The 142268-nt window shown below is 52.6% G+C and overlaps 2 protein-coding genes across 3 annotated transcripts; both read right to left on the bottom strand.

Annotated features, from left to right (window-relative positions):
* Positions 1-3441: 3441 nt before the first annotated feature.
* KCTD15 (potassium channel tetramerization domain containing 15) lies at positions 3442-19880 on the bottom strand. 2 transcript variants are annotated; one of them, XM_028123702.2, is made up of 7 exons: positions 19749-19880; positions 17984-18082; positions 16322-16414; positions 15512-15687; positions 10367-10511; positions 7639-7944; positions 3442-6394 (listed from the first exon to the last, which is right to left on the bottom strand). In XM_028123702.2, the coding sequence occupies exons 3-7, from the start codon at positions 16385-16387 to the stop codon at positions 6236-6238; spliced, it is 852 nt and encodes a 283-aa protein (XP_027979503.1). In that variant the 5' UTR covers positions 16388-16414; positions 17984-18082; positions 19749-19880; the 3' UTR covers positions 3442-6235. The 2 variants fall into 2 exon arrangements, with proteins under 2 accessions (XP_027979503.1, XP_027979504.1); XM_028123703.2 differs by having other exon boundaries at positions 17984-18079.
* Positions 19881-46364: 26484 nt separating this feature from the next.
* On the bottom strand, positions 46365-111113 carry CHST8 (carbohydrate sulfotransferase 8). Its single transcript, XM_028123503.2, has 3 exons — positions 110984-111113; positions 48038-48075; positions 46365-47471 (listed from the first exon to the last, which is right to left on the bottom strand). Exons 1-3 carry the CDS (start codon positions 111111-111113, stop codon positions 46365-46367), a joined length of 1275 nt encoding a protein of 424 aa, XP_027979304.2.
* Between the last annotated feature and the right edge of the window lie 31155 nt (positions 111114-142268).

Genomic DNA, 142268 nt, shown 5'->3' with positions numbered 1-142268 from the left:
CAGGGCCACCCCACTTTCCAGGTGGCATCCATTTGCCGGTGCCCCTAGAGCCCGCAGGACCTGAGTCTGCAAGGGAGAGGGGAGGAGAGGGTTGTGAAGTGAAGCCAGCGAGAGAACAAAGGAGGCTTTGCTGGAGAGGGAGGCACCTTCAACTAAGGCCTCGGGGGCTTGGGGAAGTGACTCACTGGGCCCCCCGGGGAAGGACCCACCCATGGGGTTCCTAGAGCCTGAGAATGCAGGCCAGCTTCTGGGCACAGGCCCCATGGGGTGGGGAAGGGGTTGTCAGTCTCAGCCTGAGTTGGGTGGAGCCTCCCCCAGGGTCCGCCCTCCCCTACCACCAGACCGGTGTGGGTCCTGCCTGGCGGCCTGGGGCGGGGCGGGGGAGGGGGGGGCACGCTGTGCTCGCTGGCCTGCCAGACAGGGCGGTTGCCACCACCACTGCTGCTGCTCCTGCAGCTTGGGGGGGGGGGGTGGGCTGCAGGCAAGGTCCCCTCTCCCCAACTCACACTCCCATTGGCCCAGCTCCTAGACACCTGGGCTCCCCAACTCTCGGCAGAGCCCGCTGAAGCAAGGCCATGAGTGCGCCCCAAAGGTGGCCGTGTTGGCGTCTGGCCCTGTCTCCAGGCTCACTGGACACCTGTGATGAGAACCTGGAGAGCCCCGGCTTCTCGGGCAGTTGCACAACCTCCCCCAATTATGCTCCGTCGACTGTGTGGCAACCGGGCGAGAGTTCCAGGACCTTGTATATACTCGTACAAATCTGCCTTCCTGCTGTTGGGCTGCAGGGCGAGGCGTGTCTCTGTGGGCCCCGGGAAATGGGGGTGTGTTCGCGTCCAAGAAGGCGTGGCCCGCGTCCGGAGTGGGAGCAGCCGCCCCGCCCTGCCGGAGCAGACTCCTCGCCCGCCCCAAACCGCAGCTTCCTCGGGAGCCCTGGACCGGGTCCAGGACACAGAGGAGGAAGCTCTGGTGACATTGTAGACACAGGCTTCCAGCAGCAGGCTTGGCCGGGAGCAACTGGAGGAGGCGGCGCACCTCCGGCCGTCCAGCCAGGGACGCGGTGCGGGGGGGGCCGGGGGCTCTCTTGGCCGGGGAGGGGCAGGGCGGCACCGCGGGCATCCTCCCAGGCACTTGGCTTGGGCGTCCCGGCCCCTCCCTGGCTCCGCCTCTGCTCTTTAAGTCTGTCGGGGTCTGGGACGTTAGTGTGAGGAGGTCCCGGGAGTCAGGCCCTGGATGACCCAGCTGTTACCGTCCCCGAGCCATGGCTCTGGGGCCAGGAAGAGCATTGTCCAGCGTGGCCACCAGGCCCAGAGATGGCTGTCAGGACCGGCTGTTCGACGACGTAATGGAAATAAAGACAAAAATCCAAATGCAGCTGACCTCCAGCCCTCTCCTTTGTGTTTCCTGCGGGAGTGTGCCTGCCTTTGTCTCTGGGTCTCTTATTAGAATTTCGGAGAAGGCTTGTTCGCCATGGAGGTGCTAGCATTGAAGCCTGAGAGACTGTTGGCTCTATGCGCAAATCAAGGAATTTAGGGGTAATCTGTATTTGATGTCATGACAAACTCGAAAACTGTAATACGGAAAATTCTCTCCCAGATAAATTTAGAGCCTCAAGTAAACAATCCTTGTGGAAAAACACATGTCTTCCCTCAGTCTCATGGGATGTCTTGTCCCCAAGCACCCACAGTGGCTGGCGCACGCTGGCCATCCATCAATGGCGCCCAGCAGGTGGTTGGGAAGATACGGATCTTTGCAGTTAGCAGGGACCCTTTGGCTGGCCGATGTCCGAAGCCTCAGCAGCCTCACCACCCCACTCTTCAAGTCAAAGTTATATGACCCTAAAATAGCACAAATAGTGTCCAAGACATCCTTCCACTGGGATAGGAGGGTAGGACTAGAAACACAGGGGCCTCTGTCCCTGTGAACAAACAGCTACCGGACAGGCAGCCACGCCCGGCTACACATCCCCAGCAGTGCTCCCCACTCTGCCCGCAGCCCTGAGGTTTGAAGAACACTCAGGCAGGTACCTGGTTTGTCTGGCTCTGGGGTTTGGGGGAAGAGAGCCGCCATTCAGTGTTCCCAATAAGATCGACCAGGGGGATGGGGTGGGGTTGGAGGGGCCACCTAGGGGCTGGGGTCTCCCTTCCACTGAAAGCTCACCGGGAAATGCCCTTGGACTTACAGGGCCTTGAGGACAGGGACTGAAGCCGGGGGCTGTGAGGTCCAGGGAGAGTCCCTCATTAGCCTTCCTTTTCTGGCCAACCTCACTGGGGTTGGGTTTCACTTGGGTCACTTTAGAACTCTGTCACTGCTAGTCTTGCTCCTGGCAGGAAGCTGCCCTTCCCTGCCACCAATACCTTTTTCTTTCTCTTGGTCCAGAAAGGCCTACCCCATGGGTCCCAGTCTCTGGGCAGGGCTTCTCTCCACATGGAGCCACCTCCTTTGGTTGGGGCTGGGTAAGCAAAGAGGGTCCGCCACGTCCTCATCACATTTGAGCCAAGACCAACATTGTGTAGCTGTCTTGAATTTGTGGTCCACCCACCTTAAAGCCAATGGAAGTTATGGCCATCAAACTGGACATTAGTTTCTACAACAGCCCACATTAGCCCAGGTATCAGGTTCAAAGTCAGCAGCTGCCCTGTCTGGACAACAGTTGTCCCTCTGTCTAGATCGCCCATTGGGTTGAACCAAGGGTTTTTCCCCAAACTGAAGATCCTCTGGCTGGTCCCATTTTTGTATGTCCCACCTTGTCACCTACTTAGGAGAAGCTCCAGTCTGTCTTGTGTGTCTTAGTGTCCTCCAGGGTCACCGGAGCTGTTTTCCTGTCTCTGGAGAGCCAAGAGGGAGGACAGGGCCCAATGGGCTGGGGCCATCTTAGTTGATAGTCCATCTGTCCAGAGAACACAGGTCTGCCTCCTGAATGGGAAAAAGGGTAGCCCCCCCAACCCTATGCTCATTAGGCTCTGCTGGGCTCAGCCAAATTAGTCCTCCCTCCCCCACTGCTCATATCTGTGCTTCTCTGCCCATTTTCCAAATGTACTGGTTTGGTTCAAACACACACACACACACACACACACACACACACACACACACACACACACAATCAATATAGTGCAAAGGGCCTACTGTACCCTGAACACAGGGACCAGGGCTGGGGGTTTGGGAGAGACGAAGGAAGCCCAGGCCTTCACTGCCCTCGTTCCCAGGTCTACCAGCATGGTTGCACGCTAGGTTGCCCGGGGACCATGCAGCTGCTTAGGGCCCGGCCCTCCATGGCAGCTCCTCAGATCAGGTCTAGGATTTGGGACTTGGGCTGCTCAGGGTCCCATTCATTGGCCAAGCCAAGTTCCAGGTGTGAGCAGTGATGGTTTCAGAATCATCTAGATCAGAGTACCTTCTTGTGGCTGCCTCCATGGATTAGAAACAAAGCACTAGAGCTGCGTGTGTAATTTATAAAATAGCCTTTATTTATTCTAAGGAACACAGTCAAGTGGTAACTTAAAAAAAAAAAAAAAACACACTTTTTAAAAGATGTTGTGACCTGGCTTCAAGCCCCGTGTGAGCAGGACAGTGGCAAAAGCCACGTGCCGTGGTTCGGCCGGTTCTCCCCTGCCCTGGTGGAGGTTGGGCATAGCTGGCCAAGCTCTCTCTCCAGTTGCTTATCATAAATAACCAGTTTTGAGGCTCCTGAAGAACAGAAGAAACATTTATGCTGCTAGTATTTGATCAAAAGATTACTTAGAATATAGTCATTCCAGAAGTAGAAAAACGTTTTAAGGGGACCACTAATTTGTGCTGTTTATGGGGACTCCATATATTAGAATTTTAGCATTACTGTGGGAGCATCAGATATTTCTACAGATTCAGAAATTGCCAATTTATGTGAAATGGACTTCCTGATTTTACTTAATTAGTAAAGACATAGGAGTGACAGTTAAGGTAGTTACTGTTTTCGTTGTTTTTTTCAGCACGACGGTCTAATCAAAGAGTTTGTTTGAAAATGTTAGGGGATCTCACGGTCTAATCAAAAAGAGAGTTTGCTTGAAAATGTTAGGGGATCTCCAGCCACCAGTAACCATCCTGGCTATCATCAGAAAAACCCAAAACAGGCAGCACTGAGCTGTTTTCACAGACTTCCTTTCTAATAAGCACACCACTTTCTCCCCCTCTCAGACGTGAGCCTCAGATGCCAAAATGCTGATGTGCCAACCGTAGGCGCGTTGCTAAGCAAAGAAGGCTAGCAAGTCTGTCCTGCAAATTAGATTGTACAGTGGATGGCATCTGCTTTGTGGCCTCCGACGGGATGAGGCTCTCTGTGCTCCCGTCCTACAGGTTGAAGCTGGTGCCCCTTACCGGGCATGTAGAAGGGTCCTTGTGGGTTAGAACATAAGGGCTTTGAGGAAAAACACAAAAAGACTTATTAAAACGGGAGGTCTATCCCTGGAAAGAGGCACACTGAGGCCTTGTTCCGTGCCCTGATGGCCTGTGGTTCTCATGCCGGGGGCTGCGAGGACCCCGGGCTGGCCACCTTCTACTGCTTTGGGGGGTGCTAAGAGGACGCCGACCTCAACCCAGAGCCAGGGAGGGAAAAATCTCGAACATTTAAGACTGGGTTCAAAAGCCCCCGGACACCTTCTGTCTGCCTTCCCCCTGTATGGCATCTGGTTCGGGGCTGTGAATCAGAATTCAGAATCTGTGCTGCCCAGAGGGGACAGGCACAGCAGAGAGGAAACACCCAAATGTAATAAATAACGGCCGCTTGGGACCCTGCCCCTTCCCCTCCCCTAGCTAGGGCTGCGTGGGAGAGAGGGGTCTGCTGTTTCTTCCCAATTGGGAGGGACCCCACCCCCAAACCACCCCGCACTGCGCACTGCGTGCCAGGCGGGATCCGGCTGTAGCTTCTGCACAGGACAGAGCCTGAGTCGTTTGCTTTAGAGCATCATTTATGGCATGAACTAGGAACGTAATGTGTTTACACACACACACAATTGTACATCAGCATCTTTACAATATTAAAGGAGTCATATACAAGTCTACAGGCATCATACACAGCGCGGGGCCGGCTGGGGCACCCCTCCAAGACTTCCCCACCCGGGTGGAGCCAGTGTGGGGAAGGGGGACGGGGGGGGTGTCCATCTTTGTGCCTGTTGTCTGGGAGGACCCCTTGGGGCCGGTCCTTGTTGGAATCCGGAGCCCAGAGCCCCAGGTACGCCTTGTGTCCCAGTCACATCGGCAAGCTAGTGTAACAGTTTCATTCAAATTCAGTGTGCATATTAGTGTGGGAAAAGCGGAGCTGGGGACGGCTTCCTGAGCTGGGGACCCAGAGGATGCTGCTGACACATGGGCCCCTTCACCATGGGGCCCATTCCTGAGGTAAGGATGCGGTGTGGCCCCGTGGCTGGTCTGGATGGGGAGAGACTTCTGTAGAAGCCCAGGTGTGAGGACACTCAGATAGAACTGGAAGTCCCCAGGGCATTGGTAGGTCAGGTGACTCACCAAGTGTGGCCTGCACCCTGGGTGGCAGCAAAGGCGAGGGTGTCAGATGGCTCCAGAGCCATCCGTCCCCCACACCCACACAGCCCTCCTCCCCGCAGCCCTGGGGGCCCTGCTTCAGTTCCTACGGGCATTGCCGTTCTTGCGTCTGTCTCTGGAGCAGGGACCAGAAGTCTCCAAGCCCCACTCTGCAGGCACCTGAGCCTCAGGGCCCAGGAGCTCCTCTGCTGCGTGGGGGGCGGGGGGGGCACACTGCCCGTCCAGCTACGAACTGAGCACCAGATGAAGAAGCGTTGGTCCTTGTCAGCCTCTCTGGCTTGTGCAGTTAGTTCCTTCCATCCTAAATAGTGTAGAAAAATAAGCCATCTGTGACACAAGGAGACCCAGTGGAGACTGCCACGCGTGGAGAAGGATGAACGGCTCCTCTGGCATGGGCCCGGAGGCCTCTGCTGACCCTGCCTCGGAGCAGGCCGCGCCGGGCCGGGGAGCCGAAGTGCCCGGAGAACTGTTCCCACCGCAGCATCTTTGGGTCACATCAACGGTCCTTCGGTGGGCGTGCCTCCGGCATCCCACGCGCTGTTGCCAGGATACCTGCGGCTCCCCGGGCTGGCTCTGGACCCTCCAGCCCCACCCTCAGTCTCATGCCCACTGCTACGCAGGCAGAGGCAGAACTCCCCAGCACTGTTTCCAGGTCCCTGGGGTGTTCCCAGGGCCAGATGGCCTCAGGCGGGCACTGAGGCGGGGCCTAGTCCAGGGGCTCCTGCTTTATCCGGACCGCAGTGGGGGTGGGCTGCGGCCGCCGCTCCTCACGGCACAGCACGTACTCGCTGAACTGGGAGGAGTCCACGCCACCCCCACAGGATGCAGCCACACTGAAACCCCTCTGGAACAGCCTCTCCAGCACCTGCCGGGGAAGAAAGAAGGGTCAGCAATGCCCCGCTGCAAAAGAGTCTGCCTGGCTTGGCCTTGCGGGCAGGTGGCCATCAGCCAGGGCAAGCCAACCGTCCTGTTCAGATCTCAGGACAGACACCGCCCTGCAGAACCACCAGCTGTGCAACCACGGGAGGGATGGGAGCAGCCAGACCCCGGGTCCCCTTGAGTGACCAAACCTGGGAAAGGCTACCCCATCCTGCCCCTCTCAGGGGTCCACAGCCTTGATCCAGAGGCAGAAAGAGACTTGGGGCCCCTTCTCTCTTCTCCAGGGTGTAACCTGCCCCCGCCCCCCCCCCCCCCCCCGCCGCCAGACATGTGGTCCCAGCCCCCCTCCCCCACCTCACTGAGGCCTGACTCAATAATAGAGACCCTGCCCCTGGCCTCTGGGCGGCCACCTGCTTCCCTGAGCTGTGAGTCCCAGATGGTTTGGGGCCTGGGGGCTTATCAGCTCAAGGGAACTCAGGATGGGGAGGAGGAGGAGGCCTCTTGGTGTCTGAGTCTCTACAGGCCTCCATGTCCACGTGGGTTTGTACCTCTGTGGGGGGGGTGTCTCATCACTGTGTCTGACACCTGTGTCCCATGGGTAGCAAGTTCTGACTGACAGCCTGTGGAATGTGTGCATGGGAGGAGGGGGGAGGAGCACTTCCCCCCCCCCCCTAGTGTCCACTCTGCCCTAAGCCTGAAATAGGAGTCTGCTCCTGGGTCTGGAAGAATAGGCCCCATCCATCTGGGGTTCCCTAGCTCTGAGACCCATCTGAGGAAGGCCAGCTCAGAACGGCTCTGGGCAGCCGTCTGGGTGCCAGTGGCTACGGGTCAGCAGGGTGAGCAAGGGGGTTCCAGGCAACCTTCGCTCAGCCTCTGACCTGCCTCCTCCTACGGCCTGGGTTTAATTTGAATCCAAAGGCAGACTCTGGGTGTCAAATGAAGCACACTTTGTTGAAAATACTCTGGGCCATTTTTATAGAACATCCTTTTGGAAAAGAAAAAAAAAAGCACAGATCAATTTTTTTAAGTCCATCCCCCAGGCGCCATCATTTAATTATGAGCGGGACATAAATTATGCATCGACACATTGTTGCCTTTTCTGTAAGATGGCACGGAGGGCTTCACCGTTTCAGGGACCGCGCCTCCCTGCACCTATCCCCGCTGCCCCCGGAGGCCCAAGGGGGAAGGCAGGGGGGAGGCGGGGCGGGGCGGGGCGGGCGCAGCCCTCACCTGCACCGAGTTGAGCCGGCAGTAGCCGTTGAGCGGGAAGCGTATGACGTGCGTGGGGTCCTGGTTCCAGCCGGCGTTGACAGAGTTGCACATGACGTCCCCGGTCTCGGGGAAGACCTCCTCGATGAGGGCCTTCTCGCCACTGAGCGCAATGCGCTCGCCCAGGTCCGGCGTGACGCGCACGACGAGGCAGTCACAGGCGCGGCTGCGTCGGCGCTGCTCCTGCTCCTGCTGCCAGCGCTCCAGCTCGCGCACCATGGGCTGCAGCTGGTAGTACCGCGCCTCCTCGTACAGCAGGCTGAAGTCCTGCGGGCGCGCGCACACCGGATGGCGGCGGCCGGGGCTGCTCTTGCCCGCTCCGGCCCCCCCACGCGCCCTGCCCCCGCCCCCAGGGCTCAGGGCGGACTGCGATGGTCGTACCCATTGTACAGATGGGGAGAATGAGGCGCAGGTGAATGTGTGCAAGCCCCCGGAGTCTAGCCTGAACCCAAAGGCGGCAGCTGGTGTGCACCTTTGCCAGATAACCTTGTGCTCTTCCATCTGGCCTCAAGTCTCTGGAGCAGAGAGGGGCCTCTGCAAAGACCAAGGGGGCTGCACTAGGGGAGCCTGAGGCCGTGCCTATGGCCTGCGGACCTGCCGCCTTCTTAGAATCCCAGAGAAGAGAGGCTGGGCCAGGCAGAGGGGAGCAGCATCCTCACCTGCCCGGGAGGAGCTCATAGCCCAGCAGGGAGGCAAAGCAGACCTGCCTGGGTGGGATTTTTGGCACGCTGTCTACCAGCCCTGAGGCCTCTGATCGTCAGTTACTGACCCTGTCAGAGCCTGTTTTACCGTCTATAAAGCGGACATAAACACCCAGCTCAGAGAAGGGGGTGAGGTCTAAGGGGCGACAAAATCTGCCAAGTGCCGGGCCCATCCTGCCCTAGCAGGCAGGTTGAGGAGGTGTCTGGGAGTGGGAAGCCCACCTCCCAGGCTGGCACGCTCACACCAACTGTCCCCCAAACACATGCACGCCCATATTTGCCTGGGTCCTGAGTAGCTTAGGACCCCAGGACTTGGGCCACTCACTGGGGGCTGAGCTCAAGGCTGGCTGGTGAACCTGGGGACCCCTGGGGGAGAGGCAAGGAGGCCCAACCCCCAAAGCAGGGCCCACCCCCCAGGCCCTCAGCCCCTTCCACCTGTTGGCCCCAGCCTCTGGAACCACTCAGAGGGAAGCCCAAGTTCTAGCCCCGACGCGGGCCTGTCGTCGATCAGGGACCCATCCTGTCCCTCCACTGGGGCTTCCTCAGGGCTCCCTCCTGGGCGTCTGCTCTCATCCACTCTCGAGGTTTTAAATGGTATCTGCACACATTTTCCCTTAGAGCCCAGAACCTCTCCACCCGATGCCCCACCACCAATTCCATGCAAGAGTGAGGTACAATGCTCCCTCCAGCCTGTCCCACCCCTGGGCCTCCATGCATTCACTCAGGACCCAAGCCAAAGGCCAGGAGGCAGCCTCGAGAGTCCCCTTACCCCCGACCGATCCACACCACGGCCTTCCGTGGCCAATTCCTAAACAGAAATCTAATCTGCCACTTTGCTCTATCTTCGCTGCCTCCCACCTGGACCAAGGCCGTCAGGAAACCTCGCTTGGCCTCCTGCTCCCACCCCTCACCCTCACCGCAGCCTTCCCCATACAGCAGCCAGGGCTGTCCTTCTGACTCGCAAACCCGATTGTCATTCCCTGCTCACAACCCTTCCATTGCATGTCAGGTAAAATGCCAAATGCTGAGCTAGCCACCAAGGTCCCACCTCAAGGGGCAGCCTCCTTTCCCCTCCCCCTTCATACAGTCCCAGGCTGATACCTTCTCTCTGGTTCTGGAAGGTACCAAGCTTCTTGCCACCCTGCCCCCTCATCAAGGCCCTTACACTTGTTTGGCCCTGTTCCTCCTTCACCCAGAGAAGCAGCCTTCTCTCCAAACCCCCCTGGGGCCAGGTTCTCCATGGTTCCCCTTCACCACATTCTCTACTTCTATAGAACATTTGCCCCCCAGGGAACTCATGCCTTTTTTTTTTTTTTGGTTCAACACCTGTCTTTCACTAGATTATAAGTGCTATGGGGACAGGACCCAGGTCTGCATATTTCACTGTATCTTTGGCCTGACTTTGGTTGTTGGCACCCAGTATCAGTTGGATGGAGGACAAAACAGCCCCAGGGCCACTGGGTCTCTGGGGGAGGGGGGGAGGGGGGGAGGGAGGGAGGGAGGGAGGACGGGCATCGGCAGGCCTGAGCTTCCTTCCTTGGGGATCCCTAGTGCTGTGGAGGGGCACAGCATGGAGGTAGGCCTCTCGGAACCAGGTCGGCTGCCCTGGACAGGCCCGCCCCGGGACCTGGGGGTAACCTTGTGTTTAAAAGGTCTGGTTGGTTTGGATCAGGGTTTCCCCTGCAAGCTGCCAAGAGGGAACAGATGTGGGAAAGCTCTAACTCCCGTAACTCTGGCATGCGACCGTCCTTCAAGACGGCAAACGAAAAGGGGTAAGCACCGCTGCTTAACTGTTGTTACACCCTGATAAATAAGCTAAAAATGTGAGAAAACAAAATTAGTTTAGAAAAACTGATTTAGCCCTCGGCTCCATCATTTAACTTTTTATGGTTGCCATGACGACCACAGGTCCATTTATTAAGTCACAGCGTCCCCTGTGTAATGCCACCACAGAGGCGGCTCAGGGGAGCTGCCGGCCGCAGACTCACCTTGAAGTCATCCGGGAGCAGCAGTTTGGATGTCCGCAGGAAGCTCAGGACGTAGCGGAAAATCTCCCCATCCCGGTCGATGAAATAATGTTGCTTCAAACTGTCCAGGACGATGGGCTCGGTGCCATTGAAGAGGCGGCTTATTCTGGGAAAGAGGGAGAGGGGGGCGTGTGATGGGAGGCCAGGCCTCCCCGCCAGCCCCCCCGGCCCCCTTCCCCCGCTGCAGGGGTGAGGGGCCTTGACATGCCTAACTCTGGGACTGCGCCAGGCACCACAGGTGTGTGCAGATACCGAGGGCCGTCAGGCCACAGCCGGGCAGGACACCAGCACATGCTCGGTATCCGGACGGCACCCACAAGCCGCAGCCAGAGACAGACACACCTGGCCGCTTGCACTGGCCTGCCAACACGTTCCAGGCCTGGAAAACTACAGTGAGACCCAGACACGGCAGCCTCCTTGCCCCATGCACACAAACCCTTGCCAGGCAGACCCACCCAGAAAACTCCTACCGGCCATCAGATACCCCAGCCCACGGCCCCACGCCCAGCGAACACAGGTAGACCGGGCAAGGCGTCTCGGGTCACACACATCCACCTCACCCAACCCACGTGAATGAGCATCAGATGGGACGCACTTGGGCAACGGGCCCAGCATCCCACGGTCCCCTCCCTTGCAACACGCGAATCACAGGCAGACCCAGACACACCCAGGCGGAGGTCACACCAGCCAACACCAACCACCCAGAGACACTGCTCGGTACGCTTGACAGATTCACAGACACACCACGCGCGGCCACTCCCTCGGGGGGCCCTAGGGGAGGAAGAGAGGCAGGCGGGGAGACAGCATGCGTGCCTCACACACTCAGCGGTGTGCTTGCACACGAGCTGCGGGGGAAATGTACGCATGCACCGCAGTCTATGCACATACACGCTCTCAGTATGTACCCACGTGCCTGTGTGCACACGCAGAGAAACAAGTGTGTACCCCGGCAGGAGAGACAGGTCGTGTCCCGGCAGCCTGTCCTCTGGAGGCCAGTGGTTCTGACAGAAACCCAGGACCTGCGGGCAGCTCGTGGGGAGCCCCTGCCTGTCCCCGTCCACTCCAGGGAGGAGGGGTCTCCAATGCCCGGGGCAGGCGGCCCTGTTTGGCTAAGTCTCCTGCTGACCCCAGGCCCGGCCGCGGACAGTGAGGGGCCCCAAGGAGGGGTGGGGACAGTCAAGAGTTGGGACTGAGGAACAGGTGGGGGGCTGGCAGGGTCCCCTCAGGCACGGCCGCTCCGGACACACCTTCAGCAGGTACGGCCACCGACCAGCAAAACCCTGCGGCGGCGACAGCGTGCGTGCATAGCCCAGGAGCGTGGTGGCCCCAGGGTGGGACTAAAGCCTTCTAGCCCAGCCTGCACAGCTGGTGCCTAAGCCCCCCGACTCACTGCCCGCACCAGCGAGGGCCCTCCAGGGAGGCTCTGCTCTCTACCCACAGCCCTGTCCTCTGCGCGCTCCAAGTCACCGCTCCTAAGGCCCTACCCTGCCCTGCCATTGTGCACCAGGGCACACGAGCTGGGCAGAAGCTGAGAGGTGAGAATCCCCGAAGCCGCTCTCAGGGCCTCCCATCCACACTGTCCTCCACTCTGCAGGCCCGGCACCCTCAAGGCGCTGGCCATGAGGGCCTGCCTGAGTGTGCATTAACCATGCACTCACCTATTCTCCCTCTGGGGATATGGCCAAGCCCTGGTCCCGGGGGGCCGTGTAGAGGGCAAGGCTGCCTCACGGGTAGGCGTGAGCAGCTCAGAGCTTAGGATGAGGTGTGGAGAGGCCTGGGCCTGTGGAACCAGGACTGCAGTCACCAGATACGACTCATCTGAGGACTCTGAAGGCCACTGAGCCCTATGAACTTCCCAGGCCTGGGGAACACAGCCCCTGCTGGAAAGCCTTGTGGGCTCCAAGGCCTGTTCCAGCTGCCAAGGCCCCCAAGACCTGGCCTCAGCAGAGCTTGGGTATTCACATGTCAGAACGAGGGCCGTCCAGCACTCGAGAGGCAGATGGGACTGAGCAAGGCTGCCTGGTCCCATGGGCAGTCCTCGCCAGACAGAGGAGGGCCCACACATGGCACTGGCAGGAAGAAGGAAGAACCACATCCACAGGCAAGCCAGACCAAAGCCTCAGCCTCCCTGTGGAACTTTCTCCACCCTTCCCGGTTGAGCTCAAACCCTCTATGCAGCAAACAATGTTCTAGGCCGGGCTCTGCTGCAGATCTCTCTGATGCCAGGGCTGGGTTCCACACCATCCATGTTGGTCTAGGGGACTCCTGGCCACCCCACATTCCAGGGCTGGCTGGGTTCTAGGCTGTCTTATTGGTCCAAGGCTAGAAGGTTCTCAATCGGCCTCATTTTAAGACTAGTTCTAGCTATTACCCTCAGTGTCTCTTCGAAGGACAAAGGCCTTTCATGCCCTCGGGGTCTGAGGCTAACAAGGATGTGAGTAGGTTGAAGGCAGGTTAGGACAATTGCCACAAGGGAACCCCCCCACCGCCCCCCCACCCCCCCGGCAGGGTCTTAAGAGCCAGCTCCTTCCCTGGGTCACCCTCTGACAGAGGCTGCAAAATTTGGGGGTGCCAGCTTCAGAAGCCCTTCATGGAATAATCTGGCCAGTTCTGACCCCAGCTGACGGAGGTCTTTTTTTTTAAAGCTTTGGCTCCAATTTCCCGCATGTTTCAGGGGAAGGTTTTATTAGTTCTGGAGCTCCTGGCTTAATTTGCTGCTTCCCACAGCCAGCATGGGCACCAGCTTGGGACTGTGAGGGCAGCAGCTAATGGCTATCCGGCAGGGATGGGCGAAGCGAGGTAGCAGCCGACGGGAGGCCACTTGCAGCCCTGGGCAGCCGTGCCCTGCTCTTTCTGGGCACGGGCTAATGGCGGCACCTGCTCTCTGTTGTCGGAGCACCCCCACCCCCCACCCCGAGGAGCCGAGAACCAGAAGCCCGGGCATAGTCCCGTGGGCTCAGGGACCCACGGCTGTGGGGCCCCAGCCCCCTGATCTCACGGCACTGCCCAGGTGGGACTTGCCTGATATCCAGAAGCCCCCCCACCCGGCGTGACCTCAGCACTCTTACTTCTCCCTCTCTTGGTGATTCATACATCAGTGCCACTGGGTGAGGGACTGATCTTGGTTTCCAGAATTGGTGAAAAAATGTTTTTTTAATTTTAATGATTCACTTAAAGAAGGACGAGAGAGATCTGAGGGGCTCTTGCACAGCTGTCCAACCCACTTCCCAGGCCCAGCCTGACCCACTGTCCTCTGACTGTCCTACGAGTCACGCCACCCCTTGGCCTCTAGGCCAAAGCTTCAGGCCCAGGGAGCAGCTCTGCCCCGAGCCAGAAGCCATCCAGGCAAGAAAGACGGATTCATCTCAGAGCCCCAGCCCTGGGGAAAGAATGCAGACCGCCACCCCCTCTGGGCACGTCCTGCTGCCGAGGGTCCCACATGCCAGATCATGGGGCCACAGGGGGCCTCAGCCCCCCAGTGAGAGGGCCTGCCCCACACCGCAGAGCGTGAGGACGGGCAAGGAGGAGTGGCACTGTGGGTATGGGAGTGGGGGGTAGGGCTGCCCCTGCCCTTGTTGATCCCAGGCAGCAGCCCTGAAGACAAGAACGAGGCAGCCGTTCCCCACAGGCCCGAGCTGTGATTACTCTAAAAAGGCAAGTGTCTGATTTCAAGAAACACTCTTCAGAGAGGTTGTGGGCAAGGATTTTATGAATTTCACTCACAAACGTCGTCAACCGATTAAGGGATGATCTATCTCAAACAACTCGGGAATGCCGCAGAAGGCAAAATTGAAATTAAATAAGCAGAATCCATCTCCCATCCTAGACAGAGCTCTGCAAGCGAGCGCGCAGGCCGGCACTGCCGGTGGGGCCTTGTGGCTGCAAGCCCCAAGTTCACAAGCACCCCAGGCCTAGGCTCTGTTGCGCTGAGTGAGTCCAACTGCCATCTGTATCCCGGGCTCCCCAGATTCCGAACCGGACGCTATATCCACCTCCAGCACCAGCTCCTCAAGGGAGCTTTCCTGCCGCCGTGGAGAGCTCCACCCCAGCCCTCCTCAAGGTGCCATGCGCTTGGAAGCCTCGGCGCTGAGCCACTGCGCCGGCGACAAGGCAGACTGACGAGAAAGCTTCCCAGAGATGATCCCTCGGTGTCTGGGGGCTTAATTAGCTCCTCTTGTTTTTTTTTAAATGTATAAAACAAGGGCGATACCCTGCAGCCTTGGCCCTCCTGCTGCTCAGCCCTCCGTGGTGGCTGCCTCGCCGTGCCAGGAGCAAGCAGCACACTGCGTCACCTCCAGGAGATGCTCAGAGGCCCGTCCCAGCTCCGTCAGCCCTGCTGCTATGCCAACAGGAAACCACGTCTGCCCCTGGGAGGGTCATGCCCAAGCGGCACCTCCCAGCACCTCCCACAAATGGGCCCAGGAGCCAGGAGCTGCAGGGAACTGGGCGGAGAGCAAGGTGCCCTGTTGGGAGGCTCCTGGTCAGAGACACTTCGTCTGCTGATGGTGGTATGAGGCTCATGCTCATCCACAGCCCTGGATATGCCTGAACATCCTGGAATTCCTAGCTAGTCACCGCCCACCCAAGGGAGCCTCTAGCAGGGGCCACTCAGACAAAGATGGCAAATTGCAACTCCCACTCCTCCCTCCCCTTCTGTACTTAACCGAGGGCTAGAGCAGGAAATAGGATTAAATACTTCTCTCCAACACCATCCCGAGGATGCAGCGTGGCTCACAAATGATCCTCTGCAGAGGCCAGGCCTGAGTCTCAGTCCCAAGGAACCTGAAGGCACTTAAGACTCCCCAGCCAGCTGCCGGCCAGTTTCAGGTGGGCCTGGCTCCGAGTGAGGGGCTTCTGCTGGTGGGTCAGGAGCTCCACCTGGCACTTTCGATGCCACCAACACAGGGTCACAAGTCCCTGTATAAAGCATCTTCCGAGAGGTGGCCTCGGCCTCCCGACCCCTAGGTGCCCCAGGTCTGGGAGAGCAGGTGGGCCCCGGAGAGCCTGCCTGGTGGCCCGCAGAGGAGACAGACCCGACTGGCAGCAGGTGGCCCATGTTGCCAGGAGCCACAGCACACCTGGTGCTACGTGGGGCTCGGCTCTTACCTGGAGTCGGGGTACTTGGTGAGCGTGGCCAGGCTGCTGGTGTACATGTGACCACCCACGTCGATGTGCACAGGCGCGTTGGACTTGGTGAGCTGGGCTGGTAGTGGGATGCCCTGGGCGGCCAGGGGAGACACGGGCGACCGGGTAAGAGATAACCGGGACATGCTTCCTCCCTCCTGGAGATGGAGACAAGGCGAGAACAAGAGTTTCTCCACCACAGAGCCGTGCACTCTCTTTATTGCCAATGTGATCACAGATCTAATCAGATCACTCCTGCCTGTGCCTGATCACATATTCAACTGACAAATTATGGCCACCGCTGTAATTAAGTGTATTTGCATCATTTTCTTCCCAGTACCAGAGGGAAAAAAGAAAGATGCTTATTAGCAATAAGAAATCAAGAAAAAAAAATTTTCAAGGTGTCAGCCTCCAGGGGCATAAAACAAACTGCAAAATTCTAATTAAAGGTCGCGGGCTTATGTGTTAGATGTGAAATATCCCCTGACAAACGAATCACCAATTTGTGAATTGGGATTCAGGGGTTTTTGCAAGTTTGTCTCAGTAACGAGACACCTCTAAATTAGTGACTTCCTCAGCACCTAAGGCGTTGAGTTTTATACATGTAGTAAATTTCACATCAAATTAAGAGCATTTTTGTTTCAAAAAATACATAATCGTACAGCCAGTCAACAGCCATCTCTCGAAGGCGGTGGCTGTGGGGACGGGCGGCCGGTGAGCAGGCAGGTGTTGGGGAAAGGGTCAAAGAGGGGGCCACTGGCCGCTGCCCCAGCCCACCCTGCTGGCTCTCACCGCAGTGCCGGCGCTGCCGTGGGCGTGAAGCGAGGACCCGCTCGGCCGCTCCTTGCGGTGAGGCATCTAGGCTTCCATCGCCGCCCAGAGTATCTGTGGGGAGCACCGACAAAACCACAGGGCTTTTACTCCTCGTAGTGCCAGATTCAAAGACGCTTGGAACCATCCTTTCTGCCTGTGCTCTCTGGGACCCCCACACCACACAGCCCTCTCCGGGTTCCACCCGCCACTACCCTGTACCCACGCTCCAAAGCCGTAGCAGCTTACACACACACACACACACACACACACGCGCGCGCGCGCACACACACACTCACACACGTGTTTTCTGGGCAGCTCCATGTCTGCTAATTCGGTTAATGACAGTACTGAAGCATATGCTCACCATTATTGCCCCAAAATGTTTCAGAACAAATCTGATTTTCCTGGTATTTTGGTTCAGAGCCACATTACCAAGCGTGTCTCCTCTTGCATCAGCAGAGAGCCCCGTGGACCACAGCTCAGGGAGGATCCCCCAGCCTCCATGGGCTGGGGAGCCCGGGACCTCTCTGAACACCGTCTCCACCGTGGTTAAGATGCAGTTTGTGAATGGCCAGACACAGAGCAGCCTCCTTTGGCAGAAGCCAGGGGAAGAGCAAAAGTCACGCAGGGAAGCCACCTCTTCCCTAGGGCGCCCGAGAGAGGAAACTCGTCTTTGTTTGCCTAGCCCGCACCTCTGCAGTTTCTCCCCAGACCCGCAGAACGGCCTTGTCTGTGCCTAATGTATTCCAGACACCCTCGGGATCACACCCCCCCTCCCCAAGGCATTAGAGAGCTACCAGAAGGAAACAGACAGCAGCTCAGCAAATGGACCCTCTCCCCTACTCCTCCCCAGTCACTTAGCGACCTTCCTCTATGCCACGACCACCTGAAATAAGACTGTCCCTCAGTCGCTAGAAGCCACCCTAGGACACTGCGGGAGGGGTGGTGGTCTATGCAGCCCCTTGCATGGACTTGAGGCTGTCTCCTGGGGCACGGTGAACACCCGCACCCACCCACCCACCCCACACACGCTGGTCCCCGCAAGCCTAACCTGGACTTAGCTCTCACAGGTCTGACTTGTGTCTTGAGATTCACCCTCCAATTTTAAAACATGGACCAAGGTCCAATGAGCATCATCAATCCTGCCAATTTAAGTAAGGTTCCTCTCCTAGGATTTGTTCTGCCCTGGGTGTCCTGGCCAGTTCCCTGACCCAAAACTGGTGTGGGGGTGGGGGGTTGCTATTAGACAGTGATGTTTAATTGATGCTGTCACTGGGGGCTACTCAGGGTCTGCTGCCTGTGGCATTCTTGACTTCTGGCCAGCTCAGAAGAGCAGGTCACTTATCTCAAGGAAGTTCTGAGAGACCAAAACAGATCTCAGGATGGGTTATCCAGCCCTTGGAGGCTCTGCTGGGGGAGGAGTCATAAGGAAAGCCACACTGAGGATAAACTGCTGGAAGGAATTCCGATGGAAATTCTATCAAAGCGGACTGCGCAATGTTTTCCCAACTACCAGGAACACGACTCAAGTGACATTTAACACCAAGTACCCATCACAAAAGCTCTTCAGTCCTTGCTCTCATCCAAGCCTCTTTTCCATCACAAGCGCAACCTGATGTTCAAGGCAAAGCAGAAACTCACCATTGGAAGCCCCAGGCTTTACGCCTCGACCAGAACCTCCAGTGCTGCCTCCGGCAAACGCATCTGTGCTGGACAACGACCTTTCCCCCGACACCACTGCTGAGGTCAGAAGCACAAAAGTGGGTGCAGTAAGAGACACAAGTTCAGTCCTTCAATGCCACCAGCAAACCCACGACCCCACGACCCAGCCCCAGCGCGCCGCGGCCCTCCCGAGGTTCGCCCAAACCGCCTGTTGCAGGGGTCTCCGCGGTGTTGCGTGTGCTCCGGGGGCCTGCGAGATTCCAAACTGGCTAGGTATTGACCTGCTTCTCGGAGCTGCTGGGGGGGGGGGGGAGCCCCGGGTCCCGTGCCCGCCAGCCGCCGCCGAGCCCCGCCCGCCCGAGCAGAGGGAAGCGAGCAGAATGCCACGCTCATTTACACACAAAATGATTTTGTGTCCCATTGTGCTCGCAGTTGTTCAGCTCTCTGGGGGTGATTAAACTGGCTGAGCTGCGGCAGCTTGAGACGATTTCACTAAATCGCTTCTTCGTGAAGTCGCTTCTTTGCTAAGCTGTTATTTTAACCATAAAAGGTAAACAGAAGGCGCCTCGCGAGCTCCCTTCAGCTCTGCGCCCTGAGCGCCAGCCGCGGGCGAGAGTGCCAGGGGCCTGCAGAATTGTCCGGGGTGGGGAGGTGGGGGGGTCCCGGAGGGGGGCGGACGTGCCACCTGGTGCGCGCCAGCCCCGCCGCAGAGCCCGCCGGCCGGTGTGAACTTCGGGGCGGCCAGAGCCGGCTGAGCCAAGGCCGGCGGCGCCGCGGGGCGGGGGTGGCCACGGAACCCGAAGTGCCTGGCAGGGCGGGGAGGGGTGTGCGGCGGGGGCGGGGCGGAGGGCAAAGTTAAATCAAGAGGCAGACACTTAGAGACCACAGATGGGAAGCTCGCCTAATTAAGGACGTAAAAGCGCTTTTGTTCTCAAAGTTTATTGTTGCCGGGATTTAAAAAAAATTAATTGAAACTAATGCTGTTATTCACTCGTGCAGTTAAATTCCTTCATGCACATTTGAGACACGGAGTGAAAACTTGAAGCTTATCTTTCTGCAGTCAAGGCGGGGGGCGCGGGAGGACGGAAAGGCGTTTCGGCTACGGGAGAGGGTCGTTTGCGAGTGTGTACCCCGTGCGCGCGTCCAGGTCAGGGACTACCCGCGGGCAGCCCGAGCCGGAGGCAGCTACCCGCGTCTCCGTGCGGCCCGCGCTGGGCCCCCGACCCCACGCACCTGGGACCACCACCAGCTCGCCGGCCCCTCCCGCCCCGTCTGGGACTCCCGGGGTGGGCGTCAGAGGACGCACATCTGTCCCGTTAGAGACTTTTTCTGAATTGGGCGCCAAGCCGGGCCCTGTGCGCCCCGAAGCCCCAGCTGCGTGAGCCCGGTTCTGACCCCGGAAACTCGCTGGCCCTGCAGGGCGCTCGGCCCTGCACTGAGGCCCGAGTGCGGGGACCTGCACCCCCCCCGCACATCCCGCCCCGCGCGGCCGGAAGCTCGGCGCCCGCCCGCGTGGGGAGGGTCCACCCGGGGCCAGGGCCAGCCCACGTGGGCAATCCCCCCTCCCGCGCCAGGCCTTTGTGCTGGGTGCCCCCGCGCCGCCAGCCCCCGCCGCCCGGCACCGGGACAAAGCAGCTGCCCCCACCCAGGTCCGAACCCCAGCCGAGCGACTTTCTCGGTATCGCCGCCACTTTGGGGACAGGGGTGCGCGGCGCTGAGCGGTGGCCGCCCGCGCGGGGCTTACCTCGGAGCCGGAGCGCCGGAGCCGGCTCGGGCGCAGCCCCCGCCCCCCGCAGCCGCCGGTCTCGGGCGCCGGGCGCAGCCTCGCCGCCTATGCTCGCTGCGCGGGTCGCTCCGGTCTCGTCCTGGAGTTACTTTCTCTCTCGCCCCCAACCCTCCCCCCACCCACCCCTCCCGCCCCGGCCCCCGCTTCGCGCGGCCCCTCGCGGCGCGGCGCGCCGGGGCCTCCCCTCCCCGCCCTCCCCTCGCCTCCTCCCCTCCTCGCGGCCGCCGCCGCCGCCGCCACCACCGCCGCCGCCTCCTCTTCGCGCCGCTCTCCGGCTGCCCTCCCGCCGCTCCCACCTCCTCTCCTCCCTCCTCTCTCTCTCCAGCGGCCTTCCCTGATTGCTGGCGAGAAAACCAGCCCCCCACCCCAGTCCGTAGCCCGCGCCCCGTCGCGGCCCAGCCCGGACGCAGAGGGCAGCGATCCGGCTCCAAATTACCCAGCGCGGCGAGCGCGAGCGGGAGCGCGCGGCGACTCCTGGCTCGGGGCTCGGCTGCGCCGCGGGGCAGAGGATTAGAGTCGCAATTAGCTCCGCGCGCCCGCGCCTGCCGCGCTCGGCGACAAAAATGCGCTGTTTCCCCTCCTTTCGTCGGGCGATCCCCACCCGCCTCTCCCGGAGCCCGCGTCTTCCCGCCGGGGCCTCCGCCAGGACCCTCCCGGGAGCGGTGTGCCCGGGCCCCCGCGCCCTCCGCCGCCCAGCCCCCCGCCCCCCGCCGGCCGGCCACGCGGCGCCCGGGCCTCCTCCGGGCTCGGGAGGGGGCGGGGGAGAAGCTGATTTTAATCATTGTCATTTCATCTGATGTAATATTTCCCCGGGCGCTTTCAGCTGGGCATAAATTTTCGGCTCCCAAATAAGTAACACAGGGCACGTTTCTCACATTTCTTGACTCTTCGGTTACAAAGAGGAGAGCAGCCGCCGCCGCGGCGCCCGGGGGTAGGGGCGGGACTTGGGAAGAAACTGGGCTGCGAGTCGGCCGGGGCTGGAGCGGAGCCGGGGGCCAGGGCCGCCCCTCCCCCTCCACGGCCTCCCTCCCCGGGTCTCGGCCCCGACTGCCCCTCTGCCGGGGAGCAGCGGCGCCCGTGACGTCTGCGGACACGCGGTCCGCCACCGCGGGGGAGGGGCGCGCGGGGGGCGCCCGGCCGGCCGCCCGAGGCCAGACGCGCCATTTCCTCTCCGCACCCGGCGCGGCGGAGACGTTTGCGGCCAAGACTCCCCCGGGCGCCCAGGCCAGCGCCCGGGGCGTCCCTCCCAGGTCCCCAGGTTGGCTGCCCCTTCCTCCTCCTCCCCCCGTTCCTCTTTCTCCTCTTTCCCGTGCGCCCCGCCCGCACCCCCCCCACCCCAACTCCATTTCCCGACTCCTAGGAAACGAAGCGCGGAGTCTCCAGTGCGCCTGGCCTGCACTGCGCCCCCGTCCGGCTCCGGGGACGCCCGGGCCCGAGGCAGGCTCGGGCTGGAGGGCGGGTGCGCTCCCGCCGGGAGCGGCGCGGGGCCCCCACCCGGAGCTCAGCCGGACCTAGACGCCCTCTAGCGGCCTCGATCACGGAGGGGGGGGTGCGGCCGGGGGCTGGGGGTAGGGGGCGGGGGCCGCTGGTGGCAGAAGGACAAAGTCCGGGCCTGCTTCCCTTCACTAGGGCACCTCGCGCGTGGAAAGAGCGCCCGGACAGCGCTTCTGTAACTTCTCCACGCGGGAATAAGCAGAAACTTTACTCCTAAGGGAAGGTTTTATTTATTTATTTATTTATTTTAGAGCTCGAACTACAGGAGAAGGGGGAAATTTTCTCATTAAAGTTACATCCCTGCAGTTAGTTCAATTACTTGATATATGCAGAAGATGTTGTAAATTTATAGATTTAAATAGCTTACAAAGATGCCGCAGGCCCCATCAGTTAATTTCCTTAATTTATGGATTTTTAGCTGCTCCTAGAACAGAAAGGGGGCCTGGAAGTAGGTCAGGGATCTGTGCAGCAGCTCCAGCGGGGCCCACGGGCTGCCCACTCAGCTCCCCACGCCCTGGAGCCTCCGGGCTTCTGGCTCCTAGCTCTGACCTGACAGCACCACTCTCTGCTCTCTGCACTGGGGCCAGCCCAGCCCAGGCACGGGAGGTCTACTCTCCTAGGTGGCCGACTGCCCCAGCCGCTCTGGAACAGCAAAGTCCCCCATCCACATTCACCCCACCCAGCACTGAAGGAAAGGACCCAAATCAGAAGTGAAGCAAATATCCAAATACTTCGACCTCCTGAGTCCTCCCTTAAATATGGGGCTGCGATCACAAACGGAGCAGGGTGTGGATACAAACTTCTTCGGGGACAGAGCCTACCCCATTTCCAGGTCTTTGAGTGTTTGAGGGAAGGGGAGCATGTGGGAAAACGTGCCAGGCTCCTGTTTGAGGAGCAGACCCACTGAAAACCTACTTGTCATGGCCCTTGGGGCCCCTAGCATCCCTCACTCCTTCCCCACCCTCTCCTAGGTGCCAGCTAGAATGGTTTTGTTTTGTGTTCAACATGGATGAATATATACATATACATTCATACTTAAAAGATTGGTATAAACCAAACTGTTTTAGGAAGCCACATGGTGATATGATTAGTATTGGTATTCATGATTTAACATTTCTTTTCCCACTAGATGAAGTTTCTAAGATTTGCAAGGTACATGTCAAGGACGGGTGTATAAATGGATTTTTATTTATTCACAACTCCAAGACTAATTGCTTCTCTTTGCCTCAAGGCCATGAGATTGGTTTTAATATAACACTTCAAAAGTATTCCTGGAACTACAGAGATACTAAGTGTCATTGTTTAAGAGACAAATCTCACTGTGGTACTGGTGACCCTGAAAATAGGATGTTCCACTTTATTTTAAATTCCTACATGTTTTTTTAAGCGTTTCACTTTATACCAACTATATTAAAAATGCACAACTTAATCGAAACAAGAACTGACCATTTTGCAGGACCTTTATTTCCTTAATATTGCTGGGAACTTTGTTTTCGTATTCCTGAATCCTTTTATTAAAGAGCTGAACTTTATACATGTCATTAAGAAGAGTAAGTTTGGGTCATAATTTATTCTCAAGTGTTTTAAAAGTTCCCGGTTAAATGTCAACCATCTTTTGCATTGAAAGACTTGGGCATGGATTGTGATAGGCATTTAATGATCTGTGGATATCATGCAATGGCAAGGCTTTTTTTTTTTTTAATTGAAGATGTATAATTAGGAAACATCTTGTGAAATACATCTTGTTTCATGACTGTGGTCTGAGAGACAAAATTGGATGTTGAGTCTAATCAGAATGTAACTTGCTTTATCAGTAGATTTAACTAGAGCTTATGCCATTACGGTTCATATTTTAAAAAGCGGGTTCAAACCTGTGTTTCCTTTGAGGCTCCTCTGCAGGTGCTCACGTGAAGCACCCTGCGGGTGCTGGGCCCTGCATCCAGGTGCTGCAGACAAGACCTTAGTCCCCAGATGTTTCATAGTGACTTCCGGTGCGCTTTTGTACTTTGTCATTGCTGTTTGCAGTGAGGACCTCAGTAAGGAAAGTAAATGAGGACCTCAGTAAGGAAAGTAAAATGAGCTCCAAATGAGATCCCAGAGTCTGCTGGACTAACTTGGCCTTCTCAGGAAGGCTTCGATCAGACTGACAGCAGACGAACAGGCTGAGACACGGCTGCTGCGGGGTGGGGGGGAATGCTGGGGTGTTACAGCCAGGCTGTCTCCTCCCCCAACCCCAGGCCCCCTGGGCTGAAAGCCTGGCCCTCCTAGGTCTGTGCCCCCATCGAGGCTCAGAGATGGCCCCTGACCAGGATAGGATGGAGCTGGCCTGGCTCAGAGATCAGTCTCACATCCACGTGGCCTCCACCCCAGAAATCCCTCCTGGTTAAGACCTCAGAGAACCTGGAGAGCTGAAATATGCGACTGTCAGCTGTGGACCCACTTCCCGGAGAGCAGAGGTCCAAACCTGTCCTGGGGTGGCAGTGGGGGGTCGGGGCAGATTACCCGTACCTGTCCTTGAAACGGATAAAATACGACCAGCCAGCTCTCATGGAGCTCTGCCCAGTCCCCAGCACTATGCTCAGGGGCACTTATGGTTTCTGGTGGGACAGAAAGCAGGGACTGCCTCTGGGTGCTACAGACCACCTCATCCTTCCTGCCTTCCGCCTGGTGGTCGGCTCAGCACCGAACCAACCTGCTTTCCCAGAGAGCCAGCATCGGGGGTGACAGTAATGACCGAAGACTGAGATCTCCTGACCGGGCATTTCTTACCTAGTGGTGGCCTGTGGATGGCCTCTGGGGGACCAGGAGATTCCCCCCCCCCCACCCCGATTGCTCAACACTCTGCATCTGAGCCTTTTTTTCCAGGGGAAGTTTCAGTGTTTTTACCAGATTCGTCTATGTGAACATGGGTGCAAATAACCAAACCTTCAAGATGGGGAAAGCTGATTCTCTCACATAATGGCAAGTGGAGTCTGAGTGGCTTAGCAGTGTATTCAAGGACCCAGGCTCCCCCCTCACTCTCCTCTGCGGTCCTCCGCACATTGGCCTGTCCTCACACCCGTTCCTCTCTGGTCTGAAGATTCGTGTAGCTCCAAGCTTCACACCGACTTGGCGAGGCATGGAGAGCAGGGAAATGATCCCATTGGCCAACTTACAAGCCAGTCCCTGGGAAGGGGATTAGCTTGGACCAATCAGGTTTAGCCCTTGTCCTGTGGAGCCACGGTTGCTACCCTGAGCACTGGGGAGGAAGATGGACCCTGGGTACAGTCCAGGGGGAAGGAGGGGAGAATGGACTCCGTTGTGGGGGCTGCTGCCCAGGGAACACTGAGCTGGAAGGAAGGTAGAAGCTAAAGAGTGAAGAGAGGCCCCAAGCCCCAAAGGCACCTCCAGGGGAGCCATGCTACTCCAGGTCCTCCTTCCCAGGAGACACCAGACCCAAACATGGAGGTGGCCTGGCAGAGCAAGTGGCCTGGGGCCAGCTGCTTTAGTAAAGTCCCGAGGTCCTCCCAGCAGGCCGTTAGGGCGTGGGGGATGAGGCTGTTCCCTGAGCAGCACCTGTGCTGTGGCTCAGTAGGGCAATGGATTTCCACATAGGCCCTGGCACCCAATATTGGGAAGAAGCACAAAAGCAGCCCTCAGGGCCGCTCTCCCTGTGCAACACATAGAAAAGATTTCTAGAAAGCCGTTGCAGTCTCTGGGGGCCAGTGAGGCCCTCTCTAGGGTTCTCCAGGTCACTCAATGTAAGCATAGTCTGTATCCCTGGGAGAACAACCTTAAATGCCAAGTCTTTCCCCTAAATGACTTTGTGTGGCTGCCACTCTGGCTCCAAGGGTCTACTGAGGTGGCCTTGGGCTCACAACACAAAGGACCTTACAGCTGCACTTGCATGAGTCCAAGGGTAAAACAGAGATGAGACAGTGAGGGAAGCAGAGACCCTGTCCCGGGCTCCTCCCTCCGGCCAAAGCTCGGTACACCCACCCTCTTCCTTGTCACAGGCAATTCCTTCTCCTTGGGCCTGTCCTGTAGGGAGACAGTCTGTGCACCGCATGAACTTGGCAGTCTGAGTCCAGCTGGGTGACCTTGGGCTTAATCTCTCTGTCTCAGTATCCTCCAGTGTAACAAGAGAGCAATGAGTACCGAGCTGACGGGTTGCTGGGAGAATTCAGTGTGATGGCATGGCAAAGAACTTGGCCCAGCCTAGTGTCAGTGCTCTTGAAATGATGATGGTTAGATGCTTCTGGCAGCTGACTTTCCAAGAGCCTCGGGGAGACCGCAGACCATGGTTGCACCCTCACCCTGCCTCCAGCTGCACTTGACTAGGCACACACCCACAGGGGGTGCACAGGAGCTGGGGAGGGTGAGTGAGAGGGAGTCCCCTTGAATGGCCGCTTGACTCCAAGATTTGGGGGTTAAAACCTCGTGATTGTATAATTAAGATAAACATGTATACATTAAAGAGGAGAATGTAAAAGTTGCCTAACATTTAAAGATAAGACGCAAGACTTCAGAGAAATTTCATGCTTGCTTTGGGCCATGCCCCTGGGGTGGAGCTAGGAAGTGTCCTCAGGCTCTTCTATCCTCAGGGCCCTCAGGATAGATGGAATCCACCCCACCAGGTTGGGGCCCAGGTAGCAAGAGGAGCCCTGGAGGGCATCAGCGATCTGCTGGTAAATTCTTTTCATTTTTCAAACTGTGAATGTCTTCACTGTCTTTTTCAAAGTATTGAAATTTTAATAAAGAATACATTATCATTTAAAAAAAACTGCACAGGCATGTGTGTGCACGTGCATGCACACTGACATACATACACAGGAAAAATGTATGAAGGGGAAACCAAAATCCTGTTTCCTTTTCCCAGAGAGAAGTGTGTCCATGATTTGGTGTTTGTCCAGCCAGTCTTCTTCCCATTCATACAGACAAAGATGCACCAAGCACACGCAGACACACACAGTCACACGGACTCACACAGATACACACATTCAAAGACACACAAACACAAGCACAGACAGACACATGAGGTCACAGGAACACATACCGTTGCACAGACATGGGCACATAATACGCAGATGCATGCACGCTCACACACGGTGGCACACACAAAGGGACACACAGCACACACACACACAGTATACACAGATACACAGAGTCCTATAGAACCACAGGCACAGAGACACGTGCACACACGCCTCGGCGCAGATATGCAAACATACCCGTGTGTACATTCCACAGCCTCTCTTTCCCGTACTGCGTATTTCAAAACATAGGAAATAATCTAACAGACACCCATATACCCACCACCCAGATATATGTTATTTTCGACTGCGTTCGGCTCAGGTCACGATCCTGGAGTCCCAGGATCAAGTCCCCCAGTCCCGGGATCAAGTCCCGCATCGGGATCCCTGCTCGGCGGGGAGTCTGCTTCTCCCTCTGATCCTCCCCCCTCTCATGCTCTCTCTCCTCTCTCAAATAAATAAATAAAATCTTTAAAAAAACCCCCACATTTTGAATATTTGCTTCAGACTCCTCTTTTATTTATATTATTTATTTATTTTTTAAAGATTTTATTTATTTATTTCACAGAGAGAGACACAGTGAGAGCAGGAACACAAGCGGGGGTGGGGAGTGGGAGAGGGAGAAGCAGGCCTCCCGCGGAGCAGGGAGCCCGGGGCTGGATGCCAGGACCCTGGGATCGTGACCTGAGCCGAAGGCAGACGCTTAACCGACTGAGCCACCCAGGCGCCCCAGACTCCTCTTTTAAAAATCAAGTGAAATGATACAGACCGGTTGAAAGCCCTCCTTCTCTCCTCCCTTAATTGCTACCCAGAAGTTGCAACATTCCTGAGCACATTTTTATACTTTTTGCAACATACGAATGTATTTATAAACAATGATAACATTTGTGTCAGGTTTAAACTTTTACATGAATGATATCCAAATGTGTATCTTCTTGCCTTTTGTTTTGCCACTCACTTTTGTCACAGTACTGGTGGTGGTGGGTGCCCTCCCTTGTCACTGCTTTGATCCACACCGGGCCTCCGCCTCCTTCCCCACCCCCTCCCTCAGCCAGCTCTTCTGTCTTATAAGCCAAGGGCCCCAAGGGGCCTCTCTTGTTGGAATTGGGTCTTTGATGCATTTGCTGAAAACAGTGGTTTCTGACCACCTCGATGTTGATGTCGATGTCGGAGGGGAGGAAAGACTCCTCCCACCTCTCACCTCCCACCTCCTACCTCCCACCAGGCTGCTTTTGGAAGAGGGCATTGCCTGGCAGGTGTGTGCATGGATGATGTCCACTCTTTCCGCCTCCTCTCCCCCTCCTCCCTCTCCCCAGCTTCTTCCTCCCCCTCCTCCCCTTCCCTGTTCCCTCCTTCCCTCCCTTTCTTCTCTCCCTCCCCTCCCTTCTCCTCTGCCTTCTTCCAACCTCCTTGCCTCTAGGCGATGCAAGCCACTGGCTGAAAAGCTGGAAGGTCACCCAAGGAAGTGCAAAAAGAAAAGACATCTTGATATATTTCAAACTATGATCTCCCTATGATGTTTTACAATTCTATTTTTACATTTAGGTCTCTAATCCTTTTATAATTAACTTTTGCTTGTAGTTTGAGGTCAGGATCTGAAACAGAAATTGTTGTTTAAAGATGGCTAGCCAGTCTTCCAGGTGAATCAATTAGTAAAAATTTCATATTAGGATTTTGCTTGGAATTGGAGAGAATTGAGGTCTTCTTATTTTTGCTTTATTACACGAAGAATATGGGAATGCATGTAAGCTGTAAAAAAATTAAAACATCTATTCTTTTAGTATTTAGAATTAATGACAAATTACCCCCCTTCCCTCCAGCAATCTCATTTTCTTCCTAAGGAAACTCAGTTTGGTATGTGATAGGTTAAATTATTGATTCCAATTTTTTCCCTGCCCTGTAGTAGCTTTAGACATCCATACACTTGCTATAGCTTCATGCTTGGCAAAATGTACTTTTCTGCTCTCTGATACTGGGCTTCACAAAAGGGAAGTTAGCTGACGTGGCATGAGCAGAGACTTGAAATATATTCCCGTGGCTGAGCTTGCCTCTTGAACTCTTGTCATTGCAGTAGGAAGAAATGCTGATCCTCCAGGCTGAGCCCCAGAATGAGCCACGTGGGGTGGGGCTGCCTGAGCCACCACAGATGCACGAGAAATAAATGCCTTTTGTTCTATACCCCTAAGATTTTTTTGTGTTTCTTTGTCACACAGCAAAAGCTGACCGATACAAACTGTATCCTTGTGTGCGTGTGTGCACATTTGTGTGGGAATGTGTGTAGAGTTGACTCTTGCACAACTGGAACAACATGGGCTTGAACTGCACACGTCCACGGACAGCAGATTTTTTACAGTATAGTAAATGTGTTTTTTCTTCCTTATGATATTCTTAAGATTTTCCTTTTTTACCAGCTGACTTTATTGTAAGGATACAGTATATTAGTAGAGATGACATACACGATATGTATTAATTGACTGTTTACGTCATTGGTAAGGCTCGTGGTGAACAGTAGGTTATTGGTAGTTAAGTTTTTGGAGGGGTAGAGTGATACATGGGTTTTTAACAGTGTGTGTGGGGGGTCACTCCTCCCTCCCATATTGTTCAAGGGTCAACTGTATATACCTGCATAATGATCCGGCAGGTAGGGTTCACTTTGGAGTTCTTGGATTCTCTGGAGTGCTGTGCTGGAATGTGGCAGCATGGGAAGAGCTGGTCAGGGCCCACAGCTTCCCTCACCTCGCTTGGCTCCACCCTGGACTGTTGGGGGTTTCATCCATACTGTATGCACACACACCCCCAAGTGGCTACCCCTCGGCTCCCCCATGGACCTGGGGTCACACACACCGGTGGGTGCTGTCCACCCTCAGGGCAATAGACGTGAGGAAGAATCCCCAGGCAGCCTGGGCAGTACGCTCAGGGCTGTTTGGGCAGGAAATCTGAGGGTCTCAGGTGCATCGGCACATAGAGACCTGTATGTCTTGTTACTCCTGCACTCAGCTCATTCTGTCTTTCTCTTGCATAGCTAACCTCCCCCTTGCAGTGGATCCTTTCCATCGGCCTTAACACACGTTCAAGTTATCTCTCACTAAACAAACAAAACTCTTACTGTTCCAGGCATCCCCTTCCAGCCCCTTCCCTGCCTCCCTCCACCCATCCTAGCTGGTGTGATGGAAAGGGCGGTCAACACCTCTTGTTTCCTCCACACCTCCAGTCCCTCCTCAACCAATCCCAGTTACGTTCCAGCCTTTAGTCCCTTCAAGCCTCCAAAGTGCCCTCTTTCTCAGGTCACAAGGGATCAGAGGCCACTTCTCCGTCTGCAGGTTCCCTGGGCTCAGCGGCATCTGGCTCAGCCGTCACTCCTCTTTCCTCTCTGTGTTGGACGGTAGTGTGACCAAGAGTTCCCCACTCTCCCTCTGTGGGCTTTGACGTTGTGACAGAGACCCAGGGAGCCAGTGTGCCTTGCCCGCGCCCCTTCCCTCCCTGGGCGATCGCGGCGGAAGCTGGTTCGGAGATGGAGCCCCTGTCAACCCGGTGCCTGGCTGACCGAGCTGAGCTGAGTCCCTGCTGACCCACGCAGGACCCTGTGGGAAGGAGAAATAGACTTCTCTCTTTCTAGGGCTTGGAGACTCGGGGCCGTAGTGTCTGCAGCCCAACTTCGCCTACACTGCCAGAGGCGCTTGACGTCTACAGAGCAGAGCTCACATCTGTTCACCTGCCTCCTACTCAGCCCACTGGTTTTCAGTCTGGTTTGCTGGCTCATTCCTTTCTATTTGTCCACTCCCAGGCCCCCTTCTCTTCTCGCGCTTTCTCCCCACATAATCTCGCGCAGCTCTGCAGCGTCAATGACCCTCAGATCTACACCTGCAGGTCCCTCCGCCTGCCCGATGCCTCCCCCAGGATGTCTCAGGGGTTCTTCAGACTCAACAGGTCCAGCTCATGCTCTTGCCCCCTCCGGCCTGGCTGCCTCCTCAGTGTCCCCATCTCATCTTGGAACTCGGTTGTGGGAGCTGGAAGCCAGGAGTCCTCCTGGATCCACCCCCTTCCTTACCCTCTTGCCCATTTCTCATCTCCAGCCCTCCAGCACAGTCTGTCCAGTTACTCTTCAGACCTACCCACATTCCTCCATTGCCTCTCATCTGTATGTCCACAGCAGCTGTCCTCCTGGACTCACATCGATGTTTGTGAAAGAGAGAGCAAGGGAGGAGTGGGCAGAGGGAGAAGCTGAGCTCTCATGCAGTCTCCACAGTGGCTGTGTTTGACCTCACAAGGAGCACAGAACTGTCCCTCATTTTGGGGCGAGCATGCTGGGCCTCTGTGTCACCATATTGATCACTGGACGTGTCATGGATGGGGATGTGACCCTGAGCCCTGCAGCACTTTTCACCCTAGGCCATCTCTGAAGGGAACTGGTGGCTGGAGGCTCTCTGCAGATAGCACCCCCAAAAGCTGGGGAGATAAGTCCTTCATTACTGAAGGGGGATCTGGGTGGTGGACCACAGTGTCCAACACAGTCCATCTCTTGCATGATCAGGCTCGACTTTGTCATATAAATTCAAGGGGTGGGCCATCCAGGATTTTGGTGTGCCTCTCTCTCGGGGAGAGAAGACGAAGCTTAGTGGGATTAATGACAACCCTCCACTGAGTTGGCCTGAGGCAACAGCCGATACTCATTTCCTCTCACCTTGGTTCTCTCTTCTGAATTTCCCTCACTCTCAGCTAATGACTGTCCTGGCCTCAGTGGCTTACCTGGTGGAATAACCAGAACCTCATCCCTGAGGGGTCTGAGACCCTGGCCAACATGACCTCAGGCCAGAGTTGCTGTGCTTGTCTACTTACTGTCAAAATTGGACAAGGTACCCAGAGGCACCCAAGCGGATTAATTAACCAGGCACTAAATATATTTCTTCCTACCCTGTGTGTGTGTGTGTGTGTGTGTGTGTGTGTGTGTGTGTATCTCACAACTACCTCTTTCTGATGACCAGGGTCCTTTACCCCTGCCAAGATGGGGACTCTTCTTGCTCGCTGGTCCCTAAAGCGCCCAGTCAGCATCCATAGCTTTAAGAGTTCATGAAACTCTTGCTGTGTTCATTGGCAGAAGCATTCCTCATTGGAACCAGGATCTCTAAACCCTTAGAATCCAGGGTTGTGGGAATGGGTAGTTCAAATTCCCCACGTAGGCGACCAGGAGTGATGGTAAGCAGGACACCCTTACTTCTGCTCCTTGGCTCCCAGACCTATCCTACCTACCTATGATTTAGTGTACTAGTTTCCTATTGCTACTGTAGCAAATTGGCAGGAACTTGGGGAGTTAGAACAACATAAATTTGTCATCTTATGTATAGTTTAGGATGTCAGATGTCGGAAATAGGTTTCACTGAGCTGAAACTCAAGGTGTAGGCTGGTCTGCATTTCTTCTGGAAGCTCTAGGGGAGAATTCATTTCCTTGCCTTTTCCAGCTCTTAGAGGCTGGTTGCTTTCCTTGTCTCATAGCTCCCTTCTATCTTCAAAACTAGCAATGGCTGGTTAAGTCTTTCTCACCCTGGATCACTCTGACACTCTTCTGCCTCCCTCTTTCACTTATAAGGATGTTGGGCCCATCCAGATAATCCAGGATACTCTACTCATCTCCAGGTCAATTTAATCATGTCTGCAAAGTCCCTTTTGTCATGTAAGGGAACATATTTACAGGTTCTTGGAATTAGGACATGGACATCTTTGGAAAAAAGGGTCATTATTCTGCATACCACTGAGTAGACCCATGTCAACCCATATTGTTGATTTAAAGTATACACTTTGCTCCCAAGAGTGGGACCACATCTTTGCAAAATAGCACATCTGAGCTAGCACATTAGCTGTGCTGATAACAGTCTTCCATTGCTCTCTCTGGCTGGCAGATTCAGGGTGATGTCATAAGTGATATGACCTATCCTATAGTCGTGTGCCCACCCCCTCACCTCCTTTGCTGTAATCCTTTATCTGACACATGTTTTGGGGGGTCCTGTGTTGGTGCATCTGTAAGTCCTTGGAGGGTAGCCTGGCTCAGGCCCTGTGGGTAGGAAAAGCCAAACCTGTACCCCGAACATGTGTTCATTCCTAACCAAATGAATCACTGCTCCTTCCAGGATGAAAGGGATGCAGTGTGGGCAACTTGCCACTAGGTGACCAGGTGGTGTCCTCAAGGAATGGTGTTGGGTTTGGGACTTAGCGTTGGGCTCTGTTGCTGGAAGACTGCACTCGGCAGCAATAGCTAGATCAGCCTTGTGAGTGAGTCCAAGTGTTAGACCTTCCATAACCCCCATCCCTGCCACCACAGCTACTCCTTTCACGTACTCTTTGTGCCAACAGCCAAGAGGCCAATGACAGAAGCTGGTTACTGTCACTTGGTTAAGTCGTTCTGTTGATTTAGTTGTTTAGTGCCCTTCCTATGATGGATGCTGTACACTGAATGCTCACATGTGAGAGAGCAAGCTTCACACTTTGAGCCAAGGTCCCGTCCCATGACTGCCCCCCAGCCCTGTCCTTTCTTCTAATTGGTTTCCTTCTGGGCCCATGAGTACTTCTCTTTCTACCAAAGTGGCAACCAGGTACATTACTCAGAGCTCCACTCACTGGGGGGGGGGGGTTCACTTCACCCCCCATCTCTCAAGGCCAGCCCTGAGTGGGGCTGCAGTGTAGACAGTATACATTTTTTTCTTGCTTCCACACACCAAGCCAATACCCCTGTGAACCAAGTCAGGCTATTCCTTCTTCCATTTGCCCATCATGACCCCCACAATGTGGCTATAGGTGTGAGACAAAGAGAGGTGTTGGTGCAACCGTGGTGAATAATAAGAGAGCCTGGGCTATATGCTTACACATCTTGTGTGTGGCTTCTCATCCTGTTCTCGCTTGGTCTTAGATGCATCATTTCTGTCTTAGGATGGCTGCTGCTGGGTCCACTTGATCCTGTGACTTGTGGGTCTGACAGAACTCAGTTTATGACAGGCAGTGCTATGTTCTGATGTTTGTGTCCCCCACTGCCCAAACTCCATATACTGAAATCCCAACCCCTAAACATAATGGTCTTAGGAGGTGGGAACTTTAGGAGGCGTATAAGTCATAAGGATGAAGCCCTCATTAAAGAGACTAGTGCTTTATAAAAGAGGTTCCAGAGACATCCCTAGCCCCTTCCACCATGTGGGGACACAGTGAGAGGGTGTCAGCTCTGAACCAGAAAGAGGGCCCTCATCAACCTTGCTGGTGCCATGATCTTGAACTAGACTTCCCAGCCTCCAGAACTGTGAAAAATACCTATTTTTTATTTACAAACTCTCCAGTGTATGGTATTTTGTTCTAGCAGCCTGAATGGACCGAGACAGGTGGTTACAGCTGCATTTCCACAGTGTCCCATGGCCATTCAGGCACTCCGTCTATACCAAAGCCCAGAGCATGCCAGGAGGTGCTTTTCAAAAGATTTATAACTTTCCACATGGCATGACCTGTGATGGAACCTTAAGACTCTGCATTCTAATTCCCTCTTTGGGGTTTGCCAAAAACTCTAGGTGATGTCTTTTCCTAATACTGCCACTCCAATGTCATAGGGTCCTCTGGGTCATAGAGCCCAAGACAGCATCTCTCATGCCACAGCCTGGACCTGCTGCCAAGCCCTTCCCTGCTCTGGACTCACTTAGAGCTGACAGCATTTCATTTCTTCTGATATGTGGTTTGAGGTATTCCTACATGTGAACTCTGCTTTCGGAACCCAAAGAGACCTACCAAGCATCATGCTTCCTTCTTTGAGGTTGGAGGCGCAAGATGCCACAATCTGCCCTTTACTTTGGTTGTCCTGGAATGCCCCAGGCCACTGCAGATCCCCAAATTTTTACTGATATGAGAGGTCCCTGAAACTTAATTGGGCTATCCTCCCACTCATTGGAGTGCATGGGTCTTCCTAAGACCACAACGTACTAGACACTTCTTGCCCATTCATTCTGATTGGCATGAGGTTATTGATGTGGCAGACCAATGTGATATTCTGTAGGCTGTCCAGCCAGTCCAGATCTTTTGGGCCTGTACTTGGGCAGGGGGCTGGAGACTTATGTTTCTGGGGTAACCGAAGGCGAACTGGTTTCGATCCTCTTTTCTGATAGTGATGGAAAATAATGCATTTTCCAGACCAATGGCCAAAGACCATGCACTGAGGTCATGATGATTTGCATTAACAAGGATACCATGTTTGTCATGGCGGCTGTAATTTTGACCACTACCTGGCAATAGTTCATTGTCTATCCTCCAGGATCTGTCTTGTTTTTGCAGGGCCCAAACTAGTCAATTCAATGGAGCTGTATTGAAGACCACTACCCTTTGATCCTTTGGGTTTTAAAGGGTAACTCCGATATCTGCCACCACTCCCTGCCCCCATCCCCGGATGCAATACAGTTTTTTATTTACTATCTTGGAAGGGGGCAGTGGACAGTTTCAGAGACTTCCTCTTGGCCTGCCCCACTACAAAAGCTTTACCCTACATGCCAAAGAGTCAATGAGGGAGTTGTGACAACTACTAAGTATGTCTATTCTCATAACACATCGGGGAGTATAGACACGACCACCAGGTGAATCTATGGATCGGTTGGGTCCACCGTAAACCAGACTGGGGCCAGCATTCCATAGATTATCTGACCCTATATGCCCCCACTGTAATGGAAGGGCCACCATGAAACCTCAGATCTCAACATATCAATATCAAGTCAGACCCTGTCCAACGGTCCTCGGTTTGTTTGGGTATCCTATTTCTCCAGCGTACATTTTGGGGAAGAATTAGGATGATAATTACTAGACCTATTTGCTTTGGTGTTATAGGCTCAACGTGCGGGCTTGACCTCTCCTTCAGTCACTGGGTTCCTGGACTGAAAGCTGGCTTACATCCAGAAACTGGGCAAAGAATCATGACCTTTTTTTGTTGTTGTTAGGAGGATTACCCTCAGGCTCCTGATTATCCATTCTTGATTTCTTTGATTGTACCGATTGAGTAGCACTGTTGTTGGCTACCCATCTATTTTGCCCCCAGGGAACACCCTGTTCTACAGACCGGCTTCTTGCCTGATGAGCTGCCACACTGACCTGACCACTCGCCACCTTGCTTCTGATGGGGAAATATCACAGTAGACCTCTATGGTTGGGTGCTCTTGTCCTCATCGCTGCTGAGTGCCGGTCCTACCAGCAGCCCTGGCCTACGGAGGCAAGCTGTCACCTGCCCTTAGTGACACTGGCCCTCCTCTAACCGGCACATTCCCTGTTGCTTTGGTAAGTGCTGTCTCTACTGGGGCCTCCCAATAAGCATGGTCCTCTACTGTTTTTCAGGCCTTGCATTCATTCCAGTCTACCCAAGTCGCAGAGCCTGTTCATACCTTTTCCCACCATCTAACGCAGAAGTTTGGGCATTTCCAAGAGTATGAGGGGCCATTACTTTGTTCACACTTCTAGAACCCATCCCAGGAGCGTTCTGCCCCATCTCTTGTAGCTCTTGCTAGGATATTGAATTCTATATTGATAAGCTCACCAACCCTGTTCTAACCTATGTGCCTCCCCCTGCCCGTCACCCTTCCCTGCCATGTGATCTTGGATGGAGCCGCTTCAGAATCCTCTCCCACCTGGGCTCTGTGGCTCCTGCTGGTGCCTATGGCCCACAGGTCCCAGAAGCTCCTTTGGGTTATAGTTCCTTTCCTCCCTTATCAAACCCAGCACTTCTCTGGCACAACAGTTACGCTGTGACTTGACTCCTTGACTACAAATCTGGTGGCCAGAAGGGGAGGTGGGGCAGATCCTGGAGGGGCTGCACGCTGGCTTGTGGAGCAGAGACCTCTGCATTTCTTCAAAGAATAGGAAAGACTGGACCACTTTCTGCAGGCTCAGAGGGTTCAAGGCAATCTTGGGACTTAAGATCTTGGGGTGCGTCAGCTCAGATGTCCCATCTGAAATGTCAGAGTGCCATTCTTGCCCAACCAGAGTATGACCTTGGCACAGAAGACCTGCTTAGGTTGTTCAGTCTTCTTTGGAACTTGTCTGCCCCGAGGTCCTCAGCTTTTTCCACCCTCTCACTACAGGAGACCGAGGACCCCCTCATGTTCTACAGGTGTCTTCTGGCTCTCACACTTAGCTCTTAACTGCTCTCAGCCCTTTATCTTTTCTCAAAGTGTTAGTCAAATTTAGCAACAGCCACCTAATTCCACTGATTTCACTTTTCCCTGATATTTCTCAAGTACCACTGCATCCCCTTCCATGAGTAAACAACCCCAATTCACCAATGGTGAAAGTGTTGACAATTGCCTGGTCACCTTATGACAGGGGCTACCATGCCCCACCTGCTCCTGGTGCCAGGCAGGCAAGACGGCTGAATCGGCTCTGAAATCCCACCCAGCATCTGTTTCCTCAGACCACTGGGCACTCACTGCTGTAAGGGGGGGTTCCCCGGGAAGCAGATCCCCTTAGCATGCAAGAGGCTTATTAGGGAGGGTTCCCAGGATCCACATGCATGGAGTGGAGAGGTGGAAAGCAGGATAAGGCAGAGGGAGAAGTTGGGCTCTGATGCTGTGTTAGTTTCCCAGGGCTGCTCTTAACACTTTACCACAAACTTAGGAGCTTAACACAACACATATTTATTCTCTTACACTTCTGAAGTCGAGAAGTCTAAAATGGGTCAGCAGGGCTGTCTTCCTTCTGGAGGCTCTGGAAAGAATGTGTTTCCTTGCCGTTTCAGGTTTCTGAAAGCTTCCTGAATTCTTGGTTCATGGTTCTTGGAGTGATGGTTTCCATCACTCCAACCTCAGCCTCTGTTGTCCAATCTCCTCCCTGACTCTGACCCTTCTGCCTCCATTTTATAAGGACCCTTGAGATTGCATTGTGTCCACCTGGATAATCCAGGATCATCTCCGCATATTATGGTCTTTCATTATAGTGGAAAAATTTCTTTTGACATGTAAGCCAACACATTCACCAGTTCTGGGGACTAGGACCCAGACGTCTTTGGGGAGCCATTGTTCTGTCTACGCGTGGGGGGCCATGAAGTTGGATGACTCTTCAGAATTGTTGGGAGGGGACACTGGGCCTTTCTACTTCCATGCTGATTTGTCGTTGGGTGTGAGGTGACCTTTGGCAGGCAGTTGTCTTTAGCTGGGGCTAGCCCTTAAGAGTCTTGGCAGTGGTGGACTGTCTTCCAGCAGCACTGCAGTGACTGGAAGTCTCTCTTTCCTGAAGGGGACCTGGGGGGTACATCAAGACATTTACCATAGCCCCTCTGTTCCAGGCCCAGCAACCCCCTTCTGTCCCTTGCCTGGCCATGGAATTGTTTGCCGCAGGACAGCTGCACATACTCTTCTCATCCTCTCCCACTTGCCCTGATCTGGGCTCCATTGCCACTTCCTCCAGGAAGCCCTCCCCGACTTCTCTCTCTGGGTTGTCTTCATAGCTCTTTGAAGGTCATGGTGCTGCACCTGTGGGTACTACTGTTTCATTAAAGTCAGACCCCCCAGGTAGACAGAGCTGAGGTTTGTTACGGCTCACTGTGGTGTGCCCTCCACTGAACACAGCAGGTCTTACCCAGTAGGTACTCAGAAGGTATCTGTGCAATAAATGAATGCAAGGGACTACTGCTTCCTTAATTAAATGGGGGATGTTGTATTTGGTAGCACGAGCGGGTCACACTTTGTCCAACCATTTCCTTGTTCATGGATGTTGAGGCTGTTTATGATCCTTTGATAGTTCATGTCATGCTTCAGTGAACATTTTCCACGCACGGGCTTGTCCCCTTGCTGGGAGTTTCTGCAGGACAGATTTCTGCTGGGCCCATCAGTCTCCTGGGGTTGGGACTGGGAATGAAGGGGCCATGTCCACCCACCCCCCCACCCCCCCACCGAGCAGCAGGACCCACAGCGAGCTCTCTGCCTGGGTGTTTTGCCATGGGCGTAGAAAGAGCAGAGGAAGTGGGTCCCCAGTGGGGCAGAGAAGCACGAAACATTCCACAGAGGGAGTAGAGGTGAGCCCGATGGCAAAAGCCTTCGTGGCACTCCGGGTCCCAGGCCCTGAGACCCTGTGGTCCAGCTGTGTGTGTCCCCACATAAAGGAACCCTCGAAAGGGCCTCCTTTATCTAAGCTGGTCCTCCTGATTTGTTATACTTGCTACCAAAAGGGCCCAGCTGTTAAAAGTTCCAATTCTTGTCATTGTTGTTTAAACATGTGGCTTTTACATTCCTTCCTCGAAAACTGAGATGAGTGTGTGTGTGTGAGAGAGAGAGACAGAGAGAGAGAGAGAGAGAGAGAGATCTGTGATAAGCTTTTGTATATATTCCAGAGGCCTCTGAAAAGATGGTGCATCCTCTGTGGGTTGCAAAGTTATATTCATTCTAAATACAAGTATAACAGCATGAGCCCCTTGTTGGCCCTGGTGGGGGCCAGGCTGGGTACCTGGGCCTGGCTCTGGTGAATTGGGTAAGTGCATCTCGCGGCTCAGTCCTGGTGCCAAACACTGTGTCCAGGACCTGAGATGTTTGTGGACATCACGGGGTGGGGTGGGAGGTGAGTGACGCTGCACAAAGGGGCCTGAGGGACTGAGTCCTGGCCGCATCTGGGGTTTGTGGGAGGGGGGCTGGCAGCCGACTGGTCCAGGAGAGTCCTTTGTGACCCCTTCCCCTCCCAGTGTTTCTGTCTGAGTGGCCAAGGGCCACGTGGGGAATCCCTGAGCCTCACTGTCGTCCCTGACGCTGGGCCCTGGTTCTGGGCCGGGAGCACACTCGAGCCATCACTGCGCCCAGAATGCCTAGCACAGCCCCGGACATGTGTGACTGCCCAGAAAACGTGGAATGGATGCATGCTGATGGCCTCCCGGCCTCATGATTGGTCTTCCCTGCTGTGGAAATGCCATTATGTTTCTCCCCTTCGCAAAGCCCATCAGCCTTCAGCGCCACCCTGAGCCCCGCCCATCGGTTACCTCCCACCTTGGTTCAGCCCTGGGGACCCCATTAGGCCAGCAACCCTGGCTGCCAATTCCGGGAGAGCCCAGCCCCTGAGAAATGATGGCGAGCCCTTGTCCCCGTGTCATTAATTCTCTTGTGACCGAGGCCTTTCCCCTGGGGTGGGCACGGGGCTGGGGTGACTGATTGCACCTGCTTGGCCTATGAGGACTTTGGCCAGTGGGAGGTGTCGACAGTGTTTCCCAAGTGAAATGCCACATGGAGATTAATGACCCCTGGGCCGTGGGCTCTGGGTGCGCGAGGGCCGAGCCACGCCGGGCAGGGCCTGCCGGCCTGTGGACCCCCTGCTCCCCCCATGCCTCTTGATGGAGCAGGGCTGCGGGTTCTTCTCCTTCACCCCAGTTCCCAGGATCTCCCAGAAATGGTTGCCTCAGCCTCATGCCTGAAACCTCAAACACAAATAATTTTCAATTTGCCTGGGAGTTTCAATCGTACAATCCAATGTTAAATAATAGATTAGGTGCCTTGGGGAAAGAAACAGGATTTAAGAAGAAGAAATAAATAAAAGGAAAAGTAAAATTCAGCACATGGGCTTGCAGAGTAAGAATGTAGCTTCCCCTCCTGGCCTGCATTTGCCCGCCCTGCCCGCCCTGCCCTTCCCTTCTCTGGTCTGTGGGAGTCTGTGGGGGTCTCCCTGCGAGCAGGTTCCAGGTGTCAGCAGCCCAGGGTTCTTCCCGTCACCCCCAGCTCCCAGGCTCTGCACCCCATGGAGAGGCCTGACTTGTAGCCCTGGCAACTGCCACCGACCCAGGCGGGCAGGCTGACTCCCACCCTCAGGCACACACGAGCTGTCCCAGGCGACAGGCATCTGATCGGGTTGGGAACCAACATGGGTGTGGGATGATGGTGTCTTCAGACCCCCTGAGGAGCCTTAAGAGGGTATGTCTATAGCGCACGACTTGTCTGCAAGTTCTGGAACTAAGGTCATCTCTGTCCGGTGGCCATTCCCTCTGTCTGTCCTGGCCAGCCACGGACCCCCACCCCTGGCCACAGTCTGCCCTTGTTGCTACAGGAAGCCACATTGTCTCCAAGCTCACAGACTCCCCACCCCCGCCCTCCCTGTGCCCAGCAGCACTTCCTTGTCTGCTCTAGATCCCTCGGGCCGCCGTCTGTCTGTCCCCTTCCTTCCAGCCACCACATATGTCTAGGAGAGCCCAGCTCTGACCTCCATGCCGCAGGAAAAGCAGGAAGGCACGTTGGTGGACTCCGGGGCAAAACTGCCCGGGGTTTGAGTCCTGCAACATCCTCTTAATAGCTGTGTGAGCTTGGGCAAGTTACTTAACCTCTCTGTGTCTGTTCCCTCATGTGGAAATAAAGAGGCTAATGACAGTATCTGTCTTACAGGTTTGTGGTAAGGATTAAATAATTAAATATACATACAATGCTCAGAGCAGTCCCTGGTAAACCAGTGAATACCACGATCGTTTATTTTTGCTTCAGGAGCCCAGGCAGGAGTTGTTAAGATGAAGGCGCTGGACAAGGAGAGGAACACATGGTCTCAGGACTTGGGGGCAGAGACAATGAGTGTGAAGGGGGAAGTCCAGGCCGATCCAGGGTTGGGGGGCCGAGACAGGAAGCCTGGGGCAGGGGAGGCCTGTAGGGGTGAAATTCAAGGCTCTGACGGACGGACGGGCCCTTATACCTGTTGACAGGGGTGAGGGCTAGGCTGCTGGTGGCAGGGGTCTGCAGGGCAGGGATCATGAAGGTGTGAGACCGCTGAGCTCATCCAGGGAGTGTGTAGACAGTGTCTGTGGAATTCAGAAGGTGGGGTAGTTGAAGACATGGAAGCGAGCTGCTTCCACGGTGGGGGAGCGCTGAGGGGTACTGGAAGGCAGCAGGTTCAAGAGCCAAAGGCCAGTGGAGGCAAGGGGCACGAGGGGAAAGAAACAGGGCAAGAGCTGGGGGGGATGTGGGGCTATGGCTTTTTTGATAGGGTGCTGACAGGGAAGCCTGATGACCCAGGGAAGGGGGGTGAGTGAGTCAGCGATGTCTCCGTGGGGGAGACAAAGGGCTTGGGGTCCCAGAGTGCGTAGAGGGCTGGCTCTGAAAGGGCAGGGAGGAGAGATGGGCAGAAGGAACGGAAGGATGCCTCGGTGGCTCAGTTGGTGAAGTGGCTGCCTTCAGCTCAAGTCATGATCCCGAGGTCCTGAGATTGAGCCTCCTGTCGGGCTCCCTGCTCAGTGCGGAGTCTGCTTCTCCCTCTCCCTCTGCTGCTCCCCCTGCTTGGCTCTCTCTCTCTCTCTCTCAAATAAATAAATAAAATCTTAAAAAAGAAGGAGCGGAAATAAATATGATGGAAGACAGCAAGAGCCTTTCTGCTCCTTCCTGTCGACCTCGCCACAGGGAGAGGCACTCCATTAGCTGTGTGTGTCTGCCTGTGTGTGGATGTGTGTCTGTGTCCCTGTGCATCCGGGTCTGTGTTTGCCTGCAGGTGTGCGTGCACAAGCACATGTGTGTATCTGCATGTGTGTTTGCATCTGTGTCTGGGTGTGTATTCGTGAGGCTGGGTCTGTGTGGGTCTGTGTGGGGGAGCACGTCTGCATAAGTATGTCATGCACATGCGTGTTGAGGTCATAGAAGGCCCGAGGTCACCCTCACGGGGAACGGGGGACAGACACAGCAGGTAGTTAATGGCCCTGTGAAGTTTGTGATCATTTCCTCCTGCAGTGGGGGATGGGGGCTTGGCTGGCTTGGGGTTTGCCAGGGCAATGAGACAGAGCAGTGTTCAAGGTCGGCAGGCAGGTCAGGATCCTCCCGCAAATCTAAGCCTGCCGCCAAAACCAGGAGCGGAACCAGCAGGGGTGGTGGACACGGGGCCCTCCCACGCTCTGTGTCCTCCCTGTGTCCGCACTTTGGCGACAATCCTGGGACCTTCCTGCCCCATTAGGCCCACGTGAGGAGGCGGAGGAGTGGGGTGGGCTGGGGGTGGGGACTCGGCCTGTTTTCCTGCTTGGAGTTAGGGCAGGTGGGTCCTTTGGAGCTGGCATATTGAGAATGACTTTTGGGTCTGCCTAGAGATATCTGGAGATGCAGGACCCCCATGACTCCACGGAGGGAGAAAGGGCAGAAGACTGGCTGACTCCGGGGGCCAGGCTGGGGACCCGGTCTCCCGTGGGCCTGGGGGAATCCGCCACCCAGCCTGCAGCTGCACACTCGGAGTGTTACTGCCACCTCGTGGGCCGGCTGGGGAAAGCCCGGGCCCTGCTCAAGAGCGAGGACTTGGCGCCCCCTGGTGGCCGAGTGCCGCCCTTGCCAGCGGAGACCGGCGTCCGCCCGGCGCCCGCCCGGCGCCCGCCCAGCGCCCTCCAGGCCCGCCCAGCGCCCGCCCAGCGCCCGCCCAGCGCCACACAGATGTGGAGGGGGCGGGGCGGAGACGGCACATAGGGAGGGGTCCCAGCCCCACTGCCCGGGGCGGGGGGGGCGCGATCCCAGCTCCAGGTGCTGTCGCTGTGCAGCTCTGTGCTTCAGTCTCCTCACCTGTAGGGCGAGGCACACGGTCAGCGCTGCTGGGAGGGGTCTATCAGGCATTTACTGGGGAGGCCAGCACAGCGTGGCCCACCATGGCGCTTGATTCAGGCTGGCAGACCCTAGGCCCCACGGTTTGGAACTACTCACTTCTGACCTCTGACCCCTGACCCTTGCCACTTGCCCTAGGTTTCATGTGCTTTGGGAAGCAGCCCTACCGCCTACTCTCTCCCCCTTCCCTTCAGGAGGCAGGCGCAGAGGCGAGGGAGGGGGGCCAGGAGCATCCGTTCCCAAGTGGTCCCAGCCCAGCCAGACTCCTGGATACTGTCTGCTGCTACCTCATAGCTGAGACTACCCTTCTGAGCAGCATGAAGTCAGGGTACAGCACCAGCCTCACCTCCAAGCCAGGCCAGGCCGACAGGATGGATCAGAGCTCAGGGCTCTCCCATGCTCTCCTCCCCTCCCCCTGCCTCTTCCTTCAACCCCCCAGCCCTGCGGCAGGAGCAGCCCGGGCTAACACTGTATCCTCTCCCCTACCAGGTGAGGCTCCTCTCAGGCTACCCCAGGGTACCTGTTTATTCTTCATGCAGCATCATTGTATCATCAGCATGGGTCCCCAGAGATGGGCCCTGTTCAGCCCCAGACTACCTGCCCCCAGCTCCTGGAGACAACCTGCTCCATCCTGGGGCCCGAAGTCTTCCTGAGCCCCCAGTGCCCAGCTCTGGGTGGGGTGGTGGGGAGATACCAGGAGGCAATCCCCTTGATCAGCCATGGGTGTTCCCCAGAGAGGAAAGGCCCAGGAAGAGATGGGGGGAGTGAAAGCAGACCACCTCCTGGTCTCGGGGTTCTCCTGGGACTCCCAACCCCACCAACGGGCTCAACCTGGAGGATGAAGCTGGCAAATGGGCCCTGCCTGGGAGGGGAAGTGGGTGCTGGAAGCCTGTCTCTCGGTCTAGGGCCTGACCACATCTGTCCTGGGCCCCTGTGTGTGTGGCCAGCGGGACAAGGGAGAAGGAGGGTTTGGCCATGTGTCTGAGGCCAGAAACCACCAGGCTGGACTTGACATCTCACCTCCCCCGGGCACTCCAGGGCTTCTGGGGTTCATAGGCCCCAGTGGAAACCCCAGATTTTGGGGATGAGAAGGCCTGGCAGGGACTTCACTGTGGGCTGCCCCAGAGAGGCCCCCATTTGGAGGACGCAGCTGGGGAAGGACACTGGGGATTGGAGTTATTTCCCCAACTTCACGGGCGTGCTTGACCCCTGGGAAGAGCCTGGGGCGCTCTAGACTATCCCCACAAAATGGTGAGCAGATGAAAAGGGGCAGAGATGGGTCAGGGACGGAGAAGCACAAGATGGTTCCAGAGAGGAAGGACTGTCCGCGGTACCCTCCCCCACCCCGACACATACACATGCTCACGCACGGTACAGACCACCTTCACCCCAGACACCGACACTCAGCAGACAGACACCTACCACTCACACACACACACACACACACACACGGGCACACACAGGCACACATGCACTCACGTGCACACGCACACAGACACACATGCACATGCACTCACACACACGCACATGCGCACACAGGCATGTGCGCACACACACTCACATGCACACGCGCACACCCAGGCACACGCACACCCACGCATGCACGCATGCGGTGGGAGGGTGGTCCCATGGCAATCCAAATTGTCTCCAAGCAGCAGCAGTGGGTGAAGGGGCCCCACAGGCTGCCTAAGCTGGGCTTCCAGGTGTCCCCCTGGCTGATGGGATGACATGGTGACACCCAGCCTCAGGCTTCCGCAGATGCATCCCTGCCCGGAGATACTAGTTGTGCATGGAGGCTTCCCTCTCACTCTGCGAGCACTGCAGCCCAGGCGCACCCTTTCCTGGGCTGGGCCCCTCCCTGCCTCCTCTCACACGGACCTGGCCTCAGAGCATCCACACCCAAGAGCCCCTCGGGCCCTGACCACAGCCTCCTTCCCGCCCCTCGGAGCTCCCTCCTGCCAGATGGCCAGGCCACTCCAGCTGGAACCCAGGGAAGGGGGGGCCCTCACCCTGCTCGTGGTTCCTGGACACCCGTGACCCCAAGCAGGTGGGAGGTGGCCTCCATTCGTTGTCCCACCTTCATACGTTTCCGGAGCCCATGGCAGAGGCAGAAAGGGCGATGGAGCGGCACACACGCCAGCATGAGGCTGGCTGGGAGCCAGCAGCATGGCCACCCTGGGACCAGCAGGGTCTCTGCCTAGGGCCCAGCAGCACCTCCCCCAACACGTGGGGACAGACTGAGAGCAATCTCCTGGGGAGGTCCGCAGAGGGGCCCACAGAAAGATACAGAAGGGCATGCAGCAGACACAGGCTGGTGGAGAGAGGAGGCCTGAAAGAAGGCAGACAGACAGACCTTTAGAAACAGGCAGCACTTTCCATTACAAACGAGACCCGACATACTGACTGCCTCAGCCACACTCAAAGCTCCAACACACTGTCTCTGGGACATTTCACAGAACCACACTGACTTTGGACAATTTCAGAGCCATTACTGCATGGGAACAGGTACACTGTTGGAGAGGTTCCCCCTATGGGCTTCTCTTCCTCCTCCCCCAAGGGTGGGCAGTCCTGAAAGCTTTAAGGTGGTCTCATCAGGTGAATGGAGCCAGGGCTCAAGGCCAGGGGTGGGGGTCTGCTGATGACAGCTTCGAGAGAAAGCCATGCTGAGAGAGAGGGAGAGCATTACTCCCCACCTGGAAATGCCACACCCACTGAGAACCCTGTGCTGTGCCCCATGGACCCCCACATGGCAGCTTGCCCAAGGAGCTCTGGCGGGTGCTCAGAGGGCCCCTGGCAAAGCGACTAACAGGAAGGGACCCCACTGGGCCTCCACAGGGACAGGTAGAGCTTCTCCTTTCGGGATAAATGGGCCAGTACTGAGACCAGAGGCCCCAGGTGACTGAGTGCTGGCCCCAGGAGCCTGAGCCAGGGCTGCTGCAGCCCCCGGGTCCTCCGCTCCCCCTCCCACATAGGCCGCCCCCCCCTTCCTGCAGCCGGACCTGCAGAGGCCTGGCTAGGCCATCCTGGGGAGGGAGAAAGAGCCCCCACAGCACAGGGAAGGGCCCATGTGTTCCCATTCCAACACAAAGGGTAGACACTGCTACTCTGGAAACCATGTGCTTTATTTGGAACCTCCTTCCGAGGGAACCTCCCCCGCTGGGTCATAGAAAAGCTGCAAACCATGTGGTTTGGTACAAGGCAATGGCGAAGGGACCGCAGGAAGTCCCTCACCGCTGGGGCCCTCGTCTTCTGGGCCTCAGAATTCCCTGGTCATCCTGACTCTTAGCTGAGCTGGGTGTCTGCAGCTGGGACTCCTGGGGTCCTGCTCAACCCCCGGCATCTTCCTCAGCTGAGAAGTGAGGAAGTGGGGATGGGACAAGGGCGAGAGGCCCCCATCCAAGGCCCGGGCCTCTGCCCCCCACGTAGGGCCCGCGGCACCGAGCAGTCACGGCTCCTCCTGTCCCCAGAGCCCCTGTGGACAGGTGCGGGCACGCGGGGCTGGGCTGCCCGTGGCCAGCTGCCCCCCCCCACCTCCCCCCCGCCGCCCATCAATACAGGTCCGCAAAGGGCTTGGAGTAGTTGAACATCAGGTAGTCCATGTAGTAGAAGTCGTAGGTGCGCTGCCGCTGCAGGGCCGAGAGCTGGGTGAAGTACTGGTGGGCGATCTGTGCCGTGGTCCGCGCCTCCTGCGAGTGCCGGTCTTTGAACTGGGGGAAGGTCAGGTTCCGCGGCGCCCGGATGAGGCTCAGGAAGAAGTTGGCATCATCCTCCATGCTCTCGAACTTGCCCACGAAGTCATAGTCGATGAGGCAGGGGCTGCAGAGCCGGCTGACGTGGTCCCAGTGGATGTCCATGCCCACGGGCCGGTGCACATCCAGCAGGTACTGGACGAACTCGGGGAAGCGCACGCCAGAGCCCGTCCGCAGGGCCTCCCGGGAGGCGTTGGCCCGGTACCGGGCCAGGATGGCCTTGCCGAACACGGGGTGGTAGTAGCTATTGGGATGCTCGAACTTGTCGCGGAAAGCGGAGACCAGCCTCTCGAAGGGCTCGCGGACGAAGAGCATCTTGGTGTAGGTGCTGAGGCGGTGAAGGATGCCCTGGCGGTCGAAGGTGTCCAGCCGCTTCAGGGCGCTGCCGTAGTGCACCGTGTTGTGCTGGATGTCGGCGGTGGATGAGGCCAGCCCCGCCAGCACCATGAGAACCCGCTTCCAGTTGGAGCAGCCCGCCTTGGGCACCTCGCAGTATAGCACGCGGTGGCGGTCCTCCACGAAGATGCGGGACACGTGGCGGGGGGTGACCGCCCTGCGGCTGCTGCTGGCCCGGTACTTGGCACACGCCTCCCGCATCACCCGCTTGCGCTCCTGCTGGCTGTGGTGCAGGGTGACCCAGTGGCCGTCAGGGGCCCAGGGTGCGGGCCGCGCCAAGGCACCAGCAGAGCCGTTGGCCGGGATGGCGGCCGCAGCCGGCATTTTCTTAATAAGCAGCCGCCGGCGGCGCTGCCGGGGCCGGAGCCGGGACCCTACGTTTAGCTGGGCTTGAGGCCGGTCGGGCACCAGCAGGCGGGAGCCCCTGGGGGCCTGGCTGGACAAGTCTCCAGGGACCTTCTCCGTAGGTGCCTTCAAGTCACCATCCTGGGAACTGCCTGGTGGGAGGTCCTGGGGCAAGAAGAGAAATGGTTATCAGGGGGGACAGGGCAGTTATCAGCGGGGCACTGAGGGTCACACAGGTCAGGCCCTCACTGTGGCCGGGGTCCCTGCCCCCTCTGTGGCCTGAGATTTTTTTCCGGGTGAGGGAGAAGGAGTCCAGCTGACCTTGTGGGATGGGACCCCTCTGGCCTGAGCCCAGGTCCAGTCCCTGAAGGCCCCCACCCCTCGCCGGCCATGGTCTTGAGGCCAGAGGTGCAAGGGTCTCTTGAGCCACGAGATGGCGCAGGCCTCCCAGGAACCTCCGCGTGGCGCGGGGACCGGGCAGGGAGCTGGTAGCCTGAGGAGGCTGGCTCAGATTTACCGCCTCTATTAGCACAAGTCCAAAGCCGCCAGCTAACAGGAAGGGGACATTCATGGGTCCAAAGCCCTGGGCTTTGTTCCCAAGGCTCCTGGGAAGGACTGGGCATGTTTTTCTTTCCAAGAATGGATTCGACATCAGCTCCAGTTTCTTTCTTGCCCTCCCCAACTCTCCCCAGGCGGCCGGTGCTGAGATTTATCTGACTCTCAGAACTCACGTTGTAGGGCTGCTGTGGCCTGATGCTGAACTTTATTCCTGAAAAGCAGAGAGGACAGTATTAGTGGCAGAAGAACCACGTGGCTCCTGAGGACCTGCTCGTGGGCTCTTGATGGTTGGGCCCCTGGGCTGGAGGGCACTTGAGTTGGGCTCAGTTCAGGGAGGCACGGCTCAGTGTGAGTGCCCCTCCACCCTCCTAGCCATATGGAAAATGGGAGTGCAGCAAGATGTGGTCCCACTGCTTCCGAGCTGATGATGGCTTCTCAGTGTCTCACCTCCTGAGATGACCAGGAAGGTCTCGAAAGGTGGCCACCTGCTCCATTGAATAGCCAGGAACCCCACAGCACCGCCCCTCACCCCCGTTCAACCTCACTGTCATTAAGTCATGGGGACAGGATCCTCGGAAAGCTCTGTCCATCCTCTCTCTATGCCCCGTTGGCTCAGCCCTTGCTCTAAGCAATGTGGACTTTCTGTACTCAGAATACGACACACTCACACCCACACCTTTGCATGCACAGGCCTGGGAGTGGAACACACTCCTTCCCTTGGACTGGGGTCTCCCTACTTGCTCTGGGAAGTCCCCTAACCTAAGCACCTACTTTGAGATTTTGGCCAACTCAGCTGGCCCTGGGACTCTGGCATGAGCTGGCCACCTCCTGTTCACCCTGGTCTCCTGCAAAGGGCTAAGCAGAGCCCAGGCACAGAGTGACTGTCCGGCAAGCGCTTGTCACTTGGAGGGAGGCGGAGACAGATCAGTGCATTGCTGACCACACTCCACGATGTTCCCTCTTCCCCGCAAGGAGGCCCTTTAGCTAGGCTGGGGCCGAAGTCACCCAGGATAACAAGCTCTGGGAAGTGAACCTTCGGCCAGATGGGAGGATTCTGCTTCATACTCTGGTTGGTCTTGGGGGAGGTCCTAGTAAAACAAGACGATTTCCTTTGGGGGAACCTATTTAGGAGTTTTGACCTCCTTCCCCCATCCCTGCCTGGCCCCTGAGGCACCAGGGGCTCTTCCTGCTCTGGTACCTGTAAGTGGCTGCTTCTACTCTGAGGCTTTGTTGAAAGCCACTGTCACAATCAGCACCAGCTACCCTTTAAAGAAGAGAAGGCTTGAACTTCCAGTTGGCAGGACGGGGCACACCTGACCAAGTTCTGGCTGTTCCTGGGCTGTGTATGTGAGATGTTCTGGTGGCCCTGCCTGTCCCCTGCTGTCTCTGTGTACTTGGCGTAGGTCCAGTGGCTGGAACACAGTTGGTGAGAGGACATCCACTCCCTGACCCAGGGGGCCCTGGCAATTTCTCCATGAGGTCCAGTTTTACAGGTTCAGCCGTTGCTGTGACCCTGGCCTCATACTGGTCAGTCTGAGGATGCGCCCATACATCTCCTTCACTCACCAGCTAGTGAGGAGGTAAGGACGCGAGGTCAGCCCTGGGTTGGAAAAGGCTAAAGTTCCCTGAGCCTCCTGGGAACTTCTTCGAGTTCCAAAAGTGAAGCAAAGGTGGAACTTGGGCATGTTGCCTCTTTCTTCTGTTGCAATATTTTTCTTGGATCCCTTTGGGCTGGGAACAGGGGTGTGCCTTTCTCGAGGCAGAGGACAGAGTGTCCATAACTTCCTGGGCATTCCCAAGCTTATGGGCAATATGTGTGTACATATGGAGGAACTCTGAAACAAGCCTTCCAGACTCTTCCATGAAGACTGAGGGGAAGCTCCATGTAGAACTGGCTGCCCCCCTCAGGGTATGGGGTGCAGGCAGCGGGTACTTGGCCTGAGACAGGAGTCTCTTAGAATGGAGCCCCTCACCAGGGTCCCCCCTCCCAGCCCGGAGCTTCCTTCCTTCCTGCTGGCCACCCTCCCCAGCTCTGCCTCATCCCTGCATGAGCTTCTTGAGCCCATTTCTTTCTGGCATGTGAGGGTTTCCTCCTGCAGCCAGTCATCACAGATCCCTTCAGCAAAAGGGACCCGCTACACACTCAGTTTTCCCTCCACGCTGCTGGGTTTCCTTAATTATTTTCTTCTGGTGATGGCAGCTGGCTCTGCCAGCCAAATCACCTCTCCTCCTCAGAGTCTCAGATACAGGAATTTACTCTGCTTGTCAATCCTGTCAACTTGTCAAGGTACGGTGGTGCTTATTTATATTCCTTTTCTGGAACAAATGAGTCATGCCAGATTTGGCCAAGAGTGGGACTCAGGAGCCACTCACAAAAGGCACCCTGCCAGCTGGTGGAGCTGGGTGAGGATGTGCTTAGGGAGATGTCAGGCCCTACAGCTGTGACCTCCTGCCTGGAGGGTGGTGGGCTGTGGGGCCTGTTCCATCTGTGCAGACTGGACAGAAGGATGCTGCGCCTCAATGGGTTTTCCAGGTTGGCCCACTTGAAGGCCGGAGAGAACATTCCTGCTGGACAGAGCCTGGGGCTTGGGGCATCTCTGACCTCTTGGCCACGTTTACCCAATAAAGCCAACCTGGCTGCAACTGCCCCCTTTGAAAAGAAAAAATTGTCTTGTGGAAACCCAACAACAGACCTTAGGTGGAGGCTCAATTTGCCACAAGCTGTACGCTCCCGGCCTTTAAACTTATTATAGCTCATTTGGCAAAGATTGACCCTATCCCATATGCCATTTTGGAATAAAGACAGAAACTTAATGAAGGAAATGTAACATGCTCTCCCCCTTGCCAGGGGCCCACTGTCCCTACTTTTTCTGTGGAGGAAGCTAGTCCTCGATGCATTGCTTGGATAAAAGCCAAAGCAAAGCCCACCCCTAGCTCTGAGCAAGTGAAAGTCTGCAGCCTTCGGTGCCTTGAGGACGGGGCCTGCGTATCCCGCAGTGGGCTGCACTTCAGCACTCTGGACAGCTCTGTGGAGTGACCAGGGAGGGGCAGCTAAGGTCTCCCACCTCTGCGGCACACATGAAGACACAGGGCCACCAGGAGCCACCAGAATTGGTACCATGGAGGGGGGAGGACTTATGGGGTGGTGGGGACTCGGCTTCGATATAACCACCACCAGCCCCTCCCAAGTCCTCAGATGAACGTGCAACCTAGATAGAAACAGTGGGCTTGCTGAACAACATAAACCACAACCCCTAGCCTCTTTTTCCATCTGATAACACCAATACCACCATACATCTCTGCTGTCTCCCACCCCCTTCCCTGCGACAGGGGAATCCCAAGGCCAGTCATGTACATGCTCCATGTTCAGCGTCTGAGTTACCTGTCTTCTCCTTTCAACATAATGTTAACAATCTGTAAGGGAGCTCCATCCCCTGCACGGTAAGGAAAAAACAACCGCTTTCTCTTTCTGGACAGATGACATTTGCAGAGTGGTTGAAACACATGCTGTATGATAAGAGTGAGCATTGGTGAGAATAAACAAGGCGTGAGTTATTGGGACTGCCAAGTGGGCGCCACACTGTGAACTCTTCATTGGCTCAGGGTTTTCTTCAGTGTTTGGCTGAAAAGCTTACTGGTTACCTGCCAAGGGGAGGAAAAATCTGATGATGGTGTATGTGGCCAGTTTCTTTCTTTTTTTTTTTATAAATACGGAAAACTGACACATCACCTTTTTTTTTTTTAAGATTTTAATCTATTCATTTGAGAGAGAGAGAGAGAGCGCACAAGCAGGGGGGAGGGGCAAAGGGAGAGGGAGAAGCAGGCTCCTCACTGAGCAGGAAGCCTGACCCTAGGCTCAATCCCAGGACCCTGGGGCCATGACCTGAGCTGAAGGCAGATGTCCAACCAACTGAGCCACCCAGGTGCCCTTCTTTTTTTTTAAGATTTATTTATTTATTTGCGAGAAAGGGAGAGAAAAAGAGTGAGCATGTGTGAGTTGGGGGAGGGGCAGAGGGAGAAGGAGAGAGAATCCCCAAGCAGACTCCCCGCTGAGCATTGAGCCTGACTCAGGGCTCGATCCCAGGACCCCTGAGATCATGACCTGAGCCGAAATCAAGAGTCAGACACAACCAACTGAGCCCCCCAGGAACCCCTGCACGGCCAGTTTCTTATAATTCGGCTGTGCAGCCTGGGTCTGGGGCAGAGCTGTGGAGGGGGCTTCAGAGGCATGTGGGCTGTTGGGGAGAGGGTTGCTGCCTACTCCTCTCCAAGTCACAGGAGAGAGACCTGCTGGGTTCAATTCAAAAGCCCCAATCATTGATGCCTAGGACCCACTGAGGGTCAGGCTGTGTAAACTGGCGACACTGACATGGGTCAAAAACAGGACCCAAGTTCCTAGAAAGGGCTGGAAGGTGCCACATGAGCCCTCGGTTGACCATGTTTGAGGAGTGTGACTGCTATTCTGGCTGCTCAAATCCCAGCCCCGGGCCCTGATCATGGAGAGAGGGTCCTGCTGCTCTGAACACTGCGGCCTGGGGGCAGGTAGGACTGTCCTGAAGGAGTTGGACCTGCAAAGGGAAACAGATGGGAGAGAACAGAAGGGGCCAGCATGGGTCATGAGGCATGGGTATGAGTCTGGCAGCCCCAGACTTTCCCTGCTTGTGGCCGCTGAGGCCCAGCTCTGTTCCCCTCTTCACATGGCTGTCCTCCTTTGTGGGCCTTTTCTTCTTCTTCTTCCAAGGATACCAGTCATTCTGCTCTAGGACCCACCCTAATGACCTCATTGGACTTGATGACCTTGGCAAAGGCTCTATAAGTTCACAGTCATTGGTCCCAGGGGTTGGGACTTCCAACATAATTTCGGTGAGGGGACACAGTTCAACCCATAACACGGTGGTGGCAGTGGGTGGGGGGTGGTAATGTGACTTCAGAACACTCTGGAACCAGCCTGGAAGAGGTAAGAAAGTATTTCCCCAGCTGGGCTGGGTGATCTGACCAGTAGTGAAAGATAGTGTTAGTTCTTGATGTTCTGGGGCAGGGCCCACGTCTCGTCTGTCTGAGTCAGACAGTCTGGCAACATGCCTGGCACACAGGAGGAGCTCAATAAATGCTCTTGGAAAGACTGATGCTGCCTGGACGAAGAGCTGTCCCTGGAGGTGAGGATGGGGATGGGCTTCTCCCAGCAGGGGCAGACCCAGGGTCCAGGCTGGAGCCTGCCAGCCCCTGGAGGAGCTTCTCCAGCTCAGCCTGGCAGCTGGGGAAGGGCCTGTGTCTCTGGGCAGCAGCTGCCAGCCGAGTGGCAAGATGCAGACGGGAACTGCCCGGGCTGAGGGGTCTGTCCACCCCCCACCCAGGTGGTGCAGTCAGATCTACAATGCACCCAACTGGCTGCCTCCCATGGCCACCTGTGGGGCACCAGGATGGAGCCTGTGGCCTCCATGTGGCCACACCTGCTCTGGCTCTTTTCCCACCAGCTCAGGCTCTGCTCTTTAGAGGGGCAAACCCCACCACCACCCCGCCACCCCCATCGGCCTCTGATGCCTCATCGTGAGCTGCTCCCTTCCTCTGGGCAGGTTGTTAATTTATGCAGATGAGATGCAAAACTGAAGTTTAAACACACTCAGCAATTAGCGGGCAGCCTGGACTCCAGGCGCAGAATTCAGATGGAAGGATCCTCACCGAAGGGTCTTAAATTCTCACTTGTGATTGCAGGAAAATCCAACTCATTAAATTCCCTGCTTGGGCTCGTGCATGGCCTGGAGACCAGCCGCAGTCACAGCCATGGCCACCTGCTGTCCCAGGCCCAGGGGACAGCCTCTGCGGGTGGGCTTGGAGACAGACTCATGGTGGTGTGACACAGTAGCCCCTGATCTTTGGCCCAGACCAGAGCAGAAGCTTTCCCTCCCTTCGCCTGGAGACTCCTCTCTGAGTAACAGCTTTTAATGAGGGGTCCTATATTTTAAAAGAACCACAGCAAGGGCACAACTGTGTGACCCTGGACAAATCCCTTGACTTCAGCAAACCTCAGTTCCCTCATCTGTAAAATGGGATAAAAAGACTCAGCTTGCAGGTCCATAAATGTGCAAATGAAACATGCACAGTGCTTGGCAGAGAGAGAGAGCCCATGGGAGGGAAGCTGGGGGCTCCCCGGGTTCCTATCCCCGGGTCACCTTCAAAGCAGCTAAGTGTCTCTGAGCCCAGCTCCCTCACCAGCTTGGGGACTCTGGGACCTGTCTGCAGAGGAGGGAAGTGGGAATCTTTCCGTCTCGGGCTGATGGGCTCCTGACGGCTCTGACCATTACTTGTTTTGTTTAGCGATTCCATTCCCTCGCCTCCGTGATTAGGATCCACGATTCAACCGGGTAGTTCCCTGTCAGCTCAGCCTTGGCTGTGAATTCCCTTGCAGCTGTCAGAGTGGAGCGTTGGAGCTGCCTGTCAGTCAGCCAGCCAGCCAGTTAGCTGGTCTGCAAACCCAACAGCTGTCCTGCTGCTCCACGCCCCACATCTGCCCATCACTTGGGGGGTGGGATGTCCCTGCGCATCCCCCCTGCCCCCACAGTATGCCTGCCTATGCACAAGGGAGGGTTCCCCAGCTCCTGCTGCAAAGCTCTCCTCTGTCAGAGCCTGGGGGTGATTCCTACCATATTTGGGGGGGCTGTGGGGCCCCCGCACACAGGTGCCATGCACTGCACTGTACCTCCACATGTGCATGTCACATGGAACCGACGTGGTACACCATGCATACAGAGAGGAGGCATCACCCTACTTCTCTGTGCCTGCAACCTGCTACGTGATGTGGCGTGCGTGCTCTGGGTGGGGAGCGTGTGTGTTCATGCCTGTATCCAGTTTCTGAGAGCACATGGCACATGGCTTAGAGCAGGTCATGCCTTTCCTCCTTTCATGTGTTCTTTCAGCGTGTTGGCAGGAAGACCAGACAGCAGAACTCAGTCGTGCTGGCCAACAGCGTCTGTCCATTCGCTCCACAGATGGAGCACATGCGTGTGCCTGGCACCGTCTTACACACTGGTGACAGTGTCTTGGCCATGAATGGGACAGTCATGGCCCCTGCCCTCGTGGAGCTTATGGTCTAGTGGGGAATTGAGGCACCGGACAGTAATTCCATGTGTGGTGGCAGCAATGGGGTGAGCAGCAGCCAGCGTGGGTAGGGATGGCAGCAAGCCCAGGGCACTAGGGGAGGTCTCCCTAAGGTAGCGACCATTAATTGGCACGTGGGGGTAATGAGGGCATTCCTGGCAGAAGTTGGTGGCCTTATGGGATAAAGGGACATACAGACTGAAGAGTGTCAAGAAATGGTGGGACCATTGAGGCCGGCGGGGGTCAGCAAGCAAGGGGCCCTCTGGTCCTGACAGACACTGGATCTTATCTCCTAAGGCCCACAGGAAGTCTACAAAGGCTTTGAGCTGGGAGCTGTTTTGAATTTAAGGACCACTCTGAGATGAAGAGCTGAAGACAGAAACAAAAAGGCTGGTCGGTCAGCAGTGGCTGCCACCGTCCGGGGAGGAGAGGTCTGAGGCCCAGGCCCAGCTGCTGATGGGGGAATGCGGAGGAAGACGTGAAGATGATTTCAGGAAGAATAAACAGGGTGGTGTGCTGGTGGATGTTTAACACTACTGATGGGAAATGGGGTTGGGTCCTCATGGGCTGCTACCAGCCAGTTCCTGCATTGCCCCTGGGCCAGTACCACTTGGGGACTGACTGCGAGGGAGATTGTGGTTTCTGGGTTAAGCAGCGGGATGCTGGTGCCATGTCCTGGGAAGGGGAGCAGATCCTCACTGAGTCTGAGATGCCGGTGGGTCTCCGAGTGTAGATGTCCAGACGGCAGATGGAGGATGCGGGAGAAGGGGGTGAGCTGGGGCAGACATATGTGTGTGCAGGAGCACGGTCCGTGGCCCGTGGCTGTCCAGGGCCTGCTGAGGGGGGAGGACCAGCCCTTCTCAGTGGAGAGGAAGCAGGCCAGCGGCAGCCAATCACCTGCAGCCCCAGCGGCAGCCAATCACCTGCAGCCCCAGCAGCAGGCCTGGCCTGAGTCTGCCTTTGTCCAGAGCCCACAGGGAGCCCCCGCTCAGGCTCTGGGCTGCTGTGGCCGCGTCAAATGGGACTCCTCCTATTCGGCCGTCAGGGGCCTAATTTGGCTTAAGTATTGGTGAATTCCTACCAGAGGTTTCCAAGAAATAAAACATGAGTGGGTCATACTGGAGCCTGATGCTGAGGTGGCCCCGCCGAGGGGCAGCCTGTTTGCAGGGAAAGAGCCAGCAACACCGCCTGGCCCAGCCTCGTGACAGTCAGGCCATTGGAGGTCGCCGGTGGGGTAGGCTCATGAGTGTGGTGGCCCAGGCACAAGATAATGATCGGTCCACCTCCAGCTGGCTTCAGGATGTGTCATTCCGGCTGGGGCGTCAATTACTGAGCTGGCCTGTGGCTGTCAGACCTGTCCCAGCTGCTGCTTTCCATACCCAGAGAGCCACAAAAGTAAATCGATTCTAGCCGATGTTTCTTTGAAGCACCCCAGTCCCCAGCAGCTCTGTTCCTGCAGCCAGAGCTGCTCTGTCCTCAGGGAGGCCCTCCAGGCCCCCAGGGGAGTCAGGCTCCTGGAGGTAGGACTGCAAAGGGGCTGCCCAGGGGCTCAGGGATGGATGCGCTGATCCTCAGAAGAGCGCCCCAGAGGCCACGTATGGGTGGTCACCACTGTCCACGGATTGTACCCAGAGGGGCCCCAAGACTGGGCAGCAAGCCCTCCCTCCCCGTCTGGCTTGAGCTCTGTGTATAGGCAGCTGCAGCCCCAGGCTCTCCTCCAGTACCACAGAGACCTCTGAATGGCAACTGCATTTCAGGGGTCATCCCGCATGCCCCTGAGCAGAACGGAGCCTCTAGTAAATCACAGATTGCAAGGGGGAGGCCTGGGGCTGCTTGGAGCACCCGGGAGCCCCTGCCACAGGTCTGGGTAGCTGCAGTCCACATCGGAGAGGAGAGGGGACTCCCTGCCCCTTGAACGTCAAGTCAGATCCAGGCAAGGACTGGGCCACCAGCAGCTCAGGAAGCCTCTGGCCAGCTTCTCTGAGGGGTAAGGCCTGGAGTACAGCGTTAATCTTGGCCTTGCTGGATGCTGACTGTGGGGACACCACTGTTCCTGGACATCTAGCCAACACCCACCTCCTCTCCCTTCTGGCTTGCCAGCCCTTGGCTCTGCCCAGACCGGTGCCCTGGGATTTGGACAGCAGAGGGCCACAGTGGGCTGGCTGTGGCCTGACCACAGCACCCCCAGGCCATCCTGGGGAGCAAACATCCTCTCCTCTCACTGCCCCACCACAGTGGGCTGGGCTGGGTTCCATATCCGCATCACACACTCACTCAAAGACTCACAGTTCCTGTGCACCTAGCCCCACACCCCCCCCCCCCCCCGCCCCTGGCAGAGGGGCCTGGCAGCTTTATATTCAAAGGTCCTTCTGGAGGCAAGTGGGGAAGGAAGGGCAAAACTGGGTAGGGTTCTTACATCCTAATGCAGGTGAGGGATGGGGTGCCTAAGCTCAGGCAGCGCAGGGAGATGAGAAAGGGAAGGAGGGCTGCAGGGCTTGGTGAGTCGGGGTGTGAGGGGGAGGGCAGGAAAATGTCTGTGCCCCCACATGCTGTCAGAGGGAGGTCCAGGCGGACAGAAGGACCGATAGAGGACAAAGACCCAGCCCTGCGTTAGGCCACACGGACCCAGAGACACAAGACTTGGGTAAGGCTTGCAGCGAGAAGCTCTCAGCTGGAGACAGTGCAGAGTGTGGGTAGAAACTGTCCAGACACAAGCCATGCATCCCAGCCCTGTGACTTCCAACATCCTTGAAACGCTCAGCCAACATAACGCCGCATAACAACACCCTCATTAGCTCTGAGCACAGGAATATTAAGTAGAACTAAACCCTGGAAATGTCATCTGGAATTTTCACAATTGTCATGTGTACTGAGAATTTGCTAAAGCCTTTAAGGCGATCCCTCAGCTGAGACCCTCAGTCCCCTCCCCTCTCCAGCATTTTGGGGATGCCTCCTTAACTATGAGAGGCACCATGTGCGGGAGCCCGATACTGTTTGCCGGGGCAGGGTGGGGGTGCAGGGTTCCCAGAAGGCACTCTCCGAGGTCCCTGAACCTCCCCTTCAAGCTCAGCAGGTGTCTTCTGGAAATTAGACCCTCCGGTCTCGCATATAGAATATGGTCCCGTGTAATGGCTCCTCCCAAGTGGTGGGGGTCTCTGTCCAAGGAGAGCTGAAGACAGTTCTGAGCTGTTTCCCTGCTTCCTTTGAAGTCCGACCAGCAGCAGGTCTCAGGACGACACGAGCCATCACAGGCACAGAAACAGCCCCACCCGGCTGCGTGCTTCTCCTGTGGAATTAAGACTCCCGTCCGGATTCCCAGGCATGTGTTTGGGGCATCTCTTTGCAGTCGTGAATATGCTATTCCAAGAAACAAAGGCAGCTCGGCGTGTGCCTTCGGCTTGCCGCGCCTGTGTGTGGTGCAGATGCGGAGCTGCCCATGGAGGTGTGTATAGGGCCGGCCTCTATAGAATGAATGATTCGCTAGCCGGGTGAGGGCTGCTCAGCCCACCAAGGCATCTTCTGCAGGATTAAATGTCATTCTTTCTAATGACTTGATTTATGTCTGGAGGTTTACGGCTCCAAACAAAATATTGTGATGATGGCCATAAATCACGCCAGGGATGCTTACAAAGGCAACAAGCTTGTTTTCTGTTTGTTGGGGAGGTGGTTACAGAGTGAGGGGTGCTGTGTAGTGACACATGTAGGGCAGGGAGAGCACAGGACACATGGGGGTATGGGCGGTGGGCAGCGTGAACACGGTGCAGCAGGTTTTGAATGCCTGAGGCTTTTTGCGAGAATTTGTGGTTGAAGATGGCAGGGGTTTTGGAAGCCCTGGAAGTGTACAGAAAGGGCACTATCCTGGGTGCTGGGGATGGCGCATGGGGGGTAGACCTCCTGGGAATGGTATTTTCAGCTTTCAACCACTGTCTGCCCTGCTGCACCCCTAATTAAGAGCGTGAGGTCAGGGCAAGGAATCCTCCCAAGGATTACACCTTTCCTCTGTGCTCGGGACAGCTTCTGGAATACACTGAGGCCATTTTCCAGTTGGCAGCCCTGTCCTGGGTGGAGAGAGACCTGGACGGGCCAGGTGAGGGCAGCTCTGCCAGGCTGAGCTCCTCAGGCGAATGAGGACCCACCTGGCTGCAGACAGGTGCCCCTGGGCTGGCATCTCTCACTCCGATGATCAGCACAGAGGGAACCATTTCCGCCGAGACCTCGCCCAGCTGAGAGGAGCTCAGAGGAACACTGACATCAACCTCAAAGTTCAGGAAGAAACTGGCAACTCTGCTTCCCCAGCACCCGCGCGTGGCCGAAGTATTCTGGCATGCATGTCCTGTCACCCATGCCCCCAACATCTGGGACCAGCCCATGTTCTCTCCTCTTCAGGCAAAGATGTGTTCTTACAAGAGCCCATGACCAAAAATGCCACATCAGAGACACTGCCTCTAAGAAGTCATGATACAGGGTGACTCAGGGATGCTGGGCACTAGGGGAAAGTGAGCCATTATACCAGGCGTGTGGCCCCGGCCCCTGCTCATGGCACATTTACTGGGAGGTGTGGGTGGGGGGATCTTGTGTGGGGGGGTCTTCCATGTCAGATGTGATGGGGAGATGGCCTGTGGGGGGCACAGTGATGGCAGCTGGGCTGGGTGGATGGATGGATGCTGAGAGGGTGACAGGTGGATGGCGGGTTGTGGGTGGATGGTTCGAAGTCCAGAGGAAAGGATTTGAGATGCAGGCCAGGCAAGCGCTAGGGCTGGACAGGTGGGTGGCTGGAGAGGAGACTGGGGCGGGGAAGCCACATGCCACAGACAGGCTCCAGTCCAGCCCCACTGGCTAAAGGTGCAGCCTCTGGTAATGCCTTCCCCGTAGGCAAGAGGGACAAGATGCTCAGGCTTTCCTGTCTTTGGCTTTTCTGGAGGTGGCACAGGTGACAGCTCCAAACTGAAGGTAAGCCAGGGTCCCTAGTGACCCACTTGAGCCCTGAGGTACCTCCTTGGCTTTGGCGAAAAATGGCCCTTCCCTTTCCACCAAATACCAGAAGCAATCTCCGATGTCAGAAGACAAAGAAAGCTCTGTCCATCTTTGATTAAAACAAGGGCAAAAAAAAAAAAAAAATGTTTGTTTTCTAAAGTCTGGCAAATTTTGATAATGAAAACTTTAGAATGTATAATATACAAACCTTTCTAATTCCAGGCAGATAAGGAATAATGGTAACGTATTTCAACTTCAGAAGCAAGAAATAACCTTTTATCACCTAACTTAACAATGTTACTGGGAAAATATGTTAGGAGAATGGAAAATGCTATTTAAATGATAAAATATGCTGTCTTGGATGGCAAGGATTTTAATTGCCACAATCAGAATCCAAACACACTTCCACGCCAGCTCTGACAGACACCGCTGACGGTGTCCATAACGAGGTGCAGCGGAGGGGGTCAGCATTGACTTCTGTCATCTCCCCGGGGAAACTGCCAAAACCCGACAGCTGTCGGGGCTTTGTGGCGCTCATCAACATCGTTGCCTTGTGAAGTACGAATCGGTTCGGTTATTAATATTAATCGGCCAACACATTAATATTAATCAGTTAATATATACTTCCCATGACAACAAGAGATAAAGGAATCTTATTATGCGGTGGATCCGGAACACGGAATATCTAAGTGTATTTCCTTGGGACACGTGGCATAAAGGAGCCTAAGCCTCTTAGGCATGTCATCTCTGCCGAGAACAGACCTGGGGTGCACGTGTGGGCCAAATCACAAGCAGGGGGGGTGAATTCCTCTCCACGGGGCGGGGAGAGGTTGCTCCCCCAGTCGGTGCGCAGGGTGGTGGGATGGTGGCGGGTGTGGGCGACCCCTATAGCCCTTTCTGCTCAGGGTGCAGCAGGCTGCCCAGAATGGGGCCCCTGACTGCCCACAACAGGACAATTCTGCCCTGTTGTGGAGGGGTAGCATTGCTTCCGTAATTGTTCATGCGGGACCTGGTGGGTGCTTGAGGACAGAAGGCCAGATACAGACAAGTTCTGGGCTGTTACGCATTTCAGCTGGGCTGGTGTGACTACCCCTGTTTGCGTGAGGGCAATGAGTCTCAGAGAGGTTGGCTGTCTTGCCCTCGTCCACACTGCCGGCTTGGAGGGTGGCAGAGCTGGGGTCCAGGCCAGACCTGACTCCGTGGGCCCTCGTTCTCACCATGACTGCCCCGCCAGTGCCTGGGGACCCCTGGGCTGGCCCGGGAGGCGATCATGCAGGCCTCATGCAGCCATCACCGGTGAGAACGGGCACCAGGTTCTTGGCCTCGGGCGGCCCACCCTGGGGTTCCCGAGGAGGCCAGCCCATTGGGTGGTGGCAGGGGGTGCAGGCAGGGGTGCAGAGGCAGAACCCTCTCCGCACAGGGTTGCCCTCCTGCATGCTCCCTTGCAGACAGCCTCCACCGGCAAAGGCACATCTGAGCACAATTAACATTTGAAGCACTAATTACTTTCCTTGGGTGTCTAAGTCTGAGGATCCTTCAATTTCAGTATAATTGGAGAAAAATGGTCATCAGTTATGGAACAGCAGGGGGGCGGCTCCATGCTTCCCCAACCCCAAGCCAAGCCGGGAAGCATCTGAACATATGGGTCCCCGAAGCAGCCACCGGGCAGCCGTGCCAGGCAAGGGTGCGGTGGGCGGGCCTTGGGCACCCTGCCCCGCTGTCCCTGACATCTGCTGGGAAGGCTTTTGGGCCCAGTTAATTACTCGTCTTTTTATCTTTTCCATTTTGTTCCATTTTCTGCAACAGCATCTGTTGCAAGAAAACCAAATGCAAGAGGAAATGTGATTCCTTATTAAAAGGAGAGCTTACAACGTCCCCTTCACTCCCCCTTGTACTTGATAGTAATTGGAGCTCATAATGAAATCCTCAGGCCCACCCCGGCATGGCTAGAAGGCTGCAGGGGCTGCTGGGGGCGCATCTGCCCACTGCCGAGGGACAGGTGCTGTCCTGAAAAGGAGGCTCGGTCCGAGGGGCTTGGGCCGGTGCCCCCCACTGCCTTTCCTCTCCCTGGGGGCAGGGGTGGGGGTGGACGCCTGGTGTCCGGGGTTTCATGGGAGAACCGTGAGGCTTTGGTGCCCAGACTTGTGGAAAACTACAAAGCCTGTTTGATTTTGCTTTGCCTGTTTTTTTTCCTTTGGTCTCCTATGAGCAACCAATTAAGAGAATCAATAGTTCTGGACTCTTGACAGGGCGACTGAGAAGGTGGGCCTTTAGGAGCCTGACTGCTGGTGCAGTGGGGATGTGGTGATCTCTTTGAGGAGCCTCTGTGCTCTGGCCGGCCTGGCTGGAGGCCTGGGGGCGGGGGGATACCGAGAGAGGAGTGGCCCAGGACACGGGGAGATGCTGACTCCAGCTTCTCCCCGGGGACGGGCCCTCGGGCCCGGATAACCCCAGAGGGGAATGACCAAGAGACTCTGAGGAGAAAGGGTCTGTCCCCATTCGTGCCTTTGCTGGGGATCAGAGCCCCGGATGAGGGCATCTAGTTTTGCAGGCAGCTGGAAAAACTGAACTTAGCTGTGACCCTCCCCACACACCTGACAGGCCCCTGCTCAAGAATGCATCCTCCTGACCCTCGCTGAGCCCCGTGACCCCACTCACGGACTCCAAGAGGGTCTCCTAAGTGCCACCATCCCCTTCAGGACACCCCTTTCTTGGGCATTTCTCTCAGGGTTCCAGACCTCTCTGCCTCTCCTTCTCGGGGAGGGTTCCCACTTCTCAGGCAGGCCTGACACAGAGTCTGGGTCCTTCCAGGCCTCACCCCACTGGCCTGTCTCTGAGCACTGTGTCCCTCAGTCCCATCAGGGGACCTGGGACCTGGGACCACCAATTGCCCCAGCTCCAGGCTTCCCAGGGGGCCCTCAGGCCCTACAGGACTCCCGTGAGGTAGCTGGGGAACAGATGGAGGTCAAGAGTGCCTGCCACAGACCCTCGCCTGATGGGTGTGATGCCCCCGACCCTTCTGTGCTGTGTGAGCCCCTGGCACTGTACCTTCCACAAAGGGCCACGCTCCCCTTCCCGGGAGTCTGACCCTGGCCTAGAAGGCTAGGTGACCTGCCTCAGCAGCCTGGGGCCTCACGGAGGTGCGCCCACCCACAGCACCCCCCCACCCAGTGCCACCACGGAGAGACGTGGGTGGGCTGGCAGAGGAGGGGCTGCAGGACCCGCCCGAGGGACAATCCCCAGGGGCCGCTTGGGGACTGGGCGGCTCGGCCCTCACACTGACCCAGCTGTCTTCCTCGGCGAGGAGATGGATTCCAGGTCCCCACTAGCTGCAAAGAGCCTGCAGCACTGGGCCCTTACAGAAGCCCATGGGGTCAGTGCCATTTTGACCCAACTGGACACGTGAAGAAACCAAGAAACACACAGGTTAAGCCACCCAAGGGTGCAGAGCTGGTCAGTGGCTGAGCCAGGATTTGAACCCAGTTGTCCTTGGCCCCAGGGTCTGTTCTCTACCTGCTGCTTTCTCGTGGTGCTTTGCTGGTGGTGGCAAAAGGGGGTCCCACAGGGACCTGCTGAGCATGGGATGGGGCTGCCCTTGCCTCCTCTACTCAGTGCTCAGTACCCCTCCTCCCTACATGTGCCCCACTCAGGGTGGTACTCTCCTCATGGATCTCCCTCCAGCCTTAGCCCAGGACTTACCAGAAACAGCTTCTGGAACTTCTCTGATGCCCTCAGGTGTCTGTGCACCTGTGGGACGTGAGCTTCCTAGCCTGACTTCTTTCTTTAGACTCTTTTTGCTCTCTGCCTTCAGTCCCAACAGTGGTTGCCTGAGCTGGGGTCCCTCCTCCCATCCTGCACTGGCCACCCCCCACCTCCCCCCCAAGAGCCGGTGACCAGCAGTGAGTCATCTGTCTGTAGCCTTGGTTTCACCATCTCTACAATGAGAAACGAGTGGCTTTGTACCCAAAGACCACTGTGTCTCCCAGATGACAGGACGGTGTGAACCACGGAGCCCATGGGCCTGGTGAAGGTACACATAGGAACCCCCGGTTGTGTTCACGCAGTAAGAGCCTCTGGGTGCCCGGGGGTGGGGGCCAGATGCTCTAGGCCCCCCTCCCCGTCTGGGAGTCCGGCCCAGGCTGCAAGCAGAAGAGGAACTTCAGGGAAGGAAGGTTCTGCTGAAGGGGCACCATCTGGTGGCAGAAGTCCACACCTCCCGTGGGCCGTGGGGCTTGCGGTGGGGCCTGGCCAGTTCCAGAACCACAGCCATCATGCGTGTGGAAGAGGGATTGGTGATGAAAACTGGGGAGGGCGCAGCAAGCTCACCCACAGCCGGTGGGAAGCAGAGCAGAGTGCCTGGGGCAATTTAGACTGTGATTTTTCAAGGCCCAAATGCGAAGTCTCCAACAGTGGCCTGGTGTGGATTTAACAGCCCCCCCCAGGTCCAAAGAAGAATTGCTTTGGGTGAGGTGGGGCGGGGGCGGGGGGGGGGGGGAAGGCCTGGCGTCAGGCCTGAGGGCAGCTCTCCCCTGTGTTCTTGGTGGGAGGGGATGCAACACAGGGCAGTTTTCCCATGGCCCCTCATTCACTTCCTCCTACTGCCCCTCTGAGGAGAAGATATCCAGGGACCACACTTCTCCCCCACCCCAGAACCCCTTAAGACTGTGAACTTGGTAGTTGCACCCAGCTGGTGGATGCAGGCAAAGCCCAGAGCAGCATTCACTCTGCTTCTGCAGTCTCCGCCAAAAAGCTGTGCCCCGTATGTGTAGGTGACATCAAGTTCAAAGCTTAAAGGGTTTCCTTAGAATTATTTTTGTCATGAAACATTTCACTCATGCAGAAGAAGATACATAATGTATAAAATATGCATATAAAAAGAAATATAAAGTATACATATAAAATATACATATAAAGTATATAGAATAAGTACACAAACACTCAGGTATTCATCACCCAGTTTGAGAAACAGAGCTTTATTGATATCACGGGGTCCCTCTGTGCCCCTCCCAGACATTCCATCCGACCCTGACTGGGGATAGCCACTATAGTGAATTCTGTGTTAATCATTCTCTTGCCCTTTTTCTTTTTTTAAAGATTTTGTTTATTTATTTGAGGGAGAGAGAGAGAGCACAAGCAGGGGGAGGGGCAGAGGGAGAGGGAGGAGCAGACTCCCCGCTGAGCAGGGAGCCTGATGTGGGGCCCGATCCCGGGACCCTGAGATCATGACCTGAGCCGAAGGCAGACGTTTAACCAACTTAGACACCCAGGTGCCCCAAATCATTCTTTTGCCTTTTTAAATATTATTATTTGCATGTGCCTATACCCCTAAGCAACTTATCTATTTTTGCTATGTAGCTTGGAATTGACCACAGTGGGAGTATTTACACTAGAGAAAGGAGCGAATGCTACCAATCAGGGCTTTGTCCCTTGCCTCCAAAGCATATTTGCCATTATGTGTCTGGTGGTAGACCACCTCCAGGAGGAAGGCATCACCTTACAGAGGCAGCTCCTGTCAGTGGAGGTCAAACCTCTGATGAAGGGCGCAGCTGTGAGCCATCAGCAGCCTGCACCGCCTTGGGGCCCGGGCACACCCACCAGGAAAGCAGGTCTGGGCGGCGCACCCGCAGCATCTCCTACAAGGACTGATACCAAGGTCCACACTCCAACTGACCCCACAAATCTGTCCACTCATTTTTTTATTCTGGGACTCACACTATTTACAGGCCACTCCCTGGAGTCAAGCACATACTTACCAGAGCTCTTCCCAACCTGAAATTATTTATGACTTGGCATTCAGGGAGGAAAAGCAATTTTCTCAAAATGTCTGATGTCATGATATATTGTCCATTTGACATGCATGTGCCAAAAACAATCGCTTTGCCGCTCAGCCCCTCAATTGCGATTACCCTGAATTAAAAAGGAGGATTAATACTGCTTGGCAGGATGCTACCTCAAATAGCATCCAAAGAAAATGCCTAGAGCATTTTCTAGAAAGTAATACATGCCTTGGAAGAAATTACAAAATGCACCAGTGATCTGGCTAGATCATTGTTTCCTAGGGTTCTTTTGCTAAGTGATGCTGGAGTGCGGGGTAGTTGTTGGCCCCACCACGCCTGGCTGCACAGCCGTGTACGGGTCCCACCTCCTGCCTTCACTTCACTAAGGACAGCGCTGCCTTGTCCAGGTGTGCTGGGATAAGAAACTCTAAGAACATGCCCACCATCAGGGGAAGAGATAAACCAAGGATGGCATTTCCATACAACGGAATGTACCTGTCCACAAAAAAGAAACAAACCACCAATACACCTGACAATGGGGATGAAGCTCACAAACATTCTGAACAAAAAGAAACCATAGTGTACATACTGTAGGATCTCACTTATCAAATTCTACAATAGGCAAAACTAATCTCTAGCGACAGAATAAGATCGGTGGTTGCCTGGGGGATGGGGACAAAGGGGGGGTTGTTGAGTGAGCAGGGGCATGAGGGAATGTTCTGGAGTGTGAGAGATGTTGTTTATCTCAATTGGGGTGATGGTATACATTTGTCAAAGCTCTCCATGACTGTGTTTTCCTGTATATAAATTATACCTCAATTAAATCACTAAAAAATTGTGAACATATTTTAGAACTCTAAAGTGCTATGTGGGAAAAAAAATGCTATTTCAGTTTTGCAGAGATCGTGCTCGTATCTCAAAAACCAAATGGCAATACCTGGAAGGAAAAAGCTTTTATCAAACTGAAAAAAGAACTGAATTCAATAGCATCAGCTACAGTTAACTTTCAATGATCCTGGAGTAAGCAAAGCAATTTGGAAAAACTGTCTCCCCCCACCCCCACACACACGCACAAACTAAGCCTCAGACAATCCTTGTCATATGGGGCGGAGGGGCCCAGTGAGTGGGGGCTGGGAGCCAGAGGTGAAGGCTGAAATCAGATGAAATTTGGGGGATGATGGGGCACTGTGGCCACCGTGGAAGCACAGTGACACGGCTCACAACCCAGATTCTGTCCAGAGATCACTCTGGGCTACGGAAGGTCACCTCACCGAAGGCTGCATCTTCTTCTTGGGAGCTGCCCATAACCAGTAATGGGCTGATGTGGAATAAAAAGGTTCAGACCTCTTGCATCAATTCAGAGTTGTCCTGAGTTGTGGCTGGCTACATCACAGTCTGACTTCTCCCCCTGCCCGATTATGCTCCCTTCCCTTCTCCCCACATGTGTCAATCCTCTAGGACCTCCTCCCATCCCTACCATACACTCCCTGCACCTCCTCTGAGTCTACTCCCCAGGAATGTGATAGTTGGTGCCAGTGGTCAGAGAAAGCAGATGCTAAGATGAAATGTTAGACTCGAATCGCCTGGCAACCAGCCACCAATGAGGACCCCAGAACTGGCTGTAGGTGGAGCGCAGATAGCCCCTGGCAAGACGCAGTAATGCAACCGTTAAATTTTTTTACTGGGGGTGAACTAGGATGTCATATGGAAGGAAGCGCACTGGTGTGTACCAAAATGTATCAAGAGGTTGAGAAATATGGGGCAAATAGTAATTTAGGGACAATGAAATTGGTTGGCTATGCCTCTTTGGCAGCTTATCAAGAGACTCGTGTCTTCTGCAGCAGGAGGGCAGTTCCAGGTCCAAATGGTAAGAGTAGCAGAGCTGCAGAGGAGGTTAATTTTCAGCAATGTCAGGCATCTGATGAAGAAGGAATGGGACCCTGAGAAATGGGATGGGGACATCTGGGTTGATGCATTTGAAGAGGAAGGGGACCACACCCAGAAAGAGGTGAAGGACCCATGAAACAGGTCCTGGTGGGAGCCAGGGGTATACACCAAACTTGATTCAAGGATCTTAAATAAGACAGCAGAACATAAAATTTCATAAGGAGGAATAATTTATAAGGGAGCATTCTCCTGGGATACAGGATTTAACAGTATGGCAAGGACCCCAGATGATGATGCTAACATGCTGCTAGGATGCTCTCAGAACCACAGAGAAGGCTGTGGCCCACACCAAATGAAGCAGAAATGACAGAGTTGCTGTGGCAGACACTGGAGGAAGAGATCAAAGGGCTCTCAGAGGTGATCGTGCTAGAGTGATCTATGAAAGGCTGGAGGACCCACCACATGACTATGTTTTGTGGGAGGGCCTGGAGGCTACTCCCTTGTCTAAAGCAATAGAGAATTCATTGGTAGGAGGGGCACCAGCATCAATGGAAGCTCAGACATCGCTCTCCTCTGTAGGACAGGGATGAATGTGGGAGATGCCATTACAGACCCGGATTCCCAGATACCAATGGGAAACAATAGGATTTTGAAACAATAGAAGTCACATGGTGGTATTCAACCATCATAAATGAATCTCAGTGAGCAGCACTGTCAGTGTGGCAGCCAAGAAGAGCTGACCTGCAGCGAGCAATGAGGATGGTTACTAGAACAAGACATTCCTAAGGGCAGGAAAGATGGGTGGCCAACAAAGGTACTGACCCATATAGACAACTAGAAGAAATCAGGGGTGGAGAATCAGAAGGCTAAGGGCAGCTGTCCTAATAACAGGGCACAATCCCTTGGCCAGTTTTCAGATCCAGAACTCAATGACTGAAGGACAGGTTAAGTCCCCAAGTGGTAGAACTCTTATCACATCATGGCAAGTGTTAAGTTTCCCTGGTCCTTCCCCAAAGTGACCTGGAGTCATTTATTTGGTTAAATGTACACTGTGGGGGAAGGGAACACCCAAATATGTCTAGATTTTTGTCTGAGTTGACGTTTACACGTGGGGATTTGATCCTTGGCAATCTGAAGAGTCACTGTAGCCTCCCTGGTGAGGACATACAGAGGTCAGGTCATAAATAGCCCAAGTCTGGCTCAAGTTGGGTTCAAAGACTCCCCCACCCCAGAGATCATTTTTCCCCAGTCTTTGGGTGTACAGTTGGCAGAACTTCCATGTCCTTGACCCCTGGGACAAGAGATATCATAGTAAGGATTGCCTAGTGGAAATATAACCTATTACCACATCACCTGAACCAAGATACTGAATCAAAGGTAATATTACTGGAAGAATGGCAGAGATTAGTGCTACCTTTAAAGATCTAAAAGTTCAGGACTAGTCATACCAACAAATGCCCATGAAATTCACCTGTCTTGTCCCTACAAAAGATGAATGGGTCCTGGAGGATGACAGGAGATGACCATGAACTCTATCAAGCCGTGGCCCTAATTGTGACCACTGTGTCAGATGTGGTATCTTAGCTAGAGAAGATTTATGTGGCCCCAGGTATGTGACCACTGGTCTGACAAATAGGTTCTTTTCCATCCCTGTCAAAAAGGAGTATCAGAAACAGTTCACGTTGACTTGGAATAGATAGCAGTAGATGTTCATAGTTTGCTCCAAAGCTAATTTAACTCTCCTCTGTTATAATATCTTCCCAATAAACTTTCTGCACACAAATCTCTGTCTGCTTTCCCAAGAAACCCAACATGCAGAAGGCTGAAATGGAAATATAGCTTTGTGGTCAGAGGCCAACCCTCATTCAGGGGCCGGCAGCCCTGAGGTCATAGGCACAGACTTGATCTGTCAGGATCACGTCGGATTGAGGAGCATGATGGAAGCAAAAGGCCAGATTCTGGCTGGGATCTAAGCTGGGCCAAGAAACAGAGCAATCAGCAAGGAGGTGATCAAAACCAGACTGAGACCTGGCACCACAGACATCTCTGAGAATGGGACCCCGTGGTGGCATCTCAGCCAACTGGAAGAAGGGAGGCCGCTTTCAGGACAATGGACAGCACGTAATGTTACTCTGCATGGGTTTAGCACCAGGCTCTGTTCTCCTGGATAACCTACGTGAGGTCCTGGCCATCAGCATGTCCAAAAGCGAGTTTTAACACTGAGGACAGTTCCTCAAGGTCCACATCTAAGCTCAGAAGCTAAGATCTGTACATGTACAAGATACCAGTCTGGGAGCTGATACCAAAATAAATCATGTATCTCTAGAGAAGGTTCACTGTCCAAGGATGTGAACGTGTAATGGTCTTTAAGCGTCCTTGAATCTTTTCAAACGGTGAGCAAAGTGTGAGTATGAGTGTATGTGTGTGTGTGTGTGTGTGTGTGTGTGTGTGTGTGTGTGTGTGTAAGAGAGAGGGTGAGCAGGAGAAAGAGAGAGGCCCCAAAATGTCAAGATCCACTGGTCTGGACCTTTGGCTGGGGTAGGAGTTTAAGAGTGTGTCTTAAATGACCAGTCTTGATCAGTTCCAGTGTGATTCTCTCCTTCCTGGGAAGACTGTTCCACTAACTCTCTGAGCTGACTGGGTCCAGCAGCTTATCTTTGTCCCAGACCCAATGTCCCAAGGCACATGGCCACACTGGCTGAAAGCCCACAGGGAAACCCCGAGTCTTCTCAGTCTGGCAGGTACTCAGATTTTGAACTTAGTATGGCATGTGGTTTCCATGAGACAGTTCTGCAAATATACCAACAGACTTGAGAAAAGTCCCTGGGGGTCACTGGAGGGGTCCCCTTGCCTCAGGGATTGGGGATATCCACCAAGGAATCCCACCACTCATTGTGAGGCACTCTTGGAGGGAGCTGTGTGAGATTTGCTTCTATGCACCAATTTGAGCTTCTCCATTTGCTGGATGGTTCCAGCACAGCCTCCTTTTGGCATCTAATTCAGGACAAGTTACAAGCATCTATCGCAAATTGATTTAGAAAACACACTAGAACACATTCTTGCTTTTTAAAGGCAATATGTAAGGACTTATAAGGAAAATGACAGGATCCGCATTCCCACCCCTGCTTCTGAGAGTTGGCCTCCTCTAACCAGACTGCACCAGACCAAAGCCTTTAGCGTGAGGCGCCACTTGCCAGGATGTGGGCATGTCTGGCTCTCTAGGGCAGCTTGTCTGTCAGCCAAGACCTCATCAGATCCTTTGACCTTCTCTTTCTGAGAGATGCCCAGAGCGTGGATGTCAGAGAAGAGAGATCTCATTTTCAACTCTTACCTAAGCATTCAGGGAATATTAAGAGACAAAAATGTGCTTTTGTAAAAATCCATAAATATACGTGAACTCCTGGGAATGGTGCTTTAGGGGTGATGGAGTGAGTCTTGAATTCCATTCAGCACACAAGCAGATGCACAGTGTCACACCCGTGCATATTCACAAACCGAAGTGCCACTCGAGTCTCTCATGCTGTGATTTGCAGCAAAAAGTAAATGAATGATTTAATTTCTATTTATTAGCCAGTGCTGAGCACACAGGCCAAAACAACAGTGTTAATTTGGGATGAACAGCTACAAACACTGTGTGGGGTTTCTGAGGATGATCTGATCCTCTGGGGAAGAAAGAGCTGGTCACCCAGCCCTGATGGAAGGGGAGGGAGGGAAGATTTTCTGCTTTGATGATTTCTGGGGGATGGGTGAAGTCAGGTGGGGTAACATTTCTCTGTTTGATGGTCCTCCACCTTCTGGAGGTGGAGAGAAGAGTCAGCTCAGGCTGCTAACAGTCAAGGCTGGGGAAGAGATCAGGTGTTCGGAACCAAGTTAAAATGAGACTCTAAATCTCCATGAACTTACATTTGCCTTGGGCTCCAACGCTCCCTCTCTCTCCCTCAATCTCTCTCTCTCTCTCTCTCGCAGATGAAAATGGAGCGAGGAGCGTCAAGGCAAACTAACTTTAAGTGGTAAATGGATTTCTGAAGCAGGGCAGGTTTGGGGTAGAGAGCTTTGCCTGATCTCCTCGGACACAGCCCATATCAGGGAGCCCTTCTGGAAGGCAGAGGAGGCAGGATTCTCGTGGCCTTAATTAAGCCTGGCAATTTCCCCTCCTCCCACTGTCTCTCTCCAGCCAGGGACAGGTCTGTGCACTTGGTAAGGAGCGTGCCTTCCATCTCTCCGGATGTCACAGAGAACTAGTATTTACATCAGAATAACAGTACAAGAGCTCCTTGCTGTCTTCCTGATTCATCTGGAGTCAATTTCTCTTTGCTTCCAAGACCACTGGAATTCTGAAGGAATATGGGAATGTGTTTCATTAATCCCACCAACTAACTGGCTGTTGGCATTTTGCTGAAAGCCCAGGGATGGGGAGCTCGGAATGACCACAGGCTCTTTATAAAGGTTGATGAGAGTCCTCCTGCTTCTATAGTTGTTCCATTTTTCCCAACTAATGGCTCAGAGAAGGGCAGGGGTCAAATGCTGCCCAAATTTTTCAAACATTACCAGGGCCTGGGCTCTTCACTTGACAGGTCCATGACCTTACCCTCTCCCACAGGCTGATGGTGACTGGCAGGGGTGGGGGGCGCAGGCTCCCCGGATCAGCCCTGGGAAGTTTTGAGCAGTCAGAGAATATGATATATTTATCTAGCAGAATGTTCTCTAGCTGCATGTCATATCCTCATCAAGAATGGGAAAAGGGTAATTGGATTTAAATGTCAAGATGTTCCCAGCGTAGAGTAGAAGGCACATATCTATTTTCTCAGCTACATTTTTTTTTTGTCTTATGATAATGAAAACTGCAACCACTTGTTGCTGAAGATGACAGGAGAAAATTCTCCAGGACTTGGAGATAAGCACTGAGTCACAACCTAGGGACAGGTGCATGGCTCTCAAAGGCCAATGCAACATTACAGGCAGTCCCGGGGAGAGTGAGAAGCCCAAAATCAGGCGAGGGGACTGGGCTGGGCAGAGAGCAAACTGGAGAAGGCCCAGGGGAGCCCAATGGAAAAGTTAGCTGAGGCACCCATCCTGGGAGGGCAGCCATACTTCAGGAGAGTATGACCAGCCCAGGCACTCCCTGGGGACAATTGGTTCCCCAGAGTTCTGTCCTAACACTGCTTCCTGGGTTTTAAAAAGCATACTGTGATGCCCAACAGCATGGGGAAGCGGACTGTCTCCTCCATTCGTCTTGGCTCTAATCATGGCCACAGCGAGTCCTACCCCAGCCAATTCCCACGGCTGGGGACCACTCTGAACGCATGTCCCACTGGTCCTGCACTTGGATGTGTAATGACAATGACACAGCACATATCCATTCTTTCACATGTGTTGGGGACTGGTCTGTGGGCTGTATTCCGCATGGCCACAGACCCACACCTTCTGTGGAGTGGGGTTGGGGGCAGGTGGTGATGGCTGGTGTGTCTGCTGGTACTAGCCAATCTCTTAAAGAACAGGAAGGGAGGGGCGCCGGGGTGGCTCAGTCGGTTAAGCATCGCCCATGGTTCAGATCATGATCTCCAGGTCCTGGGATCAAGCCCCGCTTCGGGAATCCCAGCTCAGCGGGGAGTCTGCTTTTCCCTCTCCCTCTGCCTCTCTCCCTACTTGTGCTCTCTCTCTCTCTCAAATGAATAAATAAAATCTTTAAAAAAAAAAAAAAAAGCACAGGAAGGGAGTTTGGACAGGACATTCTCACAGCCCCAAGGACATGGGACCCCCTGCAGTGCCCCATGTCCCCAGAGTTACCCCTACACACTCATCTGCCAAGGAAGTGGTCATCCTGGTTGGTCTGAGTATCCAGTCTGAGCTCAGGCAGACAACCAACAGCACCCCAGAGGGGCCCTCAGAGGGGCCTTCTCTGTAAAGGTGAGGTCTCGCTCTCTGGAGACCCCAGAAGCATCCAGGTGCCAATCACAGGCAGGGCAGGGAGAAGGGAGAGCGCCACCCCACCCCAGCCCTCTGTTCTGATTGGCAGGGTCTGGGAGAACCCCATGTGATCCTGGCGTGGCCTCCTCCCCCACTTCATCCATGCTCACAGCTGCGAAGAAAGGCAGGTGGAGTGGGGAAGACCAGGAGGGGCATCCCAGAAGACACTGGGGAAAGCATGTGGGACCCCGGTCAGTACCTAGCTCCTGGCTAATTCCTTCCTGCCGACTTCCAAAACACACCTCGATTTCGAAGCACTCTCTAGCGGGTCCTCCAGCCTTCTTTCCTGTCCCTAACTGATGGGGATAAGAAGGAAGAAAGCAAACCACGCAGCCCGAGGGCAGAGCCTGGGGTGCTGCCAGACTCCCCAAACTCAGTGGAGCACAAACTCAGGCAAGGATTCAAGAGACAGCCTCCGAGATTGTCCCCAGCTGAGGGTCCACGCAGGGGAGTGAGGCAAGAGACCCCCGCCCCCCAGAGAGAGCCAGGCCCACAATCCAAGCACATCCCCAGTGTCTTCCTGGGTCACAAGTTCTTGGCTTTGTTGGGCTGAGGCTACTTGTGGCCCCCCGGTAGGGAGCTGTCCTCTTTGTAGGTGGAGGGATGGGACCTGAGAAAACACTACCCTTGTGGAAACAGGTGCAGAGGACCCTCTCTTCCATTTAGAGGTGTGAGCGATCCTTCTGGCGGAAGGCAGAGAGGATGATTTTCTATGGCTGCCGTGGAAAGCGAAGCGCGTGTGTGAGTGTGTGCGCGTGCGTACGAGTCTGCATGTATATGTGCACACCCCATGCTCCAGCACAGGGTGGGTGGGGACGGAGAGAATGCACGAGAGCCAGCCCTCTGGCGGCCCACGGGCTGGGGAGTCCGAAGGAAAAGCGCTTGGCTGGAGGCAGGCACAGTCCCCTCTCCCGTTCCAGTTCTCCTGCAGCCAGGGGCACCTCTGATGCCTTTCCCATCAATCTGAGTTCTCTTCTCCAGCTCAATTGCTTCCTCTGTGTCTGAGGCTTTTAAGCCTGGTCTGGACGTGCCCCATGCTCCCTGCTGAGAAGCAAGGCGGCCTCTGCGATGGGAGGCTGTGTGTCAGCAGGGGAGGGGGTCTGCAGCTATCCCCACCCCTCTCTTCCATCTTCCCCCAGCCAGGCTGTTTCCAGGGATTGTCTCGGTTTCTGCCAACAGCTGGGATTTTCTGATCTAAAGCCAGGCCTAGCACTGCCGCCTGCCAGCAAGCTCATGCCTTTAAAGGATGCCTCCTTCTCCCCTGGGGCCTGGGACTTCCTGGCCTGACATTTGCTATAGTCTCTGGCCTTGCTCGGGACATTGCATGAAGGACCCTCAGACAGAGACCCCGCTCACCCTCTGCTGGGCTTGATGGGGCGGGGGGATGTTTCGGGAACCCACTGCAGAATATTCATGGTTGTCTTGGATCTCACCTCCAACTTAACCAGCAGGGTTTTCTTCTCCCACTTGCCCACCCCCCAGGCAGGGAAGGTACTCCAGGTGAGTCAGGGCTCCCAGGGTGGTGCTCTGGGGCATGGCAGGAGGGGGCAGGCGAGGCCCAGCTAGGGGCAGCTCTGGGTGCAGGAAGGTGGGTCCCCACTCCCAATAGACTCCCCTGCTGGTGCCTTCCTTGCCTGGGCTCTGAGCCACTCTGGTGCTCTTCCTCCTCCTTCCTGTCCCCTCACAGAGCTCCTGCAGTTGGGGTGACAACGGAAAGGTATTCTCTTGGTAGTTGGAGCCTGGGGTTTGGCCTGGCCACACCTGTGTCATGTCAAGAGGGTCGCGCTGCTGTCTGCTCACAGAGAAAGGAGCCTTGACTTGGAAAATGCACAAGCTCAGTGACTGCAGTGTCTGCCTCAGGCTGCAGGTGCGGAGCGGGGCCCCGGAGCGCGGCGCTCCCAGGCATTAGGTGACACACACACAGGAAGTCTCTGCTCTTAGGTCACATGTTCTTTTGGGGCTGAAGCTGGAACCAGTGATAATTATCTATTCTACTCCACCTCGCATACAAGAAATGATAGCATAAATTAAAAACGGGTCTGATGGAAGAAGGAAAAACCAGGGGGGTATAAATGGATCCGGAAATAAGGCTGAAAGTTGCATTTCACCAGGACCCATCCACCTGGGACCGGACTGTGGTATAACAAAGAGTAGAACCTGTCTTTGTCTCCAGACTCCCAGACCCAGAGCTTCCAAACCCTTGGCATTTCCTGAGTGACAGGTGTCTTTGTTATGCTAACGAGGTGACCGGTGGTGGGCCCCAGACAGTTTCAGGATGGGAGCTGGTTACAGAAAGGTCAACCACTCGATTAGAGGGATGGAACTTTCAGCACCTGACCGAGGAGGGGTGAAGTGCTGGAGACTGAGTTCCATTATGTGGTCAATGATTAATCAATCATGCCTACTGAAATCTCCACAGAAACTCCAGACAGCGAGGCTCCCCTGAGGTGCGCACGCTGAGGTACTGGGAGAGCAATGTGTTCGGGCTCCGTGGGGGAAGGGCCTGGAACCTCTCTGTTGAGGACCCTCCCAGACCTGGCCCCATGTATCCTTTATAATAAGGCTGTTCTTGTGAATAGAGCATGCCCTGGGTCTGTGAGTCATTCTAGTGAATTATCCAAATAGAAGGGGTCGTGGGAACCCCTCAATTTGTGGTCTGCTGGTCAGCAGTGCGGGTGGCCTGGAGACCCCACCTATGGCTGGTGTCTGCAGTTAGCACCTGTGGGGTGACGCGGACCGCGCTCGGTGCTCAGGGCAGTGGTAGACCGGGCTGGGCTGAAGTGGAGGCTGTCCCAGCAGGTGGATAAGGGACCCCCTATGCCTGTGTCCCAGTCTCCCAGAGGTGCTGGGCTGGCCCTCCTGCTTCCCTGAGGTGAGCTGCTTCAGATGGAAATGGGGCGTTAGGGAGCCCTCGAGGAGAGCACGTCATCACATCTGTCCTCTGCCCAGGCTCTTCTCGGGCCAACCAGGGAACCTGGCTGCACCCGCCTACACAGGGCCCGGAGCTCCCCAGAAAGAACCCGAACCTTGTCTCCAATCATTGTTTGCACTCATGTAGACAGAGAAAGACACCCCCAGTGAACAGGAGGGGGCCGCGGCCAATGCCAGACCCTAGAGGAGGCAACAGCAAAGCCCATGTGTCCACTCGGCCCCGTGCCAAGCATGGTCCTGTATTATCTTCCTTAATTCTCGGAGGAAGGCTCTACTATGAGCTCTACACCCACCTTGCCGATAGGGAAGCTCCCAGTGAAGTAGAGTTTCTCCCAAATGGTCCCCTGGCTTCAACTTTCTCCACAGAGCAGCCAGGGTGGTCTCTTTGCAACTGTAAACCAGGACACACCATTGCCCCCCTCCAAAAGCCCCTCAATCACAGCCCACCTTCGGGGGCAGCCTCCCAGCTTCCTGCCGGGTGACTTGCCCTTGTTACCCGCCCTCTGTGAACATGGGTCGGCCACAGCTAACGGGATGGCATGTCACGTCTGAGGGCGAGTCACAAAGACGCCCAGGCTTCTCTTTTGTCTGCCCTCTCTTGCTTACTCACTCTCAAAGAAGCCAGCTCCCATACTGTGAACTGTTCCTGGGAGAGGCTCGCACGGCAAGGAACTGAGGGAGTTTTCAGGCCAAGCCTGATAGGAAGGAACCTCCCAGCAGCCATGTGGCTGAGCTTAAAAACGGGTCCACCCTCGGCTGAAGCTTTAGATGAGACTGCTGCCCCACACACACCTCGACTGAAGCCTGTTTCCCCTTGGGCTTCTACTGGCTTTCCCTCTAAGTTCCCCTGGCAACTGAGGCCTGGAGCTGGAGGGATGGCCAAAAGGCAGGGCATCCTGGTATAGCACAGAAGTGGGCCCATCTCCCCTCCCTAACTCCTACAGCCCCCTCATGCCAGAATGCTTTGTTGGCATTTGGTGAGATGCCTTCTCGTCTGTTCCCGGCCCCTCCCAAAGGACTCGGACGCGGTCCATTGAGGGTGAGCCCAGAAGCTGAACTGGTGCAGCCAATACCCTGTGGTGTGTGAGCTGACCTCTGCCCAGAGGCCCAAGGCTCCCTCAGTGGGGCAAGCCTGCCTCATGGTGCATTCTCTCCCAAGAGGTCCCAACTCCTCTCGCCCCCAGCTCACAGCCACTCAGGGAGCTGTCAGGGGCGGGGTCTGCCTCCCTCCTTTCCTCCGCCCCTCCCCTGCTCTGGGCTCTCCCACACATCTCCCCCAGCGGGCTGTGAGCCTATTGAGGGCAGGTGCACATCTGGATGCCTGCAGCCAGCCCAGGGATGGCCAGAAGAGCATCTGGGATGCCGGTCAAACCCAAGTATCAGGGCTGGGCTAGGAGCTCCCTACTGGGACTGCATGAGGTCTGCGGGGTACACTGATGGGAGCTTTGGCCTGAACTTGCCCCTCTTCCTCACTGGGCACCCCCACCACTTTTTGGATCTGGCAGCTACCCTGAAGAACAGCCATTGTTGAGGGGTGTGACATGTAGTCCTAGGAAAAGCCAAGGGGCAAAGCAGCTGCTACCCAGAAAACTTGAGGGCACCACCTCTGCCCCCGGAGCCACCCCCAGAAGCAGCAGCTACATCCAACCAGGAGAAGGACATGGATGCCACCGCTCACCCAGGCTCGTGCCAGGAGAGGCTTCTAAAGCGGATGGCACTGTCTTAACTACCCTGAATTTGTCCACGAAATTGTGGGTTGGACTGAATTTACCTGAAAGAAGGGCTATGTAGTCCGACACGAGGTGGGCTGGGGGTCTGGAACTGAACAATTAAAATCTATTCTGGAAATAAAAGCAGTTCTGCCTGCTCTGTTCTGCTCTTCCGGGATGAGTGTGGATGGGATGGTCGCAGGTGTGGCTGTGAACCTTGCTGGGGGGGCAAAGGTGCTTGCTCGTCCCCCAGGCTCCACTCACAGCATCCCCACATCGGTGCTCGGGCAAGAGCACCCACTGTGGGGCATCTGTCTACATCCCACCCACGGGTGGTATTGCCTGGCTGGGTTTGGGGCTCAGTGAGGCAGTGGGGTCTGGAAGGGAAGACACACAGGTTTGTGCAAACGGCACACAGAGGCTGGCCTGGAACACAGCCACCAGCCCTGCTATGGCAGAGCCTTCCCTGGGGAGCAGATTCACTTGGCACCTGGTCACGGTAATTACTGCTGAACTTTAAAACCTAACGCAGCAAAACCGCAAATATTTAATATGTGCTCCTCCTCCCGGGGGGCATGGGGGGAAATGGGAGCAAATGGCCAGACTCACAATATGAACTCCTGAGTCTGCTCACAAAAGGGATTAATAAAGAAGTCAGCCGTGACAAGATGCACAGCCCCTAGCAAGTGGCGGGCCCCCGGCCCCAGCTCTGCTGTCACTGTTCTTCATGCTGGGAGCAGAAGCCTGCCCGGCCACGGACTCTGGGCCCCCCTGTGGCCCACGCCGGGACTCTGGGGCACACACACGTGCACAGACACACGTGGGCATGGATGCACAAGCCCCAGGCTTGTGGAAGCCCATGCACATGTAATGCATACACAGACACAGGCCCACCGCCCAGTCCCCAGCTCCCACAGAGTGGACACCCCTTGGACGGTGCTGAGAGCTGCTATGGGAACTGGTCCCGCCTCCTTGGTTAGCACGAGGTTGTCCACCCTGAGCTCTACAGATGGAGGGCTTCCTGGGGGTGGGGATGCTCCAGATACCAGGTTTTTCCCCTGCAGGGAGGTGGTGGTGAGGGGGGGGCGGTGATCATGACCTATGGGACACCTCTGGGGAGGCAGACACATGGCCATGCATGGTCCCCAGGTGATTCTGGACCAAGTGCATCATCTCAGCTTGTGCTGGAAGGGGGACTGTCGGGTCAGGGGCAATCAGAGATCGTGGACGGGCTGGAAAGCCAGGTTAGGGTGGGAGCAGCGGCCCTGAGGCTGGGCAGGAAGGAGCCTGAAGTTTTCCTCCCCCTGCCTCTGCTCACAGCCCTCATCTTGCTTGCTCCTTACCAGGGGAGCTCCCTCCTTTACAGCAGCTGGGATGAAGAAGCAGAGCCAGACCTTTCCCTGCCCAGACAGGGTGCTCGGCACTGTCGTCGAGAGGCACCTGGTTGGTGGCCTCTGCTCCAAGGAAGCAGACCCAGCTCTGTCCTGTTTCCCATTCAGAAGGGAGCTCTAGGATCTGGGCCTCACCGCCACCCCCAGGCTGATGCCTCACATGTAAGCAGCTTGATGCTCCTTTCCAGCGATCTGGAGAGCAACTGGCTTCGTCCCCTGCCCCATCTTCCGCTCCCAGCAGGCAGCATGGTCACCTCAAGAGATCAGTGGTCCCAGGGCCCTCTGCCCAGTCCACAAAGGCCTCGTGGCAGAGCTGGGCTACTCCATGCCCAGCTGACCACCCTCTCCAGGTCCAAAGGGGAAGAGAGAGTGTGGGACACCTCCCACCACAGCAAGCAGTGATATTCGTACCCATTCTGGAGGCTTCCTGTGGCCTCACGGGGACAGAGCCAGGCCAGAGCCCAGGCCACTCTGGTCTGAGTCTCTCCAAAGGATCTACCATTCCTGGATGATGGGACACAAGGGGACACAAAGGGACAGGGAATGGCAGGGCCAGAGGTGAGGGGTGACCTGCAGCTGAGCACTGAGCCTGGTTCTCCTGGCTCCCCTACACAGACCCCCTGAGTTCCACGTCAGGATGGGGCAGAGCTGTGGGGAAATCCTGTCTCCCGCTTGTGCGGCACTGGGAACAAATGAGGTAGAGTCCCCCCTTTGTGCTGAGAAAGGAGGCTTCTCCCCGTGAGCGGAACAGCCAGGAGAAGAGCCGTGTGTGGCCTCTGAGACGCCACGCGGGGCCCGGCAGGGAGCTGGGCTGGCCCAGGGCCCAGAGCATGTGGCAGTCAGTTTTTAATTTTCACCTTTCATGAATGTCATTACCAGGAATTCCAGGTTGGAGGGATTAGGGTGTCAGGCTCAGCTCTCAGAGGGTCTGAGAGAAGCCCCCAACGGCAGCAGTGGACAGAGGGCTCCGGGACAGGATGCCCTGGGGTCTTGGGGGTTCAGCCTGGAGCCCAAGGCAGCTGCCGTTCTGGGACCGCTCAGTCCTGAGCAGACGTGTGACATGCAAAACCACAGACGCGGAGGCCCAGGTGTGTTCCCTCAACCCCACGCACAGCCGCACAGCCCCCGCCGCACCCAATGTGACACGCTTGCACACACAGGCTCATGGCCCTCATGACATCTGCCCCCGTCAGCGTGCGTGCGCACACACCTGCATGCACACGCTCATGCACGCGTGCGCACACACACACGCACACACACACAGCTCCCTGGAGCTCAGGACAAGCACTACCCACCTGCCCCCTCGACCCATCACCTGCCAGGTCCCTCCTCCAGGGAAATGCCTTGGGGCAGGTGTAGGCTGGCTATGCTTTAGCCTGGCCCCTAGTGGGATCTGCTCAGGTGTGGCACCTCCCTCTGGGTGCTGCCCTGCCCAGGGATGGCCCTGAGACAGTCCCCCTGGAGTCCGATCTCCCTGGTCCCACCACCGCACTCACCCCAAAGCAAGCCTGTCGGTGCACCTGTCTCCTGAGCCCTTGGGGGACGGGGGCTTGCCATGCCTGCCATCTGCAGCAAGCCCTCCCAGCTGACCCTTTCCTGCCCTGGGAGCTCTGAGGGTAGGGAGGTGGGGAAGGAGAGAGGGCAGGGGCAGGGGGCAGGTCCAGGAGAGGCAGGCCCAGGCCTGGTCTCTCCTGACCCCAGTGCCATTGCTGGCAGATGGGGCCCACCTGGCAGCATTGTCTGAGCTTGCTCCTGCACACAACGGGGGAGGGGGCGTCCTCCAGGCTTCGGGCGCACATTTAAGGGGTTTTCAATTATTCATGGAGACTTGGAAGAGTTGCCGGCCTGCCAAGCAAGACTGCAGCCACACTCTGCAGAACGGCTGCTCGTGGCCCCTCTGGCTGTGACCCAGAGGGAGGGGGGTACGACTGTGGAAGGTGAGTCCCTCCCGCACTGTACCTGACCCCACGGCGGGGGGCCTGGCCCAGCGCCTTCCCCCTCTTGTGAGAGGCTGCTCAGGGCTCGAGGCCCCACACCCAGGAGATACTGCCCGCGGGTCGGGGTCTGTCAGGAACGTGGGGCAACAGTGGACCAGACAGATGGGGCTTGGCCAGGGTTTGGGGTTTTAAGGGCAGGAGCCAGCTCAGGGCCTGGGTGGCTGGAAACCACCAGTGGATCCTGGTCGGAGGCACACGGTCAGAGGCCAGGGTCGTTGAAAGCCTGAAGCCAGGACAGCTGACCTCAGCCAGGGCCTGTGTAGTAGCTTCTGTGAGCCCCCGGGGGGTGGGGGGCGCTGGGGGCACCAAGGAAGCAGGCCCAGGGCCCTTTTGGATGCAACTGTTCATGCCTGGGATGCGAGACCTCAGGCAGGGAGAAAAGTACCCCTACACGGCTTCCACCGACCAAATCTCCCATTCCTGTCCTACTGCAACCACCTTCCCCTCCCCTGCTCTCAGACCCTGCGGTACACACCATAGGGGCATGTGATCCTGCAGTTTAGTCCATCCCTTAGCCATAGGAATTGGCTCAAGGAGCATCAGGTGATGAAGCTAGAGGGACAGTGGAAGCATGGAGACGTGACGGCCACCCCTAGGGGCGAGGCTGCCTGGCAGTGAAGCACATAGGGGAAAGTAGAGGCGAGGAGTGGAGAAGCTGAGTTTTTCTGATGCCAAGACAGCACCTGAATACAGCCCTACCTGATGCTGTTCCTTTCAACTGAAATGTTCCTGTCAGATGAATGGATAAAGAAGATGTGGTATATATACAACGGAATATTACTCAGCCATCAAAAAAAAAATCTTGCCATTTGCAAAGATGTGGATGGAACTAGAGGGTATTATGCTAAGTGAAATAAGTCAATCAGAGAAAGACAGTTATCCTATGATGTCACTCATATGTGGAATTTAAGAAACAAAACAGAGGATCATGGGGGAAGGGAGGGAAAAATAAAACCAGACAAAATCAGAAAGGGAGATGAACCATAAGAGACTCTTAATCATAGGGAATGAACTGAGGGCTGCTGGAGGGGAGGTTGGTGGGAGGATGGGGTAACTGGGGGATGGGCATGAAGGAGGGCACGTGATATAATGAGCACTGGGTGTTATATGCAACTGATGACTCACTGAACTAATAATACCCTATATGTTAATTAATTGAATTTAAATAATTTAAAAAAAGAATAAACACACTTTAGAAACTTTAAAAAGAAAAAGAAATAGTCTTGTCCACCCAGGACCTTCATCCCTTCAGGCTCCCCCCCTCCCTCTGGCACCTGCTTTCCCCAGCAGGAAAGGAACAGTGAGTGAGCACAGGGCTCCAGGCACCAGCTAGGGCGGGAGTGACAGCGAGATGGCCCAGTGTAGGGCATCGTTCAAGCACTCCCCTCCCCAAGAGAGGACTCAGGAGTACCCAGGGGGGGCTGTAGCTTCTGGAATGTACAGCAGCACCTGGTGACAAGCACGGGTACTGAGCACACACCTTTATTAGACAGTGCCACATACAGAAATGTGCGTTCCTATATGCCTGTGTGTGCACATGCTCACATGGACCCTCAGAGATCTGCACGGACGTGCACGCAGATATACACACACATGCAGACATGCACACAGTCAAACCAATACAGCGACACACTGGCAGATGAGCCCTCAAGTGTGCCCCAAAGGCCAGCCATGCACCCTCCAGGTATGCTCACACTCACAGGCTCACAAGCCCCGGGTGTGCACGCATGCTGTACCCTATGCGGGAGGGCATGTGGGGAGTGGGAATGTGACCCGGGAGGGTGCCCTCAGACTGCAGGGGAGAGGGGCAGGGTCTGTCAGCCTCCTGGTCTCCAGCAGGCCCGGCAGCAGAGCCCACAGAGGGTGCAAGGGTGAACACCAGGTGAAAAATGATTAGCTGTCACTCAGCCCTTGATAGATGCAGGTTGCTCTCAGCAAAGGGCTGACATGCTATTGATCCACTTAGTGTACTCCTACTGGCAGCCTGGCTAACGACCACAGGAAGCAGGGGAGGGAGGGGGGCAGGGGGTGCCGCCAGGCTGCTCCACGCCCACAGCCTTTGCTGGGCCTGCAGTTACACTTGGGTGGGGAACAGTCGTTGCTCCCCAGAAACCTCATCTTGGCAGTCACGCGCCTGCCAGGTTTGTGTCTCCGGCCGTGACTGCCCAGTCCAGGCTGGAGAGGGGAAGGGGGGTAACCAGGGCACAGCGAGGATGGAGGGAAACCTGATGACAAGACCACAGGAGCACTGGGCACGGAGCCTGCAACAATATATCAACACCTGGGCCCTTTTCCTGGGATGTTGTTAAGCTTCTTCTGTTTCCTAAGAGAATTTCATCCGTAGCTGGGGCTACGGCTTCAGTCTGTCAATAAGCCTTTATTGACCTTTTGGTGCCTTCTTATGGTGCATTTACTTATCCATCTGTCCATCCATCCAGCTGTCCGTCCATCTATCATCTTCCCATTCATCCATCCACCCAGCCATCTGTCCATCCTCTGTCCGCCTGTCCATCTACTCACCCATCCAACCATACTCTGTCCATCTGTCCAAACACCCAACCATCTGTCCATCTACCTACCCAGCCATCGACTCACCCACCCATCTGTCTGTTTATCCATCCATCCATCCAACCATCTGTCCTTCCCTCCCTCCCGCTCTTTCTTCCTTTCCTTTTCATCCATCTGTCCATCCATCCATCTATCCCCACAGGCACCCAACAGACATTTATTAAGCACCAAGCATGTGCTGGTCCTGCATCCATTATGGTGATGGGAGGTGGGAAGGTGGCTGGAGGTGGACAGGGACAGGAACAGACCTGAGTCCTGTCCTGGGGGTGCTCGGTCTCAGAGGGCTGAGGACAGACTAGAAGGTCGTGAGCTGGCTCAGGGCACCCTCTGCTGGTGGCGAGGCACGTGCACACCTCTAATGCTGACACTGGTTCTGGGGACCTTAGAACTGGGTTTCCAAGGAGTGGCCATGGGGACCCCAAGGAAGGTCTCCAAAGACCGCCAGCCTTCTTGCCAGGCCCTGTCGCTTCCCACAGGGGTTTCATTTGTGGATATGAGGGCTCTCGACTTGCTGTTGCCCCAGACCGGCATCTCCGGGACAAATGGCCTTGAACCTGGGGATGGCCAGAGGTACAGGCCAAGGATGGGCAGAGAGCATCTGGTCAGACGGAGCTTCAGCTGCCCTGGCTTGGGCCTGCTATAGCCACGCACCATTCCTCCCTGTGTCCAGGTGAGGCCAGAGCACAGGGCTGGCCGCCTCTGCGTTCAGCAACCATGGGCATGATCATCCTTGATGGGGGCTCCCCTACGGGTGGCCCCAGCTCCCAGGTGAGGTTGGACCCTGCGGGGGATTCAGGATAAGTGAGCAGGGTCCTGCCCGGGGAAGCTCCTACACTGCACTCCTTTGCAGCTCCCTGTCTCTTGCCTCCTCATGCCTTTGGGCTGGAGAAGTTAATCAAGCACCAGCCTAGGATGCTTCAAACACCGTGGGGGCCGCAGAGGGTGAAGGCGGGGAAAGGGCGCCCCCCCCTTCAGTAAGCACGTGGCAGGCTCGGCAGAGGAACTTTAGCTGCGTATGACTTTGGCTGGTGAATGGGTGCCAATGGGATGGTGTGTGGTGTGTGTGTGATGAATGCGTGTGGTGTGAGCAGGTGTGGTGTGGTGTGCACACCACAGGGCCCAGTCCCTCCCTGCCACTCCCCAGTGTCCCGGGAACCTCTGGTTCTTCTCCCTCCTCCGACTGGGTTCTCGAGTCGGGTAGGAGTGAGTCTCGAGTCCTCTGCAGCAGTGAGCCACGGAGGCAGACAACAGGATTGCCCTGCCTCCCAGATGCTGCCCATGGAGAAAGCAGACAGTGCTGAAGCCCTCACGATGGGAAGTGGCCCTCGTGGCCCTCAGCCTCCCTACATTCACCCAGCACTTGACACACACGAGTGCTGCACCGGGGACACGGGCACAGCACAGGCTGGCCATCACTCACAACCCAGGGAACCCCATCTCTTCCTAGCCTCCAGCAAATCCCGTTGCTCTCAGCTTTGGTCATTGGATCTATCTCGTATCTTTCAAAGACATCCTCTCTGTCCCTTTTCCCTAGAACACCTCCTCAATGAGCTCAGACCTTCCAAAACGGAAGCCAGAAGTGGGGGCGGGTGTAACCTCAGATATAAAGCCACACCCCTGCAAGGACACAGAGAGGCCTTGGAATTTCACCAGAGCCAAACAGATCACTGTCAATGCAGATTATCTTGTAACAGCTGCTCGGCCCTTCTGCCCGTCCTGGAGGTCCCCCTCCCTCACAGACACAGGGCCCATCCCTGCCCCCCCCCACGCCCTGGGTCTCCCCCAAGACCCTCTCATGTCCTGGGGAGCCCCGAGGCCCAGGGCTGCTCCGAACTGGCATCTCCAGTCTCAGGCGCCCCCACCCGACCCACGCCCGGCTGACAGAAGGTATTTGCCTTATATCAAGGGAAGTGTAAATGGTTTTGAAAAACATTTTAGCAGCTTCAGCAACAGTTTGGAAAACACATATTATTTTGGAGGTGTCAGACACCCACCTTGTCTCTGGCTCGAGAGTGTCACACCTATGACATCACTGGGGGAGAGGAGTCTGGCAGGCAAGGCAGGTGCCAGGCCCTGGGGACCTGAGCCTCTGAGGGAGGCTCCTTCCCTCTCTGAGCAGCAGTAGGGATTCAGGATTCAAAGGGCAGCTCCACAGGCTGTACCCAAGCCCCAGGCAGCTACAGCCCTCCTCACAGGATCCTGCTTCAGAGCCCTCCCTGGCAGGCTGGGGCTTGTTCCCTCTTCTTCAGGGAGAAGCCAGGAGGCTTTGGGGAGACAAAGGGAACTGAACGCATACATTTGTCTCATCTTTCTCCCAAGATCTCAGTGTAATGAAAGCAATGGAATAAAACAGAAGGCCATGGGAACAACAGCACAAATTCCAACACATTTTTGGAAGTCAGAAAGTGGATGGAGGGTGGTGACAGATTCCACGGGAGGAAGGGGACATGGAGCTGAATGTCAAGAGGCAAGGAAGTGAAGATGAGGTCGCTGGGGTGGGTCCTAATCCAATATAACTTGTCCCCCCAGGAGGAGGATGTTCGGACACGGGGAGGGACAGACGAGGTAAAGACATAGGGAGAAGACACCACCTATAAGCCAAGGAGAGAGGCCTCAGAAGAAAGCAATCCTGCCGATAGCTTGCTCTTGGATTCCTGGCCTCCAGGACTGATAGAATAAATGTCTCTTGTTTGAGTCCCCCCCACCCCCCAGGTCTATGGTAATTTGAGACAGCCCTAGCAAACTAACACACTTGCCCTCGAAACTCTCCAGCGAGATGGCTGACTCCTCCCCCCATGCTGCAAAGGAAAGCCCTGCCCCCCCCCCACTCCACACCAGTCAGGCGCTGGGTGCCCCACTCTCAACTAGGATTCGAGGGCTACCAAGCATGTGAGCCACCAAGCATGCAAGGATAGCCTCCAACACCAGAGAGACCAAGGGAAGCAAATAGAAGAAGATGACTCCAGAGGAAATAGAAACGATTCAGGAACTAGCCCAAAATTGCAACAGCAGAAGCATAAACCAATAGGGAGCTGGTTGGACAAACCAATGCTACATCTTTACAATGAGTACCACGAAGCTGCCTTTGAGCAGGGGCAAGAACAATCTCCAGGTATCAGTATAGAAAGCTGTCTACCATGCAGCAGTAGGTGCAAGAAAACAGATCATAGTACATGGAGTGTGATTGTTGTTTATGCAAATTACGCGTATATATGAAGGGTCTGGCAGAAGGTGGTAGGCAGGCCTGCAGGGTACATGTGTTGAGAGTATCTTCTAAATGGGCTCACATATGTGCCGGTAAAAAATACCCATGGATCTCCTGACCTCCATGCTTACCTAGCTACCTCTGGACCCACAGAAGCATTCCTGTTTGACCTAGAGGGCCAGGAACACCTGCCCGGAGAAGCCAGTGTGAGGCCAGCCACATAGCAGGTGCTCAATGACTGCTTGCTGGATGGATGGATGGATGGATGGATGGATGCAAGGATGGATGGATGGATGCACAGATGGATGGATGGATGCAAGGATGCATGGATGGATGGATGGATGGATGGATGGATGGATGGATGGATGAATGGATTGATGTTTGGAAGCATGGATGGATGGATGGATAGATGCACGGGCGGGTGGATGGATGGATGGATGGATGGATGGATGGATGGATGGATGGATCAATGGATGGATGTACACATGGATGGATGGATGGATGGATGCGCGGATGGATGGATGGATGGACGGATGGATGCACGGATAGATGGACACACGGATGGATGGATGGAAGGATGGATGGAAGGAAGGATGGATGGATGGATGGATGGATGGATGGATGCACGGATGGATGCACGGATTGATGGATGGATGCATGGATGGATGGCTGGACAGGATCCTATGATCGTGCAGGTAGCTGGGTGAAAACCAAAGCCATTTAATATAGCAAGAAGGTGAAGGTCATCCTGAGTGCCAAGTTATCAGCCCTCTGAAGATCAGCACACCTCCAGGGGTCCCGTCACAGCCTGCCTGAGTAGACACAGATGCGGAAGTTGAACTTGTTGAATTGCCAAGGCAACCAGAACTGTGCTGAGATGCAGGGCTGACAGTTGCAGGAAGTACTATATTCTGTTTCCTAAACCACAGCCCTACCAGTGCTCCCTCAAGGCCTGTCCCTATCAGTTTAGAAACCGACCCTCTGGGTATACTTTCCTTTCCTGACCCTAGTTCCAAAAGAAGTTGCAGCCAAGATCCCCATGTTACCCACACCTGGGAATGGGGCCTCTTGTAGGGGCTCAGACCAGATCAGGGACAAGGCAGGGGATGACAGCCAGAGGGTAGATTAGGAGTTTCAGGCCATTCACAGCACACCCATGGTCTTGAACAAACAGCAGCCCTGGGGTGAGTGGACAAAGCTGGGGCTCTTTACTGGCTGGAGAAGCAGGGTGCAGCTCAGATGGCAGTTGGGAAAACATGAAAACAGAGCAAGCATCCTGGATGAGTCATCTGGAGAGAAGTGGGTGTATGGGAAAAGGTGACAGTGGCCTTGATGCGGGAGTCAGGTGTCTGCCACAGGGCGGGCCGGAGGCAGGTCAACTGTGCTGGAGAGAGTGCTATGTGGTCAGGAGGCTGCATAGTCCTCCCCATGGGCTGGACTGCTTTGCAAAGCTGAGTCAAGTTCAGAGGCAAAGTTCAGAGGCGTGGGCAAGCCCAGCATCAGGATCCCACACCAGGGTGGAGTAAGGAAGGAGGGGGCAGGAGCAGGGTGCTTGGGGAAGGCAAAGGGAGAGCCACACTCAGCTGCATCCTAGTCCCTAAGGAAGAAAGAGCTGCCAGCAGCTAAAAGGACCCGAGTCCAGTCTTTGTCATCTGGTGACGAAGACATGTTTGCTTGGGATCCCTGAAGAAGCTGAAAGCATCCTCTCTCTCTCTCTCAGGCTTACTGGGCCATTAAAGTCGCCTAAACCAGCATTTCTCAGCCTTCATGTGCATTCAAACCACCCAGAATCTTGTTAAAATGCAGATTCTAACTTAGTAGATCCGGGGTCAAGCCATGAAAATCTGCATTCTTAGGAAGCTCCCAAATGTTACTGAGTCTACCGGCCTACAGAGACATTAAGTAGCATGATTCTAAATACAAACCCTTGCTGTTAGAAATGCAGGATCTTGGGGAGCTGGGTGGCACCAGCATCCGACTCTTGATTTCAGCACAGGTCATGATCTCGGCGTTGTGAGATTGAGCCCTGCATCAGGCCCCACACTCAGTGGGGAGTCTGCTTGAGATTCTCTTTCTCTGCCTCTCCCTCTGCCGCTCTCCCCAGCTCTCTCTTGCAAATAAACAAATCGGAAGGAAGGAAGGAAGGAAGGAAGGAAGGAAGGAAGGAAGGAAGGAAGGAAAGAAGAAAGAAAGAAAGAAAGAAAGAAAGAGGAAGAAAGAAAGAAAGGAAGGAAGGAAGGAAGGAAGGAAGGAAGGAAGGAAGGAAAGAAGAAAGAAAGAAAGAAAGAAAGAAAGAGGAAGAAAGAAAGAAAGAAAGGAAGGAAGGAAGGAAGGAAGGAAGGAAGGAAGGAAGGAAGGAAGGAAGGAAAGAAGAAAGAAAGAAAGAAAGAAAGAAAGAAAGAAAGAAAGAAAGAGGAAGAAAGAAAGAAAGGAAGGAAGGAAGGAAGGAAGGAAGGAAGGAAGGAAGGAAAGAAAGAAGAAAGAAAGAAAGAAAGAAAGAAAGAGGAAGAAAGAAAGAAAGAAAGGAAGGAAGGAAGGAAGGAAGGAAGGAAGGAAGGAAAGAAGAAAGAAAGAAAGAAAGAAAGAAAGAAAGAGGAAGAAAGAAAGAAAGGAAGGAAGGAAGGAAGGAAGGAAGGAAGGAAGGAAGGAAAGAAGAAAGAAAGAAAGAAAGAAAGAAAGAAAGAAAGGAAGAAAGAAAGGAAGGAAGGAAGGAAGGAAGGAAGGAAGGAAGGAAGGAAGGAAAGAAGAAAGAAAGAAAGAAAGAAAGAAAGAAAGAAAGGAAGGAAGGAAGGAAGGAAGGAAGGAAGGAAGGAAGGAAGGAAGGAAGAAAGAAAGAAAGAAAGAAAGAAAGAAAGAGGAAGAAAGAAAGAAAGAAAGGAAGGAAGGAAGGAAGGAAGGAAGGAAAGAAGAAAGAAAGAAAGAAAGAAAGAAAGAAAGAGGAAGAAAGAAAGAAAGGAAGGAAGGAAGGAAGGAAGGAAGGAAGGAAGGAAGGAAGGAAGGAAGGGAGGGAGGAAGGAAGGAAGGAAGGAAGGAAGGAAGGAAGGAAAGAAGAAAGAAAGAAAGAAAGAAAGAAAGAGAAGGAAGAAAGAAAGGAAGGAAGGAAGGAAGGAAGGAAGGAAGGAAGGAAGGAAGGAAAGAAGAAAGAAAGAAAGAAAGAAAGAAAGAGGAAGAAAGAAAGAAAGAAAGGAAGGAAGGAAGGAAGGAAGGAAGGAAGGAAGGAAGGAAGGAAGGAAGGAGAAAGAAAGAAAGAAAGAAAGAAAGAAAGAAAGAAAGAAAGAAAGAAAGAAAGAGGAAGAAAGAAAGAAAGGAAGGAAGGAAGGAAAGAAGAAAGAAAGAAAGAAAGAAAGAGGAAGAAAGAAAGAAAGAAAGGAAGGAAGGAAGGAAGGAAGGAAGGAAGGGAGGAAGGAAGGAAGGAAGGAAAGAAGAAAGAAAGAAAGAAAGAAAGAAAGAGGAAGAAAGAAAGAAAGAAAGGAAGGAAGGAAGGAAGGAAGGAAGGAAGGAAGGAAGGAAGGAAGGAAAAGAAGAAAGAAAGAAAGAAAGAAAGAAAGAAAGAGGAAGAAAGAAAGAAAGGAAGGAAGGAAGGAAGGAAGGAAGGAAGGAAGGAAGGAAAGAAGAAAGAAAGAAAGAAAGAAAGAAAGAAAGAAAGAAAGAAAGGAAGGAAGGAAGGAAGGAAGGAAGGAAGGAAGGAAAGAAGAAAGAAAGAAAGAAAGAAAGAAAGAAAGAGGAAGAAAGGAAGGAAGGAAGGAAGGAAGGAAGGAAGGAAGGAAGGAAGGAAGGAAGGAAGGAAGGAAGGAAGGAAGGAAGGAAGGAAGGAAGGGAGGGAGGAAGACAGAAAAAAAGAAAGAGAAATGCAGGGATTTGGGGCCCCACCCAGATCTACAGAATCAGAATCTGGATCTTCACAGGGGATCCAAGTGATCTATAGTTACACTGAAGCTGGAGAAACACTCCCAAATCCAAAGGCTTTCACACTTGCTTGTGCAATGGCGTTGCCTGAGGGGCTCTCCCAGAGATTCAGATTTGCTTGGTCCAGGGGGCGGCTCAGCCATCAGGCTCCGATGGCCTGATTAAGAAGCACTATATAAGTAGCAGCTGCCCTTCCAGGTTCCAGGTAGACGGAAGCCGAATGCCCTCATCTGGCTCTGCACTCCCCAGCCAGGCTCTGTGGGGATGATGTGGTTCAAAATAACTGGCAGGTTCAAAACCCCAGTCCCAGCCTCTCCAGCAGGAATAACCTGAACTGTCTGGGTTTTGCCTGGTCGCTGCATGCCCTGAGGAACGGAGACCCCAAGGGAGGGAGTGGGGAGAGGGAGAGCAAGCGACTGCTTTGTCCGCACATCTGCCCCTACCCGCAAGGTGCCATTTGAGACAGTGCCTCAGAGACGGCTGGGGTGGGGAGGGGGGGCGCCGATACTCTTTACTGCTGACCTGTATGCCAGGGCGGCTCCCAAGCACTGGTGCCTGCCAGCGGGGCCCAGTCATCATTCCTACAAGGGGGGGAGCAGATACTAGACGTGGCACGTCTGCAGAGCCGTGGGCTGGGGAGAGAAGCCACAAGTGGCCCGTGGAACCTCACTTCACCCACCCGTCGAACTCCACTGTGGTTCTGGAAACTGCAGTGAGCACTGCCAGGCTCCAGGCCCCCTGTGTGGGGCAGGGGTGATGGGGCCTGAGCCAGGTGCCCTGGGGTGACCTATGACAGGTTACCGGAAACACCAGTGCTGGGCTCAGGTCACATGGCTGGCCAGTCTCCATCGATGCTGTTTTTTTTTTTTTTTTTTTAAAGATTTTATTTATTTATTTGACAGAGAGAGACACAGCAAGAGAGGGAACACAAGCAGGGGGAGTGGGAGAGGGAGAAGCAGGCTCCCCGCGGAGCAGGGAGCCCGATGCGGGGCTCGATCCCAGGACCCTGGGATCATGACCTGAGCCGAAGGCAGACGCTTAAAGACTGAGCCACCCAGGCGCCCCATCGATGCTGTTTTTGAAGGAGACACAAACTAGGCCCCAGGGGTTTGGGTTTATAGCATGTCCCTATGAACAAAAATAGACAGACAGCTAGTAGAGAGACAGATGGATATGCAGACAGGCAAGGTGGAGGGGCAAAGGGTGACCAGGGCAGGAGCCGGGCCGGGTCCCAGCACCCTCGCTGCGGCTGGGGGAGTCCTGAGACTGGGGCAAGGAGCTCCTCTCTCCAGCTTCCTTTGCCTCAAGGCGGCCCCCACTCAGAATGACATGTTTTCACTCGGGCTGCTGAGGGACAGCCTGCCACCATGCTGTAAGGCCTAAAAGTAAGGCCCTTGATATCTGGTAGAATTGGGAGGCCCTCAAAGGGTGCCAATGTAAGTTCTCTCTCCAAGCTGCTCCTGCACGTGAGGTCCAGTAGCCAAACAACCATCCTCATCAAGGGGACCAACCACAGTTCCCACTGACCTGAGCACAGGTGTTGATGCCCTACCAGCCCATGGAATTATTCAAATTAAGCCAGTGACATCTTCCTGAGAGAACTGGGGAGCAGCCCCTCTCCATACTACTGGTCTGCCTCCGACAGCCCCTGCTGTTCACTCCCCCTGTGACCCGGCGTGCTATGGCCCTCCTCCTCCCTAGGCTGTGAGCACATGTGGTTCATCGGTCCAATGTTGGGTTGTTGGCTATCCCCATAAGCACAGGCTGGGAACCCCTCTGTCACCAGTGAGGCAAACAGGAGGTGATTAAAGAAGCACCCAGCCCTAGGAGTGGGGCTACCCTGAAAGGGGCCAGGGCGGAGACTCAGGGGATATACGTTATACTTCCAGGGGTTAGCCATATTTTAAAATAAAGTCCAAAGTTTATTACGATCCCAGCGTTCCAGTGTTTCCGGCACTAACACCCCCTCCCGGTCATAGGTAACCCCAAGCACCTGGCCCAGGCCCATCACCTGACAGACTTAAGCTCCCTTAGACTTCTTCTTTTTTTTTTTTTTTAAGATTTTATTTATTTATTTGACAGAGAGAGAGACAGCGAGAGCAGGAACACAAGCAGGGGGAGTGGGAGAGGGAGAAGCAGGCCTCCCGTGGAGCAGGGAGCCTGATGCGGGACTCGATCCCAGGACCCTGGGATCATGACCTGAGCCGAAGGCAGACGCCTAACGACCGAGCCACCCAGGAGCCCTCCCTTAGACTTCTTGACCCCAATTACTGCCCCCATCTGAACTTCCACATCATCGCAGTCCTGAAACCCCCGCAAAAATGAATGCTTCTGATTATTTTTAAAGACTTATTTATATTTATCTACCTACTGACAATGGTATAATCTTACCATAATGGTATTATCTTACCGTTATTTCTTGCCTCCCACTCCTGGTTACATTTTCCTCTTACAGGATTACGTCTACGCTATGGTTTGTCATCGAAATTAAGCCACCTCTAAGAGTGGGAGGGGCACTGATAACATAATTACCCCTGACCATGGGTGTAAACTGGGACCATCTCAAGCAAACTGGGCCGGTGGGCAGGGATTTTGATGCCTCCGGCAGGTGCTATTTACAGAGCGACTGCAGTCCAGCTCAGCACCTTGGTCAGGCCGGAGACCTCATTTCCTATCTGTGTAGACATCACGACTCGGTCCGGAACGTAGGGCTTCTACAACGACTGATTGAAGAGGTTGGCAAATTCTTTCCCCCAAAAAAAGAAATGACAGAACAGGAAAAAAAATCAGAATAAAAAATTTTAAAACCCCACCACTTAAGAATTCTGAAACTGGCCAGAGGTACAGAATATAAGAAGAAGCATTTAGTCAAGAAATTCTACTGAACCTCAGGAGGAAGAAAGTAAGCCTATGATGTGTTAGCCTGTTGTCGGCTTCTGTCACCCCCACCCAGTTCCCCCGTTGACTGAAGTTCTACCAAAATGTAGGGCAGGCCACGAAGATTGAAAAATCCCATGTCCAGGAATGTTGTTGAAAACACTAATTCCCAAATCTCAGCTCTCTGAGGTTGTGATACAGGTTGGTGGGAGCAACAGACCAGCAGACCAGACAGATATTTAAAGAGAGCTCTGGGACCGGAGATCACTAAAGTGGGATATGGATAAAGCAGTGCTTGAGGGAAATTATAGCGGCAATGTCTCTTCAAAAAGAAGTAAACCTAATCAGTCACTTAAGAAACTAGAAACTTAAGAAACTAGAAAAAGAAAAATCTCAAAGCAAGCAAAAAGAAGGAAATGATGAATATTAGAATAGAAATCAGAGAAACAGAAAATAGAAGAGACAAAAGCAATGAAATAAGAATAGAAATCAAAGAGGGGCTCCTGGGTGGCTCAGTTGGTTAAGCGACTGCCTTCGGCTCAGGTCATGATCCTGGAGTCCCGGGATCGAGTCCCGCGTTGGGCTCCCTGCTCAGTGAGGAGCCTGCTTCTCCCTCTAACCCTCCCCTCTCTCATGTACTCTCTCTCTCTCTCTCTCTCTCATTCTCGCTCTCTCAAATAAATAAATAAATCTTAAAAAAAAGAATAGAAATCAGAGAAATAGAAAATAAAAAAGACAAAAGCAATTAAGAGTTGGTTCTTTGAAAAGAGTGACAAAATGGATAAACTTTTATAGTTTGACTTGCAAACAAAAAAGAGAACACACAAATTACTAAAATCAGGAGGGAAAGAAGGAACGTCACTAACAAATACAGGAGAATACTAACAGCACCTTTTTGCCAGTGAATGAAACAACTTCAATGAAATGAATAAAGTCTTTAAAAGACATAAATTACTGAAGCTGACTTAAGAAGTAGAAAATCTGAATAGACCTATAGTAAAGGATTTGAATTAGTAATTTAAAAATCTTCCCACAAAGGAAAGTCCAGTCCCAGATGGCTTCAATGGCAAATTCTACCCAACATTTAAAGAAGAAATAATGCCAGTCCTACACAAACTCTTCCAGAAAAACAGAAGAGGGGGAGGAAATACCTCCCAACTCATGCTGAGACCTACATTAATCCGATACCAAAGCCAGATGAAGCCATCGCAAGAAAACTACAGACAACTATTCCTCAAAAAATCCCACAACACAACCCTAGTAAACTGAATCCAGCAACGTATAAAACGGATTATACACCATGAGCCTGTGGGATTTATCTCAAGAATGTGAGGTTGATGTAGTACTGTAATACACCATATTTACAGAATAAAGGATAAAACCACATAAGCATCACAATAGATACAGAACAAGCATTTGACAAAACCTACATTCATGGTAAAAAAAAAAATTTTTTTTTTCAACAAACTAGCAGTAGAAAAAAACTTTCTCAAATTGGTAAAGGTCTACAAAAATCCTACAGCTAGGGCGCCTGGGTGGCTCAGTTTGTTAAGCAACTGCCTTCAGCTCAGGTCATGATCCTGGAGTCCCGGGATCGAGTCCCACATCGGGCTCCCTGTTTGGCAGGGAGTCTGCTTCTCCCTCTGACCCTCCCCCCTCTCATGTGCTCTCTCCCCATTCTCACTCTCTCAAATAAATAAATAAAATTTAAAAAAATCCTACAGCTACCGTTATAATTAATGGTGAAAAACTGAAAGCTTTCCTCCCAAGATTGGAAACAAGGCAAGGAAGTCCACTCTCACCATTTCTATTTCTTATTGTACTAGAGGTTGTAGCCTGTACAAATAAGCAAGGGAAAAAAAGGCATTCAGATGGAAGATGAAGTAAAATTTGCAGACAACATGACCCTGTATTTTAAGCATCCTGGAGAAGTCACACACAATTAAACTATTAGAATTAATATGTTGCAGGGTGTAAGATTAATATAGAGAAATCTATTGTATTTCTATATACTAGCAATGAACATTTCTATATATTAGCAATAATATCTAAGATACTAGAAATGAAATTAAGAAAACAATTTCATTCACTATGGCACTGGAAAGAATAAAATACTTAGGAATAAATTTTTTTTCTTTTTTTCAAAATTTTATTTTATTATGTTATGTTAGTCACCATACATGAATAAATTTAACAAAAGAAGGATGAGACTTGTCTACTGAAAGCTATAAAATATTGCTAATCGGAACTAAGGAAACCTAAATAAATGGAGAGGCATTCCATGTTCATGGATTGGAAGACTCAGTATTGTTAAGTTGATTGATGGATTCAATGCAACACCCATCAAAATCCTAATAAGCTTTTTGTTGGCAGAAATGGACGAATCCTAAAATTTACATGGAAATTTACACAGTCTTTACAACGACCCAGGATAACCAAAATGATCTTGAAAAAGAAGTACAAAGAGGAGGACTTCTATTTCCTGATTTCAAAACTTATAAAGTTACAGGTAATCAAGATATTGTACTATTGGCATAGGATGGACATAAGGCTCCACAGAATAGAATTGAGACCCTGGAGATAAACTCTTATATTTGGGCAATTTATTTTTGGCCAAAGCACCAAGGCAGTACAATGGGAAAAAGATAGTCTTCAATAAGTGGTGTTGGGACAATTGGATATCCACAGCAAAAAGAGGAAGTTAGAACATTAGCTCACACAAAACACAAAAATTAACTCAAAATGAATTGTGGACATAGATATAAGAGCTAAAACTACACAACTTTTAGTGGAAATCATAGGAGAAAGTCTTTATGACGTTAGGGCTAAGCAAAGATTTCTTAGACCACAACATCAAAGGCATGATCCCCCAAAAGAAAACAAATTGATGGAATGAACTTCTCCAAATTAAAAAACTTTTGCACTTCAAAAGACACCATCAAGAAAATGAAAAGACAAACCACAGATGGGAGAAATTCCTTGCATATTTAATAAGTCCTTGGGTCTACAAAATAAAGAATAACAACTCAGTAAAAAGACAAATAACTCAATTTAAAAGATGAGCAAAGATTCGAATAGACATTTCTCTAAAGAAGATATTCAAATGGCTAATAAGCACATGAAAATATGCTCAATATCATTAGTCTTTAGTGAGTGCAAATTAAAGCCACAATGAGATATCACTTCACACCCACTAGATTGGCTATAATTAAAAAGACAGATCATAACCAGTGTTGATGAGGATGTGAAGAAATTGGAGCCCTCGTGCATGGCTGGTGGGAATGGAAATGGTGCCATTTTGACAACAGGCTGGCAGTTTCTTTAAAAATTCAACATAAATTTACGATACAGCCTAGCAATTCTACTCCTATGCATCCGTCCAAAAGAAATGAAGACGTGTTCACACAGAGACTCGAGAGCATTCATAGCAGCATTATTCATAATTGCCAAAAAAATATAAACAACCCAAATGCCCATCCACTGCTGAATAGATAAACCACGATGCCATGTGACGGAATATTAGTCAGGGATAAAGAGGAATAAACTACTGATAGATGCCACAACATGGATGAATCTCAAAAACGTTAGCTCAGCAAAAGAAGGCAGATGTAAAAGACTACATGTCGTAGGATTACATTTACGTGACATGTTCAGAAAAGGCAAATCTAGAAAGACAGAAAGCAGATCTGTGGTTGCATGCGGGCAATGGGGGGTGACCGTAAATGGGCATAAGAGATTTTGGTGGGGGGGGCGAATGGAAGGATCCTAAAATTGGATTGTGGGGATGGTTGCACAGCTCTGTAAATTTATTAAAAATCGCTGAAGTGTACACTTGAATAGGCAAATGTTAAGGCACATGAATTATACGTGAATAAAGCAGTTTTGGGGAAAGCCTGAGCTAGCCCCAGGAGCCATGGCAGGCACCCCTGGGGCTCACAGTTTCTCCTGAATCCCTCTCATTTCCTGGCTCCTGGGATTTCTCTCTCCTTCTTGGGTTTTAAACAAGTTTTAGGTGCTATTTTATCCAGGGCAGTGGCCACACTGCCGAGGCTGACCACACGGTTGGTATTTACTTTCATGGGATTCTGGCATTTTCTGCTCCCCGAGGAGGGCTGTATGCATTTGCTCCCCTCAGTGAAGCAAATGGAAGAAATTAAAAAACAAACAAACACAAAAACTGGCTGGATGGAGGGATGTTCTGGTCTTGGGTGTGATTCTGCTGTTGGGTCTGGCTCCCCTGGCCCTCTCTCTAGGACACAGGACGGGTTAAGTGGGGGTCGAGCCACACCATCGCCCTTCCTGTTCTTTCTCTGATCAGCAGGAATCCTAGAGAGTCCCAGCCTCAGACCTTAATTTGCAAGCCCTGAAGTGGAACAAGGATCAGGCATCCCAGCACTCCTGGGACACTGCTGAAGGAAGGGCCAGCCTGAGAAGGAGTCGGGGGGCGGGGTGCAGACACCAGGAGCTCCCCATCACCCTACTCACTGTGAGTTCTGTTCCCGCTGAGACCTCCTGGTCCTGCTCTTTGCAGAATCCCAGTGCTCAGCCAGGCTGGGGCTCAGTAAATATTTCTGAAATAACTGAGTGAAAGTGGAAAAGTGCCCCCAGCCATTAAGAACCCCCTCTCCTGCTGGCCTGTAGGCTTCTTATGCTGGCTCGTGCTCCCCGGGAAGGGGCAAGGCCCAGCCCCATCTTGCCAGCCCCGTATAGTATATTGTACATGCCTGATGAGCAGACTTGGTATAAGCCCACAAATCCTTTAATTACCACCACTCCTTCTGGCTTGGTTCTGGGAAGGAACTAATTCGAGCAGTGATCATTCAACTTGAGATATTATGAACGTAATTTCATTATTTGGTCTATCCAGGTTGCATCGGGCAAGAGGGTTACAATAACTGGTTTCGCCGAGTTCCTGCTGGAACGGCCATTCCTCACCCACTTCTGTGGCTGACTTGCCCCAGCCTGGGGCCCCACCGGCTCAGGGCAGCAGGGAGCCTCAGTGTGCCCTCAAAGCAGCCAGCCCCAAACTGTCCCACGTGCAAATGTTTCCCACGTGAGTGGTGAGCCCCAAGCACACATTCGTGGACCTCAGCGTTGTGCACAAACACACTTGGACATGCTCTTGTGGACGGGAGCCAGCCATGCACACACATTCACAGAGGTCCCATTCCTGCACCAGCGTAGACATATGCACAGACCAGAACGTGTCTGCGACAGACAGGAAGGAAGCACGCCCCAACATCAGCATGGCAGTGTGGCACAGGCCTCCAGGCTGGCCCTCCAGCACGGGGTCTCAGCTCTGAGTGGCTGTCAGAGTCACCAGTGAGGTCACAAATCATCTCGTTTAGGTACCGCCCAAACGAGATCCTCGTTTGGGATCTCGTTTAGATACCGCCACTTCCCGACTGTGTAACCTTGGACCCATGACTCTGCCTCTCTGTGCCTCAGTTTCCCCATCTGTTACAATAGAGACCTCGTGCTGTGAGGCTTCAGGGAGAGGGTACTGGTATACAGCAGGCACTCAGCACTCATATGGTCATCACTCATCACTGCTCAGACCACATTCCCCGGTGTTACCTCCCTGGATGCTGTTAGGATTCTCTAGAACTCTCTGGTCTCACTCACAGCCCTGATGGCACCATTCTTGCCAAGGCGACAGCAGGGAAGGAAGAGTGCACAGTGTCCCTTGCTGGGCCAGGCTTGGTCCCTCACCCAGCAGACCCCGGACAGATGTGACAACCACAGACAGTATCCCAGGCGGGGAAGAAAGAAGACCAGTGTGGCCAACCTTGCCATCCCTATGGGAACTGGGATCTCCATTTTAACCCAAGCTCACCCCACAGGGAGCCCACAGCCCACTCCCAGCCCTTTGGTTAAAGGGCCCACCCTTGCAGGAAGGTTTGTCCAGGAATGATCCTTCCTTTATTCATAGCAACCAAAGCTTGCTGCTGCTAGTGGTGCAAATATTTGCATATGAGTAATTGTGTGTGAATGAAGGAAGGTTTTCATTGTGTGCCTCCCCAGACCCCGACCCCTGGCCCTTGTCTCCTCCATGCTTCTGCTGACTAGTCACTTTCTGGGCCCCCCAGGCCCCATGCTGAAATCATGACAGCTCTCTGGCAGGGCTCCTGGCCTCCTGAACCAGACAAGGGCCTCTTGGGGCTCCAGAAGGCCACTGTCGGGCAGTAGGCACCTGGAGAGGCTCCGCTCATGACTCACTTGGTGTCTGGCTCGACGCAGTCCTGCCAGGGATGGAAAGAGTTCACGAGTCCCCTCCCCACCAGGGAGACCCACCACCTCTCTGTCCTGGGTGGTGGGGGCTGCACAAGGAGGGCAGGAGGGGGCAGTTCTCAGCCTGAGGGAGCTTTGGGATATGGGACAGACCCTCTCTTTCCTGTCCATCCAACCGATAGGAGGTACCCATGTGAACTGTTGTCCGACTCTGAAACCGTCTTCTAAGTTTCAAAAATTGAGCCGCCACTTAACAGTCAGGAGAATTCACAGAAATATATTACAGACCCCAGCTTCTTTGGAAAAAAATAAATAAAAGGGAAGGTCTGGGCACTCCGGGCCCACATTGCACAGAACTCTTGGCTAGAGCTAAGGAGTGACCCAGGCCTGTCTGCTTTCCTCCTCCCTCCCCCCCGACCCCCTCCCGCTTCCCTACGGTCTCCCTGCCCTGGACGCATCTTCTGATCAACCTGGTGACCCTGCACAGTTTTCACTGACATCCCACTTTGTCCCTTTCCCTCCCCATTTCCCTCCTGCTGGGGCAGGCCAGACCCTGAGGGCAAAGGTCGAATGCATTCACAAATGTTTGTAGCCTTCTCCTTCCCAGGATGAAACACATCTGGATTCACAACCAAATTGTGGAGAAAGGTTCACAGACCACCGCCTCAGGCCAACCCAGGTTGGGAACCACCTGGGCTGAGAACCACTTGGCCAGGGACTGGACCCTTACTTGACCTGCTTTGGGTACAACCAAGCTAGGGGGAAAGGGGAACTTGGATGGGAGCTAGTCTACGCTATAGGTGGTCTCAGAACCTCTGAGGAGAGCTGGGAATGCCATGGCCAGGCCTCAAGGCTTGGTGAGAAGCAGCCCTCAACTTCCTGTCTGGACCCCAGATCGTGAGAATGGGAAGACCTCCCCAGGGGCTTCTTATCCTTCCATTAAGGGCCAATGGCTGTGCAGGGGCTCCCAAGCAGCAGCTATTGGGGGGGGGGCAATGGAACCCATTGCAGCTGGGCTATTTTTCCCATATAAATAAAACATTTTCAATGAGAGAACTGTCCACTGAGTTTCACCATGACTCAAGTTAAAACTGCAGAACCACATATCCCAGAAATAAGCTTTATAATGAAAACACCAGCACATAGGTAATGGTGAGCTCCTGGCTTAGATTGGGTCTGCCTGAGCTCCTAACTTGCTGCAAATATTTCAGGAGGGAGAAGACACACACTGACCCTCAAGCCATAAGAAAGGAGTCACCATAAACAGGAGGGGCCAGCAGGCCTGGTGAGAGCCCCACCGAGGCCTGACACAAGGCACGCAGGCCTCAGCCCCCTGCCAGGGCACCCCTGATGGGCTCACTGCACCGCCAACCTGCATCGACTTTCAGAACCAACTCTCTAGCACTGCTGTTGTCATAACTACTACCGTGACCTTTTTGGGGTTTAAAAAACCAAGAACCACCCAGTGGCCATGGAGAAGGACAGCAACCATAGCAACAGGCCTGTCCTTAGACCCTCTTCTGGCACAGAACCATTTCTCCGCTGCCCACATTAGCAACTTAGGCCTTCAGAAAGGCTAGAGGGCCCTCCAAAAGCACATGTTAGGACCCCACTGGGCTCTTCCCCACACTGGCAGTGAATACAGCATTCTGATTCACTGTGTGTCCTGAGCTCCCCATCTCCTGCCACAACACAGACTCTCCAGGCCAAATGTGGCTCAGGGGGAGAAAAGCCAGGCAGAGGGGGCCGCCCTGCCGACCCCCCTGCCACTTTGGGATTGGAGTTCTGCTTTGCCCTCCTGCTCCTGCTGGCGGATCTCATGAGTCGAGTGGGGGGCTTGGCTCTGATGTTGGTGACCCCCCCCCACTAAAGATGCCTGGGTGGTGAAGGGGGTCGGGGTAGGGCCCACGTGGAGGGAGAGAAATCTCAGGCCTGGGAGTAACCCCTCCCCGACACCCAGGCCTAAGCCCTCCTGGGGCCCAACCATGGCCCAGGGGCAGTCATAGCCTCCCAGACCAGATGTGATTCTGGGGCATCGCCCATGCTGATCTGAGCCCCTCCTCCGTGGGTCTCTCCAGTTCATTCTGAGCCTGGCAGAGTGGGAAAGGGGTCACCCCACACCTGAGCCCCACTCTGGGCCCGCCAAGCTGTGACTCACATCACGGATGAACAGAGCCCAATTCACCCGCCAAGTGAGGGGCCTGGGGGAACAGTAGGCGGCCGTGGCCACACAACCTGAAACCGGGACTTCCGCGAGCCAGCACAGGTATTGGAACTGGCGGCCCCGCTTGGCCCCCGCCTAGGCCCGGACACAATAGGAGACCCAGTTTTCCAGCCGGACTGTAATTTCAGAAGGGGGCTTTGTGTGGGCTTTATTAGCCACACCGCCAGACGAGCCTTGGGGCTGGGGTCAGGGTGTCCGGCTGCTGCTGGGCATCGGCAAGAAATGCACTTTGAGGAAATGGCAGAAAAACATCAGAATGTACAAGAAATGCAGACCATGACATCAACCAGTAGCCACAGGGAAGGAGGGCAGGGTGAGCCAAGGAGGGGCTTTGCAGTCAGGCCCATCCGGGTTCGAATCCCGGCTCGGGCCACTCTGGCCGCAGGACTTTGGGTCACCAACTTACCCCCTCTGGAGTCCGAGCTGAGGATAATTGTACCTGCCTCCCAAGATAGAGGAAAAAGGGAAGGCGCCGGGGTTGGTGCCAGACGTCAAGGAACATGACTCTCACGACGTGTCAAGCACACTGAAGCTTAATTACATTGTCTTGTTTAAAGAATTATCGGACATGCGTGTGGGGTTCTGTGGCTTTCTGAGCCATGTTCGTCCAGGACTCGGTTAGATCCATGCGGTGACCCCATCTCCTATTTTTACCGTTTCCCTTTAGTTCCTTTAAAACTGAAGTCTTGCTCTTATTGGATCCGGTGCCCCAGTGTTCTGTTCTGCTCTCCTTTTTAATTTCCCCCACCCCTAGGAACCTTTAGCATAACAATTCTGGGACCATTTTCTATTAATATCAATTTCCAGATTACAGCGATATGATGTCTGTTTCCTAATTTAATTAGGTGATTCCTGTTATTAGTTCCTACATGTTCATTATTTTTCATTTAGCATATTTTAATGCACCAAAGGAAAGTGAGATTCTGGCTGGAGACCCCCGGGGTGTCTTCTGCAGGGATGGGGGGAATGTTTGAGGCCCGAATCAGAGAAGCAGATGCTGGGGAGCTGAGGATCAGGGGTGCCACTTGGAATGGCCCGGTTGCAGTGAGAGAGGGTAGGGACAGGGAAAGTCCCGCTGTAGAGACAGGGCCCACAGGGCCTCGCAGGGAAGGCAGCGGTGAGGGTCCTTCACGAACCCCACCTCCCAAAGCAGACTCCAGACAAGGCTCCAAAGCCAGCACCCCAGGGCCCACCAAACCAGGGCCCCCCACACTCGAGGGCTGTGTGTTCTGACACCAGTCTCCATTTTTGGCACCTTTTGCCTGACTACCATGTGGGGAACCCATGTCTGTCCCTTCATCCGTATTGCCCTCTGCACTTCCAGGGGGCACCCTTTTACCCTAGAGTCTAAGTCAACACTACTCCGAACTAGCACAGAACACAGTGTGAGTGGTGCCCCCGAAATATGCAGCCTCTGCCTCAGTGCACCCACCCATCAAGGCGGGCTCAGCCATAATGCCCCTCGGCTTCTGGCCACATGGGTCTCCAATCCCGCAATTGTTAAACCCACGGGTTTCCTTCTCTCTGCCGGCACAGTGATAACTGGGCGACCCCAGCTCACTGCCCACCTCGTGGCCCCAGAAGGAACCCCACAGAGCCGCTCTGGAGATTACAAGGATGAAGGAGGCCAGGAAGCCCCCAAGGTAAGGGGGACCATTACAAGGATCCTGACCCACGGCCCTCACTTGGAGCCCAGTGCATTCTGTGACAAGGAGAGGGCTCTCCAAAAACTAGTAGGAAACTCAGTGGGTGGTTTTACCTACAGTAGAACTTTCTTTGCTCTGGTCACAGAAAAGCGAGGTACGGGAGGGTGAGGCGGCCCTCGTGAGCCCTCAGCGGTGTTTGGAGAGTTTGAACACGCTGCAGGTGCATTGTTCAGAAACACCAGGTTCTGAGAGTCCCAGCCCTGCTGATTCCGCAATGATATATTGCCAGCTACTTAACAGGATGGATCACTGCAATTACATGTCACTTCTGATATTCACAGTCACAACAAGGATGTGTCAGCCTCGCAAGGTTTGTAGAAAATATATATGGTGCTCTGCAATGCTGGTGGAAAATGGTTTCAGGAAACAGACTCAAGAGGATTCCAATAAAACCCACCTGCCCGGGGAAAGCAGATGGCTCCACAGAAACTGGGGGGAAGAGGGGCTGGCTCCCCTGGCCCAGAAGGAGCATGAGCATATACACCCTGGGGCCAGCAGGCTGTCCCTCTCCTGGGGCCAGTGGGGGCAGAAGGACAGCCACCACGCCTCTGGTTACTCCATCAGCGCCACCCGGGTGAGCTACTGAAAGCCCCTGGAGTCACTGTGCTATTCTCATCTCCTCTGGCCTGGCAGTTCTCAGGGCTCCAAGTGGACATCTCGGGGCAAAGAGTTGCTGTAGAAACAAGACACACGAGCCAAGTGTAGGCTCAGCACTGGCGCAGGCAGGGCTGTGTGTCCCTGGTAACCATGGGACCAAGAGTGAGGGCCATATTTTCTCCGGCCAACACAGCCCTGCCCCCAGGAGACAAAAGCAGGAGCCCTCGAGCTGGTGGGGCCCCTTGGCAGTGGAATTCTGGCTCCATGGATTTCTAACTGTGAGAGACTAGGCAAGATGCTCAGGGGCATGCACTCTGGAGAGAGGCCCCAGGCTCCAAGAAGTCTCACCCAAACCTACTTCGCTGCTTCCACGGTAGGTCAGCACCTGGTCACCTCTTGTGTGCTACAGAAGACAAAGAAGTCACCCACAGCTCTTCTCCTCCAGGCAGCCCTCCTGGCTCCTCCAGCCACGACTCTGCCCTCAGGTGTAGGAGACGGAAGAAGTGAGTGTGCGGCCTGAGAGCAGAGAGGCAGATGGAGGAGGGGTGGGGAGGGGTGGGGGCTTTCTGCTTCTCTCGCTTGTTCCTGCAGTCTGTGAGTCTGGGGTCCCGGGTGGAGACTTACAGAGTAACTCTGCCCAGCAACTCAGATGCCATCTGCCTAAAATAGAACACGTGGTCTCCAGCCCCCTCCCCCAAACCACTCCCCGTCTGGTGTGTCTGCCTCAGTGAGTGGTACCCTCGTCCCAATCTGTCAGAGCCAGCAGCCCTCCTCACCCTCATCATCGTCCCTGGTCTTCTGGCCACATGGGTCTCTGCCCCGACCCCCTGAATCCACCCTCTCCAATCTCTGCCTCCCCAGGTCCTGCCTTCTCTCCTGCACCGATCTGCACCTCCCCGCTGGGTTCCTTGTGCTCTTGCCCCCTCCCATGCTCCTGCCCACAGCCCCAGACCTGTGCCTTCTAACGGCCACCCCCACCTCAGGATCTGGGAGCTCCCCTCAGCCTGTAGCGAAGGCTCGCTCTTCTGAGATGCTCCAAGGAAGGGCTTGTGGGCCCCGGGACTGGCTGTATTTGCAGCAAGAGTCTAGACCCACAGGTCACACTCCAGCCCCTAATCCACCGGGAGCTCCTCCCATGCCAAACTCCCGCACGCCTCCAAATCTTGATCCAGGCTCTCTCTGCCCAGGCTCTGCTCTGTTGTTAGGAGGGGAGCAGGTACGTGGCAACAGCCTTTTGCCCAAGGACAGATCCCGGCTCTGAAACCCAAAGTTGTGTGGTCTCAGGCCCACCTCTTCACCTCTCTTATCTCAGTAGTCTCATCTGTCAGATGGCGTAAGAGTGCTTAACTCATGGGGGTTTGAAGGTATTCAATGAGTACTAAGTACCTGTAAAGGGCCTGGCACTGTGCCCAGCACGCAGCGAATAACGCATCAAGAACAGTGCTGCTGTGTGCTCACCCAGCCACTACTCAGCACTTCATCCGTAAACAGGAATAATCATTGGTGGTGCAGTCGGTTAAGTGTCCAACTCTTGATTTTGGCTCAGGTCGTGATCTCAGGGTTGTGAGATCGAGCCCCAGGTAGGGCTCCATGCTCAGTGGGGAGTCTGCTTCTCTAACTCTCCCTTTTCCTCTCTCCCTCCCTCCGCTCATGCTCTGTCTCTCAAATAAATAAATAAATCTTCAGAAAACAAAGCAAAACAAAAAACACAAACAAAAAAGAATTATATGTATTGAAACATGTAAAGTGCTTGGCACAGGATCTGGCACATGGTAAAAGCGGATTATTACCACCATCCTTGAATGCCTTTGTGCTGAGTGTGTTAGCAATAGAATCTGTATCATAAGGTCATGGTTTTTTATTTGCCAACGAATAAACCAATCAATCCACCATCACTTTGGCTGCTTGGGTCACTAACGACTCACCTCACCCCATTAAAACAAAATCCCACTTAAAAGAATGAAGGAGGAAAGGTAAACTCAGAACACTGCATTGTGCAGCCCTGAATGAATGGACGGATCCACGTGCATCCTCAGTGGCTAACTGGCATCATAAGAGAGAGCCAGGCAGATGTGCGCCTCCTGATGGAAGAACATAGAATCACATATGCATGCTTGTCCCCCAAAAAGAAAAGAGGATCACCTGGGTGGCTCAGTTGGTTAAGCATCTGCCTTTGGCTCAGGTCATGATCCTGGGGTCCTGGGATCGAGACCCCCGTCAGGCTCCCTCCTTAGCAGGGAGTCTGTTTCTCCCTTTCCCTCTGCCCTTTCCCCCTACTCATGCGTGCGCACACATGCGCATTTTTTCCCTCTCTAATAAATAAAATCTTCAAAAAAAATAAAAACCCCAAACCTATATCTGATCAAGCTGCTAGATTTACTTAATTTACAGGAAATACGAAGAGCAGAAAACAATGTTGAAATACACTAAACACACACAATCGACAAAAACCCCAACGGTGAGAAATTCGGCAGGACCTGGGACCCAGTTTCCTCCGATAAAGAGCAAGAGAAAAATAAAGATGAGGAGAGACTCTTACAGATTGAAAGAGACTTAAAGACTCAATCACCAACTGCCATGTGTGGGCTTAATCTGGATCCTGGATAAAACAAAGTGGAAATAAAGGTATTGATAATATTTGTGATTCAACCAGAAATTTGAACACTGGATATTGGATGTTATTAAAGAATCGTTGGATGTTTTAAAAAAAGAGTTCTTATCTCTTAAATCAAGCAATACATTTAATATTTATGGCTGAATTGATATGCGATCTGAGAAAGTCAAAGGAGGGAGGTGCCAGTGGCTGTGGGTGGGGCCCGCCTGACCATGAGGGAGCCCGCTGGTACCAGGTGCCTGGAGTCACTGTGCTATTCTCATCTCCTTTGTGTGTGTTCCAAACCTTCCAAAATAAAAAGTTCATAAAGAAAGGCCACTCATAACATTTCAGTTTGCCCAGCCACATGTCTGGAGTCTGTCTTCTGTATCCCCAGGGCCAGCAGGCTAGGATGTGTTATTCCTGGTTCTGGCCTCTTCTCTGCATCTTCCACCTAGAGAAGGGGCAAGCCTAGTCTCTTGGGTCAAGGAATGAGTTTCCTGAGTCCACAGGGCCTGGCAATACTGGAGACTGGAAAATAATTGGATAGGTGAATTCTCCGATACACACTACACACCAAAATCTCATCTTAGGTGAAAGATACGTTAACCAGCAGCTATTCACATTTCAAAAGGTTTGACTGATTTAAAATATAGCAAACATTTTTGTTTAAATGGCCTGATTTACAAAAGTTGGCAAGCCCTTAAGATTCCATCTGATGCACAAGTCAGGTGAGGTTTGCTGACTGGTCCCTGAGAGGTGCACATGCTGTTAACACCTAATAACTTAACTGCACGGGAGAAATCTGAGCAACACCCTGAACCCTGAGGGACCACAAGCAACTGAAGGCTCCTTCTCCCACTCTCAGGCTTGTTTCTGGATCTTCACCTGCCCACCCTCCCCCTCCCACCTTGGTCAAGGCCACCAACGGTGGCTCTCAGACACTGAGTTCCCAGAGAAGTTGCTGCACTGTGAAAGCCACAGGAGCCTGTGTGGAATTTCCTCTCTAGGCGGCATCCCCAATGGCCTTACCCAATCCGGATGACAGGGCAGCCTCCTGACTTTGTACCTCCCACCAGCAGAAACCCACAGCGAGAAGGCTTGTCCAGGCCCTTGGGGCCACCCACCCATGCAACTGGATACACACACTTTGTAAGAACTGGTTTCCAACAGATAAATGTAATCAAGGTTTATATGCTCAGAGAAGCCAACAGGATGGGATTGTTTCACTTGAAAGATCAGAAGAAAATTGTAACTAATGTTGTGGAAAATTACTTTGATATTGCTTTCTTGGTACCGAATCACAATTAGGCTGCTGTGAGAAGTACAGGGAAAGAATAAATGAATAGTAACAAATCAACACAAACAGCCTGTGTCAGGAACACTTTGCTCAGGGAAAGTAACATAAGCATTACTTAAAGTTTTATGACTGTGTTCCATGTGATTTACGCAGAACGTCAAGGTTGCCCAAACCCGGCCACGTGGTGAAGGGGGTCCAGCTCCATTTACAGCCAGAAGAACACGGCTCAAGCCTCAAGTGTGCCCATCGCACGAGTCAGACAGGTCCACGCCGTCCCCCCTGCAGGGGGATACGTGCCTAAGCTTCGTGTCATCCTCTACGCCCTTCGGAGGCTCGGAGCTCCTTCCCCAGCTCGCCACTCCATCCTGGAAATCCCAACCGTCCTGTGGGGTCTGGCCCTACTGGTAATGGAAAAGATCCACATGCGCATGCGCGGGGGCAGCTGGGCAGGGGCGCATGCGCAGTAGCAACTGGCTGGTGTGAGGGGCAGGAAGACACGAAGCGGGAGCGATCCGCTGTGCTGGCTGACTGCGGCATGGCGGGGCGCACGTCCTGGCCTTCAGGTCCCAACTCTACCCACGTATATAGCATCTGTCCCTGCAGTGTACCACGGATGAGTGCATGGCCCCTGCCCAGACGGACACAAACTCCTGCCTTCTCTCCCAGGCTCGTCCCACGGAACGCAGACCCTGGACACAAGGACCCTCTGCCCATGGCGTGCACCTCAGCCACACACACACACCAAAATGGGCACCAAAGATCCATGGGTCACCCCGAGGATACACCATTCACCCCAAGCCACATTTAGGGGCCCTTGTTCAGGACCTCATTTCCACACAGACACCGCACACGTGGGGGGGTGGGCAATCTGAGCCCGCCTGACAGCCCTACCCTCCGGGGCCGGGTTCTGCTGACAGAAGGCCGCCAGCCACTCTAAAGCTCACATGGGGCTGCAAGTCCCCACAGAGGAGCCAGCTTAGTCACATATCCTTGCTTCTCCAGAAGCCAGGGAGTAGCCAGACCCACCTCTGACAGCCACTACCCCTGAGGGCCCGGCCTAGGTGGCCCAGGCGTGAGTCAGTACCAGTAACTCCCCTGTTGTCTCCTGGGGTCCCACCACCTGGCTGCCTCTTGCTGATTCTTGATGAAAGAATGAACTCATTGGCCTCCCCGCCCAGGGCCTCTGGTAGGAGCTGCCAGGCCAACAGTCCTCATTCTAGCCTCCTGATGCTCCTTCCGACTTTCTACCTGATGCCTCCAGGCCTTCAGTCTATGCGTGGGATGACTGAGCCAGCCAGAGCCGAGGGTGGGGCTGGGGAGGGGGCTGCAGGCCCAAGTACCCGGGGTCCCCTCCCTGAGGGCCAGGTGCCTTACGCTGGGCCCTGCTCTTCTGTAGGATGGTACAGGAATTTCTCTCCCTAAACCCATAGCCTTTACTCCTCCATATTGTCCGTGTCCTGGAGCTCATGGCTGTCTTCACAGACTTCCCCGCTAAAAACCCCCAGGCCCACCGCTGAGAGATGAATGGGGCCTGTGTCTCAGCAGCAGGCATTCTGCCTGAGTTCCCCCTCTCCATATTCTGCCTGCCTGAGGCTCCAGAACCATCCTTCCCACTTTCCCCTTGCTGGATCCCACCTGTCCTCAGCAGATCTCTCTGCAAGTCAGGAAGGGTGCTCCCCTCCGTGGCTCACAAGGGACACATGGGATACAGGCAGCAGGTGGGGGCCAGCAGGAGCAATCTCAGCTTCGCAGAGACAGGAGGTACCTTGACCCCCTCTGCCCAGGCCAGAGGGCCTGGATTCGAGGAGTCCCAGGGCTGGCAGAGAAGCAGAGTCCCATGGCGGGGGGGGGCATGGGCTCAAGGAGAAGTCATTCACCCTCTGATACCCCAGACCATGTGGGAGAGGCCCCACGAGATGGCAGAATCCTCCTTAAGCCTCAGCTTCACCAAAGGCAACAAGTGGATGAGAGCCTGGCTATCATTTCAAGAGGAGGGCATGGGCCAGAGACCACAGGCTAGAGGTCAGAGGCCAGAGGCTGATGCCCGCCAGGAGAAGGCCAGGCCCCCTCCTCTGCCTGCCGAGGCTCTCAGCACAGACTTGGCACCAGGGCAGCCACGGAGGCCTGCACTTTGGACAGGAAAGCTGGGGCAAGCGGGCATCAGGGCCGAGCGCAAGGACTCACCTGGCAGCTGTCGAGGGGCGAGCTCCGTGGGGTCCTGCAGGCTGATGAAGAGGAGGAGGCCTGCGGCTCCAAACAGCAGGATGGATGAGAACATGCAGGCTAGCCGCATGGTTCCGGCTCGCGGGGTCATCCGGGGCTTGCTCCGGGGTCACCTCTCGGGTGTGGGAGGTGCGTTCTTCCCTCATCATCCACACCAAGCATCCATCAGGCCACGGTCTGCAGGGCAGATGGGGAGAAAGGGGGTCCATCACTGAGGCACACAACATCCTGTGCGGGCTGAGGCCCCAGTCACTGCCTGCGACCAAGCATAATCCCCGATCCCTCCATCCTCTAGAGCTTACTCAGGTATGTCCCTTCAACCTTTCCAAGCCCAAGGAGGCTGAGGGAAGTCTAGTCACCACCTGTAGCTGGGACACCAGCTTCCCAGCAGGGGTTCCTCTATTTGCACCCCCAGAAAAACCATGGAGACAAACACTCTCTGGACTCTGCCTGGGGGAGCCCAAGGTGGAGCCCCAGAGACCCACAGCCAGTAACAGCCCCTGCACTGTCCAGGCCCTCCGAGCTTCCAGAAGAACTGGTGTGCTCCCTATAGGGGGCCTAGGTACAGGGCCAGCAATTTGGGTCCTTGTCCCTTACAACTGGCCTGGTGGACAGAGAAGTTCTTGGATCCCTCTGCCCTGGCTCCTCTCTACAGAATGTTGGGGACAAGTGTCTCCACAGAGCAAGATGCTTTGGGAAGGAGTCTCCTAGGCCCAGTGGCTACCAGGGACAGAGAATCCCCCACCTGGTGGCTCCTCTCTCCAGCCAGAGCTGTGTCTCCCTGACAGATGGGTGGGCTAGCGGAATAGAGACCCCACTGGCTAGTCAGCGGCATCAGGGGGAACAGAAGCTCTGGCCTATTCCCACTCTTGAGGACCTCAGGCTTGGATGGAGGTAGCCAGACCTGCATTTGACAGATTCCAGGCTGAGGCTGGTGACAGCATCCCTTGTGTTCCTGTGGATGGACACCTGTTGCTCTGGTCACTGCCGCCCCAGAGTATGCCCAGGTGACTTGCCCCTCACCCTGGTTCCTCCTGAAGGGCAGAGCAAGAAATGCCAAACACCCCAAATACCAATGAGTGACTCCAACTGGGCCAAGCTGTGGGTCAAGATGGGGGCACCCCGAGGCCATTTGCTCATAGGAAGGATGTAAGTTCCTACAGTGGGATGAGGCATGGGTGGAACGGGACAGGCGCTGAAGAGGGATCTACACAGCTAGACGGGCAGGGATTCCGGAACTCCCCCTTTTAGAGGAAGGCTGCTCTGTCCCCTTGGCTTCATCCATTCCTACTAGTCCGGGCGCAGAGATACCACCCTCTCTCTACCCAAAAGGCCTTGCGGGAGCTTCCCCAGCCCTGACATAGGACAGCACTGAGGGAGGCTGAGGCCAGGTGGGCAGCTTCCAGTAGCCTCTGAGATCACAGGTGGGTGGCTGGGACCCCAGATCAGATGCGCTGCTTGGCACAAGGACATTTCCCTGCCTGGGGTCTCCTTGGGCACAGTACTTTGGTCGGGGAACCCATTCCTGACCAGGCACCCAGGCGGTGGGGGAGGAAACCCCAGCTCCCCTCCCTCTGTGTCCTCATGCTCCTGGGGGCACGAGGCAGGAAGTGGTAAGACACGTCCTTCCCTCCCCAGCCCAGACAAAAATTCCCAAGGTCTAGACTGTTCGCAGCAAAGCTCTGGGGCTGAAGAGTGTTAAATTGCAGGTTTGGGTTTCTCCCCTCTGCAGTCTCTGTAATTATGTTTTCACTCAGTTAACTTGAATTAACCTGCCCCAGGCCTCTATGCATGGGAACACGCCTGAGCACAGGGTTCTCTGGGTTGTGCTGAGCAGGTTGTTCCCACGACCTCCCAGCTTTTATGTTTGGGAGGCAGCACGGAGCAGGGCTGTTTTGTCTCGAGCTGGCTCAGTTTGCCATCGGCCCCGACCTCACTGCAACGGCCCCCGCCCCAAGAAAGACAGCTGTTCCTGCCATTGCCGGGGACACCCCTGCACAGGGCTTGCAGTGGGTAAAAATAGGCAGCTGCATGTCCCCAAAGGCTCAGACCCTGAAGTCTCTCGTGGGACCCTGTGGCTTCTCCCTCCTCTTGAACGTGCCCTCCTCTTGAACGCACCTCCCACACCCCACCATGGCTGCCCGGGATGGGACTGCCCTGGGGGCCTGACTCATCATCCTGCAAAGACACAGACACAGTGGTGCAGGCACCAGGCCCCATTGAAGGACAAGGTCACTCTCAACACTGTGTCCTTTGGTCTCCCAAGCCCTTCCCTCCATGATGACAGGAGTTGTGTGCAGGGGCTGCCAGGGCCAGTCTCGAGGTCTGAGGGAAGGTGCGGGGGGGGGGTGCCACAGAGGTCCTCCTGCCCCAAAGCAGTTGGCTTAACCCCCAGGGGTGCCCAATCACGGAAAGGAGTCAGGAGAGTGGAAAGAGTGTCACGTACACGGATTCAGCAGGGACGAGACCCTCAGGGAGCAGGGAGGGCAGCTCGGGGCCCTTCCAGAGCAGATGCACAGGCTCTAACATGCATACACACATGGATGCACACATAGCACACATATACCATCGACAGTCCCCAGCAAGGCCCCAGCTGTAAAGAAAGTGCCACAAAGCCCTGATATGCGGGCTGTGGTGGTCGCACACTGCCTACAGCCTCACCGGCCTCCTGGGTCAGACCTGAGGCCAGCAGGCCAATCTGACCTAGGGTGACGGAAAGAGAGAGGAAGGAGGGGAAAGAGAGCAGCAAGTTTATGGCTACGGCCCACCACTGTCCAGTAAAACAGCTAATAAAGTGCCACCTGATCTCGGCCCAAAGGCTCTATTGGATGAAAAAAACAGGGGGGCTCAGAAGCACATGCAATCCAGTCCCCTCCTCTCCACTGTCACCATCCAAGCCAGTACAGACTTCCCCTGTCCTGCAGCAATGACCAGTCCTCACTTGCTTCTGAACCTACCCCAAAGCCAACCCCCCAGGTGCAGCCAGGCTCCATTAGCCCTTGTGCCTGGGAGCCAGGATGAGGACCACATCCTTGCCCCCAAATCTGGGGGCGAGGGCAGGGGGAGAAAACCAGCCCTAGGACCTGCACCTTCACTGCAGTAGGAGCATCAACCATTTAAGTGTCTGCTCTCAGAGACACTCCTTTTTGTTGACCCCCAAGAGAACAGCACCGTCTCCATTCTCCATGTCCAGGGAAGCTGGTGTTAGAGTCCTGCGTGGCTCTCCCTGACCCTCCTAAGTATCAGACCCCAGCCTTCCCCTCGGACGCCCCCCGTTCAGTGTTTGTTCTCACTGCAGACCATCTAACCAGCCAACTCCCTGCTATGTGCAAATGGAATCAAAAGGGAAGCGTGCCTCCCGTCCTGGGTAACTGGCTGGCAGTCTGGCTGGGTTCCCCTCAGGAGGGGGCCAACATCACAGAACCCGTAGGAACCTCCTTCCGTTAGAGATGGAGGATAGATAAGAGATCACCCGACACTCCAGGCAGTGTGTGCATCTGATCCCCTATTGTTCCCGTGAGGGCCCTTGTCTTCAAAGTCACATGTTATTTTCAAGACAACAGGGAGATGCTGGTCCAAAGGCTGCTTGTCTCTGTCTCCTGGGAGTCGAGCTGCTGCCCGGGGAGTGGACTCTATGACCTGTCACAGGCCAGGGCCAGGCTGCCCAAGGCCCCGCAAACACACTCATGGGTCTCCGCTCCCACTTGGGACTGTTGCATCCTCACTGCATGCTGCATCACACTCGGCTCCACTGACAAGAGGGGGCCCCCCCTTGCCTCCCTGCCTCCCTTCCAGGACCAACAGGCAATATGAAAATTCAAATAACCGGGGGCCGAGCCAGGAGGAGTAAGGCAACAAAAATGAACAGCCCGCTTAGTTTCCAGAAGGTCCTGTCCTCACAAGCCCTAGTTTTCCCAGTGGCTTGCTCTCCCTGAGGCCTGAATGGTATCACCAATTTTTACTGTAAGAAAAAAAAAATGCAATTAATCTTGTAAACACCTCCTGGGACACAGGTCAGAGCCAAGGATTCCTCCCATTTTCTTATTTATCTGATTTAAAAATTTGTCTCTTGGGAAAATTCATTTTAGGGCACAAGCAAGTACTTGGGAATTCAGCCAAAATGCACGCACCTCCAGTGGCGACAGGCCGGCAGGCGGATGGACGGATGGCTCCAAGGTCACGCTTGGCTGCAGCTGCTGCAAGGCCTGGATGCTTCCCCCAATCATCCAGAGGACCCCTCTGGCTGTGAGGACCCACTCCCATGCCCCACTGGAGGCAGCTGGAAGCATCCGGCCACGTGCCCATGGGAGCACCCACTTGGCGTGTGGACCCCGGGCCCCAGAAAGTTCTCTGTCCAGCCAGTCTCCTCCTTGCACGGGCAGGAGCGAACAATGACATCCCTCCCGGCTGAGGGCTCCAGGAGGAGCTGCTCATCGGGAGAGAGGCTGCTATGGCAACTTGAGGAGAATGGAGCCAGGCACTGCCGTCACCTTGAATCCGGCACCAAGCATTCCACCGTGGCGGCAGAGGGGGCTGCACCTCTACTCAGCCCCTGCTGAGGCTCCTGCGATGGCGCTGACCTCCTGCCTTCCCTGCTCAGCCTCCTGGCCTCAGTAACTCATTTACTCCTCACTGAAACGGAGCACACAGCCCGGTCCCCCGAGAACACCACCTCCATCTGTTTTGTCAGACGAGTTCTTCCGTGTGTCTGGCTCCTGCTTGCTTCTGAGATGGGGTTCTTCTTGATTTCAGCTCATTAAAATCTTGCAGCTAATTAAAACCGGTTCTAACAGCGGCGGCGGCGGTGGCAGCAAACTCTGGGATGAGTCCCTCCAGTTTTTATGCATAGGCATAAAGTTGCAGTGCTCTGTGAGGGTGACAAATGGCTGCAAGTGCTCACTGAGGCGCGGCTGCGCCTGATGTGGGAGAGTGCTGACCTGGGTCCTGAAATGCCCAGGGCCCAGCCTCAGCACACCCTAGCCAGCATGGGTACGCCCCACCTGCCATACTCCTCCCCATTACAAGGCAGGGACTCCCTCCAATTCCCCATGCTTTCTGCTGGGTGGGAGAAAGGGAGCCCCAAGGCAGAGGCCAAGGCATAAATCAGCCTTAAACAGCCCTGAAGCCTTGTCCCCACAGATGCACTAGGCTACAGCCCAGCTTCCCACCACTGCTTACACAAAGAGGCTGAGGGGAAGCCTGCAAACACACAGTTGCAGTAAGGGGTTCCTGAGAGCCTGGCCAAGGTGCCATAAGCTATAATGCCCTTGATTGCTTTCAGGGGTAGGACCATACCATGGATACCATCTCTGCCCAGGACTTCATTTTCAGGGCATTTTAGGAGGCAGGGTAGGGGAGAGTAATTCTGCAAGGAGAGAAACTGAGTCTCCATCATTGGGCCCAAGAGCCAGCACAGAAGCAGCAGTTTAAAAAGTGTCTGGGGTATACCTGAAGGGGATTTATTGACTAATTCTAGGATACGTGTTGGAAGGTTAGGGATCTGCAGGAGTTTTTTCCAGGAATGGGAAATGTTGGCAGGTGCTATTTCTCTAGCCCTCCTTCTGCCTTGGCCAGATTCTTTTGGGGGAGCCAGTTCTGACACTCTCCATCTACCTTGCTCTGCCCCATAATTCCTCTGAAGACTAGCCCCACCCAAACCAACCCACCAGCAGGCACCCCTCCAAAGTGGCTCCCACACTGGGCAGTCCAAGCCAGGACCTATGCCCTGCCAGAGTGACTATCAGCTCCCATACCCAACAGGCAGCTCTGGTAAGAACTGGCACATCTCCAGAACAAATCCTGACCCAGGGAGTTGGGGAATGAGCCCTACCAACCAGCACACGCTGTAGCTAGTTGGCCCTCTTAGCCAACTGCATGTGAGGCAAGCCCAGCCCACCAGTGTGCCTACCGACAAGTCAGGCTGAGAACTGGCTCCACCCACCAGTGCACCCTCAGCACTCAGGCCAGTCATAACTGGAGGGTGCTCCCAGCCCACATAGTGGAGCACCAAATATATACATACGGAACAAATACAGAGTCAGACAAAGTGAGGAGGCAGAAGTGTATGATTCAAACACAAGAACAAGACAAAACCCTAGAAAACAAGCTAAACAAAACACAGATAAGGAATCTATCTGATAAAGAATTCAAATTAATGGTTATAGACACTCACCAGACTTGAGACAAGACTGGAAGAACTCAGAAAGAACTTTAACAAAGAGATAGAAAGTATAAAAAAAGAACCAGTCAGAGCTGAAGAATACAGTAAGTGAAATGAAAAATACACTAGAAGAATCAACAGCAAATTAGAGGATGCAGAAGAACAAATCAGTGACTTGGAAGTCAGGGTAGTAAAAAACAATTAAACTGAAATAAGAAAAAAGGTTTTTTAAAAAAATGAAAATAAGTTAAGGGGCTTCTGTGACAACATCAAGCAAAATAACATTCACATTACAGGAGTCCCAGATGGAGAAGAGAGAGAAAAGGGGATAGAAAATTTATTTGAAGCAATAATAACTGAAAACTTCCCTAACCTGGGAAGGAAACAGATATCTAGGTCCAGGAATCCTAGAGAGCTCCAAACAAGATGAACCCAAGGAGGTCCACATCAAGACACATAATAATTGAAATGGCAAAAACTAAAGATAAAGAGAGAACCTTAAAAGCAGCAAGAGAAAAACAGTTGCATACAAGGGAAACCCCGTAAGGCTATCAGCTGATTTTTCAACAGAAACTTTGCAGGCCAGAAGAAAGTGGCATGATGTATTCCAAGTATTGAAAGGAAGAAACGTATAACCACGAATACTCTACCCAGCAATGTTCAGAATTGAAAGAGAGATAAAGTGTTTCCCAGACAAAAGTTAAAGGAGTGCATCATCACTAAACTGGGCCCTATAAGAAATGTTTAAGGGAATTCTTCAGGTAAAAGAAAAGACCCGTAACTAGAAGTAAGAAAATTAATGAAAAGAAAAAAATTTAACTGGTAAAAGCAAACATACAGTAAAGGTAACAGATCCATCGCTTATAAAGCTAGCATGAAGGTTAAAACATAGAAGCAGTAAAATCAACCATATCTACAAAAATTAGTCAAGGGATACATAAAGTAAAAAGATGTAAAATATGACTACATAAAATGTGGAGGGAGGAGTAAAATTTTAGTGCTTTTAGAATGTGTTCAAACTTAAGTGACCATCAACTTAATATAAACTGCTATATACATAGGATGTTATGTATGAACTTCATAGTAACCAGAAACCAAAAACCTATAATAGATACACCAAAAATGAAGAGAAAGGAATGCAAGTATAATACTAAAAGTGATTAAACACAAGGGAAGAGAGCAAGAGAAGAAGAAAGGAACAGAGAACTACAAAAACAATCACAAAAATAATTAACAAATGACAATAAATACATACCTATCAATAATTACTTTAAATGTAACTGGGCTAAATGCTGCAATCAAAAGACACAGGTGACTAAATATACAGAAAAACAAACCCATCTATATGCTGCCCACAAGAGACTCACTTCAGACCTAGGACACAAACCGACTGAAACTGAGGGAATGAAAAAAAGATATTCCATGCAAATGGAAGCAAAAAAAAAAGCAAGGGTAGCAAACAATCACAGAAAATGGACTTTATAACAAAGACTGTAGCAAGAGACAAAGAAGCGCATTGTATAATGATTAAAGGATCAATCCAACAAGAGGATATAATAATTATAAATATCTATGCACCTAACATAGGAGCACCTAAATATATAAAGCAAGTATTAACGGACATAAAGAGAGAAATTGAGAGTAATACAATAACAGTGGGGGACTTTAACACCCCACTTACATCAATGGATAGATCATCTAGACAGAAAATCAATAAGGAAACAGCAGTTTTGAATGACACATTACACCAGATGGGTTTAACAGATATATGCAGAACATTCCATCTAAAAACAGCAGAATATACATTCCTTTCAAGTGCACATAAAACATTTTCCAGGATAGATCATATGTTAGGCCACAAAACAAGTCTCAATAAATTTAAGATTGAAATCATATCAAGCATCTTTTCTGACTACAATGGTGTGAAACTAGAAATCAATTACAAGAAAAAACTGGAAAAAATGCAGATGTGTGGAAGCTAAACAACATGCTACTAAACAACCGAGAGATCAAAGAGGAAACAAAAAACACATGGAGACAATAAAAACGAAAACACAATGGTTCAAAATCTCTGGGACACAGCAAAAGCAGTTCTAAGAGGGCAGTTTATAGTGATGTAGGCCTACCTCAAAAAGCAAGAAGAATCTCAAACAATCTAACCTTACACCTAAAGGAACTAGAAAAAGAACAAACAAAGCCCAGTAGAAGGAAGGAAATAATAAAGATCAGGCAGAGCAGTAATAAATGAAATAGAGACCAAAAAGCAAACAAACAAACCAACCATAGAGAGGATCAATGAATCTATTAGCTGGTTCTTTGGTGAAAAGATAAAATTGATAAACTTTTAACTAGACTCATTGAGAAAAAGAGAGGACTGACATAAATAAAATCAGAAACGAAAGAGATGTTACAACAGAGAGCATAGAAATATAAAGGATTATGAGGGACTACTACAAAAAAAATGCCAACAAATTGGACAACTTAGAACAGATGGATAGACTGCTAGACATATACAATCTTCCACAACTGAATCAGGGATAAACAGGAAATTTGAACTAATTACTAGTAATGAAATTAAATGAGTAATCAAAAAACTCCCAACAAGCAAAAGTCCAGAAGCAGATGGCTTCACAAGTGAATTTTACCAATTAAGGAAGAGTTAATACCTATCCTTCTCAAACTATTCCCAAAAATAGAAGAGGAAGAAATGTTTCCAAATTAATTCTATGAGGACAGCATTTTTTTTTTTATGAGGACAGCATTACCCTGATACCCAAGCCAGACAAAAGACATGACAAAAAACAAAAATAACAGACCGATATCTCTGACGAACACAGATGCAAAAATCCTCAACAAAATACTGAATTTGAAAATGCATGAAAAGCATCATTCAACATATCAAGTGAGATTTATTCCAAGGATGCAGGATAGTTGTTCAACACTCACAAATCAGTCAACACAATACACAACATAAACAAAATGAAGGGTAAAGTCATATGATCATCTCAAGAGATGCAGAAAAATCATTTGACAAAATTCAGCATTCATTCATGATAAACTCTCAACAAAGTGGGTATAGAGAGAACATACCTTTGCATAATAAAAGTCATATATGTCAAACCCACAGCTAACATCATACTCAATGATGAAAAGCCAAAAGCTTTTCCTCTAAAACCAGGAACAAGACAAAGATGCTCCTCTCGCCACTTTTATTCAGCTTAGTATTGGAAGTCCAAGCCACAGCAATCAGGAAGAAAAAGAAATAAAAAGCATCCAAATTGCTGAGAAAGAAGCAAAATGTCACTATATGCAAATGATATGCAGACAATACTATATAGAGAAGTATACATATATAACCCTAAAGACTCCACCAAAAAACTATTAGATCTAATAAAGGAATTCAGTACAGGTGTTGGATATGAAATCAAGATACAGAAATCTGAGTGTTTCTATACACTAATAACTCACAGGAGGAGAAATTAAGAAAACAATCTCATTTATAATTGCATCAAAAAGAATAGGATACCTAGGAATAGATTTAACCAAGAAGGTGAAAGACTTATATTCTGAAAACTATAAGACATTGATGAAAGAAACTGACAATGATAAATAGGAAGATATACGATGCCTATGGATTGAAAGAATTAAAATAGTTAAAATGTCCATACTACCCAAAGCAATTTACAGATGCAATGCAATCCCTATCAAAATGCCAATATTATTTTCCACAGAACTAGAACAAATACCCTAAAATTTATATGGAACCCAAAAGACCCCAAACAGTCAAAGCCATCTTGAAAAATAACAAAGCAGGAAGTATCACAATCTCAGATTCCAAACTATACTACAAAGCTATAGTAATCAAAACAGGATGTTTCTGGCACATAGACACATAGATCAATAGAACAAAATAGAGAGCCCAGAAATAAATCCACAATTATATAGTCAATTAATCTTCAACAAAAAAGGCAAAAATAAACAACAGCAGAAAGACCATCTTTCAATAAATGGTGTTGGGGCAACTGGAGAGCTACATGCAAAAGAATGAAACTGGACCACTTTCACTATACACAAAAATAAACTCAAAATGGGTTAAAGACCTAAATGTAAGTCCTGAAGCCATAAAAATCCTAAAAGAAAACATAAGCAGTAAATTCTTGGGCCTTAGCAATATTTTTCTTTTAAATTTTTTTTATTTTTTAAAGATTTTATTTATTTATTTGACAGAGAGAGATAGCAAGAGCAGGAACACAAGCAGGGGGAGTGGGAGAGGGAGAAGCAGGCTTCCCGTGGAGCAGGGAGCCCGATGCAGGGCTCGATCCCAGGACCCTGGGATCATGACCCGAGCTGAAGGCAGACGCTTAATGACTGAGCCACCCAGGCGCCCCTAAATATTTATTTATTTGATAGAGAGTGCGAGAGAGCATGACCAGGGGAAGTGGCAGAGGGAGAGGGAGAAGCAGATTCCCTGCTGAGCAGGGAGCCCAATGTGGGGGCTCGATCCCAGGACCCTGGCACCATGATCTGAGCCAAAGACAGATGCTAAACCAACTGAGCCACTTAGGCACCACTTAGCAATATTTTTCTAGATATGTTTCCCCAGTCAAAGGAAACAAAAGCAAAACAAACAACTGGGACTACATCAAATGAAAAAGCTTTTGTACAATGACGGAAACCATCAACAAAATGAAAAGGCAACCTACTGAATGAGAGAAGATATTTGCAAATGATATATCTGATAAGGGGTTAGTATCAAAAATATATAAAGCTCTCATACAACTCAATACAAAAACCCACAAATAATTCAATTTAAAAATGGGCAGAGGACCAACATAGACATTTTTCCAAAGAAGACATACAGATGGCCAACAGACACATGAAAAGATGCTCAACATCAGTAATCAGCAGGGAAATGCAAATCAAAACCATAATGAGATATCACCTCACACCTGTCACAATGGCTAAAATAAAAAACACAAGAAACAGCAAATGCTGGCAAGGATGTGGAGAAAAAGGAACCCTCATGCACGGTTGGTAGGAATGAAAATTGGTGCAGCCACTATTTGAAACAGTATGGAGTTTCCTCAAAAAATTAAAAATAGAAATACTATATGACCTAGCACTTCTGTTTCTTGGTATTTGCCCAAAGAAAATGAAAACAAGTCATTCAAAAAGATAATATGCATCCCTATGTTCATGACAGCATTTTTTGCAATAACCAAGATACGGAAGTAACCCAAGTGTCCATCAATAGATGAGTGGATAAAGATATTGTGTATACACACATAAACACACACACAAGCACACAATGGAATGTTATTCATCTATAAAAAAGAATGAGATCTTGCCATTTGTAACAGGGGTGCAACTAGAGGATATTATGTTAAGTGAAATAATGCAGACTAAGAAAGACAAATACCATATGATTTCACTTACATGTGGAATCTAAAAACAAAACAAATGAACACACAAACAAGTCAAACACAGCACATGCTACAACATGGATGAGCACTGAGGACATTGTGTTATGTGAAACTAGCCAAGTGCAGTGGGACAAACACTGTATGATTCCACACAGTCAGATTTAGAGGCAGAATGTAGAATTGTGTTACCAGGGGAGGAGGGATAGGGCGTTATTAATTAATGGGTACAGAGTTTCAGCTGGGGAAGTTGAAGGAGGTTCTGAAGATGGATGGTGGTGATGGCTGCACAACAATGTGAATGTATTTCATGCCTCTGGACTTAAAATGATTAAAATAGTATATTTTAGGGGTGCATGGCTGGCTCAGTCAAAGGTGCATGTGACTCTTGATCTTGGAGTTGTGAGTTCGAGCCCCAGGTTGGGTATACAGATTACTTAAATGAATAAATAAATAAAAACTTAAAAAAAACAGTAAATTTATATTATATATATTTTACCACAGTAAAAAAAAAATCAACAAAAGCAAACTAAAGGTTTAAACTGAGCAGAAGCCACCCTCTGCCTGTTAGTTTCTCTCATCACACAGACGACTGCAAGTGGGTCCCGGAGCTGAGGACCAGAGAGGGGTCAAGTTCACGCCCGTGTGAAACGTGACCATGACATACGAGAGCTGGGTTTGTGGACTAGGCAGCCTGAACAAAGTAGTCAGATGTCATGAGATGGACACCAGGCTCAGAGTGGGGAGCCCAGGTTCTAGCCTGGCTGTACCTCAAAGCTGTGGGACCCTCACGACTTGATTTCCTAATCTCAGAATCAGCCTGCACCGAAAAAATCCATTGTAGATGGGTTCCCAAGTTCCTTGCAGTCTGGTGTGAGACAAATGTCAAAACAGAAAGGTGTTTTTGTGAATTTCATTTGCACAAGGCCATTTTCAGGCAGAGCAGGAGGCCTTTCAGCTAAGACATCCCTTATGCACACCTACCACCCATCCCTTGCCACAAATCTGGATCACTGCTGGGCTCCTACAGACCAAATCCGTCAAGCTCTTTCCCTTTAAGACAACTCTGTCCTTGTGGAGGAAGCAAAGGCCTCTGATGCAAGTGTAAAACTGGAAATTGTGTTCTCAGGCTCTTTCTGAGCCACAAAGCCTTGCTCCCCTGAGGCCTGTTGGGCTGAGGTGAGCCCCCCTGAGGCCACTCCCTCCCTACATGACCATTGCTCTCTGTTTCAACATCTACACTGAGCCCAGCTGAGACCGTGCCTCATTTAGTGATACAATTCATTTCAAGGCAGAAATCAACCATAGGGCTAATGACGGGGATCCCAATGTACCCACAGTCACCTTTGTCATTTAAAAATCTTCAATTTGGGGGGCACCTGGATGGCTCAACGAGTTAAGCATCTGACTCTTGGTTTCAGCTCAGGTCTTGATCTCATAGTTCGTGGGACTAAGCCCCATGTTGGACTCTGTGCTCCACAGGGAGTCTGCTTGAGATTCTCTCTCTGCCCCTCCCCCCACTCACATGCGCTCTCTCTCTCTCTCTCAAATAAATAAATAAATATATATATATATAAATAAATAAATACCCTCAGTTTTTAGAGAACTTAAAAGGGCAACATGAGGAATCCTTGTGGTGACGGAGATGTCCTCTATCTTGACTATCAATGTCAATATCCTCATTGTGATACTGTACTATAGTTTTACAAGATGTACTGGGGAAAACAGGAAAAAGGGCACATTGAGATTACTCCGTATTATTTCTTACAACTGTTACGTGAATCTAAAATTATCTCAAAATGAACGGTTTAATTTCTTAAAAATCAAGAACTTAAAAGTAACTGATCTTTCAACTCATGCATAATGGAAGCAAATTCTAATGTTGTGCACGTAAATAATAGATAACCATTTTCATGGATCAGCACCATCCTTTGTGTATAAGAAACATTTTAAAGTTAAGGGACTATGCCTTTAATAGGAAAATTTGATGTGTTAGCAACTACTGGTTGATCTTTGTGCATTTTTCAATTGCAAATTGCACTTTAAAAATGCAAACAATTATTAATATTGATTTGGACTCAAACAATATTGAATTTCAATATATTTCCAGCTCTTTTATGAATTACCCTGTGGATACATGGTGATTATGATAAAAGAGCATTTGCATGCTCAATTTCTTTTCAGTGAGGAACCTTGAAGAGGGCTGATGTGATCCATGGATAATGAACTTCACAGGGATAAGACTGGCTCCAGAGTCCTCTGCCAGGCCCTCAAACTTAGGCAGCACAGACTTTCAGGGGCACTTTCTCCAAGCCAATATTACAGAGCATAGGCTATGAACGACTGCTCAAGGCCTGGATGGGATTTAGTGTCATAGTTTTTAGGGCAGGGAAAAGGCATAGATATATATCATGCTTTGTTAACTTTCCAGGTAGCATGCTGGATACTATATAAACATCCCATTTAGCTTTTGAACAATAACCTCTTGAAGTAAAATCATTATCCCTATTCGACACAGGTTTGGTTCTCTGCAAGGAGATGTGGAGATGGAGTTTAGGGTACAAAACGTTTATTCAGGATCAAAATCTGTGAAGGGAAAAGGGAGGAAGCCAGAGCAAGCAGAAGAGGCTAGACAGGGATGCAGGTCCAACCCAGGCTGGGTGGGGAGCACTGAAGTAGGTGTAGCCCATGGGAGTGTCCCCCTAGCAGGCAGAAATGGCTGCACCTTCATGCATCACCCTACTCAGTCCCTGGATGTGGCATGCCCAGGGAAAGGCACGACCCCAGAAAGGACACTTTGTTGCAGCCAAAGCAGATCCTGAAGTAGCTGACAGCTGGGAGATGGCTGCTGACCACATGTCCTGTGGGTGGTCAGTGAGTCCTTTCCGGAGGGGATCTGGACAGCACATCTCCAAGTCTACCACCATTTTACAGACGATGAAATTAAGACCCAAAGAGACTAAACATGACTAAGGTTACATTCCACATACGCCATCCCAGATCTACCTGACTCAAATCTTGCCTCTCCGCACCCCATTCATGCCTTCTCCCAAACAAAAGCATAGGTCAGACTGTCCTGACCTTCAGGTATTGAGACATGAAGGTCTGAAAGTCTCCAGAGGAACACATGGAAAGTCTGACTGCGTAAGCAGATACCCTCACCTCACCTCTGCCAATACCCCTGCAACACGCACACATGTGTGCACACACATGCTTAGTTCTTGGCGATTATCTCATTGCTAATGGAAGGCGGGGGCATGGATTATTTGGGTTAAAAGTCCCCTTGACAGTACAGCCTGGAGAGCATCCCCCCCGCCACCAAGCAGAGCTGCTGGATCTTGCCAAGAGCAGAAGACGATGTATGATGCCACACAGCCTCCTTTTACTTTTAGAAAGCACTGAGCTATTCACATTTTCCAGCTGCTTTGACATCCACAGCCACAGCCGGGAAAATTACAGGGAGGAAAAAATTGCATATTTACTTCTCAAAATTGAAAGTTGGGGTATAATATGGACAGAAAGGAGTGTATGAGTAAACCCAGAATGCCCTGGCCCCTGGCAGGGTGTAGCTGCCTCCAAGCTGCAAACGGCAATCCATAGACTCCAGAGGAAGAGAGAATGGCAAGGAGGTTTGGCTTTCTTCCACGGAATCCCTCTCCTTGTGGCTGGCACAGGGAGGCCCCAGAGGACTTGCCTTTGTGTTCCCAGCTGCCAAGAATGCCTGGGACAGAGTAGGTGCTCAGGCAATGTGTGGTGAGCAAGGACAGAGCTAGGAAGAGGAGGGAGAAGGGGAAGGGATGCTTGCACATTGGGACCAGTTCAGTCCTTTGGGTTGAGGTCATGTGGAGTCCAGCAGGTGTGCCCTGGGTGTCTGCACAGTGTGCATGCATGGCCATCCTCTTTGGGAGTGGGCTGGCCTCTTTAAGATCCATGGCTAGCCATCACATTCTTGGTCCTCACTAGTCCAACATGATTTTCCCTGGAGCTCTCCTCAGAACACCTGGTGTCTTCCATCCTGAGGGCTCAAAGACTAAGAATATGGCAGAGCGATCTGGGCCCTATCCTGGTTGTGGAGAATTGGGTCTCCCTCAGGCTGCCAGGAGGGGGCTAGAGCTGTGAGTAACCTGGAAGTTCTAATGAGTGGCTATGCATGACAGGAGCCTGTCTTCTCCCTGAAGCTCTGCCTCATGTCTCCCTCCAGCGGACATCCTGTGCTTCGAGTACCCCACTGACCCTCCAGTGCTTTCCCGCTCTTTCACTACAGGGTGTTGGAAAGCCAGAAATTTGGGCCCACCCACTCCAGCTGTAGACTTGGCCTCTTGGGTATTTCCTGTCCATCTTTTTTTCCCCAGCCCCTCAGTGAGGCTGATTCAGCACCGGAGGCCTGGACAGCTCCCTATCTCCACTCCAGTCCCCATAGGACAGTTGCTGTCACTCCCTTGTTCCAAAGGGTCTGAGGGCCCCCAGTTGCCCAGTGGTCCAAGTTTGAATGTCTTAGCATATCCCACAAGGCCCACTGAGTATCCAGTGTCTGCTGTTCTCCTATCTTCAGCCTCATTTCTCATGATTTCCTGATGGCCCCCAGGCCAGGTGAGGCACCCTCCTGTGTGTTCCCAGAGCCCCTGAGCTTTCCTCTAACACAGGTGAGAGCCTAGTGTAAAGGAAAAGAGCTCTGGGCTCTTTCTTGCTGTCCTTGGTAGAGGGAAGAGGTTCAGGATGGGTGGGGTGGGCCACTGGGTCCCAGTCCTCTCCCAGCAGGGCACATACTCCTCTACAGGTAGTCTTGCTCTGATCTCCAAACAGTTTTGCTGACTTCATTGCTTACCTTGAACAACACAAAAGGGGGTCTGGTTTTTCTTTCCCTGAACCTTCCGCCTCTTTTCTGCTGTCCCATGTCCCTGAGTTCTCATCTCTCGACCTCAAGGACACAGATAAAAAAGGTGCTAAGTCTTTACGGTCCCTGGACATGCTATTCTATGGTACGTTTGCTGGGCCAAGGATGTAGGCAGCACTCAGCTGACTGGGAGCACCCTACAGCAGAATGGCATCCATGAAGGTCCTACCCATGCTCTTTTGTCACTGTGTCAATGAAGGGGCACTTAAGCCCTAATTTCTTGCATGGTTGCTTCAAGGAGAAAGACACAGGTAGAAATACACATTTTCATGATGAGATCCAGAGTGGCCAATCATTGGTCTTCAGTGAACGCACTTGTTGGAAGCAGTCCATTTCCTATACTAACTATATGACACTTTTATAATGAAAACTATTTTCAGAATGACATAGCCAATGACCCTTGGTAGCCTTCAGGTCTTCAGATCATCCAATTTGGAAACCCGGATTCTTAAAAAGATTTTTATTTATTTATTTATTTGAGGGGGGGAGGGGGAGAGGGAGAGGGAGAGAATCTCAAGCAGATTCCCTGCTGAGCAGGGAGAACCCAACACAGGGCTTGATCTCGTGACCCTGAGATCCTGACCTGAGCTGAAATCAAGAGTTGGATGTTTAAAGGACTGAGCTACCTAGGCTCCCTGGAAACCTGGATTTTTAACTTGAAATTTCTCAATTCTCAAACCGGCAAGCAACACACATTTTTCAAACCTACCCGAGCCAATATAAACTCATGTCCAAGCTGCATTTGGCCAGGGCTCCACCCATTGCCACTGCAGCCACAAAAAGCATTGCCCAGACTGGAGAAAGGCACCTGACCTCTGGATAAAAATGATTCAAGGAATTTTGTGCAAAAGCAGCTGAGAGGAGAAAAAGCCTGTGAGTCAGCTGGTGTGGAGGGAGGCTGCAGCAACCTCACTGGTCAGGAGCTGCTCCCTACAGCTCTGTAATAGGCTGGCGCTCACGCAGAAACACGGGCTTCCAGCACAGGACATCTGCCCCTGCCTGGAGGACAGTCACTGCAGTGGCACAGGATACACGCACGCATGCACAGTCACACTCCTATGCACCTGTTATGGGTTGAACTGTGTCGCCCCTGCCAAATTCACACGATGGAGTCCTAACCCCTGGTACCTCAGACTATGACCTCATTTGGGAAAAGGGTTATCAGAGGTAACGAGCTAAGAGGAGGTCACACTGGAGTGGGCTGAACCCCTAACCTAATATGACCGGTGGTGTTACAAAAAGGGGAAATCTGCACAGACATGCACACAGGGAGAATGCCACATGAGGGTAAAGGCAGAGATCTACAAGCCAAAGAATGCCAAAGATTACCTGCACACACACCCCCCTGCCCCGAATCTAGGGGAGAGGCCTGGAACAGATCTTCCTTCACCACCCTCAGACGGGGCCAAACTTCCAGCCTCCAGGACTGAAAGGCAACACATTTCGGCTGCTGAAGCCCCCTCGTTTGTGGTATGCTGTTACAGCAGCCCAAGCCAAGTACCACTTGGAATTTCTTGATTCTCAAACTGGCAAGCAATACACATTTTTAAAACCTACCCGACCCTGTGGAGAAGGCTCAGCGCTGTTGTGAACGGCACCATCCTGGGCGGTGGGGTGGGGAACATAGCGAGCCTGCTGCCAGGAGCCCAGCTCCTGCCTGCCTCAGTGGTTCTCATCAACTGTGTGTAGACAGTGTCAGGCCAGCATTTGACACAAGGCCTGTGACAAGCAGGTTGTTTGTGCTGGGAGATGAACAGAAACCCTATCTCAGTGGGAATCCTGTAGTTCCCCAGAGCCACTGGGACCCAGATCCTTCCTGAGGCTCCATTCCTCTGTCCTCGGGCAGCTCTTATCCTCGGATGGCTTCTGCATGGTAGTTTGATGGCTGCAACCACAGTCCGGTCTATGGGCATCCTCGCTACATCCGGCAGGAGAGGGGGAGCCCTGGTCCCTAACCATGGAACAAAGCTCCTGGACCCGGAGCCGATGGCACCTCCCTGGCTCAGTGCCTGGGGTTGGGGGAATGCCCCACACTGGTGGGTGCAGGCCTGGGACCAGTGGGATGAAACTGCCCTTCTTGGAGCCGGGAGTGGGGTCAGCGCCTCCAAACTCAAAGCCCAGGAGACAAGGGGAAGGCGTGACACAGAGTTGGCCACCGAGTCCCCTATGGACAAAAGCTGCATGAAAAACTAGGACCCCCATTTTACAGATGAGGAAACAGGCTCAGGGAGGCTGGGTAACTTGCTCAAGGCCACACTGTGGGGAAGTGATGAAGGCACATTTGAATTCAGGTCTAGGTCCGAGAAGTGCTGTCTGCCACTCGCCGCCCTGCGTCCCAGGATTAACCCTGCCGCCTGTGACCGAGGGAGCCGCACTTTGGACCTGTGATGGCACAGACCCAGTCTGTCAGCGGGCAAGGGCTCAGGGCCACTCCGTCCCTCTCGGAAGCCCTCCCTGAGCCCACTCAGTTGGCCTGGCCTCCCAACACAGCCACGTCCTGCCCGCAGCAGTAGCCTGCTGGCTCCCATGCGGACCCCGGCCTCTGCGAGAGCCCTCGGCTCACCTGTGAGCACATGCGTGTGGGAGCATGCAGACGCACCTGTGACCCCGTCCTGCGAATGAAGAGAGTGAGGGCTCATGTCTGTGTGTCTGGGTGAGCATGAGTGTGCGGGGACATGTGTTCTCGCACGTGCACAAGCTTGTGGGCATTTCAGGAGTTCCCATCCCTTTGCCCTGTGGTCACAAGGATGATCACCAATGACCGTCACCCCCAGCTCAGAGGCGCTCCCCCCCACCAGCTGCTGCCTGGGGTCAGCCCTCCTTCCTGGCAGGGGCGAGCAAGGCCCCCTTTTCCACAGGGGAGGGGGTGTTGGAGGGCAGGCGGGGGTGGGGGCGGGTAGGCTGGAGAGGGGGTCCAAAGTGGCAGGCCAGCAGGGCCATCTGCCATCTGTACCTCCCGCTCTGCTTCCCCCTCCGTCCCCTCTCCGCCTCAGGGTGCAGCACTCTGGCGACCCCTGGGAATTGGAAGCTAATTTTCCACGATCATTAGTGATGGAAAGACCTCAGGTTCTGCCTTTAATTAAAGTCAAATGTGGGGCTGAGGAGAAGCACTGCATGCAGGCACCCTCTTCTCACTTGTAAAAGCCATATGCAAATAATTAAGCCAGGCATGGAAGCCATAATTAAAAATTTCACAAACCCCCTCATTAGCTAAGCAGTCTGCGCAGAAAAGTGGGACTGCGGCCCTCCCCCATGCCGATAGCAGCTCCTGCAGACGGTTAATTGGCTGGGGGGGGAGGGGCAGAACACACCCAGGGGACAGTGCACCTGACAACAGGCTGGCCGGGGTCCTGGCTTCCCAGGCCAGTGGCAATGACCTCTCACCTCTGCTTAGGATGCTTCCAGCCGGGGACCAGGGCTCCTGGGGTGAAGTGGGTGCATCTAAACATCCGTCCAACCCAGCGCAAGGAGAGGAGACAGGATCCTGGTCCCAATCTCCCAGCGCCCCCTGGCCCCAGGCCCGCAGTGCGCCCAGGAAGGAGGTGGACCCTCGCACTGAGGCAAGCTCAGCTGCCCCTTCGCCCCCAGCAACCGTGTGCTCTGAGGTCCTTCAACCCCTAGCCATGCATACAGGTGTCCCCAGGCCTGATGGCCACTGTGCGGCAGGGTACCCACACACCCCATAAACACAGGCAGCCCCAGCTTCAATCAGCATCTCAAGATCTGTGAGGAGGGGCGGGACAGCCGCGAAATGTCTGACCTCGCCGCTCCGGATGTTCTCAGGCCCCCTTTCCCCCACGCTCCCCAGGATCCCAGGCCCGAGCCCTCAGCCCTTGGAGACATCGGATTCACCTCAGGTCCTGAATCGATCCTGCCAGGCAAGTCACCCGCAGACATAATCTCCCCTTGTGCACTGACATTTCCAAATGAATATTCACTCATCCCAGTCCTGGCCACTTGTTTTCCTGTCTGGCCTGATCATTGGTGCTCCTCTGAAGGAACGGCACTCCTCAGGGGCCCTAAGGCTGCCCGGTGTGTGTGGGGATGAGATGTGTCCGCCCCGCTGAGAGCCTGGACAAACTCGCCAGGCTTGTACACCCGTACACCACAGGCCCTGCGCTGGGCCAGTTTCCCCTGCAGCCGAGACGCTCACTCCTTCAGTGTCACGGACGTAAGCCAAACGTGATGAAAGACAAATCCGGAAACTGGCTTTCCTTTTGAGGATGTGGGGATCTGATGGGGCCACAGGATGTCACTGAGCCAAGCTCTGAGTTCTGTCCTGCTCAGGTGAATGCCGACCCAGAGGAGCCCTCCATCTGATGTCTTTGGCCAGATTCCTGAAACCGACACTTTCCCGTTCTGGCCTCGCCCTTCCTGGTGGCTCGGGCAACAGCATTCCTCTTGCCAGCTCTCCTCTGGCAAACAGAGGGGGCGCAAGCCTTTTTGACCCTGTTTGATTCTTCAAAATGAAACATTTCAGATATATAAAAATATAAAGAATCTGAAGGGGGCGCCTGGGGGGCTCAGTCAGTTGGGCGTCGGACTCTTGATTTCTGCTCAGGTCATGATTTTAGGGTCGTGAGATCGAGCCCCGTGTTGGCTCTGTGCTGGGCATGGAGCCTGCTCAAGATTCTCTCTCTCCCTCGCCCCATCCCCAATCCTGCTCGCATGCGTGTGTGCACTCTCTCTCTCTTTCAAAAAAAAAAAAGAACCACCAGTGCACTGTCAACTTAAAGAATAAAATAAGGACCAACGGGTGGAGTCTCCTTTGCACCCCTTCTTGTTACTTACCCCTCCCCTCCCCTCCAGAGGTAACCAGACGTGTGGTAAACATTTAATGAGCACCTACTAGGTGCCTGGCACTGTTCTGAGCAATTGGGATCCATCGTCAACAGAACAAAGATCCTGCCCCTCATAGAATTAAATTCCGACCAGCAGAGAGACAGTACCATAAGTACTATAAACAAATTAGCAAATTATTTTAACATGACAGGCGATAAATGCTATGAAGAAAAGAAAAACAGAGCAGAATGAGGGGGACTGGGGGGCTGGAGGCTAGAGGCAGGTCTCAAGACCTAAGCGTGTAGAAGGAGGCCTCACTGAGAAGGTGATATTTGAACCATGTGGCTATCTAGGGAACAACCTGTGCAAAGTCCCTGGGGTGGGAGCATTCCTGACACCCAGTGTGTCTGCAGAGGAGTGAGCATGAAAAAGAGGGAAAGGAGACACAGAGAAGTAACGCAGGGCCTGTCAGGTGGGCCACTGAAAAGAAGTGGACTTTTACTGTGAGTAAAATGGGTGCATCATCTGGCTTGGATTGCAGCAGAACCCCTCCGGCCACATAGGTAGACAAGGGCAAAAGCAGGAATGCCAGGGAAGAAATCAGTCTGGGTGAGAGATTTCAGCTGTGATGTGAACACGCGGGTCTGCCATTCTTACGAGAATTGGCACTTTTACCAGAGGACTTTATTTTGACATTGAAAATTACATGTTTTTACTTTAATGCTCTGATATCAGTATGTGTCTTCGGTCTACTTGCTGGCCATGAGATTTTCTGACGTGAGTGTTCTCGATCCTGAAAAATCTGTAAGTCACTCTTTTTTTTTTTTTTAAGATTTCATTTATTCATTTGAGAGAGAGACAGAGACAGAGAGAGCACAAGCAGGGGGAGCAGCAGAGAGAGAGGGAGAAGCAGACTCTCCACTGAGCAGGGAGTCTAATGTGGGACTCGATCCCAGGACCTGGATGGAGATCATGACCTGAGCTGAAGTCAGATGCTCAACCATCTGAGCCATGCAGGTGCCCAGGGAGTTTTGTTTTGTTTTTAAGATTTATTTATTTATTTGAGAGAGAGAGACACACAGAGAGAGCGAACACAAGCAGGGGGAGTGGGAGAGGGAGAAGCAGACTCCCTGCTGAGCTGGGAGCCCGACATGGGGCCCGATCCCAGGACCTGGAGATCATGACCTGAGTTGAAGGCAGACACTCAACCATCTGAGCCACCCAGGCACCCCTGTAAGTCACTCATTTCCAGAGCCAGAAGTGCAAGGGAAGTCAGCGGCTTGGTACACGTGGGTGAAATGGACATGGGATATAGACAATCGGCGAGGACTGGGAAGAGGGCTCTGGAGTCGTCTGGCACCCTGGTTTCCAAATCCTGGCTCCATGAGGCATTGACCATGTCACTCTGGGCACGCTGCTTCAGCTCTTGTGCCTCGGTTTCCCCACCTACAGAATGGGGGTAATAATGGCTACCTCGCAAATTGTCCTAAGGACTATCGGAGCAATAAGGAGGAGTACCTGGCACACAGGGACTGCTCCATCGTGTTAGTGACTACTTTGGGAAAATGACCAGAGCTCCTCGAAGTGCTTCTCTCCCAGGCAAGTCTGTCAACCTGGAGCTGGAGGCAACAACCCACTCTTGGACATCGCCTAGCAAAGCCTGAAGGTCAACAAGAAACAGGAGCCGTGGAGGCTCCTAACAGGGCTCTCCAGGGAATATCTCAGGAGCTCAGGCTACAGGCAGCCCCAAAGAGGACGGTGACCTTTCTGGGAAGGGCTTCCATGAAACTGGCCCTTGAGCACTTCATCAAGAAGGGAAATCGAGCAGCCTTTCTCGGCACATCCGCCTCTGCCCCCAGCGCCGGCCTTGGGCTATCTCCGCTAGTGTGTGTCATGCCCAGGAAAAGGGTTAGTATTTATTTTGACATTCCGTGTTTGCTAAACTATTTCAGTCTTGTCTGCTAAGTATACCAAGCATGTCAGAATGATCAATTTTGAAAGTTGAATGCAGCTGGTCTTTTCCCTGATGATTAAAAAAATATGGTACCTTCTGTCTTCGGCCCATGTGCTCACCATGTACTCCGACGACTTCAGTTCAGACCAGAGTTCAGGATGTGCTGTGAGCTCACTGGCGGTCAGATGGTCGCAGAATTAGGAAAACAGCATGGCATTTGAGGTCTTGGGTTTCGGTGGGTGATTTTTTTTTTTTTTTGGTTGGTTTCTTTTTTTTCTTTCCTTTTCTTTCTGTACATAATTAATTACTTTGCAAGCAAGGTTGAAGTCTTCTTTAAAAAATTGGCAAAATTGTCAGAAGCTGAAGCTTGCCAAGGAATGATGGAGCATATTCTGAAAATATTTGTGAGGTTTTTCTCTATATTCACACAAACAGACACATAGACACACACACAGTCCTTGTCTTGAGTTTGGCATTGCAAGAACACCTATCATGGAAGTCTAATATTACTTTCCAATTAAGCTCATTTGCTTTGAAGAAATCTGACTCCACTTCAGACAATAATCAATTCTATCAGTGGTCTCAAAGGCTCAGGAAAACCACAGTTCCTCTGATCCACCTTTTTAGCCACAGGTCACCTCTACCCAGGTAGTGTGCAGGGCGTCCTTTGTCATCCATTCATAACAACTACTAGCCAAATAATACATTTGACTTTTGGCAAAACTTTCAACCTGCTGCCCTCCCTAAGTCGCTGGTTTGGCCTTTGCAATGAACTTCACCAGGCTGTGTTTCTGTTTCTTCTCCAAGGCAAGGTCTGGCGGCCCTCGGTGTAGGTTTTGTGGGAGTTTCCAATAAGGCAAGGGTCTGTGTCCTTAAGGATACCAAGGGGCTTGTACCCACAGGTGACAAGCATTTCAGATCCTGATGATGTGTTACACTGCAAGTTTCTTTCATGTGAAGCAGAGAACGATGTTTTGTAGGCAAAAATGAAACCCACAGGTTTTAGAATAAATTTCATGTCATCTTGGTCCAACACTATTTAAGGGATGGGGGCGGTTTGGCATCACTGCCCAGAGTTTGCCAACACCTCAAGGAAGGTGTGCCCCATCTTTGCAATAGATATAAACTGCCCTTGATCTGAGCCTCGAGTATCATCAGCTACCCCAAAAGAGACAAAAAAGCAAAATCAGGAGTCCTGGTGCTCGATTTTGGTCTACAGACGGCAATGTGACCTCCATGGCCGGCGGCCAGAGGGTGGTGTGGCAGGCCAGGCATCTAGCCATGCCCAGGCTCCAAGAAGCATGATGTGTCTGTGGGTTTGTTTCACACAAAAAAAGTCATGAGCACAGTGTACTGGTGCCTGTGGCAATGGAAATGATCCGACTTTGATTTCCAGCTTGTAGTGTTAGGACCAACTTTGCCTCTTGGAAAGGATAAAACCGGAGGTGTAAGAGGCTCACAGTCCCTCTTCTGGGCTGCTCTGTAGTAAACAGAAAAATCAAACACTCCCTCAAAGCCCATCCTCACGGTAAAACAGGAACCGCTTCTGATGTTCGTGACATGGACACGTGGCAACGCAAACACAATGGCAGTCCACAATGTACCTACCATGGGTGTCAGAGAGCGACACTGCCAACTCTCTTTTCTTTGACATTCTGCAGAACCCCACCCACCAGGAAAATTGTGAAAAGCTTTGTTTTCTTGTAGCTGGAGTATGAGAATAAACTTTTATGCTTTGAACCACCCCTCCCGCAAGGAAATGTCTCCAATCATGAAGTGTTCTTTTTCAAGCCTTATAAATGCTCCTCTCCTTCCCCAGAGATGGATACACCTGCCTGAGGCTCACCTGACCTGTTCCTCCTCCTCTGTCTCCCTGGAGAAGTCCTGCTGTCGACCAGCACCTCTGGGGAAGGTGGTTAAGACAACGTCACTTGTTTTTCCAAGCCCTAATTGCTCGGAGACTTTTCTTCCCACCACCGAGAGCCACAGCACCCTGTTCCCCTTGCAGACATCTTGGTGGGAACCCGGCCCCAACATCCAATATACCAGAGGGTAGAGTTCCTGGAGGCTATATGTCCTCCCAGGCCAGTGATGAAGGAGACCAGGGAAGGCTCTCAAAAGGAAGGCAGGGTTTGAAGCAGCGTGCTAGCATGGAAAACCCAGGGTCCCCAAGCTCTAAGCCTCCATCCCCTGGCAACAATCACCCAGATGCAATTCAGTTAATTCCCTTCCACGCCACCTCAACGCTTATGGCAGCCTTCCCACACACAATAGCAGAGGCGGCAGAGTCAAGGGCATGAAGGGACCTCAGACTCACCCTTTCTCAAGCGGAGATAATCAAACACCAAGCAGCAGATTTGCTCCTCGACACGCGTGGGGTTATGGTCACTCTCATTCTTTCCCTCAGGCCCTGTTGTTTTACGATCATATGAAGTGACTCGAAAAATGGCCAATATTTCTCCTCTGACACAAGGGCATAAATCACTATATCTTCGGTGCGTTCTTTGTGGTATCGATTCTTTTGAGAATGAAGGCAGGTGGTTCCGATATGGCATCATCTAATATTCGCCCAGCTTGATTTATAGATTTCTTTGTGCATTACCAGAACATAAACTGGTCTTACCTTATTTCTTACACACTTGTCAAATTAAGGTAAGATATTCTTATTGACCTTTAAACCTAAAAAAAAAAAAAATTAAACGTGTCTGAGACATTTTCCTGCAAACATTAAAATGAGCTGGGCTCTCAGATGCCAATTAAGAGGATGTAATTATGAAAAGGATCGTAGTCTGTGCTTCGGGTAATGATTTAATTTTAGTTTTAATGCGTTCACTCAATAGAGGGAAAGAAAATAAGCTGGTTACGAATAATCTTGTGAAAGAGACGAGGACAATTTGGCACCATTTGTTCCTTAATTTACCAAAATGGGAAGGAGCTGGGGGAGCTTGGCACCCCAGTCTTCCAGTAGGAAGGAACACTTCTTGAAAGGTGCAGAAAGAAGCTGCAGTGGCAAGAACCAAAATAGCAACGAAGCAGCCGTTTGCTGTGATGTTACCAAACAGAGCCAGCGCCAGCCTTCAAGCTGCGCGAGGGTGTGAATTGGATCTAACTTCTAGCAGGGGAGGAAATTCCGTTTGGGTGCTGCATTAAGGCTTTCTCCTATGTCATTTCTCCCACCGCCCTTCCCACAGCCAAGTCCAGACCCAGGGCTCTGGGCAACATCCACATGAGGATGGCCATTGCCTGCCAGGACTCAGAAAAAATGAAGGTACTCTTCACCCTCCTTCTGTGAACACCATTTCAAGGTGAAATGATGCCAGCTATACCCATTTGGGCTAACATCAGTATGTCCAAACCTATATACACACACGCACACATGCACGCAAGCATGACTGTGACCACATAGGGCTTAGTCCATGTTTCCTTTCAGAAAAATACCCACTTAATCCACTTTAATCACTCATAAAGCTAGTATGAAGGTTAAAAGACAAAAGTAGTAAAAATAAGTATGATTACAGCAATTAGTTAAGGGGTACATAAAAAAAGATGTAAAACATAAAACACTGGGGTAGGGAGAATAATAATGATGAGCTTACAATGGGATCAAACTTAAGTTGTTATCAACTTAAAGTAGACGATTATAGATATAAGTTTCTATATGTAAGCCTCATGGTAACCAAAAAGCAAAAATCTATAGGAAATACACAAAAGATAATGAGAAAGGAATATAAACATCCCACTTAAGGAAGTCATCAAACCACAAAGGAAGAGAGCAAGAAGAACAAAGAAGAACTCCAAAAACAATCAGAAACCAGTGAACAAAATGTCAATAAGCATGTACCTGTCAATAATTACTTTAAATGTAAATGGACTAAATTCTCCAATCAAAAGACATAGAGTGGCTGAATGGATTTAAAACAAAAAAGACACATTTATATGCTACCTACAAGAGACTCACTTCAGATGTAAGGACACATGTAGGCTGAAGATAAAGGGGTGAAAAAAGATATTCTGTGGAAACCAAAAGAAAGCCAGAGTAGTTATACTTACACCTGACAAAATATACTTTAAAATAAAAGCAGTAGTAAGAGAAAGAAGGGCATTACATAATGATAAAGAGATCAATCCAATAAGAAGATATAACATTTGTAAATATTTATGTACCCAACACAGAAGTACCTAAATATATAAAGCAAATATTAACAGACCTAAAGGGAGAAATAGGCAGCAATACAATAATAGTAGGGGACTTTAATACCCTACTCACATAAATGGATTAGGTTTTCCAGACAGAAAATCAATAAGGAAACATCAGCTTTAAGTGCACATTAAACCTGATAGACTTAGATATTTATAGAACATTCCACCCCAAAGCAACAGAATAGACATTCTTCCCAAATGCACATGGAACATTTTCTAGGATAGATCATGTGTTGGGTCAGAAAACAAGTCTTAATACATTTTAGAAGACTAAAATCATATCACACATCTTTCTGACCACAATCACAGGAAACTAGAAATTGACATGAATAAAACTGGAAAATTCACAAATATGTGGAGATTAAACAATATGCCATGGAACAACCAATGCGTCAAAGAAGAAATAAAAGGAGAAATTTTAAAAAATGCCTTGAGATAAATGAAAATGGAAATATAACATACTAAAATAAATGGAAAGCAGCAAAAGCAGGTATAAGAGAGCAGTTAATAGCAATAAATGCCTACCTCAAGAAACAAGAAAAGTCTCAAATAAATAACCTACTGTTATACAAGGAACTAGAAAAAGTGAAACCCAGAGTTAGTAGAAGAAAGGAAACAACAAAGATTAAAGCAGAAATAAATAAGAGACTAAAAAGACAATGGGAAAGATCAACTAAGAGCCAGTTCTTTGAGGATAAAACAAAAATAAATTGATGAACCTCTAGCTAGACTCACCAAGAAGTGAGTCTACTACTATGAACAATTATGTGTTAACAAATTTGACGACCTAGAAGAAATGGATAAATTCCTAGAAACATAAAGCTACCCAGACTGAATCACAATGAAACAGAAAATCTGAACAGACCAATAACGAGTAAGGAGAGATTCAATCCGTAATGGAAACCTTCCCAACAAACAAAAGTCCAGAACCAAATGTCTTCACTGGCGAATTCTACCAAACATTCCAAGAAGAATTAATACTAATCCTTGTCAAACTCTTCCAAAAAATAGAAGAGTAAGGAACTCTTTCAAACTCTTTTTACAAGGCCAGCAATACTCTGATACCAAAATGGACAAGAATGGCACAAGAAAAGAAAATTACAAACCAATATCCTTGAGGAACACGGATGCAAAAATCCTCAAGAAAATATTAGCAAACTGAATTCAACATACATTAAAAGGATCATACACTATGATCAAGGGGGATTTATTCCAGAGATGCAAGGGTGATTCAACATTCACAAATCAGTTAATGTAATATATCACATTAACAAAACAAAGGAGGAAAATGATATAATCATCTCAATAGATGCAGAAAAAGAAATGGATAAAATTCAACACCTATTTATGATTTAAAAGACTCTCAACAAAGCAAGTGTAGAAGGAATGTATCTATGCATAACAAAGACTGCATATGACAAGCCCACAACTAACATCATACTCAACAGTGAAATGCTGAAAGCCTTTTCTCTAAAATTTGGAACAAGATAAGGATGTCCACTCTTGCCACTTTTATTCAACATAGTATTGGAAGTCCTAGCCAGAATAATTAGGCAAGAAAAAGAAATGAAAGGCAGGCAGATTGGAAAGGAAGAAGTAAAACTGTCACTCTTTGTAGGTGGCATATGTTTTATATACAGAAAACCCTGAAGACTTCATCAAAAAAATGGTTAGAGCTAATAAATTCAGTGAAGTGGCAAGATACAAAATCAATACACAAAAATCTGATGCATTTCTATACACTAATAATGAGCTATCAGAAAGAGAAATTAAAAGAACAAGCCCATTTACAATTGCATCAAAAAGAATGAAATACCTAGGAATAAATTTAACCAATAGGTTATAGACTTGTATATTGAAAACTATAAGACAATAATGAAAAGAAATTGAAGAAGACACAAATAAATGGAAAGATATTCTATCCTCATGGATTGAAAGAATTAATATTGTTAAAATGTCCATATCAGCCACGGTAATATATAGATTCAATGCAATCTCTATAAAAATCCCAATGGCATTTTTCCCAGAAACAGAACAAACAATCCTATAATTTGTATTGAACTATAAAAACACCCCAAATAACCAAAGCAATCTTGAGAAAGAAGGACAAAGTTGGAGGTATCATGCTCCCTGATTTCAAGCTATATTACAAAACTATCGTAATTAAAACATTATGGTATTGGCATAAAAACAGACACGTACATCAATGGAGATTCCAGAATTTAACCCACGCATATATGGTCAATTAATTTATGACAAAGGACCCAAGAACATACAATGGGGACAAGACAGTCTCTTCAATAAATGGAGTTGGGAAAACTGGACAGCCATATGCAAAGAATGAAACTGGACCACTTTTTTATACCATACACAAAAAATAACTCAATGTGGATTGAAGACTTGAAACCATGAAACTCCTAGGAAAAAACATAGGTGGTAAACTTCTTGACATTGGTCTTGGCAATGATTTTTTGAATCTGACACCAAAAGCAAAAACAAACAAGTGGGATTACATCACGTAAAAAGTTTCTGCACAACAAAGGAAACCATCATCAAAATGAAAAGGCAACTCACTGAATGGGAGAAAATATTTTCAAATCATGTATCTGATAAGGGGCTAACGCCCAAAACATGTAAAAAACTCATACAACTCAATCGCAAAACCCCACCCAAATAATTCAATTAAAAAATGGGCAGGAGATCCAAATAGACATTTTTCCAAAGACACACGGGTACATGACAAGATGCTCAACATCACTCATCATCGGGGAGATGCCAATCAAAACCAGAATGAGATATCACCTCACACCAATTAGAATGGATATTTTCAAGAAGATAAGAAATAACGAGTGTTGGCAAGGATGTGGAGAAAAGAGAGCCCTCATATACTCTTGGTGGGAACGCAAACTGGTGCAGCCACTATGGAAGACAGTATGAAGATTCTTCAAAAAATTAAAAATAGAACTACCCTATGATCCAGCAACTCCACTTCTGGGTATTTATCCAAAGAAAATGAAAACACTAACTTGTAAAGATATCTGCACCCCATGTTCACAGCGGCATTTTTTATAATAGTCAAGATATGGAAACAACCTAAGTGTCCATCGATGGGTGAATGGATAAAGATGTGATACACACACACACACACACACACACACACACACACACACACACAGTGGAATATTTTTCAGCCATAACAAAGAATGAAATCTTGCTATTCATGACAACAAGGATGGACCTCAAGGGCATAATGCTGAATAAATAAATCAGAGAAAGACAAATACCATATGATCTCTCCTATATGTGGAATCTATCATCTATCTATCTATTTTTTAAAAACAAGCTCATAGATACGGAGAACAGATTGGTGGTTGCCAGAGGTGGGGGTGTTGGGGGGTGTGTGTGGAAGAAATGAACTGTTTCTGTTTTTGTAATTTAAACAAATTGAATTTTAAAAATACCCATTTAATAACCAACCTCTAATTAAATCTATCCCCCAAAGCTCACTAAGGTAACAAAAGGGATTCCCATTGGTAATGCTCGGCTGCCCGTTAGAGCCCTGTCCCCATCTTGCCTCGAAATCTCCTGTGTATGCACAACAGCCAACCCCAAATCCCTTCTGCTCCCAGACCCAGCTTTCAGCCTCCTTCTTCCTTCCAGGACCAGCAGGATTTGTTTTTCTTACTACCCTAACAACACAGAGGCCCAGGAAATGCCAGGCAGGCAGAATTCTCCTCGTGAGGCTGGGAGGAGGGGATGTGCAGGTCCTGGCCTGTTAGTGATTATTTCACTGTCACACCCACCTGCACGTGAATGTGCACACATGTGTGCACATA

This window comes from Eumetopias jubatus, unplaced genomic scaffold (assembly GCF_037043125.1).
Source record: "Eumetopias jubatus isolate StellerSeaLion01/CBP00866 unplaced genomic scaffold, mEumJub1_p1.0 scaffold_10, whole genome shotgun sequence".
Lineage (NCBI taxonomy): Eukaryota > Metazoa > Chordata > Mammalia > Carnivora > Otariidae > Eumetopias > Eumetopias jubatus.
The sequence above is the reverse complement of the archived record's forward strand: the minus strand, read 5'-3'. Positions and strand labels throughout refer to the sequence as shown.

Excerpts from the sequence above, each read along its gene's own strand:
- KCTD15 (XM_028123702.2), bottom strand. The coding sequence starts at position 16,387 with ATGCCTCACCGCAAGGAGCGGCCGAGCGGGTCCTCGCTTCACGCCCAC. Across the intron at positions 15,688-16,321 it reads ACGGCAGCGCCGGCACTGCG|GAGGGAGGAAGCATGTCCCG; the intron begins GTGAGAGCCAGC and ends CTCCATCTCCAG. Across the intron at positions 6,395-7,638 it reads GCCGGCTCAACTCGGTGCAG|GTGCTGGAGAGGCTGTTCCA; the intron begins GTGAGGGCTGCG and ends CTTCCCCGGCAG.
- CHST8 (XM_028123503.2), bottom strand. The coding sequence starts at position 111,113 with ATGACCCCGCGAGCCGGAACCATGCGGCTAGCCTGCATGTTCTCATCC. Across the intron at positions 48,076-110,983 it reads CGCCCCTCGACAGCTGCCAG|GAATAAAGTTCAGCATCAGG; the intron begins GTGAGTCCTTGC and ends TCTGCTTTTCAG. Across the intron at positions 47,472-48,037 it reads GGCCACAGCAGCCCTACAAC|GACCTCCCACCAGGCAGTTC; the intron begins GTGAGTTCTGAG and ends TTCTTGCCCCAG.